The sequence below is a fragment of the Mauremys mutica genome, chromosome 2 (genome assembly GCF_020497125.1).
Source record: "Mauremys mutica isolate MM-2020 ecotype Southern chromosome 2, ASM2049712v1, whole genome shotgun sequence".
NCBI classification, from domain to species: domain Eukaryota; kingdom Metazoa; phylum Chordata; order Testudines; family Geoemydidae; genus Mauremys; species Mauremys mutica.
The window spans coordinates 224,193,162-224,313,119 of record NC_059073.1 but is presented as its reverse complement, the minus strand read 5'-3'; the positions used below and the strand labels follow the sequence as shown (position 1 = coordinate 224,313,119).

The 119,958-nt window shown below is 42.2% G+C and overlaps 2 protein-coding genes across 8 annotated transcripts in view; one reads left to right on the top strand and one right to left on the bottom strand.

The window, feature by feature from the left end:
• NR1D2 (nuclear receptor subfamily 1 group D member 2) overlaps positions 1-2,259 on the top strand; it is a 24,188-nt gene extending 21,929 nt beyond the window's left edge. For all 6 annotated transcript variants that reach the window (XM_045005749.1, XM_045005750.1, XM_045005751.1 and 3 more), the window contains one exon: positions 1-2,259. This exon is cut by the window's left edge and continues 491 nt beyond it. The gene's annotated coding sequence lies outside the window, so the exon portion shown is untranslated.
• Positions 2,260-41,861: 39,602 nt separating this feature from the next.
• Positions 41,862-119,485, bottom strand: THRB (thyroid hormone receptor beta). 2 transcript variants are annotated; one of them, XM_045006077.1, is made up of 8 exons: positions 119,390-119,485; positions 105,272-105,335; positions 63,370-63,470; positions 59,167-59,314; positions 53,988-54,193; positions 51,414-51,560; positions 46,090-46,348; positions 41,862-43,429 (listed from the first exon to the last, which is right to left on the bottom strand). In XM_045006077.1, the coding sequence occupies exons 1-8, from the start codon at positions 119,462-119,464 to the stop codon at positions 43,188-43,190; spliced, it is 1,242 nt and encodes a 413-aa protein (XP_044862012.1). In that variant the 5' UTR covers positions 119,465-119,485; the 3' UTR covers positions 41,862-43,187. The 2 variants fall into 2 exon arrangements, with proteins under 2 accessions (XP_044862012.1, XP_044862010.1); XM_045006075.1 differs by lacking the exons at positions 105,272-105,335; positions 119,390-119,485 and adding an exon at positions 83,865-84,441.
• Between the last annotated feature and the right edge of the window lie 473 nt (positions 119,486-119,958).

The window sequence follows — 119,958 nt, the reverse complement described above, 5'->3', positions numbered from 1 at the left end:
GTAGCTGTGTGGGAAATGAGAGAAATGACAGTTGGGCTTTCCCATATCTAACTCATGTAGTCCTGCTTGTCTGGAAAGCTCTTACTAATTCACTCACGGTTTCCCTGTTCTTACTCCTTGAAATTTCATAGAATATTTCCAGTCCACGTCATCACTTAGTGCACATACACATGCCATCTGTATATAATGCAAATAGATACATAGTTGGTGTTAATGACTATATAAAGTACAGAATTGTGTGTGTGTGTGTGTGTATATATATATATATATATTTGTGTATGTATATAAGTTGTTCTACATAAAAATAGACATAATTTCTTCACAATATTTTAAACTGTGAAGGCGTTAAACGTGCAAAAGCAGGTGATCTATGGAAAGAACCAAAATAGATGCACTTTGTCTCTTGCTGAACTAATTATCTGACCATTTATAATTTTAGAAAACAGCAAATTTGCATTGATATGCTATATTTGTTAATATAAGAATCGCAGTCAGGTCCAACTTTATAACGAGAACTATTAACTGAAAGAGATTTGTTCAGGGTACTAGTTAGATTGATTGATGGTTGCAGCTAAGGTTCTTACCCTGTGCTGATAGTGGTTAAAAAGCTGTTGGACACTGTTCAGGCCTTCAGCACAGCTGACTACTGGATGAGCAACAGAATCCATCAATTCCTCTTCAAGAACCAAGGACAAATTTCAGGAAAAGTGTATCCATCTAATATCCAGATTGCAGGTTTGTTTGGGTTTTTTTTTTTTTTTCCTTTTTTTTCATTTATATGTTCTGTGACCATTTCTTTCTTACACTACACCAATTTGCTACTTGACTGCTAAATATGATTTGACTACATAACTGTGAGAGACACCTTTGTCTTTTCATGTTATTCCCCCCCCAACCTTAATATGTATGTAAATATTGGAGCTGTATGCTTTTTAAAGAACATTTTTTGTGTACGCAAAACAGGTGCACTCGATTGTTGGATATCATGACTCGCTTAACAAAACAGAGTTTTGGGGGGTTGGGGCTCTATTTATTCCAGACACAAAAATTCCCAAACTTGAGGGTCTGTTTTATATTCTGCTGCTTTCCACCCTAGAAAGGGGGTTCCTCATGGAGTTGGGTTTCTTCTGTTATACCAGGAAGTGACACCACAGACTTGTGATTTAAAATGCCAAAGCAGTAATGTTATAGTCATGTTACTGTCATATAATGTGGGAGCAGAAAATGCTCTTTTTACCTTCATGTTTAGTTGACTTATGTTCACGTTTGACCCTCTAAGGTCTTAAAATTGTGTAACGCTAACTGTTGTCAACTGATAGAGGGTTGTTGCTGAAGGGTTAATGTGATGTGTAAGGGCACAAGCCCGCAAACCTGATGGCAGAACTCCCATTAACCTTGCAGGTTCAAAACGCTATGGACTTGCTTCAAAGCCGGTTGAAGTCATACGAGTCTTCCCAATGACTTCAGTGGGATTTGCATCAGGCCCTGGAGATCCGATTCTGCACCATACAAGTCAATGGCAGTTTTGCCGCTAATGGCAGTGGGGTGAGAGGAGGCTTGGGCTGCACTGTAGCATGAACATTGGGCCATCAGTACTTAAGCAGAAATCTCAGTTGAAAGTGATGAGTTCTGCCCAAAAGTGAATGGCAGGGGAGCCAGACTAAAGGGGATCTGGAAAGAGTGCAGCGCTATTCTTGCTTTGCCAAAAAAGCGGAGGGGCACACCCTTTCCTAATAGCTCCCCCTCCTCCTCAGCTGGTGGGGTGAGAGCTCTCCTCCTGTTTCAGACTACTTCAACCACTGGAGAACGCCCCCCCTGCCCCCTTAAAATGTTTTCAACAGATTACATTTCTAGGGCATTTCCCCCTCATTTCTGTCAGCACTGCAGCCAACCAATATTATTAGTTTTAGAGCTTCACTTGTATTCTAAAATGCACATTTATAAAAGGACACAAGTGCATCATTTGTTTCTGCAAGGAGTCAAGGTGGCTCTATTTCAAAAGTGATGGTCAAACTAACCCCTGATTTTTGGCTTATAGAGGCCTCTTTACCATCTCTCTCTCTCTCTTTTAAAACTTTTATTATTAAGCCTTTAGGAATGTATAACCAGGACTGTGTAAGTATCACTTATTCCATTTTTAGTTAGTTTCAATATATATGCAATAGCTAGATATTCTGACTTGTGCAATTTCATTTGAATGAAATCTTCCTACATGTAATGCAAACAGAACTTATATCAGCTGAAAAAAAAAGCCAGATTCATGCCAAAAGGTTTGATGAAAAAGAAGAAGCTATTCAAAATGGCTCCATAACTGAACTTCAAAACGAAAGTTACATTAGCCATGTCTTGAGCTCATTCTTTTACTGTGTCACTGGTTATACACTTGTTAAATGCTGAGATAATAATCTTCAGGCAGAACACTTATAAGTACTGTAGATGGGACTTTGCGGAACGATTAATATAACGTACTATATGAATTTATTGAAATGTTCCTCTGATTTTACAGGTTTAAAAAGATTATGTTATGGGCATTATGTTAGCAAACAAAGCTGTTTTCATGCTGTTATGTATCTCTATACGTGTAAAGTCTACATCAGGGAGGACCAGTACATATGCCAAGGCACAGCGAATCAGAACGCCAGCTGGTGTACGGTCAGTGGAGCTACACTGATTTACCGTGGCATAAGATAGTGATTTTTCCTGCAAGGTGGATGAATGGTTGGTTAGTTGCAGATGATTTATTATTCCAAACAGGGTAGGAGTAGCTTTCTGTCGGTTTAATACTAATTTAAAACCTCTTCATTGCATTGTAACTGAGTAGGGTACTTGGTTTGTTTTCTGTAAAACTAGTCTCAGGGAGACAAGTGCGCACAAAAGCAACTGATTAGCTTTGATTTTCCAATTTAAAATTTGCAGAATGTCAATGAAGCGTTTATCATTTCAAGCTATCGGTTCTAGAGAGCTGGAAACACAATTTAAAGGGGCACTGTCAAGCTTCCCTGAAAATTTTGTAGCTGCGGCTGCTAAACAAAATAATCACACACACTAAAACCCCCATTATTGAAAGAAAATAGAGAAAACTCTTGCCATTTGGCTTTGTGCATTTGGCCGTATTTTGTGTATTGGCACTGCTTGCCATGTAGAGTGGCTGGCCACCAAATGCTTCAGTCCTGTAGTGAGCTCCACGTGGTCTGAAACCTGTGCCCACACAGAACCTGTGAGACGCCAGCGGTGTTCTGTGCTGGTGCAGGGAGGGGGCCAGAGGGGAGCCCATTGCAGAATCCCAGCCTTAGGCAGAGCACTTAAGCATGGGCAGTGGGAATCTCACACATAGCATCATGGGGGAGGGGAGGAGGAGGAGAGTGACAAAAGTCCTCCAAAAGAGGCAGGGAGCCAGATGAGAAATTTCTTTAAAGTCATTTGGAGAAACTAACTGGGTTTCAAGTTGACAGTGCCCCTTCAAATGAGGATCTTGCCTTGACTTGGTCCCAAATTCTGATTTCCAGTTGTTCATGCACTAGCAGAAATAAAAGGGTACCTTTTACAAGGAAAACAGATCTAATAATCTGGGTACTATGTATTATTAAAGTATAAATGGACATGGGCATAGACAGTATCTCATCCTGTTTCTGAACCATCATCTAAAACTATGGGAGGTATGGAGAATAAAGATTATTTCTAGCCAACTGCTTTGTGGTTTAATTGTTAAACACTTACTATAAGTAAGTGGAAGTAATCATTGCATCCTTCCCCTGAAGAGCTTTCCAACCCCTTCATCTTTGAATTCCTGTTTAGGTTGAAGTGAACACAGATGGTGACTCTCCTGAGAGTCTCCTGTCTTAATAAATTGTCCTCAAGTAACATCACCAGGGTCCACTTGTGTGCTGGTAAACAGGAGGAGAGGCAAATGAAATGTGTTAAAAGACATTGCATTTAACATGTACAGAAGTCCTGCCTTAGGGTTTTGTAGGTGTTGGTCTCTGTCTGCGGGGTTAGAGCAGATGCGGTTGTACCTCAGTGCTTGGCTGTAGATAATGGATCTTGTGGTGTGCCCGGGATGGAAGCTGGAGGCATGAAGGTAGGCATAGCGGTCAGTAGGTTTTCGGTATAGGGTGGTGTTAATGTGACCATCAATTATTTGCACCGTAGTGTCTAGGAAGTGGACCTCCCGTGTAGATTGGTCCAGGCTGAGGTTGATGGTGGGCCCACCCCACCCCTTCCTAGACACTACGGTGCAAATAATTGATGGTCACATTAACACCACCCTATACCGAAAACCTACTGACCGCTATGCCTACCTTCATGCCTCCACCTTCCATCCCGGGCACACCACAAGATCCATTGTCTACAGCCAAGCACTGAGATACAACCGCATCTGCTCTAACCCCACAGACAGAGACCAACACCTACAAAATCTCCACCAAGCATTCTCAAAACTACAGTACTCGCACGAGGAAATAAGGAAACAGATCAACAGAGCCAGACGTGTACCCAGAAGCCTCCTACTGCAAGACAAACCCAAGAAAGAAACCAACAGGACTCCACTGGCCATCACATACAGTCCCCAGCTAAAACCCCTCCAGCGCATCATCAGGGATCTACAACCCATCCTGGATAATGACCCCACACTTTCACAGGCCTTGGGTGGCAGGCCAGTCCTTGCCCACAGACAACATGCCAACCTGAAGCATATTCTCACCAGTAACTGCACACCGCACCATAGTAACTCTAGCTCAGGAACCAATCCATGCAACAAACCTCAATGCCAACTCTGCCCACATATCTACACCAGCGACACCATCACAGGACCTAACCAGATCAGCCACACCATCACCGGTTCATTCACCTGCATGTCCACCAATGTAATATATGCCATCATATGCCAGCAATGCCCCTCTGCTATGTACATCAGCCAAACTGGACAGTCTCTAAGGAAAAGGATAAATGGACACAAATCAGATATTAGGAATGGCAATATACAAAAACCTGTAGGAGAACACTTCAACCTCCCTGGCCACACAATAGCAGATCTTAAGGTGGCCATCCTGCAGCAAAAAAACTTCAGGACCAGACTTCAAAGAGAAACTGCTGAGCTCCAGTTCATCTGCAAATTTGACACCATCAGCTCAGGATTAAACAAAGACTGTGAATGGCTTGCCAACTACAGAACCAGTTTCTCCTCCCTTGGTTTTCACTCAACTGCTAGAACAGGGCCTCATCCTCCCTGATTGAACTAACCTCGTTATCTCTAGCTTGCTTCTTGCTTGCCTATATAAACCTGCCCCTGGAAATTTCCACTACATGCATCCGAAGAAGTGGGTATTCACCCATGAAAGCTCATGCTGCCAAACGTCTGTTAGTCTATAAGGTGCCACAGGATTCTTTGCTGCTTCTACAGAACCAGACTAACACGGCTACCCCTCTGATACAGGGCAGGGAGTGGCTCTGCCTCTGTATTTGGCAGCGCCGAATTCACAATGGTCACTACCACTACCTGAAGCATTAATTATTGTTTGGCAGTAGTTAATTTCCTGGGTGGTCCAGCTCAGTGCTGCTCTTACAGTGGGCCCGGCCTGCACACAAGTGCCATCTGTGATACAGCACTGGTGCTAGTTGCAGAGGGACCAGCTGGCAGAACCCTGGCACCTGATAGCACAGGATCAAGACAGGCACCCCCCCGTTTGCAAGACTCTGCCCCTGGATGTTCAGTTAGTCTGGCAGGGTGGGGCTCACTCCTTGCTTAACAAACCACAGCTCTGGGAACCACACTCTTGGGAATCCTTGGCATCAGCAGGAGAACAGCTATACCAGGGCAGATCTGTGCCTTCATTCCTGTACTCCCCCACAGCCCACTCCATGGCAGCACAATTCCTGGTAGCTTTTGTATAACTCGGTGATTCCCCTTTTATAAATAACCTCACCTAGCCCTGGCTGCTACTCATTTACCTGGCCATCTGAGTTTCCTGAAACAACTTGAGATCCCTGCAGCAGCAGATTGTCTGAACCAGCCCTCTCACAACCTATGCTCATGCCTTTCTGCAGAAAAGGCTTCAAAAAGTTAGTTTCCCAAATAAGAGAGAGCCCCGCACAACCTGATGTTGCCAGGAAACATTCATCTACTTATGCTGCTGCATTTTAATGAACATCAGGAGCCCCTCACAGTACCCTTACTTGGGCTCAGTCTGTGCTCAACACCCTCAGCCAGCCAGGAGCTCTGTCTTAGCTCCCACAGCCTTCGGTAGCCCTCCCCAGGCTCAGCCCTGCCCAAACAGCTGCTCATGGTCCTGCTGCTCTTCCACCCAACCAGGAATCCCAATCCCTTCTCTTCCAGATCCAAGCAGTAACTGACTGCTCTGCCCCAGCTGTTTCTCTTTATATGGCCCTCCTGGCACCTGGAGTGGTCACTCCAGCAGCCCCTCTGATTGGCTGCTTCCTCTGTAGACACTCTAGGCTGCCTGGAGGATTTCTCCACTGCTCTTTTCTGGGGTGGGGGGAGGCAGGGACACAAGGCCTCCGGCAGGGGGCTTCTGGAGCTAATCCACTCCATCACAGTCCCATTGAAATCTGGGCCCAAGTGTCAAGCAGTTACAGGAGATAATGGTAATCTCACAGCACTACCCTTTTCTGTGCTATGGCTGTTCTGCTGTAGTTTATCATTTGCTAGGTTGTACGATTGGCTTTGGCTTTTTGAGAGTGAGGCAGTGCAGTCTGCCATAGCAAATTCACCCAGTGACAATAGCGTTATGCCAGGGGACAACATAATTTACTATTTAAACCTACAGTTAACATAAAACACAAAGAAATTGTCCATGCTCACTATGATATTGACACTTTTAACTATGGGCATGCATGATCTGATTGCAGAAGCATGCCCATTTCAGTCTCTTACTCTTTCAGGCAAACGACCAAGCTCTGATACTTTGCACTTACAAAGCACCTTTCACTGACCTCCAGGTGTCACCCCGACTAACTGAAATGACAATGAACAGGGCTTGTCCTTGTATACACTAATCACAAACTGACCAGGATCTGCCTCAGCTTAGGTAACTCAACTCTTCAATGATGAAGTGAGTCTTCACCCACAAAAGCTCATGCTGCAAAACGTCTGTTAGTCTGTAAGGTGCCACAGGATTCTTTGCTGCTTTTACAGATCCAGACTAACACGGCTACCCCTCTGATACTCTTCAATGTTGTGTTCTCTCATGATAAAACTGTAAAGCAAAGAGAGGCTTGAAACAGAAAACCTGGGTTTTATTCCTGGCTCTATCGCTGATTTGCTGTGGGACCTTGAGCCAAGTCACTTAACCTTACTGTTCCTCAGTTTCACTGCCTGTATAAGAGGAAGGTAAATACTGTTTCCCAGGGCTGCTATGAGACATCACTGAAAAACATTTGTAAAGAGCTTTGAGATCCTCATGTGGTAGGGGTTGGAGAGATGCAAATTGTTACAACGGTGCCTAGAAGAAACAAAGACTAACCAAACTGATTAGCTACTAGATATTTTTTTCCTAAGGACCAAAAATGAGTATTGAATGGCATAAGAGAGTCCATCAGTTCAATCTATTGATTATGCTAATAGGAGCTGTGATACATTGTATAAAAGTGTACTACAGAGATAATATTGTTTTCTTACATGAAGAAAGTCATAAATAAGCACACCATTAAAACAACAACAACAACAACACGCTCTGTAATTTTCTAACTTCACCTTATCCACAGTGCCTTGGAATTAGCAGGAACAATGTAATGATGGTTTCAGGATCCCAGGTAACACAGTCCTTCTATATTATCCCTTTGCTTGAAGACTAGTTCAGAGTTATTTTGCTCACATTCTAGTTTCCATGGGATAAATGTCTCAAAATAAAGAGCCTGTTTCGCAGAGGGTCCCTGTACTGAAGTCACAGGTCACACCATAACTCAAATTCTCAGGCAGTTCAATGGTGCAGGAATCTATCTATGCTTTAGCATATTATTGCAGACACAGTCTGGACCAAGTACCTAGAAAATGTCAACGTTAGGGTTTTAATAAACCATTGCAAAGGATAACCTTGTGTTCACAGTTGGGGCCAAATGCGCTGCGTACATTTTTTGAGCACTAACTAGAATCCACTGGCACAGAACCCATTTTCCCCAAACAGAAAGTACACAGATACAGCCCACTGCCCAGGAGCCAGTGTTAGAATCAAGTCACTCTACGGGCAGACAAAGTGTGTGCGCAAAGTTGATTGCACAAAGACAATGGCTAGATTGAAGCCCTTTGCATTCTAAACCTTAAAATGTCCACTATGATAACTGGTTCCCCACTATACATCCTTTAAAGACAGTCCTCTTGTAAAGCCTCAACCTCCATGCGAGGGGACTAATACACATCCAGCATCCTATTTTAACAACTTTCTTTATAGCTGAAAAAAAGGAGATGATGTTTCCAGTTATGTCCACAAGGGGGCACTCTATCACAAGGAATGCCATCAACGGGGTCAATTTATGGTGGCAAGGACATTTTCTGCTGTCTGTGTCTCAGCCCAAAAGGAAAGCTATTAGGAAAAATAAACAGATTATCAGGCTTTGCGGCAGAGACATTAGACAAGAGGGATTAAAGCGCAGCTCTAGGGACAAAGATAATGAAGCATGCATTTATAGAAATGTCAGGACAAATGAGAATGACATAACCAAATAATCAAAAGCAGGGAGCAGGGGGAAGCAGCAGTAATGATAAAAAATTAAAATCACAAGCACATCACAAAGAGCAGCAATTATTCCAGGCTGGAGGAAGAGAAAATGCATAGCAGAAAGGGAGCGCGCAAGAGAGATACAGAGCAGGAGTGGAAGAGCTCTGCTCACAATGAAAACAATACAACAAAATAATTCAAACCACCCAGATGTATTTAGAGTTCAGCTCAGATACTAAATTCCCGGAATAATTGGTTCCAGCTGCTCATCCATTTCTTGCTGCGCTTGTAAGCTTTTTTATGGGGAGGGGATGGCAGCCAGACTTATGCCACATACCGGAGGGGGGGTGTCCCCAAAGCATGGAAGGGAGCACAGGAGCAGGGGGAAAGGATGGAAAGAGTTCAGGCAGAAAGCAGTGGGTCTACAGCGTAACCCTCCCATTCCTCCTACACCACTGAGAATCCCTTCCATGTGAACACAGCCTTTGGGTGGCTAATGGGAGGTGCTTGAGCGAAGAGCCAGGCAGCCAGCACCAATTTGGTCAACAATGTAGCCTCTTTCTCGCAACACCCGGACATCAGACATTATTTGAAAGCTTATTATGGCTACTTTAAGATGAGGTATGATGTGGCACTGTCAAGTGCTGCTGTTACCATAGAAACAGGGACAAACAATGACAATCAGCACATTAAAATGGCCACTTTGAAATATTTGTGTTTGTTTCTGTTAGTTTAACAACTCTATGCATTATTTCAAGACATACAATTGGATTGCTTTGTGACCTCAAAGCAGCACAACAATCTAAAGGGTAAAACAAAAAAAATCTAATAATAAATTTGTACAGGTGTAATTTAAATGTAATAGGGCTGGTGACATTTTTAGTCAACATCATCATCATCATCTTGTTCATCATTATGAACTTTGTCAAGAGTGCATGGGTCACCATAGTCTTCATTGCCTTGGCATGTACACAATTCTGAGCAGGGAAGATTGTTCTGACTACAGACAGAGTTAACTGTGCAGCAGCCTCTACTGGTACAGGTACAGATAATGTCTTGTACAAGCTAAAATGCCATTGGGCCCTCAAAGAATACAAGAAGTAGTTCATCATCCACATTTTTCCATCCAGGTTGCAATGGTGATCTCACCAAGCTACCAGCTTCCTAGGTGTTGCAATTGCGGCTTCTCCATTACTTTCTCCCAATTTGCCAAGATCCCTGAAGTGGTAAACTCCCTTTGTTTTGACAACAGATATTCTCCCTCCCCTGACCCCCAGCAAATAAGGATGATACAGAGTCATATACTGTTAATGCGTGTACCGTGGGAAGTATGTTGCAGAAGTCAGGAGTGAGCATGTCACAAGTTGCATGCACAGGTATGATGAGATGCTTGTCAATTGTGCTGGTAAGGGTGCCCTTTTCAACTCACATATTCTTTGCGTATTCAATTTTTGGAAAGTTGTGAACAGAAAGGACCAGAACATCTATATCAAGTGAGCTAATTACTATGGTTCCTTTGCCACCAAGAGACCCCCAAAGCCACATTGACACATACAGCATGCAGAAACATCCTTGTGTCTGCTTCCTCTTGAGTATTATGCAAGTCTTGGGCTTCTTCAACACCTCTACTGTGATGGGCTTTGCTACTTCACCACTGGAAAAGCCTCCAGCAAGGAGGAGTGTTTATGCTGGGTGCATTTGCAAAATGCACACTCCCAGGTGCATTTTGAACCCTATATTCACATAGGAATTTTACAAGTGACTGCTGATTAGATGCCATGTTTAAGAAGCTTTCCATGGAGGCACAAGGCATCCACCAATGAGCTGGTATTTCTTGCATCCGACCTTAGAACCTGTCCGGCTCTGTCTTTCTGAAGTTTTCGCAGTGTTACTGTTGTCATATCTGTCATAGACTTTGATTACAGCATTAGCTTTGCCAAATCCTTTTAGGACCTGCCTCAAATACACAGCAGACGTTTCATTCAACATGTGGAATTCATCTCCAGCCATCATTGGTATGACAGTTATGGCATCTCTGATCTATGCTATGGTTTCTTTGTTGCATTCTCTTAGCTCATGGATTTTTTTTAGATTGAGTTTCCAGCTGATGCTCTAATTCAGCTTTTTCTGTTCTTCTTGTTGTTCCATCAGCATAGAAGAGGGACATAGTCAACCAATAGGACCTGTGTCTAATAAGAGTTGCCATTGAAACATCATCTCTGCATTTTGCTAAGGACAGGGCTCTGCGGAAAACAATTTCTATATTCCTAGCTGCTGTGATTGTCCTTCCCTTGTCAGATTTAAATTTGGTTTCTTGCTGATGTCAGCAAATATTTTTATGCCAGATTTCTTGTCTGTGCTGAAGAAGCTACATGTCCCATCACAATCAAATGCACCTCTCACAATTTCTCTAACAATCTGCTATTTTGTACATCTGATATTACATATAATCCAATAGATATGTTGATGTGATGTGATCAGGGTCAAATGAGTTTGTCATATTGTTGGTGACATGGTTGGTAAGAGCTGTAACACGCTCTTCAGTCCAGGGGCAAGGACTTGTTTGTGGATTTTTGGCTTCACTACTTCTTGTTAGGCCACATCTTTCAGAGCTTTTGCTATTCATAATATGAAGTTGTGTATTGTCATCTCTAACACGAATACTGACCTGTGCATATGTGTTATTGAATTAAAAAGCTAGTTTCTAGAATATTTCAAAGGTGAGTACTGCATGCATTGGCAATCACAAATTAAAGCCTTCTACCAGGCAGACTAGATGCTACATTGTATGTACAAAAGGAGAAACATTACATTAGGAAAGCACATACATTCATATCTACCGACTATGCAGCACAAATTATGGGCACGCAATCTACTGGTACTGGTGCACAACCTTCACTAAGAGACTGATCTGGGGAGGTGGTGGTCCTATACTGGCAGAAAAAGCACTTCTGTCAACATACATTGCATCTACACTAGCAGGCTATGGCATAGTTTCTTTAGTGTAGACATAGCCCTGCTCCACGAGATGGGGCATAATAAGGGTGCAAAGGTGTCTTCCAGCTGGGGAACTCAAATACTTTACCACCTTGAATGCAGCCTCAACCCCTTGAGTCTTGGACAGACTTCCATAAACATACACTAGGGCCTCTCCTTCTTTAAGAAGCTGCTTCTGCAATCATTCCACTTCCAAGGACAACAGACCATACTGTGGCCGCATACATGGTATATGTTCCATATTGTTAGAGCCTGCATAGTAGTCATGTTTGCCTGGGTGTCTGCACTCTAATTAGGCACAGTATTTGTGCTCGTTTGTGTGGTACACTCAACCTGCGGAAAGGTCCATGTGCACACAAGACCCCAAACTCTGACTTTCTTACATGTGCAAAAAAATGAGCACAAGACTTTGTGCTTACACGTGTATGTGCAGTTACCTCTCACCAATGTTCATGCACAAATACCCAGTGTGCGCAAAGGTGCTAATCAAACATATAAATGGCTATTTATTTGCATGTGTAAAGGTGAGGACAATCCAGGCACACCACCTTGCAGCCCGGTGTGGTGCTGCAGGTGTGCCCCACCTTAATTTCTCCTAGTTGGGGTGGTAACAGGTTCGCTTTGACAACTTGAGAGGGTGGGAGAAGAAGCCAACACATGCTAACACAATAGCGTGTCCTTTTTACATAAGGCTTCAGGCCAGGATCAGCTCAAATAAACAGTTCATAAGGTTCTCATCCCAGAGCTTTGGATCAGCTCCCAAAGTCCACAAACAAAGCCTCGGATTAGGACGGTCTCTTAGAGCCTGACAGGAAACAACCACCACCCACTGCAGCCTACATAGCTTCTACCCCCTTCTCTCTGGCTCAGCTTCCTCTTTCTGTGTGTATAGCCCAGCCCTAGGGTGGGGCAGAGCCTCCTTGATTACCCCCAGGCTGTCCCAGCTGTAGGCTCCAGCCTGTCCTTTAAAGGGGGCATACACTCCTTCACACACCTGCCCTAGAAACTTGTCCAGTCCTAGGGAAAGTTCTACTGTTTGTCCATGCCTAGATGTGCACTCCAACAAGACAATCTTCCTAGCTGATGGAACAGAGATGCTGGTCTAGCCCCTTCCCCATAACCAAATCCTCCAACCAAAGGGGCAAATCCTGCTTCGCAGCCCCAAGGATGTCTGCAAGACCCCTGGCCATATTTTTATTCTCATCACTACAATATAGAGAGACCTGGAATTGTGTTCCCCAATGTCCTCTGTAATTTGTTTGGCAAACAAATTGCTCCACAGTCTTTAGAACAAACTGAACATCTTATAAGGCCAGTCATCCTGTCAGGCCACATTGGAGGTAATTAAGAACACCAGGCTCGCACCATTGGTAGAGCTGCATAAGGCTGCCTCCCAGTCTTTTCGAGCACAGCCTCCCCAGATACACTCACAGGCAAATCCTTCAGAGTTATGGTCATCTTTCATACAGCTTAACTCCCTGTGAGGATTTCCAGTCACTACTGACTGCATCTTTTTTCCTGAAGGCTTCAGGAAAGGACAGAAGCAAGCCAGCCCCTTTCTCACCCTTTTGCACTCATGCTACTTTGTGCATGATGGTATCAGCTAAGGAACCACCTTTATTATCCTCCCCTTGTGGAGTCTTTTCTTTCTAGATGGACTTATTTGGGGAACACTGGGCACTGGTTAGGGCCCCATGATGCTGGTCTGGGACTGCAACTGGGGAGTGGACCCTTGTCTTTTTCTTGTCTACTTTGGTTTCTTCCTACGTGAGTGTTTCTACATTACTAACATGGTATCTTTTCCCTTCAGGACATTGAAACACTTCCTCACGCAGCCTCTCACTGGACATTCCCCAGAACGTAAACTTTTCTTCAGGGCCTACCTCTCTGTCTCCAGGAGTTCCACCTTTTGATCTTGGGTCTCAATGATCTGGTACTGCCTGAGGATTTCCTTGTGAAGCTCTTCCAGGTCTCTCTCCAACAGCAAACACTTTTCCTCACCATTTTCTTTTTTTTACCCTTAGGTGGGCCAACTCCTGCTTCTGTTTTATGGCTTGAGACAAAACATGGCTCCTGGAAATGTGTCTCTCTTCCTTTTCTTGCAAGGCCTCTTATTTTTGAGCTTGTATGGTATACATCTATGCAAGGACTTCAGCCGGGATCCTCTCAGCTACAGTAATCTCTTCTAATGCTTTCCAGCTTATTAGTGGATGGCAGCTGTAGAGAGTATCACCATTACTGCAGCTTCCTTTGTAGACACAATCTCTGGTTCATGCCTGTCTCTTGATGAACACTTCACTCCTCCCTTTGAATAGTTTTCTATAACATTTGAGTCATCACTTCACTCACCTGTATAGACACCAGCCTCCTGGCAAGCTACTGTTGGGCTTTCCATCTCATTGCACATACTAGTGTTCTTGTTGCGTACCTCTGTCCTCTCCAGAGTCATCATCTTCATCCTCCAGTGTCTAAATTGTTCCAGCAGCTGAGTGTTTTGCTACTTGAGTTTCATAGTTACTTTCCTCTAACTGGACCTGAAGGCCTGTAGGTTTCGGTACACATTCTTCTAGTCTTTAAACTGCACTACTCATGTCCTGCAGCTCATTCGGGGTTCGCTCATTCTCAAGCTGTAGGGCTTGTCCAAACCCTTCTGATTCCAACTCTTGGGGAGGTTCTCCCCTGGTATAACTCTTTTTCCACCTTGGCTTCCTGGGGGCAGGTGGCCTGGCATTTCTTGGATTCAGAGTCCAGTGGCTTTTCCAAGCAGGCTATCCTTGACTCCATGGCTGCAAGGGAAAGACTGGTACCCGAGCATCATTGTTCGTTCCAATTCCTGAAACTTGGTCGTCAAGTCCATATTTACTTAGCTGATCTGCAAATTTATTTTCTCAGGCTGGTTATTCACTGTCTGGTTGTTGTTCTGCTCCTCCTCCAGCTGAGCCCAGCCCTGCTTCTTCTCTAGGTCTTTGACCCTAAGAACTGGCCATCTCAGCCATCAGACCATCCACGTCGTGCAGTGCCTGGCACTTGCAGTAGAAACTTACAGCTGATAAATGTGGCATTTGGACCATCTCAGTCTTCATCTGCTTGCACCGGTACTGGAGCTTCCTCTTTAACTGCAGGGCTTCTTGGAGGCTAACCCAGATCTTCCTCTGAAGAATGTCATGTTTGTTTTCCAGTGTGTTGATTCATTCCCTCATCTTAGCTACAATCAAATGGCTTTGCTCCTTTTCTTCAACTTTCTCTCTGGTCTTCTAGTTGAAATAATCCATAAAAACAGATTGCTTTTCATCAGGTTTAACAGGTTAAAGCTTAACCGGTCCAATTGAAACTGGTATAGTGTCATGGTAGATGTAGAGGAGCTGAAATGGTTCAACTAGTTGTCCTGCTACTGTTCAATTGTGGCCTTGCAAAATCTTAAAGAATGCACTGCTTCTGGGAGCTGAGCTGAAGTTTGTGGGGCAGGTACCCAGAAGGCATTGCAAGTGAAAAGTTTAGGACAGTGCTAACATAGGCACAGAACAAAACTTCAGCAGATTCACCCTGACTAGTGTGGCTGTACTGAAGCATTTGGGTTTAAACTGTTTCAATACAACCAGTTCAATACTCTAGAATGCACAAGGTCTAAGAGAAAGGTCAGGTGAGTACTGTGGAAATGTGGAGTGAGTGAGCAATGCTGTATTTATGTTGCTAACATGGGTGGAGCTGCTCCAATGGGTGTGTGCATGGGTGGCAGATTTTAACAAAAGGGCCAAAGAACTATGAGTGAAGTAGGCCAATATTCCAGTAATGACTGAATCAAAAATGTAATACAGAACATGAAAGAGTCTCCATAGACATCCCTGGGAGTCTGTACTGGCTTGTCATAGTAGAGATTGCCAAGCATTCTTTTTTCTTTGTGACTGGAGTTCTTTGGGACTTGAGTAATTTTTTCACTTTGAATTATGGTCTGCCAGGTTCTCAAAAGCTCCTGTATTGCAAAGCTATTTTAGTGATTAAAGCAGTAAGGCTGGCAGTGGACAAACACAGTAAAGAATTTTGAAATCCCAAATTGCAAAGGACTTGTATATGGCTAGGAATACAAACAGAAGGTCTCAATAGAGCCTACTGATGATTGTGTCTCTGATTTGTGTTCTGCCAAACCAGCACTGAGAACCAGTTCCTCAAGAATACTGGATTGTGTCAAAGAAAATACTAATTATTCTTATGACTGCTGCTCTCATTAATCAATTTAATGCAGTTTGCGCTTCCACTGGGATGAGCACTTGTGACGAGCGACATTCAAGAGGTAAAATGGAAAAATAAAACACACCAGTAAGGAAAATCTTGCAAAAAAAAATAAATGGGGGAGGGCACCTGAAAAGATGTGTGCCAAACTTTGCCAGTGAGTCGCTTTCCTTGTGCTGTATTCTATTCCCTTTCTTCACTTGGACCTTATCTATATAGACTGCAAACCTCTCAGGGCAGGGACCTGTAACCCTTATTGCTGAGACTGTCTATGTGAATAAGGGCCAAAGAATCACATCCCTTGTCTTTTTACCTCTCTATAAAGTGCCTAGAATGCTTTGTGAGTTGGTCCTACTACATACATGAAAAGAATTTCAAGAACAGACTTGAACATTTGATTTAAAAATAATCCTCAAAAGTTCAGATGCTTCTCTGAACCTTCTGACGCCCTGAACAAAGTTGTGCTGGAATTATGCCCAGTCATGTTTTAAATGACTTAGGAACCTTGGGAGTCCCACTGACTTTCGCTGAGATTTAGACTCCAAAGTTACTTAGGCACTTTTGAAAATTTTACCCCTTGTCTACATTAGTTAAATCAGTTGAGTCTTTGGCTCAACTGGTTTAGAAACGGGTGCAACCCCTTGTATGGAACACTTGGTTCAGTTCAAGAGTGCCTTGTATCAGTTTAGTTTAAGTCAGGAAGGAATCAGCTTAAGGAGAGATCAGACTCTTTCATGATCTGACAGCACTTCAGTCTTCCGGTGAGGTCAGGAAACGGTATGTCTACACAGCACAGAGAAGCAAGTCTCCCAGCCTAGGCTGACAGACTTGGGTTAGCAGGGCTCGCACTAGTGCTCTAAATAGCTGTAAAAATAGCTCAGGCGCTAAAGCCTCGGGATGGTGGGTGGGTTTTGGAGCCTGAGCTCCAGCCCAACCTGCAATGTCAAAGTGAGTCTATGCAGCTATTTTTAGAGCGCGAGTCTGTTGCCTCTGGCTGGGAGGCTCACTGCTGCGGGGCACGTACAAACACCTACAGAAGCTAATGACATGAAATGAAATACAGTGCAGAACTCAGACAAACTTTTGGAATGGTTTGGTTCAGATTCATCTTGGGTTTTAGGGGATGTTTGGGTCCCTTCTTTGGCATGAATACATTCAGCCATCCCCAAGGGCTATTTATTTTATTATAAACACCCAAATATGTACTGAATATTTTACAGGACAAACACCAGTCAAAATAAACCAATGGTGCATTTTGGATTGCTAGATTCCTACCATGAGCTGCATATGGTGTGTAAGTAGCCCATGTATTTTCTGGAATGTGCGTTTTGCTCATATACCTTTGCTCTTTTTGGCATCCTTTAAATCTCCTCATTCATTCATGACTGTTCTGCTCTCCCCATCCTTCTTGTTCCCAGTGGACAGGATTTAATGTGCTAACCCCTCTGAGAGTTATCAGGCAACGAGAGATGATCTGTGTACAGCTCCACAATCTCTCACTTCAGAATTCCACTCAGCACTTCAAGGACTGTATTTAAGCACTGCCCAGTATGGCACAGTTCCTTCCTACATGAAGCACGAGGACTGCAGCCCAGCATCGGGTGGATAATACTTGCCTGGCCTAATGTCAGGGATAACAATTGATCTGACCTGATGAATGAGAGGATGCATGAACTCATTCTGAGATCAGTGTGTAGTCTACCAGGGCTGTCTGCAGTCATACGCCAAATCAAGATAGGCTCATTCTGATCCTCACACTTCCATTATAAACATTCTTTCCTAAGCATGTGTATGAGCTTGTAAAGCAAACACGTCAGGCAGCAACAGACAAAATATCCTGTTACCTCTGCGTTCAGCTTTCACTTGACCCTGGGAAGACCATATAATGAGTGCAGCAGAACGAAGAGCAAAGATTCTGATTACCCACTATCATTATTTTAACTGACACATGCTTCCTGCTCATGCACATTGAGATGTGTATGCATGAAGCATGCAGCAAGAACCCAGGTGCTGCAGACACATTAACTACTACTATGCAGCCAGTGTGCGGAAGACACTATTACTACGCAAGTCACAGGCAAAGAGCTAGGCCTAAAAAACACGTCTCTTCAGCTCAGACAACAAAGGCCTCGGCTACCTGAGCTTAAGGAGAGCTCCTCTAGTTTGCACTGCTGGTAATTCCCTTAGCTTCTGACAGGACACCACCACTCACTCACACAGCACCAGGAAATTGGAGCAGGAAAGTTTTTGCACTTCCTGAAGGCCTGATTCATCACAATGGTCTGTCAGTTTTACTAACTTTACTGTGGTGACTCAGGTCCCGGATCTTTGAGTGAGGTTATTCAGTTAGAATAATTGATTCATTTGGAAATAGGAGACACAGGGAACACAGTAAAAGGTTTTGGTGTGTTGCTGTAAGTTAGCTGTGAAGAATCTGATAAAAGGAGCCATGTTTAGCACACCTTCCAGGGCTATTCATGGAAACAAACCAATCAGATTCTGAAGCCTAGCTCAACACATGATACACAAAGGGTGATGTTCATATGGGGTGAGCCTGGCCAGTGAGAGGATCTTCTGCACCATGCAGAGGGGCTGTGTGTGGGCTCTGCAGGCAGAGTGGATGCACGGAGGTGCATGTGCATCCCCTATGCCTCACACAAAGGGCATCTGGGACAGCCTACATCAGCTAAACAGAACTAGTGCTCCCAGTATCCTACTAATCTGGTACAGAGGAGCTGAGATTACCTTTGTAGGTACGTACATGTCTCTGATCACTGCAGCATCCAAGCACCTCACAATCATCAGTGCCCCCATGAGGTAGGGAAGTATTATCTCCATTTTACAATGGGGAACTGAGGCACTGATTTACAGTAGAACCTCAGAGTTACGAGCACCTCAGGAATGGAGGTTGTGTGTAACTCTGAAATGTTCGTAACTGAACAAAATGTTATGATTGTTCTTTCAAAAGTTTATAACTGTACATTGACATAATACAGCTTTGAAACTTTACTGTGCAGAAGGAAAATGCTGCTTTTAACCACCTTCATTTAAATGAAACAAGCACAGAGACAGTTTCCTTACCTTGTCAATTTTTTTTAAAAAACATTCCTTTTAGTCTTTGCTGCTGCCTGATCGTGTACTTCCAGTTCCAAATGAGGTGCGTGGCTGACCGGTCAGTTCGTAACTCCGGTGTTCATAACTCTGAAGTTCTACTGTAATTAAGTGATTCACCAAAGGTCACACTGGGAGCCCTTGGCTGAGCTAGAAATTCAACCCCGACCTTCCAAGTTCCAGGTCAGTACCCCATCCACTACAACATCCTTCCCACCTCTGCGCTAGTCCAGACTCTGTTGCATAGGTGGATACAGCAGTCAGAGGAGTCTGCGCAGCACGACTCAGGGTTGGGACTGCACATCCCCATCTGCTCCACACTCCAGCTGCAGAGAGCCAGAACACCGAGCTGTAGGTGGGTGGAGTGAATTTCACCCATAGCAAATTCCTTCCCGCCATACCACAATGAGCCGTGGGCAACAAAGCATTCATCTGGCACCTTCAACACATGAAGAGGAACCTGTGCTTTAATTATGCTGTATATTACATAAAGTGTGTTTCACAAAGGCCAAAAGTCCTCTGCTGTAGTGAATCAAATAAGCGAGGCAATGAATAATCCCCAGTAACAAGATTAGTTTAGTGTACTGAGTATTATTTACCTTGAAGGGGACATTTTATATGGGATCAATTCACACTAAATCCATTAAAAAAAGATGATTGGGATTAGAGAATGTGTTCCACCTTTGCTGATCAGATTGTTCCCTAGTCTTTCTAGTTCAGTCTCCACTGTGACTGAGGGTAGGAGGAAGCAGATACTCATTTACGCTACCCCAGGAGGCTTTTCTTCATGGCAATCAGCACACCTCTTTGGAAGAGGTGCTAGAGTTCAGAGTGCATTCTGCTGATCATCACCATGCTCAATTAACTCTATCCTGCTGGATTGTTAGAGGGGTAGAAGACTGGATGATTGCAGAGACAACTTGTCTCCCAAATGTGATCTACGAGCATAGAAGCGCAATTATAGGAAGTGAAGCTCTTACTATTGCCATTACAGACTTGTCCTTACCAGGGGGGAATCTAAACGCGGGGCTTTGAGGGAAACAATGGCCATTAACATTTAAAACGCTGAGTCTTGGATGTCTAGTTTCTCAGCGAGGCTCTGTTATGGGATGATCATTGCTTTGTTAAATGCACAAGTATGAAGGGAAACATTTGGATAGTTAAGCATCTCACAAGATCCCGTGAGGAGGGGTAAGGAAGAACTATTATCTCCACTTTGGAACCGAGACACAAAGAGATTAAGACCCAGATCCTCACAAGGTATTTATATGATTCCAGGGGAAGTTAGGAGCCTGAATGCTCATGAGGAGCCTGGCCTAGCTGACTTGCCCAAGGTCACACACAAAGTCTATGGAAAAGCAGAGAACTGAACATCTCAGCACATATCCTAGGTCCTCTGTCTCTACAGAGCCACCCTCATTTTCTTTACATCCAGGTGGGTTAACAAGGTACCGGCAAAAATGAGTCAGCAAAACACACAACACTTTTCAGCAGGCTAATCACAAGAGGTTTCCAAGCCAACAGTATCAGCCTGTTACAAAGTGAAGCCAACTTTTGCTTCCTGAAAAAGATTTGCATTTTAAAACATAAGAACGGCCGTATAGGTCATACCAATGGTCCATCTCTCTCAGTGCCCTGTCTTGACTAATATGGTGATGGACCTAACCTCCATAACTGTTGTGGAAGCAAGGAAAGAATTAACAAGGATTTGAAGAGAATTTTAATGCATGTCAGACAGTTAGCAAGAGTTAGGCTAGCTGTGACCCTAATGACGTGAGATTTGTAGAAGCAAGGATAGCGTGAGACATAGGGAAAGAACTGTGTACAAAGTTATTACGACCTTGTAACTGATAACCAAATATGCAGGCTTGCTTTTCTTAGGAGTGAGACAAACAAGATAGCAGAATGGCTTATGTATAAACAAAATGTAGTTGTTGCTCTCTATTGTCTGTATTATTGCTAGTTATTGTCTGTAACAAAAGTATAAAGGCTTGCTGTAATTGTTTACCAGTTGAGAGACCTGTCCAGGACTGGGGCGACCCTGTGTCCTATGGCACTCTCTCCCTCCATTGTAATTACTGGAGAAATAATAAAGTATTTGATTTTGCTGCACCCAAACGAAAAAGCGAGAACTGAGTTTTTCTCCGACACTGTATCTAATTCTTTTGTGACTCCAGTTGTACTTTTGGCTTTCACAACATCCCGTGGCAATGAGTTCCACAGGTTGACTGTGTGTTGTGTGAAGAAATACTTCCTTATGTTTGCTTTAAACCAGCTGCCTAGTAATTTAATTGGGTGGCCCCTGATTCTTGTGTTATGAGAAGGAGCAAATAACACTTTCTTATTTACTTTCTCCACACCGGTCATGATTTTATAGACCTCTATCGTATCCCCCCCTTTAGGCATCTCTTTTAAAAGCTGAACAGTCCCAGTCTGTATAATCTCCCCACAGATGGAAGCGGTTCCATATTACTTAGGCAGAGGTTCACATCAGTTCTTTCCTCATCCAGTCCAATTCACTGCAGTGAGAGCCAGGACATGCTGTGTTTAATATAAATACAGCTCGCACCAAACTAAATGTTCTCATACTTTGGGGAAGTTTTGAAGGGGACTGAGGCCAAATCTTATGGTTCAGCCCCATTGCTAGACACAGCTAGGGGTGCAAAGTGGATGTACACTGAGCGGAAAGCTTTTAGGCCAGAACAATTTCCTGGCTTGGACTTGTTGCTATGTTTGTTCTATATGTCTATATTCTGTGCTGAGCAGGTACAATATTAACATTAGGCAGTATAACACATCATCCTGTAAGGGGTGGGAGAGTCACAACATTTTATACAACTGAGCTGTAAACACCCTGCCCCCGTGTTAGGCCAAGCACAGTTCTGAGTATAAGTCAACAAAACCACCCAGATTGCTTTGCACTCGCTTTTCCAGCCAAGCACATGGCTCGTTAGCTGCTACGCTTGCCTCCATTTTCTTTAGTTTTTAGAAGAGCCACCATTATGCAGAGTCTATACAGTAGGGTTGCCAACTTTCTAATGGCAAAAAACAAACACCCTTTCCCCGCCCCTTCTCCAAGGCCCTGCCCCCGCTCACTCCATTCCCCCTCTCACTCTTTCGCTTGCTCTCTCCCACCTTCACTCCCTTTCACCGGGCTGGGACAAGGGGTTGGTGTGCAGGAGGGGGTGAGGGCTCCAGGCGGGGGTGCGGGCTCTGGGGTGGGACCAGAAGTGAGGGGTTCAGGGTGTGGCAGGAGGCTCTGGGCTGGGGCAGGGAGTTGGGGTGTGGGAGGGGGTGAGGGCTCTGGCTGGGAGGTGCAGGCTCTGGGGTAGGGCTGGGGATGAGGAGTTTGGGGTGGAGGAGGGGGCTCAGGACTGGGCAGCAGGTTGGAGTGTGGGAGGCGGTGAGGGCTCTTGGAGGGAGTTTGGATGAGGGAGGGGATTCTGACCTGGTGCAGAGAGTTGGGGTGTGGGAGGGGTTTTGGGCTCCTGCTGGGCGGTGCTCCCAGAAGCGGCCAGCTTGTCCCTGTGGCCCTAAGGGGAGAGGCCTGGGGGCTCTGTGTGCTGCCCTCACCTGCAGGCACCGCCCCCACAGCTCCCACTGGCCGTATTTCCTGGCCAATGGGAGCTGCAGAGCTTGTGCTCGGGGCAGTGGCAGTGTGCTGAGCCTCCCTGGCCACCCCTGTGCCTAGGGGCTGCAGGGACATGTTGGCTGTTTCCAGGAGCCGTGCAGAGCCAGGGCAGGCAGGGAGCCGGCCTTATCCCTGCTGCACCACCGCCTGGACTTTCAGCAGCCTGGTCAGCAGTGCTGACCGGAGCCGCCAGGGTCCCTTTTCGACCAGGCATTCTGGTCGAAAACCAGACGCCTGGCAACCCTACTATACAGGCCAGCTGAGTGCAGTGGAGTATAAAACAAGCAGCGTCAGCTTACGTTCCTGTGCGCAGCGTCAGATGCCAACACTTTTCTTACTGTTGAGTTTCCAGCTGCATCATCTATAACAAACACAACTGAACTCCAACTGCTGCTGTTCCCCTTTTCTGGAAAAATAGGCAATTTTCAGTAGGTCCTTTATAAATTAGATTTATTTTATATAGAAGAGTTAATCCTATTCCCATTTAAGCACCTTAATCCTGCCTCAGCATGGGGGGAGTGATGAGATGACCTCTTGAGGTCTCTTCCAGCCCTATATTTCTATTATCTTTGTGCAGAAAACAGTAAAAGTGGAAGATTTCTTCTTGCCCCACCCCCACCCCAACAATAATCATTACAACGTCCTTTTTGGGCCAGATTCTGAGGCCTTTACTCAAACGGAATAGTACCTTATTCCGTGTGTTGCTGCATCACCTTCAATGGGACTATTTGTGGAGTAAGGTGTTACAAAACTGGAGCAAGGCTACCAGAATCTGGTCCTATACTTGTGGTTTCCCAAACACCTATTGCACCCTCTCCGCTATATCTAATGTAAGAATGCGTATGGCCTGCAAAATCAGAGAGGATAACTGCTAGCGCTGGCAATGCAAGATCTAGCTATACATACTTTCAAGAAGTATGTAGGGCCCTCTCCTGCCACCGATATCTACTACAGGACTTGGAGCCCAATTCATGTTGTCTTGCACCTTGGATTGTCATTTACACCAGTGCCTGGCGAATGCAAAGTGGGTGTACAATGCTACCGCTAGGAGCTGGTAGTGTTTTATACTCATCTTGCACTGGTTTCATGTCACGCCTTAGGTTACATTGGTGCTCCTTTGAAAATAGACAAGCCCTTAGTAGCACAAACAGTTCCAGTGGGACTAAGCAGGAAGTCCTGAGATACATTTTTGCAGGATTGGGCCCTTAATTGCTGCCACATATTTCATGTGCTCCAGAAAACTACTGATGCAACACAGGCAAAAATGCCAACTTTGTGTTAGTCATTAAGAAAGAATGTCACTTTTCAATGCTTTTAAAAACATTTTAGAAAAAAATCACTTCTCTCAGAAATACGATCATGGTAATAATTTATGGAGACTGCAGTCTGTCTGATGCAAGGAACATATTTTTCTACACACGAGCTATCTACCCAGTGCCATGCTATTGTGCTAGCAGCTTTTAGACCTGACCCCAACTCCATTATCTGCTCGTCAGGTCAATGTTGGAAACAGATGGATCTTCAGCCATCACTTGCCTCCAGGCTTGCTTGATCTGGTGTGTAATTTTAGTTCAATAACTATAATCTTGGCACTATAAAAAGCTTTATAGTAATAATTCTCCAATTCAGTAGTCTGACTGTGTATCTGCATAATCAAATGAAGCATTTTATATTGACAGTCAAAGGAGTGGAAAGATTTTTCTAAAAGCCTCCTTGGCAAGAACCTTAAGAAGGAGACTGAGGCTCCAATTCTTTACATTAGGGCCTCCTTTCATTAATCAGCAATTAACTTGGAGTCTTTAATATTCATCACTCTTATTAATAGCATCCCACTCCCACTGGAGCATGCACAGACAGCTGCAACAGAAAAAGTAATGCAAACCACTTGCCGCCCAATACAAGAGCAAAGGTGAAGGATCAACAGTCCGAGAGAAGGAAGAAAAGTAGTGAGTTCCCAGTACAACAAAATCAAATCAACTTAGGGCCAGGCAAACTATAGCTGAGAATACATTTCTAGGTTTAGATCTAGATTGTTTTAGACCACTCCATCCAGAAATGCAGTCCCTGCACCATCCTTCTAGCTGTAATTTCAGAAAGGAGACCAAGTTTTTACTGCTGATTAACTCTAACATTAGGCAATTTCTATTCCTTTATCATAGAAGGCTCATGTAGAAACAAATATAATGGTCACTAGTGCATTGCTTGCACTTTTTAAAAATTACAGAGGTTCACATCATGCAAATTAGACACAGAATTCTGGTGAGTGGCCAGAGCACCCTTCAGTTCTGCAAAGTTTGGCCAGCTGAACTCGGATCCAAGAGTTAGTACCTGCCACAGAGAAAGAAAATGAGACAGTATCTGTGTGTGTCTGGGGCAGCCAAAAGGATAACAAAGACAGGCATCCCAACAGAAAAATTCTTCCCTAAAGCCTAAAATGGAGCCCCCTTAGAGAAAGAGGAACTACTTGCAGGATGTACATGGTAGAGTTTGACTCCTCTAGTCTCCTGCCTATTGTGTTACAGAGCTATGATCTCTGGGTGAGCCTCACCTGAGGAGAATGTGACCCTTGAATTCTGGGTCATCTCTGAACCCAGGAGAAGACAACTACTCCGCCTCACTGCTGGGTGAGGCCATCTTGCAATCATGGGACTGGCTCTGGGACTGCTACTGATGTATAGCCTCCCACAACATCATCTGGTGGGAGAAATGCAGGAAGGCAGCTTTCCACTTAAACTTCAGAGAGACTGCAAACGCTAGCTTGTTTACAGTGTCTTTAGCTTCTTCTGCTTCATGGTGGGTGTTGTTGGTATCCCCTGTGTTGTTAGTGACCAGAGGGGATGAAGGTGTTCTGCTTTGTTGTTAAGTGCCCATCATTACCACCATGGGCAGAGCTGACTCCAGGTGTTTTGCCGCCTCAAGCAAAAAAAAAAAAAAAAGACCCTACACCATAGGTGCCGACTTTCTAATATACTGGTAGTGCTCCCCCTGGGTACTCCCCCAGAGGTTCTCCCCCCGGCTCTGCCCCAGGCCTCATCCCTACTGCACCCATTCCAACAAGCCCTACCCCTGCCCCGCCTCATCACACCCTGCCCCGCCCCCACCCCACCTTTTCCCACCCCCTCCCCCGAGCACACCACGCTCTTGTTCCTCCTCCAGATACTTCAGAGGAAGCTGCAAGAAATTTCACATCAGGCCCATGTAGGATAATCTGCTGCTCATATTAGGTTTCCTTTATTAGCAGAGATCCTAGTTTTCCATGATGAAAAAGCTAAAATTATCCGATAAAAAAATGGAACGCTGAATTTTAGTTTCCCTAGCCACAATATATGTAGGTATCAGTTGAACACAATGTTTTATGGATATAGTTATAATTTTAAAGCAAGTTTGAAGCCTATCAGTGCCATCAATCATTATAATAAAATGTATATAATTGCAACTCAGCTGAAGCCTGAGCCTGAGCTGCCCAGGGCTGTCAGTGGTACCCCCAGCTGCCACAGTCAGGACAGTGACTGAGCTCTTACTTGGGAGGGGCCTAGCTTATCTTCTGGGTGTTCAGTAAATAATAGATATTACTCATCATGAGTAGATTAATCTATATATCACATGAAGACATTATGTTCTTATAAGGCTGATCAACTATCCACCTCCAGATGTTAGGAGGACTGCCAGGTATAAGTTTAGGAGAAAAATTTGCTGTTAGCTGTTAAGATCTTACATTTAAAATTGAATGTGCAGTTGTAACTTTGGTGGTTTTTATTTGGCTTAATTGTTACCCTGTAGCATATAAAAATTAATGATTACACCGTGGTCTGGATAATTCAGCTCTTTTGTGTAAGTATCTCAGAGTCAAACTATATTTAGGAATGAGCACTTGGTATTGTATAGTGCAACAGCAATAATTACCCTGCATTCCTACACACTTCATTCAACCAAAAAAGGTCGGGACGGGAGTGTCTATATGACAGTATCGCTAGGAGTCTGGGCCATGCTCCCAGATCAGATCTCTATGGAGCACAAAGCCACACACACACATTCCCCTTCTTAAAACCACGCATGGAGAAAGTGTCCAGGTTCTTATGAAGTCATTACAGCCTGGAGTGCACAGGGCAAGAATGATGGTGAAACACAGCCAGGGCTGCAGGAGCAGAATGAAAAGATTTCTGCAGCAGATTTCCCATAAAGAGAAACATGTCTAGGAACTTAGCCTGCAACCCTTCCCCAAACATATTGGGTCAATTATTCAGCTGGTGTAAACTGATATAAGTGGAGAAACCTCAATTTATATCAGGTAGGATCTGACCCATTGACTTAACCGAGCCTACTGATGTGAATGAGGATTACTCTCCTGAATAGGGGTTGCAGGCTTAGGCCTATTGTCTGTCAATACATGGACTATGGATGGGCAAGCAGCAATAGATTTCTTTTCTGTCCACTAATTTACGTCCATTTAGGACCAAAAAACATTCAGGCATGTGATGGCTGGCTGCTGCTTGGCAGCTTGCTGGGATGTAGCCAAAGGCACAAATGCTGCTTTTGCTGACGTTTGGCAAAGCACTCCTGCTTGAAAGTGATGCCTCCAGGACATACCGGTAGTTGATGTAATTCTTCAAGGGCTCCTGTCATAGATCTAGAATGGCTTCCCGAGCAAGGCCAGTCTCATGGGTGAATGCTAGTTGGTCCGTGCTAGCAAGTTTGAGGAGGAGAATCTGGTTCATGCCAAGGAAATAGTTAGATATAGGAAAGAACATGAGCCAGTACTGTCAAATAGTCTGGGTCAGGGAACTGTTTTCCATCTTCAGCAACGGCATGGTTAAAGACTTGATTGATTACAACGGGATTACAACGGTGGTATCTCAGTATCAGACCTATGCCAAATTGCGTCTCACAACACTGAATATCTTAGCCTAGAGGACATTCTTGACATTAACTTACACCAGAGGTGGGCAAACTACGGCCCGTGGGACCCTCCTTCCTGGCCCGGGAGGCTGTCTCCCAGCCCCTCCCCTGCTGTTCCCCCTCCCCCACAGCCTCAGGTCGCCACGCCGCCGGCGCAATGCTGTGGGTGGGGGGCCTCTTGCAGAGCCATGGCCTGTCCTGGTGCTCTGGGCGGCGCGGCTGTAGCGCCGCCAGCCACTGGTGCTCCTGGCAGCACGATAAGGGGGCACAGAGCAGGGGGCGTTGGATAGAGGGCAGGAGAGTTTGGGGTGGTGGTCGGGGGTGGGGGTGTGGATGGGGTCAGGGAAGTCAGAGGGCAGGGAACAAGGGGGTTGAATGGGGGCAGGGGTTCTGGGGGGGCAGTCAGGAAGGAGAGAGGGGTTTTAGATGGGGCGGCAGGGGGCAGTCAGGGGCAGGGGTTCGTGGAGCAATCAGGGGACAGGGAGAAGGGGTGGTTGGATGGGGCAGGAGTCACGGGGGGCAGTCAGGAATGAGAGGAGGGGTTGGATTGGGCGGTGGAGGGTGGGCAGGGGTTCCGGGGATGATCAGGGAATAGGGAGGGGTGGATGGGGCAGGGGTCCTGGGGGGCTGCCAGGGAATGGGGGGGGTTGGATGGGCAGGAGTCCTGGGGGGGCCATCAGGGAGTGAGAAGCAGGGGGGGTCGGATAGGGGGTGGGGGCCGGGCCACGCCTGGCTGTTTGGGGAGGCACAGCCTCTCCTAACCAGCCCTCCATACGATTCCAGAAACCCAATGTGGCCCTCAGGCCAAAAAGTTTGGCTGCCCTTGACTTACACTCACCACAAACACTACTTCCAGAATGGTCCTTTGCATCTGCAGAAGCCCTGATTTCTGCATTCGCTCAAAGGAAATTAGCACCCTTCTACATCTGAATGGTAACTTCAGTCACAATGGAGACAAGAAAATGACAATTCAGAATTTCAGCAGCTGCCTTCAAAATAAAGTACCTTCACCATGGAAACAAGACCTGTGAGGCTTGCCCTGTAGAAGCCTCTTCCTGGGATAAATGGAAGTCTCCAGCCTTGTCACGCCTTAGAAGGAAGTCATGATTAAGAAGTAAACTGCTTAATTCAGCTTTACAAACTTTATATACTTGAATCAATTTCCAGGAGTACTAATTTCACTTCCAGCTGTCTCAGTTGCCTTTTCTTCTCACAAAACAGCCACACCATAATGCTTTGATGTGGCATGCTTCCAAAATCCCTTATAACACTGGAAAATAGCTAGTGTTATTAAAAAGCCTGCCAGTGAAAGTTGGAGCCTCTTTATTAGGCTGGAGGAACACACGGCATGGATAACAAATGACTGAGACTTGGAAATAGAATAATCAAGCCACTTGTGACTTAGTCCTTAGTGGTCTGGACACACTGCAGCTACTTTCTGCAAAATGCACCTTGCCGCATTTCGGGCTACAGAAATTTGCCAGCTTATTTTATGACTCTGCTGGTGACTATGGAGCTCTGGGAAATTGGCTCTGATTTGGGTTGGCCTAATATGCCCTGCTGCCCTACGTGCTATGAATTTTGTGTATTACTGACAATAAGTTCTAAGGTTAATCTGTCAAAGCAGTGCACAGAAAATATAGGCACAGAACATGTTAACAAATATGATGGCTTGTCCCAGCCACCCAGAACTGAACAGAGAAAGAAAGAGCAAGTGAATTATTTTGTATAGAGAACCATCTGAATGCAGTATATGAGCACATTGGTGGCAGTGAAGAGCAGGTGTAAATGCCACCCACCATTCTAAAGTCTTGCTCTCCTGATAGAGCAATTCTGGGCTTTGGGGGAGTAAGTCGGATTCCTAGTATTAATTCTGAAAAGTTTGGGGGTCATTAATTCCCTTTTTAATGGCTTTGTGGGGACACTTGCACATGGGCAAAACTTACTTTGACCCATATGATGCAGTAGCAACTCTATTGTTGGCCACTACTACGGGCCTGACTCTGCAGCAAATGAATAGTCTTAAGTAAGGACTATTCCTATGAGTAAGGTTTTCACTCTGGTGAGTGTTGTTACAGGTCCCTCCCTTGTGCCCAATCCACAGAGGATATGACTGTCACAGCCTTACCTAGGGAGTTTGGAGTCTTTCAGTCACTCCTGCTTTTAGCTCCAGAGATCTCTGGTTCATTTCACAGTGTGTCAGCCAGGACGGCAGCCATCTCATCTTTACACAATATCATGTGTTAGTCTTTCTATGGAAACTCCCTTGAACTCAGTGGGGTAGGCACTGTTTTCATTGGGAAACAAGATCTAGCATAGTCAAAATAATATACACGATACCACTGTGTGGATTGCACAGAAGGGCAGTCTTGCCTCCGTGGCTCCAGAAGGTCCACCAGGGCCCAGACAGTGAGTGCATGCAGGTCATGGATGGGCCCAGAGAGTGGCAAAGCCAAAGCCAGATTCTCCCATCTTCCCGGGGCTGCAGGTGGACAGATATGGGATAGCTGAAGTTACTCCAGCAGAGGCCATTCACCTCTGTCCAGTTTCCCCTCACAACTGCCCTGCCCCAGAAAGGTGTTTACGATCACAGACTAATCGCTCAGCTACTATTTCATTCTTTACCCAGTCTGGGCCTGATCCTGCTCTCATTTACCTCAGAGTAAATCAGGTGTAACTAACCTCATTGGAATCAGTGCATTTACACTACAGTAAAACTGCCAGAACTGTGATAAGGACCAGCCTCTAGTTGCTTAGGTGTTTAGGTTTAATTTTAAACGCAATGGGAGTGAGAGCAATGTAGTTACATCAAGTAAAAACAGAGCCCTGAGAAAAGTCACTGGGGAAAAAGGGCTGCTTATAACTGATACATTATTTGAGGTCACCAAAAATTTTCTGCAAAACCCAAACATTTTTGACAGAAAATGGCCTTTTTTCCTTAACTGAAAATTGTAATGTTTTTCAACAAAAACACACACACAACCTTCTGCTCCTCCCCTGCTTTGACTGCCCTTTTCCATGAAGGGGGGCAGGGTGGGAGGAAAGGAGGAATAAAATCCACAATGATTTTTAAGGGAATCTTACCAAAAAAAAGAGAGAGAATATTTTAACATTTCAGGAAAAACAATTAACATTTTCCAAACAGCTCTAGCACTATTATTATTTTATTGCTATTTACATTAAAGTAGGGCTTAAAATATCATGATGAAAAAAATGTTTGGGGTTGTTCAACTACCGCATGTATTTTTTTAAAAATATTCAGCTCAGTGTAATTTGGAAATGTCAAGCTCTAAACATTAATATTTTTGCTGAACATTTCGTCCCAGCAGTCGTGTGAACCCACAGCTATTGTTTTTCAAAGGTTAAAAGCCAGCCACTTTAAACTGTTTCTTCCCTCCCCATTCCCCCCCTCCCCTCCTGTTAACATATGGAAAACCATTTAGAACCCAGTTGAGTGTGGTGCTAAACTGAGATATTTTCACTCAGGTCATGTCTAGCGGAAGAAGACAGGGCCTGTTTTAAAATGCTTTAGCTTCTAGATGACATGATTTTAAACAGGACCTTTAGACAGGACACGTTATCTTTAAAAACATGTTAGCTGGTTGTGGTCAAGCCTGGGGGACAGGAGTCGATGTTCCGAGCCGAGACATGGTCACAATGAGAGTTGAGGGTGCTCAATGCCTCCAAGTAACTGGTTAGCACCATGGCAGAGTTGGTCTTTAGGGACGGATTCTTACTCAGAGTGCAATGATTCCATTGGAACCAATGGGCATACTCAGGGAGTCAATCACTACTGAACGTGAGCAAGGATGGCAGAAAGTGACCCCTAGCATACATACAAGAGTATAATCTTATGAAAATTATTCTAAGAACCATATTTTTTTTAAAAAATCTAGATTTGGTTTAAGAGCATCTAAATCTGCTCAAAATAAAATCTTTGTATGTTGACTTTATGACTTTAAAACTGAGCTGATTAAAACTAATCTTCATCAAAACAACAACAATAAAAATTGGCACCTGGATAGATACCCTATGTATGCAGCATTCCAGTCAGACGCAATTAAATTAGGATTTATTTTAAATTGGAAACTCTCAACGAGGGCTGTGCTGCTGGGCATGGCTCTAATAAAATGATTGCAATGTTAATATGCCACGTGAGTCATACGGTTATATAATTTATTTGCTATATTTTGCCCTCACTCAAAAATTGCTCTTTGAGTCTATCAAATGGTCATGTTATTCCTGGCAAATCGTTTGCTTCTGTGAAAGTTTCTGTTAAGGCAGCTACAGTCAACAACTGCAGGGTAAATGCTCTCCCCAACGACAGAGATGTTACTGTGAGATCCATTTTGAAAGGGAATCTACTTTTATGAAAAACGAACCAATCAACCTATTCACTTAATTTTCAAAGTAAAGAAGTAATGTGAGATGACGAATATATATTTGAGAAACATTTCCCTCTCTCGTTGCGTAAAAAACCCAGACACCTTAAGACTCACAGAATACAGTCTGTGTTGCTCCCAATCTGATTAAAATGATAACAGTATCCCCTGGCTGTCTATCAGTACGGTGTTGCTCAAAGCAATGTGTACACTCTGTGGAAACTGGAACCAAAATAACTGAATCGGTTGTAATGTACATCTAGTTAGTGCCCGTGAAAGTCTGTCTGCAGACACTCTTATTTTGGAGTAAGAGTGAGGTGTTTTGATACAATTTATGTTGCTAAAAATAGTGGCCTATATATATATACACACATGAGACTAAGATTAAAAAAAAATAGATACCTGAAGTTAGGCTTCCAACTCCATATTTAGATTAAAAAACAAGTGGCCCAGTGTTCAAAAGGGATGAGCACCCAGCCTCTCCCATTGAAGTTAATGTACAAGTAAGTATGTGATCATGTATAGAATCATAGAATCTCAGGGTTGGAAGGGACCTCAGGAGGTCATCTAGTCCAACCCCCTGCTCAAAGCAGGACCAAACCCAACTAAATCATCCCAGCCAGGGCTTTGTCAAGCCTGACCTTAAAAACCTCTAAGGAAGGAGATTCCACCACCTCCCTAGGTAACCCATTCCAGTTCTTCACCACCCTACTAGTGAAAAAGTTTTTCCTAATATCCAACCTAAACCTCCCCCTCCCCCTCTGCAACTTGAGACCATTACTCCTTGTTCTGTCATCTTCTACCACTGAGAACAGTCTAGATCCATCCTCTTTGGAACCCCCTTTCAGGTAGTTGAAAGCAGCTATCAAATCCCCCCTCATTCTTCTCTTCTGCAGGCTAAACAATCCCAGTTCCCTCAGCCTCTCCTCATAAGTCATGTGTTCCAGCCCCCTAATCATTTTTGTTGCCCTCCGCTGGACTCTCTCCAATTTATCCACATCCTTCTTGTAGTGTGGGGCCCAAAACTGGACACAGTACTCCAGATGAGGCCTCACCAGTGCTGAATAGAGGGGAATGATCACATCCCTCGATCTGCTGGAAATGCCCCTACTTATACAACCCAAAATGCCATTAGCCTTCTTGGCAACAAGGGCACACTGTTGACTCATATTCAGCTTTTCGTCCACCGTAACCCCTAGGTCCTTTTCTGCAGAACTGCTGCCCAGCCATTCGGTCCCTAGTCTGTAGCAGTGCATGGGATTCTTCCGTCCTAAGTGCAGGACTCTTCACTTGTCCTTGTTGAACCTCATCATATTTCTTTTGGCCCAATCCTCTAATTTGTCTAGGTCCCTCTGTATCCTATCCCTACCCTCCAGCGTATCAACCACTCCTCCCAGTTTAGTGTCATCTGCAAACTTGCTAAGGGTGCAGTCCACACCATCCTCCAGATCGTTAATGAAGATATTGAATAAAACCGGCCCCAGCACCGACCCTTGGGGCACCCCACTTGATACCGGCTGCCAACTAGACATGGAACCATTGATCACTACCCGTTGAGCCCGACCATCTAGCCAGTTTTCTATCCACCTTACCGTCCATTCATCCAGCCCATACTTCTTTAACTTGCTGGCAAGAATACTGTGGGAGATTGTATAAAAAGCTTTGCTAAAGTCCAGAAATAGCACATCGACTGCTTTCCCCTCATCCACAGAGCCGGTTATCTCATCATAGAAGGCAATTAGGTTAGTCAGGCATGACTTGCCCTTGGTGAATCCATGCTGACTGTTCCTGATCACTTTCCCCTCCTTTAAGTGGTTCAGAATTGATTCCTTGAGGACCTGTTCCATGATTTTTCCAGGGACTGAGGTGAGACTGACTGGCCTGTAGTTCCCTGGATCTTCCTTCTTCCCTTTTTTAAAGATGGGCACTACATTAGCCTTTTTCCAGTCATCCGGGACCTTCCCCGATCACCATGATTTTTCAAAGATAATGGCCAATGGCTCTGCAATCTCATCGGCCAACTCCTTTAGCACCCTCGGATGCAGCGCATCCGGCCCCATGGACTTGTGCTCGTCCAGCTTTTCTAAATAGTCCCGAACTACTTCTTTCCCCACAGAGAGCTGGTCACCTCCTCCCCATACCGTGCTGCAGAGTGCAGCTGTCTGGGAGCTGACCTTGTCTGTGAAGACAGAGGCAAAAAAAGCATTGAGTACACTAGCTTTCTCCACATCCTCTGTCACTAGGTTCCCTCCCTCATTCAGCAAGGGGCCCACACTTTCCTTGACTTTCTTCTTGTTGCTAACATATCTGAAGAAACCCTTCTTGTTACTCCTAACATCTCCGGCTAGCTACAACTCCAAGCGTGATTTGGCCTTCCTAATTTCACTTGAATGTAGTTCAAGACTGCCTCTTAGGCCTGGTCTACACTGGGGGGGCATGGGAGATCGATCTAAGATACACAACTTCAGCTACGAAAATAGCGTAACTGAAGTCGACGTATCTTAGATCAACTTAGAATCACTTACTTCGTGTCCTCACTATCCATTGATCCGGCGGGTAGTGTAGACGTACCTTTAGTGCATACACTCATGGAGGCAGAATTAAGGTTGCATGGGCACCCTTAATACTGACATTTCCTAACCTTTAGGTGGTGAATTTGCCACTTTAACATGCTTTTAATTTTTTAATGTAATTATTTAAATATATAATCACACACTCCTATTTGCCGGTGCTGGTATTTGATCCAATCTGAGCTCTTTTAGTGTCAAACAGAGAATTCACCAGTTAAAACAACAAAGCTCAATGCAGCAGAAACTTTAGAAATAACCTACTGAAATGAGCTATGTAAATAGCAGCAATTTTATCTTGGGCATAATTGTATTTTAGATATATATAACCAAGGTGTTAGGCAGCAAATAATTCAGTCGCTACTGGTAAAAAGTTACCCTTATTTCTCCTTCATTCATGGTCTGAGCCTGTGAAGTGCTGAGCACCCTCCTTTGTTACTGACATCACCTCAGCGCTTCAAAGGATCTTGGCCAAAATTTTCAAAATTGGGTACCTAAAATTAGATGCTTAAATATGGATTTAGATGCTTAACTTTAGGTACCAAATTTGAAAATGTTGTCCTTTTCCTTAAGGGCCAGGTCCTGTTCCTAGGGATGGCAATGGGAGCAGGTGCAGACCCTTTAGGTGCACATGGGCATGAAAGACCTGACCCTGCAAAGTGCTCAGCACCTACATCAGTAGAAGTTGACAAAGCTCAGCATCTTGCTGGAGATTCTTGGCACCAGGGATGCTGTCAGGATCGGGGGGAACCAGGACCATTATCCTGGGACCAGACTCAGCCAGTGGAAAGCCTGTGCCAAATGCCCTGAACCTATATCCTAACCTGTAGGTCCCATCAGGAAACTATATAGATAAGAAAGAAACAGAGAAGGGAAGGAGATAGAAAGGGGAAGGATAGAAAAAGAGAGAGAGAGTGAAAGAGGAGAAGCAGCACCAACAGGGAAGAGAGGGAGTGTGTACGTGTGAGAGAGAAATGGGGCGTGTGAGAAGACAGGGGATCTCATTCTCCTCTCACACTTGCACTGTCTAGACTTGGAATGTGGTATACTGAGGATTGTCTTGAAATTGCAAGCTAGCAATTTAAGAATGGGAGTGGGGGTGTTTCTGGTAGTGTTTGCAAGTGAGAGGGCTTTGTAGGGAAATGTAGGATCAGTTTGAAGCTACTCAGCCTAGAGTAAGATGGGGTGAGTTGTGCCTCTTTGTTTTTTAGGGAGCAGCCTGCTTTGTCTTTCTCTGGTTTTGGGATCTTGCATGTAATTAGGGCTGCCAAATGATTACAAAATAATTGCAATTAATTGCAAGTTAAAAAAAAAGTTATGCTTCATTGCAGTTTTAATTGCACTGTTGAATACCAATTCAACAGTGTTGAATAGGATACCAATTTAAAGTAATTATAAATATTTTGGAGGTTTTGCTACATTTTCAAATATATTGATTTCAATTACAACACAGAATACAAAATGTACAGTGCTCACTTTGTATTATTTTTTATTACAAATATTTGCAGTGTAATCCCCCCAAAAGAAACATTATTTTTCAATTCACCTCATACAAGCACTGTAGTGCAATCTCTTTATCATGAAAGTGCAAATTACAAATGTAGAATTATGTTAAAAAAATAACTGCACTCAAAAACAAAACAATGTAAAACTTTAGCACCTATAAGTCCACTCAGTCCTACTTCTTGTTCAGCCAATCGCTAAGACATACAAGTTTGTTTACATTTATGGGAGATAATGCTGCTTGCCTCTTATTTACAATGTCACCTGAAAGCGAGACAGGCTGGTTCTGCTTGATAACAATCCAAAGCAGTGCAGACCAATGCACATTCATTTTCATCAGCTGGGTCAGATGCCTCCAGCAGAAGGTTGATTTTCTTTTTTAGTGGTTCAGGTTCTGTAGTTTCCACATCGTAGTGGTGCTCTTTTAAAACTTCTGATAGCATGTTCCACACCTCGTCCCTCTCAGATTTTGGAAGACATTTCAGACTGTAGCTATCTTTAGAAATCTCATCTTGGTACCTTCTTTGCATTTTGTCTAATCTGCATATACCAGACTGTGGGTAAAACCATGGAGCAGGAGACATACAATTCTCCCCCAAGGAGTTCAGTCACAAATTTAATCAACACATTATTTTTTAACCAGCATCATCAGCATGTAAGCATGTTCTCTGGAATGGTGGTAAAGCATGAAGGGGCGTACGAATGTTTAGCATATCTAGCACATAAATACCTTGAAACATTGGCTACAACAGTGCCATGTGAGTGCTTATTCTCACTTTCAGGTGACATTGTAAATAAGAAGTAGGCAGCATTATCTCCCGTAAATGTAAACAAACTTGTTTGTCTGCACGATTAGCTGAAGCAGAAGTAGGACTGAGTGGACTTGTAGGCTCTAAAGTTTTACATTGTTTTGTTTTTAGTGCAGTTATGTAAAAATAATTCTACATTTGTAAGTTGCACTTTCATGATAGAGATTGCACTACAGTACTTGTATGTGGTGAACTGAATATTATTATTTATAATAAAAATAATATGAAGTGAGCACTATATACTTTGTATTCTGTATTGTAATTGAAATCAATATATTTGAAACTGTAGCAAAACCTCCAAAAATATTGCCAATAAATTTAAATTGGTATTCTATTATTGTTTAACAGTACGATTAAAACTGCAATTAATCACAATCAATTTTTTAAATCTAGTTAATTTCTTTTGTGTTAATCGCTTGAGTTAACTGTGATTAATTGACAGCCCTATGTGTAATTGGTCTGAATTCTCAGAAATACAGTAATGATACATTGCAGCCTTCCAGCAAGAGTATTTATTTATTTTTAATCTAACTCCTCTGGGTGTATGCTTCTAACATAACAAGGAAGAAAGGTGTTCATTTTAAAACATAACTAATGTCAATCAGGAGTAAGTCCACTGAAGTAAATTAAGTTAATTTAGTGTGAACAAGAGAAGAATCAGAACCATTGTAGGAGAGAGTGTATATGAGAGGAGAGATTATATATGATGGGAAAAGCCTAAAAGAACAGAAGTGTGAACAGGTTGGGGAGCAATATAAGGCTCGTCTCAGACCCCATCATTCCCAGTGTAGCACTGCATAGCACTTTACAACTACACCTCTTCCCTGATATAACGCGACCTGATATAACACGAATTAGAATATAACGCGGTAAAGCAGAGCTCCGGGGCGGGGGTGGTTTACACACTCCATCCGACCAAAGCAAGTTCAATATAACGTGGTTTCACCTATAATGCGGTAAGATTTTTTTGGCTCCTGAGGACAGCGTTATATAGGGGTAGAGGTGTACGTAACAGCCCAGATTAAACATTCTGGAAGAAAAAAGAGAGAGACTGAAAACATAGTTCAGTTATAAGCTTTTTCATTTTAGAATTCAAGCTTACACAGTTATCTAGGCCCACTATATTCATAATTACATTTTAATATCTGCATACAAAAGCTATGTAAAAATTATTCTCCCTCCAAATATACAAATTTTCTCTTCGGATAGTTTAAAACATTTGCGGTCACAGATTTTTAATATATATATATATTTTAGGCTGAAAAAATATTACTGATATAGCATATCACTTATTCCTGTTTGCAAAAAAATACATCATCCACAGTACTGTCTCTCATTATACCATGTAATGTTTGTCTTACCCTCAGGGCATGAAACCAATAATAATAAAAAAAAGTTCACCTTTTGTCTTTTTTAAAGAAATGGCATGAAAGACTAATTTGATGTAGTTGTGAACAAATTAAAAATGAAGAGTTAAGAATGAAAAGAGAAAAAAATTACAGTGTCAGCTAGTTCATGCCCTGATATTATCTATACCAACATTAAATGTGTAATTAAATAAAGTGTCTTTTAATGTTTTACATTGTGCTCAGTAATTTAAACAAATTTAATCTGCACCGTCTGGCTGATGCAGATTTACATTTGATTGTCTTGTGCATAAATAGGGTTAGCTTTTAAAGTCGGTAAACTGTGCAATGGACAGTCACAAAAAACTTTTACCTACACAATATTGCTTTTGAAGGCGACGGCAGTCAATGTGGATACACACAAGAAATGCATATTCTTTGCATTTGCTAAACATTTATACAACACAATAAAACTTTGTGATAAGGCCAAACCTTTTTTTTTAAAACAAGATTATTCTGTTGTAAAAAGATGTGCTCACATTACTTTGAATCTTCACGTGGAAAATAAATCTCTATTGCACTAGAATAAAATTTCTCTATATAAAATTTAAATAGGGATCATATCATAGCAATATCAAAAGGAAACATCTGGTAATCAGTTCGATATTATTACAACAACAGGACAAATTAAGAGCTTGTTTAGGTCCTGGAGCCTCTACGTCAGTGAAAAGACAAGTACTGGACACTTTTAACTGCTCTCACAGTGAGAGAGAGAAAAGAATGTTCCTTGGTTGCTGATTTTGATTCTGTCACTGAAAAAGGTTTAGCCTTACAAATGTTGGCTACGTCTCAAAACCATAAGACTGATTTTTATAGTGTATGATTCATGCAGCAAAAAGTCAATATGACACATACAGGTTAGAGTTCCATAGCATAAAAATACATCACTAACAATGACATGCTCTGCTTGTGATCAACAGCCCTACCTAGGCTGATTTCTGATTTCTCCCTCTGGTCATTTTTTTTCTTTTTTCTTTCTGAAACCAATCCCTGAAGGAGCAAGCATTTACCTCAAAGATGATTTTGGACCTTAGAGGTCTAATTCTAAAGTCTACATTTTGGCAGAGTGTAAACAAAAATCATTATCACACTGTATATAGGTTATTTAAAATATCGGAACTAAGTTGGGATGCCAGATGAAATCTATATGCATGTATTATGTAGGTCAAAAAACAGTGAAGATGACAATGAAAGAGTTGGGTTGACAGAAAGAATCATGAATAAAAGACCCCACTTGCTATACCTCTAGACCAGAGAGCAAAAATGAGAGTTATGTGGCACCATCAAACACAAGAGTATGGACTGCACGGAAAAGTTTAGTTCTGTTGCACTCAGTCAGAAGGCCTTATTCTACAAATACTACCGGGTGTAGTGCTTACTACGGGGAATAGTTAGTCACACTAAAGTCTATTACTCACAGTAGCAAGCACTATGTTCTTGAGCCTGCAAAGACTTGAGACTATGCATGTAGGCAAATTAAAGCATGTGTATAAGTCATTGCAGGACAGGGGGCTAAGTCCGTTTGCAAGATCAGAGCCTAATATAGGTTCTAATTATGCACTGGTGTAAATCAGGAGTAATATCACTGAAGTCGGACAATGTAAAACTGGTATGGAAGCAGGGCCTTAAATGTCACTAGATCACATCTGTTAAACTAAGAGATGGCTATTGGTTTTGGATTGATAAATACTGGTAATTCGCCGCAATGAATTACTGCCAGATCCCCTACCTTTAATATAAAAAAAGGTTAAAAAAATACTGCTATACGTACTCTTTGCTAAAAACACTGACCAACATTTTCAGGCTTGTTTTCCTAACGTTAGGCACCAAAATCCATGTTTAGTCACTTAAATAGAGGTGGACTGATTTTTCAGGATACTGAGTAGTCCCAGTTCCCAATGAAGTCAACATCTTCGAAATTCAGCCACTTATTCAGACATTTAAATACAAATTAAGTGCCTAATTCCAGGCACTCAATAGTGTAATCTACTAAATCTAATACTTTTAAACCTCATTGCTTCGCTTGTTAGATTTAATGGGGACAGGTTGACATAGCAGTAGCCGTTTTAACAGCAGCCAGCCTGTGAAGTGTTTATTCTCAGTGCTGGATCAGACTGATGAAGCTTTCCTGAGTCAGATGACTAATCTTTTTTGTTTTTGTTTTTTGTACAACTCTTACCTTTTCTATGCTATTTACTTTGAATAACTCAGTATTGCCAATCCCAAGGGTTCAAAAATCATGAACCAGGCCCTCAAAATATCACAAGATTGGCTTAAAAATCGTGAGAGTTCTAAATTGTCAGTTTTGAGTTCTTATTTGCCTTCTACATTCTGAACATTTGGGTTTCACATTTTCAAGCTTTTTTCTACAACCAAAAGCACCAGAAACTTTTAAAAAAAAAAATCATGTAACAACATGATTCCCAGAGTGGGGGCTATCAGAAAAACAGCAGATATCTCAAGACTTGCAATAAAATTGTGAGTTGCCAACACTGGTACATGCCAGAAAGAAGAGTGTTTTTCTCTCTCTTTCACCTATGGCATGATCAAATTTTTGTACACTAAATTAGTCATATATAGCCTTAGGAGCATGTGTGGGGTTCTCACTGGCATCAGTGGGAGTTTCCCATGAAGATTAGGGGCAGAATACAGCTCTAAAAGGTTTGTATGTTTCATTTTAGTTTTTGCTTACCAGATCTGGAAAACAGAAGCAAGAAATGGATCAACTATTTTATTTAATTTCTACAGATATCTGTCATTCTAACTAATTTGATTTTAAGATTTGTGCAATTATTTTTCTTTTAATGTATGCGGTTAGGGTCTGCTCATGCAAGCCCTGACTCATGTGAGCAGTTCTCACACTACTGAGTGACTTCCTTGAGACTGAACATCTGAGGAAGAGTTTGCAGGACCAAATCCATAATTCTCATTATTTTGTATGGGTTTTGATTCCAAGTATAACCCCCAGTATTCTGGATGATGTCCCTGACCCCATGACATACTCTGGGTTTTACTGCAAAACAATCTGGAGAATGGTGTCATTCAAACATTTGCTTTGGGGGGAGGTGGAGGAATGGGAGCCAACAGGTGTTTTTAACCTCATACAAAAACCAAACATTTAAGAGCAAGTTTCCAGTGGCCTGGCTTCCCTTGTGCCTGCAAAAAATGCACCTGTGTGTTTTACACCCACATGGAATTTTGGGCAAAAATCTGTCCAATATGTAACTACTAAGATTAATGCTCACAACTCATTGGAGGTATAGATGCAAATTGCACCAATAAACGTGGCGGCAGGGATTCGGCCTGGCTGAAAATGTGGCCGTTAGTATTCCAAATGCTTTCTTCGTATTGCAGCAGGAGTGAAAATAATTTCAAAATTCCCCTGGTGTTTTGCCCACAATGAAAGTTTTCCTAGTACCACATTTTCATGAGTCAAACACCTAGGGCTAGATTAGGGCCTTTAGGTTTGAATGTCCAACTATAACAATGCCTGTCTAGTTGGGCAGGAAAAGATACCTCCTTCTGTCTTTGTTATGTATTGATATGTGAATGCACAATGCAACAGAGGGAGCATGAAACATAGTCTGAGGCTGTACTAAATCTTTTCTGTTGCCAGGAAGAGGATGATCCTTCTGATGTATCCCACTTATAGATAAACCAGGTCTGGAGTTTATAAAACTTCAGAGACGATCACCCTGGGATGAGGATGGAAGAAACAGAGGAATCTCTACTCATAATGCCCTTGGAAAAGGCCCAAATGAGTGCCAGGAGTGCTGGCTGGCAGATTTCAGCAGCAGGACATCCTGTTGTTGCTCAGTTCAGCTCATACTAGTGCAGTCAATAGAAATAATTGATTTCAGGGAATTGAGAGAGAATCTAGCCAATCAAAATAAAAATGCACGTACGAAAAAGTACAAAAAGACGGCAATGTGTTTAAGACAGATGCTGAAGTTTCCTTTGTATTTATCTATCAGAGATTACTCTCAAGACATACTCTACATGTTACTGGGATAAAGCTGTACAGTCTGGAGCATAACTAGTAATAGGGTAGGTTTCTATCCTATTTGGAGTTCATCATAATCATGTTTTTCTCCCTGTGATCATTTGTATCTTTGCATAACCCTGGGCAAATCCTGCAGCCAGGATAAAAGACCCATTCCTGCAGAGTGCTGAGTGCATACCAAGACCTGCCGAGTGCCCATCCCTTCCAGTGCCACTTGGATGCTGATGTGACATCCCCCTTCACCTCCTCTCCTGAAGTCAACCTGAGTTGAGGGCTCCCCACACCTGTTGGAAGAGCTCAACACCTCACAGGATCAAGCCCTCAGTATTTATTCCAGTAGACCTCTCACTTAAGTCATCTAGAGTTTTAACTGAGCAAGGGCTGAGGATTTTGCCCTCATTTTGTACAAATGAAAAAAAATATCAACCCCTCCTCCCCACTGTGATTTGAAAAAATATTTGATTGTAGAGGACACAGATATTTATGACTCATGTAATAATCCCAAGGATGTGATGCAATCACAGTGATTATGGTATTCTTAGGTCACAATGGTAATGGTTACACTTAGAATGACCATGGAAAACTAGACACCGTATCTCACTTGTGGCTTGCAAAATGAGGTAATACTGGGAAAAAGGCAGGGCAAAGTGCTTTGCCTTGGAGGCCTGTTTAGTTTCTGCCACTTCAATTTTATCTCCCCATTTCCCCAAGCAGTGATGGATGTGAGCTGGTGACCACTTAAGTGCTGGTGATCAAGATTGGTTTGTTTGTGTTTTCGCTGTCAAAGCATTCACATCAAGGGACTGAAGGACAAAAAGCAATAGTCACAAGTACCCGCATTAAAGGGACATTTTCATCAATGTCTATACAAAAAAAAAGAAACAAACAAACCAAACCAAAACAAAAAGAACAGAAGAAGAGCTAGGCAATGGAATGAAATGACAGCCAGTAGTGCTATAGGAATTCTGAGAACCACTCCAGTCTTTCTAATCCTCAAACACTTCCAAGAACAATGGGGGAAAGAGTTCCGTGGGGCATTCCACCTTCATGTGCAGGAAGCGGCTGGCGTGGCAGGCGCCAATCATTCGTAGATCTGTCACTTTCATCAGCAGTTTTGGCCAAAAGTGTGCAACGTGGTGTTTTCTGTAATTAATGTAGTGTTCAAAGGCCAGGAGGAAACCTTCTTGACATTTTTCTATCCTCTCAACACTGAGGAGACCTGGGCGATCTGTAGGTAAAAAGAAACACGATGAATGTATTCATTCACAGTAATAAATTCCTAATCAAAATCAAGAGAGGAAGGATGACCATGTAAGAAAGGCACTGGACTGAGAGTCAGGACATCTGTGTTCAAATCCTGGCTCCGTCATAAACTTCCCATGTGACCTTGCTCACTTAATCTTTCTGTACCCCAAAGACAGTAATGGTTCCTTCCTCCAACTCTTTGTCTGTTTAGTCCACTTAGAATGTAAGCTATTCAGGCAGGTACAGTCTCTTATTATTGGTAAGTTCATTTCCTAGCATAATGGAGCCCTGATCTCAGCTGGAGATTCAGGTGTTATTGTGTTACAAATAATTATGAAAAAAAATTCCTTCATCAAAATTCCCACCCCCCATCTCTAAATTACAATTCTCTCCTAGCTTTGTTTTCCCTTTCAGCAGCAGACCTACAACTGTGACCCAAGAAGCCTTCAATGCCAGCTGGCAAGAGGGATACAGTAATGTCCTGATTCTGCTACGTACATTCTAGTTCACCAAAGTCATGTTAGATCTTAAAATGAAACCTGGGTCACATCGTCTTTAATGCCGTTGTGAAATGTATGTACAGATACTAGGTAAGGAGTTCTGTATAGATACTGAAGATATGCTTGTAGAGTCTGCAGCAAGGTATTAGCCATCAGCAGAGATTAAAAAAACTGGTTTTCTGTTAGACAAAGAGATGTTTATTCACTGGTCTCTTTGTCAGGATGTAAATCAAGCATTATAAGCCAACACAATGGATGTGCATTTACATACGAAGTCAGCGAAGAGAGGTGAAGCCAACAGGGAAGAAGCAGAGATGCAAAACAAGCCACAGGTGGTTAGCCTGTACTCTGACTACCGACAAAGAACTTTGAGGATTTATGTAGAAGGCAAAGAAGACATCCCCTCACCCTGCTGACTACACCACTGTGACAATTCTTGGGGTACCCAGGACTGAGAGTCACCTTGTTCCCCCTGTGTCCAGTGTCAGCGAGTCTTGCTTGTGCTTAGCTGGATGTCAGATTTCTAACATCACCAGCCTTGTAGCCACCCAAGCACTCTTTTCTCTGCCATGCCAGCCCTTACTGTGCCTTACAGGTTAACAATAGGTGCACCCCAGTCCCCAAGTACCTTTGAAGCATTCCCATGTGATATCCAGCCCCTGACTACTTATAGAAACATTGTGTCTGCTGTCCCCAAAGGAACAATATGTACACCAGCTTATAAGATTCAGCTCAGGAGCAGTATTTTACTTAACACCACAGCACTGAGATATATTTATAGTGAAAACAAGAATAAGTTTTTTATCAAAGTCTAGAGATTCAGGAGGTGGTGAGTAAGAATATTGGAAACACATGGTTACATAAAAAACAAAATCATAACATGCTTTCTAGAGACTAAACTTAACTATCAGATTAACCTCCTATCTAATGACATTTATCCCACCGAAAGTCTTTTGCAGCTTTTCAACTCAGGTTGGCTGAGATCTTGCACCTAGGGTTTACAAGCAGTGAGTTTACATTCATGAAAATGGGATGGAGGATCCCATGGGAAGGCACAAGGTGAGCAGGCCTCCAGGAACACCTATGAACTGCACTCAGTGGTGCTGGCAATTCAGCAGACAGTGCTTCTCCCTCCAAATCAGCACTGAAGCAATGCGCCAGCCTGGCTGTGAAAATGCTTCCTTTATGAGAACCATTTAAAGGTCACTTTCAGGAAAGAAGTTCCTATGGAAATGCCTTCTGAAATCACTGTTTTACAAGCCAAAGATTTGGAAAATAAACAGAGACCCAGACGTTTTCAGTGAAAATGTCAAATGAATGCAAATGATCAGGAAGGTCAATGTAAACCCCTGCCCTATGTATTGTTCACTACTCAAGACTTAAAGTGGTCTGAACCCCTCCTCGCCCACAAGTTGCCAGGTCTGTCATTGCCCAGGAACCACATTCTCAGTCCTGTACGTTACATCACCCTGGGCTAGAGCAAAAGAGCAGGACACTCAGGACTTGTCTTCACTACGCGGGTAAGTCGACCTAAGTTACACTACTCCATAAGGTAGCTGGAGTCAACGTAACTTAGGTCGACTTACTCCAGTGTCTTCACTACGCTGCATCAACGGGAGATGATCTCTGGTCGACGTCCCTTACTCTTCTCGGAGAGCTGGTGTGCCGTAGTCGACTGGACAGTGCTCTGCCATTGATTTAGCAGGTCTTCACTAGACCCACTAAATTGATCCCTGCTGCATCGATCGCAGCAGCGTTGATCTCCCAGTAGTGAAGCCCAGCCCTTAGAGAACTTAGCCTGAGGATGGCTGATGCTGGGCTCTCTATTTGTAAGCCAGGGAATGTTGGCCCAGACTCAGCTGAATCACTGATCCCTTTCCAGCAATCAATCCACCTCAAACCTCTACCCTGTTTGCACATGGTCTGAGACCAAGGCCACCGTTATCTATCATAAAGGTTTTTTTTTTGTGCTTATCCACATAGTTTCTAAGCCCCAGTGTGATGCAATAACGAAGGATTTCAGCTGCATCATTCTAGTGACTCCTTAGCCAGTGCTCCTATATTTAAAATACCCTCTGGTTTTTTAGAGAGAGATTTGCCGCAGATATAGTGAACCAAAACTTCACACAGGCGTGGTTCTCACCTGATGACATGAGCAGCACAGCCTGGAGCAGGGCGACCTCCGTGTCATCCAGGTTAAATGAGGACAGCGACATGCCCAGGTCGAAGATGGCATCAGACACTACGCCAAGACCCCCGTTTTTCAGCTGACCCCTTGTCACTGCCATCTCCCCATTTAGTGTTAAAGTCTCACTCTCGGGGTCGTAGCGCACAGCTGCTCGGAGGGACATAATCTCCATACAGCAGCCTTTCAAAAGGATTATCTGGTCTTCACATGGCAGCTGCAGAGATTACACATGATAATGAAACAGTTTGCACTACCCAGGGTTTTCAAGCAAACTTAGTTTTGAAATACAATAAAATCCATGTTACTCTCAGTAAACATCCAGGGCTGCTAAATACACTATTAACGCTGTTACACACCATACTGCTGATTGACTAAATAGTCCCAAATATGAATGACACACCCCAAAAGCTAACAACAGTGTGTATGATATGTTTTGCCATCCCTCTGAGTGGGTTCATTCCACCCAATTTCCATTGGAAATTAATATATCATATCATCATAATGAAGTACTATTGGGTCAGAATTTCAGAAGACCTCAGCTCTTGTTAAGGCACTAAAATGAAGGGATCAGATATTCAGAAGTGCTGTTCTCAATAGGGGCTGCTGGAGGCTGAGCAGGTTTGAAAAGCTAGCCCAATACATTTTCATAATATCACTTTCCATTTGAAAAGCATTTTGCAAGGTTTAATCGACAAATTAACACTATCAGTTGTTTCTTTGGTTACAACAATACTGCACCTCTTACTTTTCTGACCTAGGAATAGGGAGGGAAATGATCACACATGGGAAGAACTATAATTGTGGGCTGGTTTTTAGTAAAAGTAGTAAAACAAATATTGTCTCTAGAAGAGATTTTAAGAAATGCCTAAGTGATTGGGATTTGTGCTCCTTATTCCCTTAATCACTTTTGAAATCACCCCCTGTAATATTTTGGAAACCATCAAGTATCAGCATTTAATAAGAGACAATGAGCCAGATTCTGCTTTCAGCTCTAGCAGTGTGACTTAGTTTCCTTTAGTGGTATTACGCCAATGTTATGCTGGTGTAACTGACAGCAGAATTTGGATCATTATCTTCAAGGCATGTTGCAAGGCTCATCTTTTTCCCAGGGTTTGAAAACGGTGGGAGGGAGTGTAGGGAGTGAGAGGGAATTGTAATGCCAAAGATGGGGAACTATTTGAGCAGGATTGATTGGAGGGTAATTCCTGAATTACTGCGGTTAGGTTGTATTTATATGTTATTTCTAAGGTACCTGCATATTAGGAATAGGTGCCCTTTTTAGCATTTCTATAAAACTACCTAGCTACATAAATAAATGATAATGAAAGAAGAGTGAAATCTCCAAGATTGTTTTGAAGATGTCACTAAGTCAATAGCAAACATGATGTACATAATTATGTGAAGATGAAGCTAAATCCTAATCGGGTTCTAGAAAGGAGAAAATCTGTTTCATTTTTGGTTCATGTTAAGATATGATTTTTTCACTTTGAATCTCAAGGGAAGTAAATATGTGTGTTTTTGGCAGTTGTGCACTCGCTCGCATAATGATTACATTTAATCTGGTAGAAAAACTTACAGCATGGGTGATGGGCAATTGGCTAGCAGAAGCAAAAGCAGCGTTCTATAGGAGAAGAGTTTTAAACATGGAGCCAGCAAAAAAGAGAAATTGACTAGGATGGCAGAGTTATTTTTGCTGTGTGGCCAGTGTCAGGTCTAAAGTGTTAGATACATAAGGAAAATGACATGTCCCAGTCAGGGCAAGTCAGCTTCCTTCTGCATCAAGCTCAGCAGTTGCACATAGATGGGCTGCATGGGGAAAGTGGCAGTTTAGCTTCCCAAAGGAAGTACTGCTGTTTGGCTGCTGAGACCCGGTAAGGGAGGAGAGAAGGAGAAAGAAAAAAGAGGAGAAAGGTGGTAAATGGGAGACAAATGCAGAGAAAAAGGGGAGAGGGAAAGAAAGAGGGGAAAACAGAGAGGGAATAAAGAGAAAAATGAGAGATGTATGGAGACACAAGGAAGGAGGAAAGAAACAAAGAGAAAAAGCACAGGATGGGGAGACACAGAGAAAAAAAAGTAAATAGTGGGATATAACATGAGCAAATAACTAATTATTTTTTCCACTGATCTAATAAACATAAAGAAATTCCTTTACCCTCCCACCTCTCACGTAACCCCCTTGTAACTTCTTTATGGTGCACCTTTTCCCAAAAGCCCGAAGGAAACACTGCACAGGCCGTGGTTGAAGGGACGTTGCTAGGTTAAATTGTGTCCAAAAAGTAGGCTTTGCAAAAATAAGGTTTTACCAAACCGAAGACCAATAGAAATGGTTCTTTGGCTTAATTTGTTTAAAAAATACCACAATTTTATTTTTCTTAAAGAAACAAACACCCTCAGTGCTTGTAGTAGCCTGTACACTGTAGCATATCATGGTTGGGTCTGATGGAAGTCAAGAGGCCATTCTGACAAGTTTTAGGGACTTGTTTCTTTTAGCTCTTTTCCCCCTTAAAAGGGCAAGAGAGATGGGCATAGAAAATAACCTGTAATTCGTCAGAAAGCACGTAACCTCCAGACCCGGACAATGAAAAATAATTCCTTGTCTATTTCAAATATTCCCTTCCCCCACTTCCTCCCAGCTCTATTCTTCCCCTCTATACCTTCCCTGTCTCTACCCTTCTTTGCCTGTCCATTGCTCCCCTGTTTTAACCCTCTTCAGTTCTTCCCCTATTTTCTCACCTATCTCCTTATTGCTGGGCAGGACTTGGATCCTACCTCTGTATGCAATGAGCCTGCCTGACAGACCAGGACTGGCTTCCTCCTAGCTTGCCTGGAGCACGGGCTGTCCACGCTGCGGTTGATGTTGGCACTGGCATCAGGACTTTCATCTTCCAGCAGCAACGTATGCCCACCAGAGATTGGGGCTGCAGCTACAGTTGACTGTGAATGATGAACTCATCTCACTGGGCCCCCTGCTGGCCACAGATATGAACTCGGCTGCTCACAATTTGATTTTGAGACTGAAGTGACCTAAAACTGCATTGGCAAAACTCAGCACAGCCTTAGCCAAACTGGGACCGTTGACAACTCTGATACCATGCCACTAACCCATGAGCCTCTGAAACTGGGACTGACTAGCAGCTGCCCAGTCTATTTTCATTGCCCAAGCTGAGGGAAGTGCAATAGGGAAACAATAAAAATACAGTGTGCATCCCCTCTTGCAGCAGGCAGGGCATGGGGGAAAACGGCCATGGCCCTTCCCTGCTCTGTCTCTTTTGCAGAGGTTAGCTGCACTGTCAGTTCTGGCCCCATGACAGCAGGGACTGTGATTGTATCTGAACTTTGTGCAGGGGCCGACCGGGGAAGGGAAGGGCTTTTCCTCACAAACTGACTCACAGCCAGAGTCTGGCCCAGACAGGATTATTTGTAACTGAAGTAAAGACACCTGCATTTTTTAAAAAGTGAATCATTTTAGCCAGACTATGTGCCTTTCAAATAAGTACTAACGTTTGCCATTCCCATTCCTTTATTCCACATCTGTGGCCACATGAGAAGGCAGCTCTCCCGGCCCTTCGTATTCACTGTGAATGGTTTCTCATTCTATTGTCAGATATTGGTGTCTGCAGGAGCAAAGTTTAAAAGGTGGCTCAGCTGCTAGGGAGGCCTGACCTAGCCAAAACGTGTAACATACAAGGTCATGCCCCACAACTCCTGACTCATTTTCTTCATGCTTTCCACTCCCTTAAACTGTGAAGCATGTGGGCCGTGTGTGGCCAGGAGGGGTAGGAGATGTTAGATGGGCATTGCAGCCTGTTGTCTGAAGGACCAAGTTTCCTAATTAAAAAGACTGCCTTGGAATGTCACTGCAACGTCCCACCACAAACACTACATCAATGCAGACAGTTCCCCTCAGACCTGGAGTGCTGCAAAGGCCTCCCTTTGGATTTTCAAATCTTCATACTTGGCCATTGTTTCATGCTTTCTTGGCTGACAGAGCCAATCCTCAGGTTAGCCAGGGAGAGCTATTTACAGTGCGCCAGCTATTGATACTTACCGCACCCTCTTTTGTAGGTGCCAGGGGAGGCAGAGGGCAGTACCTGACATAACAGCTCTCCTTGACTAACCTTAGAGATTGAGCTGTCAGCCACAGAAGAGCACAATGGTGTGCCTGCCTTAAACTTCTTCCCTGACTCACGTTCAGTCAGTGGGGTAAGAAGTGGGTCCCATGTCTGGATTTTGGATGATCTCCCTGAGCAGGCTCACTGTCATTCTCTTGGCCATTCTCTTGGCATATAACCAGTGGGGTCAAGTGCTGTTCTGCAGGATGGGATAGTAGGGAGACAGTCAGCCACTGCTGCAGAACTTCCATGGCTGTGGATCCCAGGAGACTCTCAGGTGTCAAGGTTATTTTTCAGTTGATTCAGCCCAGAATTTAAGTTAACATTTTTTTAAGTAAAGAGAACAATCATCATCGTCTACTGCTCTCAAATTTACATTCATTCCCGATTTGCACCAGTATGAGTGAGATCAGAATAGGGCTTATGCATGTCCTAATTACACTAAAACTTAATTTTAAATATTCCTCTGGCAGTATATCTCACATTTGAATATCCTTCTGGAGTGAAGTCTTATTAGTTGCCTCCACTCTTTTGGAGTGTACATCTAACTTACATTTCACTCGTGGTGATGTGTGAGGGACAGATTGTGGCCTGGGTTTTTGCTGACATCCCATCCAGTACAAATGAGCCAATGTGGGAGGAATCTTAGTCCTGGATTCAGGAAGGAACTTAAAGCACATACTTAACTCCATCTCTATGTAGGAAAGCATTTAAGTAAATGCTTAACTTTAAGCATGTGCTTAAGTCCAAGTGGGTTAATGGGCCTTAAGTATTTTCTTAAAGTTATGCAAGTGCTTAAGTGCCCTTCTTGATAGGGAAGATTTATTGATTTTGCCACTGGTCTAGGCCCATACAAAACCACAAAAAGAGGATTTGGTTGATCATAGGAAACAGGACATTAAATGATACTGAGATGATTTTATCCTATTTTTTATTTTTAATTCCTTTAAGCCATCTGATTTAAAACAAAGTGAACTGGTTAGTACAGTCTTACATCTTCACTTCATTCTTGCATGGTTCAAGTCAACAGGAAGTGGCGGGATTTTATGGGGCTCAGATATAATTTCGTGTGTTTTCATGTCCCACAATGTTTCTATTGTTTCTCTTGACAGGTGCATTTAGAATAGCATAAAGCAAAAAAAAAAAAAAGAAAAAAGAAATTCTTACCTCACAAAACATAGGCAACTTTTTGGCAAAATCCACCACTCTTGTAATTGCTGGTGTGATAATTTTTGTAAACTGGCTGAAGGCTTCTAAATCCACTTTCCCACTTTCTGGGGCGTTAACCATTGGTGCTTGCCCAATATCTTCTGGCTAAAGATATTAAGAAATACATTAAAAGGGAAAATTTATTTCATTCAAGTCATGTTTCATAAATGTTTATGATATGGTAGGGATTATATATAAAGTCCACCACTCTGTTCCTATGAAATTAAACAATAACCATTGTTATGCAGGACCTAGAGGGGCAATTTTTCTAAAACAAGCCATAAAATGTGCAGCTGTCTGTAAAATAGGTGATTACATAAAGAAATGGGTGATCAGCGCGCCATTACACCCGTTTTGTGTGGGCAGCTGCATATTTTACACATGCAATTACCTGTTTGTGTCTATGCATATTTCGTGGGAGAAGTTTAGGTGTTTCTGCTTGGAAATTTAGGGCTGATCCTGCCTCCTTCCACTGCTCAGCACCCTCAACCTCCCCTGAAATCAAAGGGAGTTGAAGATACTCATTACCTCCTACCTTAGAAGATGCTCAGCACACTGTAGGATTGGGCTCCTTGGTCTACCCGGTGTTCTAATGTTATAACATCACAAAGAACACAAGCCAACTGCCAAGACCTATTTACAGAGGTGAGCTAACATGACTGAGACTAGGGATGGGCTGAAATTGGAGCTAGTTTGGATTAAACAAGAACTCCCTAAACATTTGCTCATTTAGGCTGAAATTTGTTCCTCTGCAGGGCTTCAGCACAAGGCTTATGCAACATGTAAGTCCTATTTTGAGGATTTAAGTGGGGCTTATATGATATATAAACTTTATCCTGAAACCCTGAAGAGGGGTGAATTTCACCCCAGTTGAATTTAGACTTGCATACTTTCTTCTGTTTTTAAAAAAACCCATACATATCCAAAGCTGTTCTTCCGTGTTCAAAGTAAGGCTTTGCAATTGCAAAAGACCTGCCAAACACTATGTGGAGGGAGCATTTTGTTCCATTACTAAGTTTAAAACTGCACAGGAGTTAGAGAAGAACTCCTTCAAGACAGCTGAGGTGCATGAAATTTACAGAAGTACCTTTGAACAGTGATGCTGAAACTGCTGTTTGAATAATATAAATAACACAGGCTTAATAGGTTTTTCTAAAAGCAAAATGTCAAAGATTTTCCTACAGTTCTGCCATCAGTCAAAATCAAAATCTAACTTCTTTCAGAAGAAAAACTGGTGCTCTGTATAAAGCACATAGGCATTTGATTTGGAAAGAACTGGGAAAACCACATGCTATGTAACCCAACATATTAATGCAACAGAGGTTAGGGAAAAATTTTTTAGTACAAAGTATCCATGTTCTTGCCCTTTTAAACCAAACCAAACTGCAAAGTTTGCTAGATAGTAATTTCAAAAACAACTGCGTCACTCTTTGCAATATTCACTGTCTTTGTGAATATTGTCTTTATGTCCTGACACAATAGTGTGTGACTGTACATATAGAAATGTGTGATCCACAGTTGGAACTGAGTAAACATCAAAAAACCAATCAGCTGACTCAAATGCAAAACTTCCTGTAGTGGGCTTAATGATGGCTCAAGGTTTGTGCAGTGGAGTACGCTGCAGGTGTCTGTGCTTATAGATATGAGAATTTCCACCTGGAGGTTGTTCTATGGTCTGGTGCACCTTGGACTGAAGTAGGTTTCACTTTCCTTTGAGACTCTTTGGTATTTGTGACATATGACTTTAATCACTCTTGTCTGCTGCAGGAGTATTTGGTATTCTGCATTCATTTCCTTTACAAATCAAATTTAGAAAAATAATCAGAAATGAAACAAACCCATTTTAAGCACTGAGCATCACAAATTTCCTTTTATTTTCTAGGCTGAATCTCAGTTATAGCTTATTCAATAGATAGACCTTTCCCCTGAAAAGGTCCCCAGGGACCTTCTATATTTTGCAATCCCAGTGATGTAGTATATATATTATCCTGTTTTTGCTGACCTTAATTCCTCCTCCCAGCATTTTTTTTTTGGTTTAAATAAATGTATTCATTTTTGAACAAAGGGGCAATAAAAACACAATTTTAAAAAAAAATCTGATTTTTGAGTTATTACCTGAAAAAAGGGTTTTTATTCACAATATGAAGCCATCCTGGATATCAGCCCATACGTGGAGAAGTGTGTGTCTGAATACACATGCACACACAAAGACTTTATTAATATTAATGAATAAATATAGCGTATCAGGAGTAAAACGTACTTTCTATTTTTCCTTACTCTACCAAAACAGTGGGATCCAACTGCTGTGTCTGTTACTCAGTATCATTCAGGTTCCCTGTTTAGGTGCATAGTTTGATCAGATGACCAGAATCACAGAAGTTGGCAACTACTAATTATGAAGTTCATGTGATTTTTCATACAGTTCACCAGTCAACATACAAATAAATTTGGGGGCGACGGTGATGGGAAGAGGCTTATGAGGGAATAAAAGAAACTGGCAACCAAAGCAGAGTATAAGGTTACAGTTCCTACCAGAAATTTCCTTTTTTGTTTCCAGTGACTTCCTTGTGCATTGGTGGCCACATGCGCTTCAGTGACAATTTTTATCAGCTCCCATTCCTCGTCTGTTGGCTCGGGTCTGTGCCCAATTGTTTTTTGTAGCTCCTCCCGACGTCTCTTCTCTCGGTTCTCTTCTATCAGCTTCCTTTTTGCTAACCGCTTGCTGTCATCCAGCACCACTATCAGGAATAAAAACAAAATAAAAAGTAACAAAATGGATGCCTGCTCTTTGGATTGTCTGAATTTTAGTCTGACCTATCCCAGATGTGCTGAGAGAACTAGAAACAACTTGACAAGGCAGTTGGTGAAGAGGTCTATCAGCCAGCCTGGTAGGTAGCAGGGCTAGTCTTTCTTACCCCACATTTATCTCTCTAGATCCTGAATGATTTACTTACACATGTGCTAAACTTTATGCACTGAGAGTAGTGCCATTGTCTTCAATAGAGTCCCACTATCTTCAGTGGAGTATAATGGGACTGTTCACAGAGTGTAAAACTATGCAAGACTGAGAGTAAATTGGACTTCCCATCCACTTGTTAGTGTATTCCAAACTAGAAAATGAGGGGGTCTTTCTTTTTCCTTAAGAAAGAAAAGAAAAGAAAACAAAAAAACAGCCAAGCCAATGCTCACGTTACAGTCTCATAAACTGACATGAGGTAAAATGGGAAGCAAAAATATAATAGTGTAGAGCAGTGGTTCTCAAACTGTGAGTCGGGACCCCAAAGAGGGTTGCAACCCCATTTTAATGGGATCACCAGGGCTGGTGTTAGACTTGCTGGGGCCTGGGGCCGAACTCCCACTGCCCAGGGCCAAAGCTGAAGCCCATGCTTCAACCCTGGGCAGTGGGGCTGAGGCAATAGTCCTCTGCCCTGGGGCTGAAGCCCTTGGCTTTGGCTTTGGCCCCCTGCCTGGGGCGGCAGGGCTTCGGCGGGCTCAGACTTCGGCCTCTGCTCCTGGGATTGCGCAGTAATTTTTGTTGTTAGAAGCAGGTCATGGTGCAATGAAGTTTGAGAACCCCTGACCTATACCAATTATATGAAATTGGATGTGGGCAACAGCGCCGCCCAGGGGGGGGGCAAGTGGGGCAATTTGCCCCAGGCCCCCACGAGAGTTTTTCGGGGGCCCTGGAGCAGGGTCCTTCACTCTCTCCGGGGGCCCTGGAAAACTCCGCGGGCCCCCGGAGCTTCTTCCGCTCCGGGTCGTCGTTGGCAATTTGGTGGTGGGGGGTCCTTCCGCTCCGGGGCGGAAGGACCCCCCACCACCGAATTACCGCCGAAGCAGGTCCCGCCGCCGAAGTGTCGGGTCTTCGGCGGTAATTCGGTGGCGAGGGGTCCCCGCTGCAGGTCTTCGGGGCCCTTCGGTGGTGGGGGCAGAGCAGAAGGACCCCCCACCGCCGAATTACCGCCAAAGCGGGGACCCCCGGTGCCGAAGACCCCAGACCCCCTGAATCCTCTGGACGGCCCTAGTGGGCAAACAAAATTATGGAATGAGGCAGGGCTCCAGAGATTGCCTGCAGAAGTGGGGTGTATATCTAGAGACCCAAGCAACATCTGAGCCAAGGTGTCACAGGGTGAGGGATAGCTCAGTGGTTTGAGCATTGTCCTGCTAAACACAGGGTTGTGAGTTCAATCCTTAAAGAGGCCATTTAGGGATCTAGGGGCAAAAATTTGCCAGGGACAGTACTTGGTCTTGCTGTGAAGGCAGGGGACTGGACTCAATGACCATTCAAGGTCCTTTCCAATTCTATGAGATGGGTATATCTCCATATTAAGGGTTTGAGGGTCATGGAGGCACTAAAGGTAATTTATTGTTGCCTTGATAGAATCTAGCTTCTCTTCAGCCTCCCTATTTTGAGCTCTGTGAGACCTCACTTTCCTAGAGTACAAAAGGGAGCAAGTGATGACAGCAGTTCAAGTCTATACCATGGCAGAGTGTAAAGCAATAAAATATTCAGAATCCCCTTCAAGAGGAGTTTGAGGCCAGTCTACATAGTACAGTCAGGCTCTCTAAAGGACTATCGACCAGATCAAAATACACCCCTCTTCCAAAGGAAATAGCCCGACTCTTTATGGACAGCTCCAGTGGATTCCTCCGCTGTTGCTCATAGCTTCCCCAAGCTGCAGAGTGAGATTAATCTGTTGCCTCATAAGTCTCACCATTGTCCACAGGACTCCAAATATCCTCAGGTTAACTGATAGCAACGAGCAGCAGTAGAGGCATTAAAGTTTGCAGACAGAGTTCACGAAGATAGCACTACCTCCTATTCAATTTATTCATAAATGATCTGGAGAAAGGGATAAACAGTGAGGTGGCCAAGTTTGCAGATGATACTAAACTTCTCAAGATAGTTAAGACCAAAGCAGATTGTGAAGAACTTCAAAAAGATCTCACAAAACTAAGTGATTGGGCAACAAAATGGCAAATGAAATTTAATGTGGATAAATGTAAAGTAATGCACATTGGAAAAAATAACCCCAACTATACATACAACATGATGGGGGCTGATTTAGCTACAATGAGTCAGGAAAAAGATCTTGGCGTCATCGTGGATAGTTCTCTGAAGATGTCCACGCAGTGTGCAGAGGTGGTCAAAAAAGCAAACAGGATGTTAGGAATCATTAAAAGGGGATAGAGAATAAGACTGAGAATATATTATTGCCCTTATATAAATCCATGGTACGCCCACATCTCGAATACTGGGTACAGATGTGGTCTCCTCACCTCAAAAAAGATATTCTAGCACTAGAAAAGGTTCAGAAAAGGGCAACTAAAATGATTAGGGGTTTAGAGAGGGTCCCATATGAGGAAAGATTAAAGAGGCTAGGACTCTTCAGCTTGGAAAAGAGAAGACTAAGGGGGGATATGATAGAGGTATATAAAATCATGAGTGATGTGGAGAAAGTGGATAAGGAAAAGTTATTTACTTATTCCCATAATACAAGAACTAGGGGTCACCAAATGAAGTTAATAGGCAGCAGGTTTAAAACAAATAAAAGGAAGTTCTTCTTCACGCAGCGCACAGTCAACTTGTGGAACTCCTTACCTGAGGAGGTTGTGAAGGCTAGGACTATAACAATGTTTAAAAGGGGACTGGATAAATTCATGGTGGCTAAGTCCATAAATGGCTATTAGCCAGAATGGGTAAGAATGGTGTCCCTAGCCTCTGTTCGTCAGAGGATGGAGATGGATGGCAGGAGAGAGATCACTTGATCATTGCCTGTTAGATTCACTCCCTCTGGGGCACCTGGCATTGGCCACTGTCGGTAGACAGATACTGGGCTAGATGGACCTTTGGTCTGACTCGGTACGGCCTTTCTTATGTTCTTATGTATGTTAATTTGTCTCATATGGACAGGTTGCAGACAAAGGGCCAGAATCTTAAATTTTGTAAATGACATTAAATTCTGCATAATTTGATGACACTTGTCTGTGAAAGCTTTCTACTGACCATGAGCAAGGGTAGTGTTCAAACCCTAAATACAGGATTTCATTTCAAAGAAGTTATTGCAGAAAATGTGTTTTAATTGCAAGTGCTGGTTTTCCTATAACAAACTCCTAGTTGCCTCTAAACCAGCAGTTCTCAAACTGCGGGTCGGGACCAAAGCACAAGCCCCACCACCCAGGGCCAAAGCTGAAGCTTGTGCCCCACTGCCCAGGGCTACAGTCCCCCGCCTCGGGGCTGAAGCCCTTGGGCTTTGGCCCCCCCTCATGGGGCAGCGGGGCTCAGGCAGGCTCAGACTTCAGCCTCTGCTCCTGGGGTCACGTAGTAATTTTTGTTGTCAGAAGGGGGTCGTGATGCAATGAAGTTTGAGAACCCCTGGTACAGAGGTTGACTAGGTTCTGTGAATTCACAAAGATGATAAATGACCTGGACTATTATTTGGTCACATAAATTTCCACCACTAACAATTCCCCTCACCCTTATTCCTGTAGGCTTTTCTAATCTTTTCTGAGTCCAGTCCTAGTGAGACATATCACATCAGACAGCCCTAGAGATGGGTCACCTCTGTTTATCCACAGAGAGCAAAATCCTCCTTGCCCTACTCACATGAGTTGTTCCATTTAAGTAGATTGAACTATTCAAGTCGGAAAAGAGAGCAGGTTTTGCCCATAACTGGTACCACACAGGGAGCAGCAATGCTTCCTGTACCATGTCCCAGTAAGATGGATCAATTCTAAATTGGAAGGGTCACCTCTACTGGTAGAGGGAGAGTTTGGCTGTCATGCTCATTCACTCCTCTACTGGGACTATCAACTAATGGTGGTGTTGACATCTGTTAACAGGAACCAAACTGAGATCAATATCTCATTTTAAATAGCCACTAAACAGCCAATGGTAGTAACTTTTGGTCACTGCCAGTCTAGGCTGGATCTGAACTGGTGGCCTAGTGCCATCCAGTACCCTCTCATGATGTTTTCACTGGGAATGATGAAATGACAGATATTTCATTCTAGTCAGCACCTCTGTGTTTCCATGTATACGTAAAACATTATAATTCCTATTAGGACAAACAAACTTAGCACATTTTAGTTATGTAATTTCTCTTCAATGGGTCTTTTCTCACTTTGTTTTTCTGCAAGGGATTACACTGGTAACAACCATTAACTAATGCATGGGGGGATTTATGTAAATTACTCCCATTTATACTAATTGAAGTTATGGTGTAAATCCCCTGTGCAATGATGGGAAAACAAGACCCCTAAGGGTTAATCTTGCAGCCATATGTCCTGATTCTCTAGAATTCGAGAGTAGCACTCTCTCAGTACATACGTTCTTTATGGCTAAAAATAAAACAAACAACTACAGGATGACTCATACAAAGACATTCAACTTCACATTCTCCAGAAATTTCTAAACAAGATGTTTTTCCAGCAAGGCATCTATCCAAATGGATTCCCTCTCCCACACTAGAAATTAACATCCTTCATGTTACATAATGTGGTTAAGGCCAAGAGAAGGTCCAATCTATTAAAAGTAAACAAAATATTACCACACTGTGATAGAAATAGTTTGGTATAATAAATATAATTTTCAAATACTACATTATAAAAGGGAAAAATTGCTGGTGGCTCTGTTATGTTCAAGCAATCTTCAGCAGTCAATACATTTTAAACAAAGAGCAAAATTAAAAGAAAAAAGAAATCTACTTACAATCTGTTGCCATGCCAACATAGATACATTTTTTGAAGCGACATTCTTGACACTGGTTTCTTGTTACTTTGTCTATCACACATTTTCCTTCATATTTACAGGAATAGGTTGGATGGAGATTTTTCTGAATGGTTCTTCTAAAAAATCCCTAAGTGGGAAAGAAAATTCAGGAGGCATTAGTGTTCTGTGTTTTTTTGGTGTTGAAGGTACTTGCACTTGATACTGACACAAATATGTATGCACGATGGACTATTGTGTGTCCTAAAGTTCTAGGATATTTAATGAGTACATCAATCCTCTAATACAGGCTCCTTACTTTTTTGGGTTGCGAGAAACATTTCTCCCTAAAATTAAAACTGGAGATAGACCTGAGATGTAAAATTCAGATCCAAATGAGGGTGGAGTACTGTTCAGATGCAGGGTGTTAGGTTTGCCTCTTTTTGACAGAGGTACCAATTGTAGTATTTGCATCTAAACTCAGATTCTGAACCACCCACAAAGTGTGTTCAGAGCTGGTATTTTCGATGAGTCCTATTATAAACACAGAGGCCAAGTAAGGAATTCTGATCTGCATCCAGGTTGAGATTCAGACCTCCCAAAGCCCAAGAGCATTTGAATCTGGGGGTTTGATTCAGGCCCATCTCTAAATTAAAACATTTATTTCTGACTAAAGGGAAACATCTGCTTGTGCGCAAGATGCTTGTGTGAACGTAATTAAGGCTACCTAGAGAATTAAAAACAAAAACATGCAGCAGTAGCATTTTGCCAGAGCTAAACAAAACTTGCCCATCAGAAGTTTTGAGCTCAAACCTAAATATTGAACCCACAATTTTCAAGTGGACTATAAATCTGAGGAAATGAGTACACCCTTACCTATGCCTACCTTTGCAGTCAGGACAAAATGTCACATGTAAGATTATCACCACCAATTGCAGTATGAATTTGGGGCCTGCTGGCATAATTGAGGTAGCTCCACTGACATCAATGATTTACATTAGCTGAGGATCTGATTTCTAAAGTAATCAGATACAGCCTTCTCTCTGAAAGCTAAGGACCTGAATCTACTATCATTAAAGTCAATAGGAACTTTGCCATTGACAGCACGATCAGGCCCTAAAAGGATATGCAACTACAGTGGGGGCAATCAAGATGGGAGCCTAGCAAGATGTTCAGATCTGCATTTAATTCCAAATCTCTCCATAGTCTGAGAACAGTTTGGGCCCACCTCTAGCTATCAAGCACATTATGGACCTAAAAAACCTGAAGCACTGAGTCTCAGAACCCAAGGCAGTTGACTCAATGTCACAGGGCTTGAGCCGGCAGGGCTATAAATTGCAGTGTAGATGTTCGGGCTTGGACCAGAGCTTCGGCTCTGAGATCCACCCATAACTCAGTTTCCATCCCAAACCCGAAAATCTACACTGCAATGTTTAGCCCTGCAGCCCAAGACTTCCGAGTCCAAGTCAGCTGACCTGGACCAGCTGTGGTCATGCCGTGGATCTTTTATTGCTGTGCATACATACCCTAAGGCCCTGACTTTGCAAAGACCTGCACATGTGCTTAATTTTTTTGTACAGTGGGTAAAATTCAGCGGAGTCAGGATTTCACCCAATGAGTAGCCTTTTGGGTGTAACATCACAAGGAAAAAGGTGCGTTCTTAACTCAAGTTAACTAACTCTAAGTAAAATCCTAGCGAAGACAAGGCAGTTTGTAGCATTCACATGAGTTAACAGGTTGAGTTAAAGTTATGGGGGAGCCTAGCCTTTAACTCAACCCGTTAACTCATGTGAACACTAAAAACTGCCTTGTCTCCATAGAATTTTACTTCAAGTTAGTTAACTCAAGTTAGCTAGCTTGAGTTAAGAACACACCTTTTTTTCCCTAGTGAAGATCAGGCTTTTGAAGTCAATGGAACTCTTCACAGTGCATAACATTACACATGCGTGGAAGCCTTTCCAGCATCAGGGTCTGTGGGCATGAGCCAAAGCCCACTGATGTCAATGGAAAGGCTTCCACTGTCTTTTTTGGGCTTGGAATCAGACCCCAAAACAAAATAACTGGATTTGAACACATTCTCAATCCCATAATGAATGCACATTTTAATATGAAGAGGGAGCCTGAATCTCTTCTTACTTATGCTGGTTTTGCTCTGGTGTAGCTCCATTGACTTAAGTGAAGCTACTCTTTCATTACAGTGGTATAAGTGAAGAGGGATGGAGGCCAAACAGATAGAAAGCAGCTCTGCAGATCAGCATACATTGGAACTCTGGGTAATTATGGTTAAAGGAGGAGACGGTATATGATCCCTGGGGAGCCCTAGAATGTATTGCTAAGGTTTAGCTTCCCGAAATGTTTCTTGTCCTTAGTGTGGCTTTGGCTTTATAATTTTTAACATTCTTACCTAAATAAGCTACTCAGATTCTGGTTTTTGATCCAGCCCCTTTGCACTGCTCAGAAACTTTTAGTTAAAAACATTCCCATCAGCTCTAGAGGATTGCAAACACCAGTCACAGTCTAGCCTGTTCTTCAATGTTGGTGTTTTTTATTCTACCTATTCTTTATAATATATGTGTAGATTGATATAGATAACTAGTTACACACACAGCCAAATTTTTCCCCTTTCGGATGTGTGGGTCTTCCCTTGACTTCACTGGGAGTTGCTAACACACATACCAGAGGGCTGAATAGGGCCCAAGAACACATTACATTATAAGGCTATGGCTATACTAGAGAGTTTACAGCGGCATAGCTGGATTAAGTTGTGCCCTATTTTGTATTCTGGGTTTAGGGGAAGTGAGTATGTAAGAATCATTAGTTCAGTCCAGCAAACTTTTCCAAAAAAAATGTTTAACACCCCCACCCCCAGCATATGCTACCACAAACCTACTAGATATAGGTTCTTGTCTTCTTATAAATAAGGCTGGGCAATGTTGCAGAATTTAAGAAATGATTTCAACATGAGTGTTAATGTTTTATCCTACTACTCTTGAATTCAGCTGGTATTGCTTGTAACCTGCTGGATTTTTTTTTTGTTCAATAGAAAGATTTAAAAAGTATATTGTGCAGAGACTTTGGAAAAACAATGATGTTAGCAACACAGTATGTGTGATAAGATTGAATGGACAGACCTTGCTCTCAGTACAGAATGGGTACTATGAGCAATTGTTGTTGGTTTGTGGAAATTAACACACATGCTATTCTTGATCAGGTAATTACTAATTTGAATGGTGTTAAAATACAAAATGTTAATAAAATATGCATCTGTCTATCTATCTATCCACCTGTCAGCACACACATGACCCTAGAGTTCAGATCCAAATACTCTACATTTTTGGGGAAATAAAGATCTGCATCTGATTCCTGTAATTCACCCATCTCTTTGTATGACACCAGAGTGTGTACTGTGTGGTCCTGTCTTCTTAAAATGCCTTCTTTTCTGCAGGAAGAGAATATCTTGTTTACAGGATCTCAGTGTTATTCAATTGAATTCACTGCAGCAAAGGAATTATTTTAAAAGGACATGCCTGTACCATGCAGTTTTCTACATTTGTTTGTCTGAAACAATCTCTGTCTTCATTTAAAACAAACAAACAATTGTTCATATAATTTTATAAATACAGTTCATGGTTTAAAGTATATATCATTAGTCATGATATAGAAGGAAAAATAGTAAAAGAAAAAAAGCATCATGTATTAGTGGCAATAGATTCTAAAATACAGTACTTCATGTTGTGTTTGCAAGTGCCTGTGTGGTTTTTTTTTTAAACAATAATTATCAGAGACACAGGAATAGTGGCACTTGTCAAAAATAATTCATACCAACAGATGAGGTTCTTTCCTGGTGTGATTTAGCACAGCTCCATTGAAGCCAATGGAAGTATATTGCTTTGCAACAGGTAAGAATCTAGTCAAACATATTTTAAAAAATAGAAAACAGACTCCTAAAATTTAAGCTAGAAAAATATAATTGTATTGTCCTCTTTTCAGTTGTGAACTGTCTGCAAAAATACACCATATACATGATGCATATAAGAATCAGTAACATAACCAGTCACATGGATTATTATGTGTAAGAGATGTTCTTGTTCTCTCCTAATCTGCCTTTATATTTTATGTGACAGCCAAGTACAGTAGCTTTTATGTGACTGGAACATGAACTGGAGTGCCATTTCCAGGTCCCAACTTCCCACCCTGGCTATTTACCTTGCATCCTTCACAAGTGATGCAGCGATAATGATACCCGGTGGCTTTGTCACCACATACTACACATAGCTCGTCCTTGTCTAAGTAACTGGGTATGTATCCTGTAAAGGAAAAGAGAAAGTGGCATGAAAACAATAAAATAATGCAGATCTTCTCTGCCTAGTCCCTACTTCTGACTTTTCATAGAAACTGATTGACACTCCTGGTTAAAAAAGTTATACTAGAAATGTGACAGAAACATATAAAAATAATCTACAATTTTCAAAACTGCTGTTTCAGTATCTACTTGTAACACAAGTCTACAGAGGCAAGTCAGCAACTTGTTCTTGGAATGAAGAAAATATTATTTGATACAAGTAAATAGAGCATGTTTCACTTTTCAACTCAAAGTCTTAGGTAGGAAAAAATAAATGCAAGAAATACAACAATATTTATTTTTTCTCTGTTTTGTTCTGTGTGATCTGATATGGTTGTAGCATGAAGTAAGATAGTTCCAGGTTACTTAAAAGACTCAATATCCTATCAATCAGAAATGTTTATTTACATTGTATTCCTTTCCAACTATTTTTGTAGGCATGATTCAGCATATAACCAAAATGATATCAATCATACTTTACATAGGTGTGTATTACTGTAACTTATTTAGTGTAGGTGGAATTTAAAACAGAACAGTTACTCTCTATGTGAGAATCAAATATGGGTGTGTGTATCTCTCTCTGAGTGGGAGAATGACACATTTTTTTCTCATTCATTTGATTTACCATACATCCAACACCTGAAATTAACATGGATATTATTAAGTAAAACAGTTGCATTGATTGGTTCTTTTTCCATAATAACACATTAGATTTTAGTTTTATAAAAGTATTTAAAGAATTTAAAATTAATTTTAAAAACAACACAAAACATAATTCTAAAGGTAACAAAAATATATTTTTAAACTAGGGAGAAATTTAAAACCAAAGTCAACTATAAGATAATTAGAACAAAAGTTTTGTTCAAACAATTTAGAATTAATGGAATTCAAAATGTGTTTATTTAGGAAGGTCTCTGCATAAGGATAATCCCATGCAGGGATTTCCAGGAGAGATTCACTTTGTGGGAGAAATGGAAAATGGTAATGATTTCCACATGACTCTAAAAGAATTATTAAAACAAAACAAAACAAAAACAAATACAAAACATATTGAACTTATATACATGATATATATAGACAAAACAAGGGATGGATTTGGCTGTGCAAAGGGTTTGCAGTACCCAAACAAAATAAGGTTTTTATCCGCATCCATTTTATCCAAGCCTGCAAAATTCAGGGAGGTGGAGGGGGGATTAGACGAAGGTTTTCAGTTTTGTATTGTTGATAGGGATACTGTATAGCAGTGGTTCTCTACCTTTTTTCACACCCCTAAAATTTTCAAATGGAGGTATGGACCCCTTTTGAAATCTTAGACATAATCTGCAGAGGCCCTGGACCTCAGATTGAAAACCACTGTTCTATGTTAATGGCAACTGCTCACGGACCCCTTAGACATAATCTGCGGACCCCCACGGTCTGCGGACCACAGGCTGAAAATCACTGCTGTATAGGATCCCAGATGAAGAGTCCCTGAGAGAGAAGATACTAGTGCCACCTATAGGGGAAAAGGAGAACCTGAACAGAACGTTTACTAGTTTACCAATGCCTGGTATTGAAGTGGTTGCTCTGGTTTTTAGAAGGCAGGATTGTTATTTCTTATGCAAAGGTTTGTAAATATATCTTTTAAAAAATCTTTCCTGCACTGGACATTTTTAAGGCTGGATTGTTACCAAAACTAGTCAATAAAACTGAAAAACAAATGCAATTAGAGGGACTCTTTTGGATGGAGACTTCTGTAAACAAGATCCTTCCACTTGTTTGTTGAGCCTTTTTGTGGTGTTTTGTCTTATACTAGACTGTAAACACTTCGAGGCAGGGGCTGTGTCACTTTGTGTGTTCATACAGCACTCAGGGTATGGCTACATAGCCACCAGGAGGTGTAATTCCCAGAGTGGGTAAACAGACACGTGCTAGTTCTGCTCGAGCTAGTGCACTAAAAATAACAGTGTAGCCATGGTGGCCTGAGTCATCACCTGTGCCGCCACAGCCACACTGATATGTAGGCGCTAGCATGTTTATGTCTACCCAGGCTGGGATTTAGTCCTCCCAGCTGCTGTGTGGAGGTACCCTCAGACCAATAGGGCCCCAAACCTGAGTGGGGACTCAGCAGACCACCACAATGCAAATAATAAATAACAATAATCATAGAATTCAAGATCAGAAGGGACCATTATGATCATCTAGTCTGACCTCCTGCAAGATGCAGGCCACATAAGCCGATCCACCCACTCCTTTAGCAATCATAAAAACAATAGAAGGCAGCTATGGGGCTATGCTACAAGGTGGACTGCTGCTGGTTTCTTGTGCCTAACGCATCAGAGAGGCAAGCCCCAGAAGTAGAAAAATGAACTAGAAACTGAAACTGCTCTGTGAAAGACGATTTTAGAAAAATCAGACGGGATCTGTCCTGAGAAGAATGGGATCAGACTGGGAAGTAGGACTAAAGCAAAGGCCTATTGAGTTGAGATTGACCAAATGAGGGTGTTTGAGAGTTTCTGGCCAACCCCATGGCAACTTGGGGGTTACTGATGTGCCACTTGGAGTATAGAATTTGGGGAAGTTACCAAGATCTTATATTAGCAAGAAACTACTGAAAGTAAAAGGTCCCAAGGGATCTAGTAAGTTGCCAAGTATTTAGGTTTAGGCCATCTTTCTCACCGTGTCCAAGCTGCACACACAGAGCTCATCACAGCTTCTTGATCTCTGGCTGCCTGCCCCAGAGAAGGCAGGAGCAGCTGGGGGCCCATTCTAATTTACACCACAGATGCCTAATGGACCTTCTGCCAGTGAAGGATTAAAAATAGTGGAGCTCTGCTCCACCACTTCTCCTCCCACTCACACCTGCCTCCACATACATCATGGTGGGCTAGACCAGGAGCCAGCAGAGCTGGCGAGAGTTCCCCTCTGCGAGGCTACTTGCTTGAAATTGCTCCTTAGATAAATGTATATATTAGGGCAGATATGCAACCATTCTTGTTATCCTTCGCTGCCTTGGAACGTCCCACTTTTAAGGATCATAGCAAACTTTTTTCTACATGGCAAGAAGGCAAATGAACTTCAAGCCTACGGCCCTAAAGACACACTCCAGTTAGAAAATAAAAATGGCATTATTGAATGTGAGAACAGTCCAAAGTAAGATGGGTTGTTTGTACCCAATATTAAGTTTTCATTGTACTGATCTTACACATTTATAACCAGACTCTACGATGTGCTAAGTGCCCTCTATTCCCATTGATTTAAAATGTGAAATGGGGTGCTCAGAACTTTGCAGGATTATGCTCCTAGTCTACAATTCTGCAGTTAGGAGTGGTACTGCTCTTCTGCTAAGTCAATAAGAAACACTGGCAGAGAATTCTTATCGCAGGCACTTGTGTGATTAAACTTTTGGAGAAGTGAAAGCGATAAACTCTCTTTTTTATATTTCTGCCCCCAAATCTTTGTATTTACAAAATCTGAGAATCATATTCATTTTCTTATTTGTTTTTTAACCTTTCTCCCAGAAACGTATTGGGCCACCAAGTACTGGGGAGGAAGAAATAGGGCCCTAGGCAGTGTTTAAAAAAATCCACATGCTCCAAGTAGGCAGGAATCTGGCCAAAGGGAACAAGGGGACCTACTTAATGAATTCCTATAAATCTAAGCTTTTATTACAAAAATACGGTTCTAGCCATTATCATTGTGATGATAACCTTCCAACTGTGATCTGAGCATAAATCAGTGAAGCGTTGTCTTCCAACGGCAGCCCCCATGCTTTTTGCTATTGCTTATAGCTGGATCAAGCAGCAGGAGAGAAAAATTAATTGCTGCTACTCTAAATCTGTCAAGCAGCATAGAAATTATGCATTACTGCACAGTGCTGCTGCTTGGGAGAACTGTGGGCAGCAGTAGAATGGCATTAGATTTATTCCTAGGGAAAAATAACCCAAATAACTTAAACTGAGTTTCAGGAAGGGATAAAGGAGCTGACACCTCTTCCGTTTCTCCCAGCAGCAGTTGCCAGGAAAGAGACAGAGGAAGGGTAGATGGAGACTTGTCTCTCACTTCGGCAGTAAATTCACATCTCTGGTGAATTTAATAATTTCTGGCTGAAAATATAATTTCCAACGTTGGAGAAGCAGACATCGTCTGGACAGGATTACCCAGGTGTTCTGCCAGGAGCATATCACGGCCAGCGACAAGTCGTCTGTGAGGTTTGCCGTCTCTGATCTTGATTATTGTTGCATGCCTTATTCAGAATCTATACTCAACAGTCAAGCTGGAGCCATCCAGCACTACCTTGCTAAGAAATTCTTAATGAAAGCAATATCACTGCGAGTTATAATATTAACCAACTTTATTCCCTGGTGATTTCAACCCAGGTGTACTGCAAGCCTCTCAACCTCATCTGACAGACACAGCACGCTGCATACAGCTTGGTGTCTGATCCTCATCATTATCTGTTTATCTATCCAGTACAATTGACATTGTTCATCTTAATTCCCAACTGCAAACCTTTGCTCTGAATGGGAGAACACAAATAAAAGTTAATGACCTTGACCTGTCATAGGTTTGGTATTTCTCTTGCAGTCTAACAGATAACTCCATTGCCTTCCAGACTACCACCTGCCAATCTGACTAATCTTACTCTCTTGGCAAGACTAACTGCTCAGCAGAGTAGTTGCCCTTACCTTAGAGTAACATGTGTCATAATCCATTATGTGCAATCCTGTCTTCAATCCATAATACCTGAACAAATTGAGTTTTTGCCTATAGCGTCTTTCTACAGGTGTGGCAGGAAAAGTTTACTTCTCATAGGAGTTATCATGGCTATCATCCATAAGAATGGCCATACTGGGTCAGACCAAACGTCCATCTAGCCCAGTATCCTGTCTTCTGACAGTGGCCAATGTCAGGTGCCCCAGAGGGAATGAACAGAGCAGGTAATCATCAAGTGATCCATTCCCTGTCACTCATTCCCAGCTTCTGGCAATGCTGAAAGAGAATCAGATCTGTTGATCTATGGAGGATAACCCATGCTGTCATACTTTGTGGTCTGTTTTTGAATGCTATATGTGTATAATAATCTGAAGAGCTGACAACTTGCAGCAGAACTCATGGCCCATGGCATTCTTCCAAAGTTGAGGGGAAATGGAACAGATAACAGCTTGCTATTCTTGCCACTCCCTCAAATACAGTTAGGAAAAAGAATAAAGAAAGAAAACTTGTCTACAACCACTCACAAAACCAAGGAGGATCTTATCACCTATGCATCTTGGCCCTGCCCTGCTTTTCAAATATACGTCTATTGGCAGGTGGTCTGTTTCTGCTTAGTCAGCTCCATGAGGGCGGAAGTGTCTGTTTTATAGACTATTAGATTGTCCTGCAGCTTTTAATTGCAATGGACTTAATATTATGGGGCCAATCTCACGAGGTGAAGAATATCTCCTGTGAAAGGCCAATTGTCTTCAATGTCCACTTACAGCCATTGGGAGCTCACAGAGCTTTATGCTACATGAAAGGCACTTGGAAACTCATAGGATCAATCACCTAATCAAAAGAAAATGCCTCCGACCTCCATAAAATGCCCCTGAACTCTTGCTGGGGAAAAGATATCTGTTCTAAATGTTTCTGTTCTCCAGAGAAATTGGAAATCCATTTTTAGAGAGTCAAAGAACAAACTTCAGTTATAATAAAAGTTAAGAACTTCTCAAGTTGTAGGGGCACCAGGCCTTCAGGTCTGAGCATCCCACTGTGCTGACAAACACGTCAGATGCTTTAATATTAGGCTAGCTAATAAACTGCCATTCAGAAAAACTCTATGACCACTTTCAGCAACAGAAGAGTGAGATGTGTGACATGGATCTGAAAAAAAAAATTCCTACGTACCAATAGTTGTTCACGGTTACATTCTTGCTGCTGCAATAGAGCAATCTTAGACTCATTGCTTACAAGCAGAAAAACCCATTTTAGCCTTTGCACAGGAAAAGAGACCTGTTTTTAACAATACTAGTATTTTAGTGCATTTTCATTGTATCAATGCGCTACAGCATATGTAGGGCCCTAACAAATTCACAGTTCATGTGCGTAAATTTCATGGTCATAGGATTTAAAAAATCATATATTTCATGATTTCAGCTATTTACACCTGAAATTTCCCAGTGTTATAATTTTAGGGGTCCTGGCCCAAAAAAAGAGTTGGGAGGGGTGTCACAGATTTCACAGATTGTGATGCATTTTTCATGGCCGTGAATTTGGTAGGGCCCTAAGCATATGGTAGGATACACAGACCTACTCTTGCAATCCTTACTTCCCCCACTGGGACGACTTGCATGAGAAAGGGCTTCTCATTAACATAAGTGTTCTGGGACTTGTCCCTACGATAGATAGTGCTGACACACACTGCATGTACTGTGAAAATGAAGAAAGAAAATGTATTACTATATTGACCTATTTTGTACTGTATCCAACCTGAAAGGTAAATTTACATTAATGTTCTGATGATTCAATCTGACACTAACATATTGTAACACCTGACAATTATAAAAAAGTGACCAGAATCAACGAAATGCAGAGAGAGGTTGTGTGTGTGTGCAAATGCAGAGAGAGGCAGAGAGAGAGAGAGAGTGAGTTTTCCTGGGATAATTTCCAGGGCTGGGAGCCAGGGAAATTGAGTTTTGGGCACTGAATTGTTGTATTACAATAGGCATTTTTGTACTTAACCTTTCTGTGCCAAATGTTTCCCATCTGAAAAATGGGGAAAGATACTATGTATTATTATTATTTATCTCCAGTTTTGTGTTTGATCAATTTTGACTGGGCCTCTTCAAAGCTGCCTGTTTTCTCTTCCTCATTTATTCAGAAGTTATCTTTGAGAAAAGTGCTTCATGTTTTGTAAAGCACTGAAGTAGAGAAAATGTTATTAAACAAATTCACACTTCCCTGGACAGCTGATTAGCTTGCTGGCCTGCGTTTTTGACTTTACATTATTCTTTGTCTCGCAGGAGGACTAAACTCTGGTAAGTGACTCTGCAAAGATGCCATTTCAGGGCTCCCTGTTTGTTTTCTTTACAGTGATTCCAACTGTGCTCAGTGTACAAGTAAAGATGTGACTTTTTTTTAATACGGACTAGCCCAAAACACTTGGGCTGGGCTCAGAACCTTTATCAATAATATCACAGTTTGAGCAAGTGTTCTTGACATGGGGTTGAAAACAGTTTAGCTCTATCTGCACTATCACTTAAACTGCTGCCAGCCTTCGAGCAATTGCATCTGTGGCTAACTATAGATACAGAATGTGCTAGTGTAAATAATGCTAAAAAGTCAAGCCGTGTTCTTTTTGACTTGGGCCTTATTACCAATATTAAGCAGTTTGCATTTGGGACTTAAGTTCAGAATTTCAAAGACACATCTAAGTGACTTGGGAGTCTATGTCCTATTTTCAGAAGTGACTTAGGAGCCTAAGTTTCACTGAAAGTGAATGAAACAGCAACCTAAGTCACTTAGTTAACAATTTTGCTGGTGATGTGCAAGGCAAATGTAGAATCCCTTTTTCTCTCCCATAGCTCTTTTGGCTCTGCTGGGTAACAGTGGTAAAAGGTAGTCAAAACTTTTTTTTGTCACTGCAAAAAATCAAGCAGTTATGACTCCAAATGCACACTGATCTGTTCAGTTGCAAAAATGCCCCTTTTCTCATCACAATCATCTCTAAATTACTCACTCGAGCCAGGAATACCTATTTTTTGTAAGCCCTGAAAATGACAGCTAAAGTGCAGGCAGTTGTTTTCTTGCAAAGGCCAGAGATGACAAAATGAGCAGTCTCTATTTACTGTTTTGTTAATTGTGTGTGTGTTAATTAATTTATTATATTATATTGCTCTTTTAAGGAGACATTTTGACAAACTATTCTCTACTTCACATTGTCTTGGTGATTCAGAAAATAACCTAATGACTTTCACACTGTTAGGAACTCAGTTTGGACTAATTAATTGGTATACTGTGACAACTATACTGTATGCACTCTTAGTTGCAGGCAAATTGGCAGAAAAGGCATAAAGAGATAAGAATAATACTTTAAAAATACACAGCACCTCTGATCCCACAATATTAAAGAGTTTTGCAAATGTGGACATTAACCTCGTTGTAAAGATGGGGAAATTGAGACACAGATAGGTTGAATGTTTTGTCACCATCTGACCTTGGACTCAGAGTCCCAGCTTACAAATCTTTATTGATGTGCATATTTTTTACTCACACAGGGTGAAATTTACTCCACCTGCATAAAGTCTGAGGGTGAAACCCTGGCCCCATTGAAAATAATGGGAGTTTTGCCACCAATATCTCGGATGCCAGGATTTCACCCAAGTACATGGGCTTTATGCAGCTGGGGAGGTGAAATCCAACCCCAAACCTAGGTTCAGGGAGGGAGCTGTTCTGCAGTCCCATCCCGTTTCAGCCTACAGGAGGGAATAGCATATACAGTTCCGTCACACCAGTGTCATGGGATACTGGGGCTTCTGGACTTCTATAAACAGATTTTCTATGGCCCCTCAACTGGCTCATCCCTACCTGCCCCCATGCATTTCTCCTCACTGGCCTGTGCAAGGCTGGTGCAGAGATGGTACATGGACACCCCGTCTAGGAATTCATCTGCCTGACAGCCATGTAGCCCCTATGCAAGGCTTAAATGGTAAAGACGACCTTATGTTGGCCCCCTTCATCAGGCTGTACTAAGGTTGAAGTTCATGGAACAGAAAACTTGATATCAGCTGACTGGTGTTTTATTCTGCAAAGCTTTACTTTATGTGAGCAGTCCATTGAAATCAGGGAAACTACAGTGAATACAGTCTTGTAGGTTCAGGCCCTTTTGGGAAGAGCACTCAGCTCTCTGCTCTAATGGCTACAAATAGCTACGTCAGACAGAAGCAGAGCAAGTTATTCCTCTGTGCCTGTTACATCGGGCCGTGGCCTCTATGCATGACCAACATACAAATAATAAATTCTCATAATAATGTGCTGCCATCTTTCAATAACGTGCAGTACAGCACAGAAGTTCCTGACTGCCACAAAAACTAGGAAGCAGACACCACCCAACTGCTCCTGATTTTCAGGAACTTACACAATTTTTCCTTATTATTCAGGTGTCTCATCAAGGATTATGATTTAAAACAGACAATAATGAGATTGCTAGTGTGCAATGATAGCTAGGAGTAGGATAAGGTGTTTTCTGATGTTGTAGATCATTTGGCTTAATTTTCTAAGAACTTATTATTCTCCTTTAGTAACTATCCCTCATGTTACATGGGCCTTTTGTTCTTGATTTTTATTAGTGAGTTTCTCAATTTCTCCATGAGGGGTTGAGAGGTAAGGAAGGCAGTAAGGACCCGTTTATTAACATTGGCTTTCTTTAGCATCTGAAAGATTTGAATTTTTTTTTAATCTTTTAATAGGGAATAACCCGAAGACTAAAAGTTTAGACAACTTTATTACTGGAGAATACACAGTGACCAGCTTGAACATTATTGAGACTAACAGGAATTTCATGGAACTAACAGAAAGCTCAGTTGCAACAATAAGGACTGCTCCAGGACACCTGCCTTGAGTCTTAATTTTGCCTTAATGAGCTATTACTAAGGCTTCACTAACAAACAAAAAAATCAATTTTGGATCAATACAGACACACACGTCCTGTGCAGTGCCTTCTGTTGTCAGGACAGGATTAACAGATGTGTTAACTTTATGACAGTTTGGTTGAAAGCATCACATAAAAAAGAAATACGAACATGCCTGCAACTTCTTAGATTTCTTCTGTTTGGCAAACATAGCATTTGACTAGGTTTTATATTTTATTGCTGTCCACGGAGATCAAGGTTTAAAGAATCCATAAAAACTGTGCATGTTCTCTGTACATGATCAATGTGCAACAGGCACCAACATTTAAGTGTGATTGAGAGCCTGTTCCAAATGAAAATCTCTGAGACTTCTGATGAAATTGGTGCAATATATTGCAAACACTGAACAGGGAGTTTTAAAAAATGATTACACTATATTCGGAAATTAAGACCTACCAACAGGTAGGAATATTGTTCATGGATTACTAAAAATATCACGTCTATGTGCTAAAACAACTTGTTTTAAGCCTTGAGATAGATAATTATTACTTAGGATCCTTTAACATAGTAAAATGACACATGCAGTGGCAAATCCCTATTTTATATGATAAATTCATCATGACTGGTATCTTACTGCCAAAGATAAAGATATGAACAAAGTCTACAACAAAGTTACAAATGTATCACTTAAAACCACCTAGTTTAAAAGACCTTTAAAATGTTACAAGTAGAAAAACATGCACTATTTAATTTTTAATATGATCACGTTCTCTGGGTTTTCTTTTCCTAGATTTGGATTAGTTTTTAGACAAATGCCTTTATCATCATGAAATACTATGCTGTTTGAAATACAGTACAGAGATATTTTTTCTACTGAAGTTACAGATTTATTGCACCAAGTTCTAATGAATATTTCCTATAGGGTTTTCAGTGTTCCTAATAATATTAAACAGACTACTTTTGGTTACAGAGCCACTTTAAAATAGCAAATAGTGTCTGTTCCCTAGCTAGTTACATTAGATTCACTAGGTTTTTGATTAATTGCACACAGGTCTTAACAACTAAAGGGCACCATCTTGATACAAATGATATTGCCCTTATATTCTTTACTTAGGCTAAGTGAAATATATCTTAATGCAGATATATAATGTATATTTATAAAATGCCTGCATCAAGTTTTAAGCTAGTTTCAAATAGAATGCATAATGTTAAATTATTTGCACACAGTTGCTAATATTCTGGGTTCTTTTTGAAAAATTATACCTATTTTATCCATTTAAAAATAACAGGGGAAATTCTATAAAGGAATGTTATGGAAAATTTAAAAATGAACTGTGATTTAACCCGACGGGGAATGGATATTACAATTGGAATATATTCTACAAACATTTTGATTAGATCAACTTTTTCGAGGAGAAAATAAAGTGTCATTATTGCATTATCTTTTATTCTTGAATTTCCAGTTTCACTGCCTTTAATAATTAGAAACTATATGATTTTCAGCTTTTCATTTTAAGCACATCAGTTATATTAAATTAAATCATTTATTTTTTAATGAACATTTACAGTTCTATTTTTAACAAATTCTGTTTGATATGGAGCTACTTAGCAATTAAACACTATTTACATTTAATGATGTCAAGGACAAACAAAAATTATTTTTATATAACCAGAAAATATGAAGCACATCCAAACTGAAGGACACACAGTGAACACATCTTGCAAGGGAAACTTTCTCATTCAGTCTGATGAAATACAGTAAATGAACATAACGAACATGCAATATGCAGAACTAGCGATATATTTGAAAATGGCTTTTACAGATTAAGAAAAAAGTGCTTGGAAATCCTCATCATTCACAGAAAATCTTTCAATCACCTAGCAACCTGCTGCTGCTTTCAATTTTGAACAGGCAGCCTTCACATTCAAAGATGTATCTGAGCAAACTGATGCAACTGCAAGTTTAAAGCAAAACAAAAAAACAAAAACAGATCTTTTTGTGTGGTTATGTAAATAAATTGCCCCTACCTTTCTTCTGAGAGTACGATGGCGACTGCACTTGAGAAAAAGTAGATTTTTCTTCTGTGAAATATTCAGGTTGGTTGTACTGATTCAGGGCCATGTCCATGTCAGAGTACTCGCTTTTAAACACGTTTCCAGGGTAACTACAGGTATATGGCTGATTCACCGCCCAGGCCTGTTCCATATATATGTTGTTATTGTGCAGGACCTGAGCTTCACAACTGCTGTAACCCTGACTATCTTCAATATATGTGCAATAATCGGTAGACTGCATGTAGCAATTGCTACCATCAGCAGGATGCACTTCATATATTTCTTGCATACAGTAGTTCATTTTGTTATCTGATCTCAGCTTCTACTTTACATATACACACACACACATGCATGCACACACAGACATGCATACACATGGAATGCGAAAGGAGAAATGAATAAACAACGCCAACAAAGTCGATTGCAAAACAGCGTGTTTTACTTTGGAGCAGCACCTTATGTGCTAAAATCCTATTTATATTGGGATGGCTTGTGAGCTCCCCTGCCAATCAAACATATTGGGAAGCAGATTTATGACAGTCAAAGGTCTTAATCTGTGACTGTAATTCCTGGGGAAGATGGCAGACAGGTAGCAATGACCACCAGACAAAGAAGGCTATGGCCAGACAACCCTCCCAACTGTTTGTTAGAAATAATCATTTCTAAACCATTTCAGCCCCCTCCAATATGATTAGACAATGATTACTAAGGCAAGGACAGTTATGTCACTATAGTTGTCAACTTAAGTGTGAAGCATTATAAAGACCTCCTAAGAACTCCCAGAGGGGATATGCTGAAAATCCTAAAATCAATAATCCTGTTTTTTAGCATTAACCCATAGAAAATCCAATAGTGCTGTGGTGTTGACCCAAACAGTAGTCTAATTTTACAAATTTTAGCATCTTAATCTGTCATCAGCTTTATTGATTTTGTTTTACAGAATTATCTGCATGAACCTCCCATGCCTCACACACATACATGAACTCCCCGCTGCTTATTAATGCATTTACAGGAAAGCAGCTTTTTAAAACTTCAGTGATTTTGGTAGGTAATTTCTATTGAGTTCAACAGGTGGGAAACTTCAAAATAATTTGTCTTGATCAGCAAATAGGATACTGCTTAAAAAGCTAATTGGTTTGCCATTACATTTCATTCATCTTGTTTGCATGTTTCAGTAACGAAGTACTGAATTTATATTTGATCGCAAATAAAGCATGATTACAGGGTTTCCCCAGTCATTTTATATAAGCACTCAAGCTATCAACATATAACATCATTAATTCAGAAACAGAGTTACTATATGACCTTATAACAATTCACCACTTCAAACGCTAGTACTACTACACCCATTTTAATCTAATCTCCCCCCCCTTTTTTCTTTACACCAAAAAGAATTTCTATTGTGTCTATTTTCCCCTAGACAAATAATTTTCCTTCAGTGGCATGCTACAATATGGCAAGATGTTTGTTAGAACAGTAGCACGATTGTATTATTCATTGGATCACTAAGTTCGCCTTGTCATTGAGAAGCAAAACCAACATTAACAATATTAATTAAAGAAGAAACTGTTTCTTAATGTTATTGTTTCACTGACGTTAAACAATATTCACCACTCTTAAAAATGAACTGAAGTAAGGCCCCCCTTCAGCCAGGGCCTAACTACCTTGAAATGAGGCCTTGGGTCTTAAAAAGTACTCTTGAAAGGCCAAAGAATGGGACTTGAGGAGGACACATTGTTCCTTAGTTAGTTTCATGTAACATTTTGGAAAGATTTAAAGAGTACGTGACGGAACACGACCTCTTCTTCCAGACACAACTAACCTATTTTATTATGGCCCAAACCACTAAATCCTGAGATGTGCAAAGCACTATCAACTCTCACTGATGCCAGGGCAGCTGCTCTTCACTTCTCAAGATTTGATGCATTCTGTTTCACCTTCTGATTACTTTACATTTGTTTTTCTAACTATAAATCAAAAACTGAACTCAACAGAGTTGTTTCAGGAATGAAATTGTCCCTGTGAACTCTCATCGTGGAAAGTGTCAACACACTCCTTTTGGAGCAAGGAATGTTTACTAATAACTCCAGAAATAAGTCCCAAAACACCATACACCTCTGTCCTCTGTTTTTCAATGTCTCAAACTCAACAAAATATAATTTAAAATTAACCTTTCAGTAATATGCTTTATAAAAACACATTTTAAGTGTCATTTTGGTTTTAGGTGGAATTTATGCCATAAGTTTTCAAAAGTAATGAGTGGTTTTGGGTGTCTAACTTGAGACACCTTAAATGGACTGATTTTTTAAGGATGGATGCTTGGCAATTTCTGAAAATCAGTCCCTTTTAGGGTGTTTTAAGTAGGGCACTGAAAAATGAGCCCCACATATTACTATGTTGATTTGCTTGTGCCTGACGTTTTTTTCTGCCACGTTATTAATTTCTTTAAAAGCAAAAAAAGACAAGTTTCTCTTCTCCCTTGAAAACAAAAGCAACTTCTTTACCAAACAGTATTAAATACTTGTGCCTGACGTTTTTTTCTGCCACGTTATTAATTTCTTTAAAGGCAAAAAAAGACAAGTTTCTCTTCTCCCTTGAAAACAAAAGCAACTTCTTTACCAAAAAGTATTAAATAGAGCCAAGGCCACAACTCAAGCTGAAAATGTACAGTAGAAATGAATCAAAAAATTTTTGGTGGAAACATTTTGGGAACTATTTTTCCTTTATGATCTATTGTATGTAAACATCAGATAAGAGTGCACAAATATTTTAGTACTTGTCACAGTTTCCTTCTTTGACACAAAATGACCAGGAACCTTTGCAATTATTTATTTATGCAGAAACACATTAACATACCAGGCTATGTAACTAGTTTGTGTGTGTTACACAAACACACCTTTTAATCTACTGAGAATACAGTACCATCATTGCCCAGAAACAAACCATTGCACACATGCAGTAGGGTATTTTCTTTTGATTACCACACACAACTCCCATTACATCTAACGTGAATTTATGTAAGAGCTCGCAACAAGATGAAACTATATGCTACAGAATAACTGTGCAGGATACCTAAGCATATTTTTTTTCCTCAAATGTCCAAATGTTATCCATTGGTATGTCTCAAGCACTGTTTACCTGAATAAATCCTTGGTTATTTAATTTAATAATTAATTATATATATTAGAAGCTTGATATAACCTAAAATTAATTATTAGCAATTTAAAAAAATTAGTTACATGAACATAGGGAAATGTTCAGTCTAACTTTTTTTGAAAATATTGTCATTTTAAATACCAACACCAAAGATCTAATCCATCTACTTCTGTTTAGCGTGGTACTAACAAGGAAGTCATGCACTGACTTTTCAAAAAGGTCTGAGAGTTTAAATAGTCCTTTGCTTATCTAGTCAAGACAGAAACATTATATTACTGTCTGTATGGGAGCCATTTCAAATACACCTTTCCTGGTATCAGCTTGAGTAGACATGTAACATTTGTGTGTATTTTATTCCATGGATACAGAATCAACAGATTATTAAGGACAAATTTTGCCACCAGATGCTTATGTAATTTCCAGTAAAGTGAGCCAGAATCCTAGCTCCATTCATATCCCAAGGCAGCATTTATCCCTAAGCAATTACTACCTCTTCTGAGTAAAGACGTGTATTAGTAACACGTTCCAGTCTGAAAAGAGTAACAAGCGTATCTGAGATAAATTATATTTAGCAAATTGTAAAGATAAAGATAAAGACTACGTAGGTGTCAATCCTTTGACTAAATCTGCAAGGAATTTAAGTTTGTCATTATTCTAGAAAAACAAGCAGATAGTTTTCTCCATTTTTAAGAAATAAAGTAACTGAGATGGTGCATTGGTAACTGTTACAATATTCATATACTCAGGATAAAATCCTGGCTTCACTGAAATCAATCTGAGTACAGCTTAGACTTCAATGGGGGATGGATTTCACCCCAACACTTTGCTTTGAACTGAGTTTGTGGGAAAGAACTAAACAACACATGTTCAGTTCCAGACTAATTTAGATTAGAAAATAAATATTATAAAGTTTAAGGGATACAGACTTGAAATTAAACCTTTTATATAGTGTGGAATGGGGAACTGAGAAATTGCATCCATTCAAATTGAAAGACTAGAACAGTTGTTGAAGATGTTTGCAATATCTAGGTGGTTAGCATTACCTGTTGTTACATACACTGCTACCTCAATATAACGCCATCTGATATAACACGAATTTGGATATAACGTGGTAAAGCAGTGCTCCAGGGGGTGGAGGGGGGCTGCGCACTCCAGTGGATCAAAGCAAATTCAATATAACACGGCTTCACCTATAATACGGTAAGATTTTTTGGCTCCCAAGGACAGCGTTATATCGAGGTAGAGGTGTATATGTATAACATATATGTATTTCTGAAAACTGTGCTCCAGCAATTGGAAGAAAAATCTTGCCTAGATTCAGAGAACAGATTGTTGCACTGAGAGACTCTGACATGCCAGAGAGTCTAGGATTCATCTGCAAGACAACAAACAAACTTGTGGGCCACACTGGTCTGCATCAACAACACAACAAATTTAGAGGGGTAGCCGTGTTAGTCTGGATCTGTAAAAGCAGCAAAGAGTCATGTATATGCATCCGACGAAGTGGGTATTCACCCACGAAAGCTCATGCTCCAAAACGTCTGTTAGTCTATAAGGTGCCACAAGACTCTCTGCTGCTTTTACAACAAATTTAGTTCCTGCATTCCCCCAGTGTAGTGGGTCAATCCAAAAGCCATCTGGCCAAGTGGTCAGGCCATGGCTCCATAGTTCTTTTTAGTCTCTCTGTTCTGGAGGGGGCCCTGCGAGGTCCTATATGGGAAGAATCAGCCCCTCTTGGGGGTCCCTTCTTCCTCTCCTCAGGGCTCTGTCATGATAGAGGGGAGTGGGGGATAAGGTCCAGCAGGTCCCAACCCAGGGCTTAATGTCCGGACTACTTGTTGGTCCATCCCAAGTTACATCCCTTCTTGGTCTCTCCCTTTAGGGACTGATCAGTCTTAGTCGCAGCAGTTTAGTCTGCCATAGGGATGGAGGAATCCTGCTCTTTGGAGCCTCTCCTGGGTTCCCAACTCTAAAGCAGGGGGTGGGAGGAATCTGGACCACTGCTTCCAGCATCTTCTCACCAGTGTCATAGTCACACTGTCCAAAGCTCCAGGCATCAGCCTCACTCCCTGCTGCAGCCTGTAGCTCCTCCCCGCCTTCCCCTGGGCTGCCCGTGCCCTTTTAAACTATTCCTCTGCCCGGAGCATGCCCCACAACTCCCGAAGGGTGGGGCCTCCCAACCCCAATATTGCCTCATGCCTTGCTCTGGTTTAGTGAAGGGTCTGTAAACCCCATCACACCCAGTCAGTGATTGTAATTTTGGAGGCTGTAGTGTAGACAGTATTCACTGGGTTGTCTGACCCTGGCGATTTGTCTTTCGCTTACTGAAGCACAGTTGTATGGCACTGTTTGGTTCTTACTGTGTTTAAACCACCAGTCAGAAATATCCATGGGCCAGTGGTAAAAATGGCTGCCTTCTCCACACTACAGCCTCCATGGGTGCTATTACCAGTGAAGCTGCGGTTGTGAGGCATTATGGATCCTAAATGTGCCAGGGTAGATGCAGTTCCGATTCCATCTCTGAAAGTAAGTGCTTGGTACATGATCAAAAAAAGGACAAAATATTTTTGATGTAGAATATCTGTAGGGCTGGATGAACCTTACACTGATGGAGGGGAGGAAAAAGCAAGTGGAAAAGAGTGAAGTTAGGCTGCAGTGTGGCATGCCAGGCTACATGCATTACTGCCTTGGGATCTGCAGGGAAGCAGCCTGAATTTCCCAGGAAGACTTAGAATTTCCTGGGGATTCCAGAATGTGGTGCCTTTTCCTAGAGAGAGGAGGGAACTATATGAGGTGAAGCTTGAGAACCCGATCCTGTAATGCCCTCATCACTCACTGACAGAAATTCTGTCACAGTTTAGGGCACTCAGCACCACTCAAAAGCATCTCCCAAAACTGAGTTTGGAGTTTCCAGCAGATACTTTCCCCTTGTGATTTTGTTTTGACAAATGAGGCAATCAGCTTCTTAGTAATTATCCTTCACTCATCTCTTTTCCTCACCCATTTAATTTAACTTTCTTGTCTGAAAATGAATAGAATTGATATAAAATACCCTAGGATAGAGAATCTATGGCCATGATATGGAGAACTCTGTTAACAGATGTCTCTCTCTCTTCAAGATCAAGTCTCATCTTATTTGTTTTTTGTAATAATATCAATAATACTTATGCTACAGCGGATGCACTGTTTTTCTGAGAGTAATTATACCACAACACAAAGAAATCAAGTTAGAAAAGACTGGGGAGAGTGTAGAAAAGGGCCCAAATGGGAAAGGCCTGTTTTGACAAAAAATAATAATACTATATATATGACAAGAAGTACTGGGGCATGAGTGTCTCCACTTGCAATATGCTAGTGTTTAGCTGTCGACATAAAACTCAGGTTTATAGTCCTGCAGACACTTGTTTCCTTGGAAACAGATCATAAAACAGTGCCAAAAATTAACATCACTATTAGAACCAAAATGTTGCTGAAACATTTTCATTTGAATCTCTTGGGGCCTGACCCAACAGTCCTCACTCAGGTCCCAGAATGGGACTAATTACCTAAGGAAGGATCGCAGGACTGGGACCAAAGAGTCTGGAAGCAGAGTTGAAAACAATACTCACAGTTTCTACTTCAGCCATTTCTTTTGTGTATTGTATCTGCATTTTGTTTTTTTTATTTAAATGGATAGTGGATTCTTTTATTTGTGAATAAAAACAACCAAAAATAACGTACGTAAACATTAACAAAAACACTTCTGTGATTATTCCTACTTAGGCAATGATTTCATCAGCACAGTGTCCAAGACAACCCAGAACACTGACACATGCAGAAGCAGAGCCATTAAACACATTCAACACCTGTAGAGTATAATTTACCATTGGAGTGCCCTATTCCCCAGAAGAGTTGTATTCTCTTGACTGTTTGCAAACTGAATGTGTCTGGCTATGGTCTATGTTATCTCAGTTCTGTGCATGACACCCCATCTCCCTTTTAAAAAAATATTCTGAATCACCATCATATGGATTGCGTCACACAGCATACGAATTATTCAGGACTCAATGGGGATCCCCTGACGACTATAGAGAAGGGTTTTATGATGTCTTTGGCCCTGAACTGTATATACTGATGGAGAAAAATATTTATGGTTAACTAAAAATGGTTAATTTTATACTGAAAGGTTCAGACTTGTCATGACCTTAGTCCTCAGTTAGGATAAGTGCCCTTGATGAATTTGAAGAAATTTGGTTTACAAAGAATGAAGTTGTCTCTTTTCATAATGCAGAATTTTCTATGGGCTCACCCTGGCCATTATTTGATTATTTCCTTATAGCTCATTTCCAGTGTAGGATGTTCTCATGTCTTGTCATAAATAAATTGTTTATTGATCATTTGCTGACAAAATGGCACAAACAGGCAAATTCTTCAATGATTTTTGAAAACTTTTAAGACTAGTACTGAACAAACATTGGTAAGTACAATTATAGTCCTATGACCAAGGCAACCCAATTTGTTAAGTCCCCTCATGTCTCATAATCGGAAGACACTGTTAAAAGACATTAGTTAATTAGACAGCTTATCTCTTGACAAAGTAACTACTGCTACTTAAAATGTGCACCTTTTTTCAAGTCGCCGTCCCTCAAAACAATTTTGAGGTAAAAAGTTCTTTTAATTCAAAAATGAAGAAGAATGGATAATTGTTTTAACACGTTTGACACACAACTTAATTAATAGAACCTTTGATGGAGCTGTCTGGATTCTGCAGACTTCAGACAGCCTTTAGTAAGACGTTAAAGCGATCAACACCTGACATCTGTTAGCTAGAAGGCATTCTGAGGTAAAGAGCAGCTAAATCTAAAAGAAATCAGGTACTCAGACCAGTTTAACTTTTTCATGAGGTGATATCCTTCCTGACACTATAATCTTTCCTTCTGGAGTGACGCAAGACTTTAAGTAAAAGAAAACAACTTGTTGTCCCTCCCTCAGAGCATTATGCACATATATTTATTTCTTTGAGAGAAGAGCACTGACGAACTATTTATTCCAGTTTAAAAAGGAATATAAACCACAAAACCACCAAATTTGTGGTGACAGTTACGCATTTACAAGGCATAACACCTCCCTCGCAACTCTGCTCTAGCTTGGACAAACAGGACTGTCCTAAAACAGAACTTTCAATACTACTGCCTGCTCAAGGAAAAGAATATTCACTATACAAAGACCAGGCACAAAAAGAAATAATTTTGGTCAGGGTACAAAGAGAGAAAGAAAAAAAAAACCCTTTTTTAAAGGGACATCAGGAATTAGTTATATATTGTATATAGCAAATTAATTTTTAAAATAAATTTCAAATTGTACATCACTTTAGCTCTTTATAAATATATTAAAACATACAAAGATGAAATACTCGCAGGATAAACTGAAAGCCACAGCTATTGCCATGAAAAACATCTATAGCTAGATTGCCCCATATTACAAAGCTGTTATCTATGGCCAAAGCCTAATCAACTCCAAAGACACTCTGGCTTCTTTTCTTTTTAAATATTTGTTATGTTCTGAATAATAATTCTAATTACCTTTACATTTTTTTTCTTCTATATTGTACTCCTGGGAACTTGACATGCCTTGAATATTCACTTTTGCAGGACCTGGATGTAATATTGAGCTAGTCCAAACTGAAGCATGTAGAAACTGTGAAGATTGCTGTCCATTTCTCAGCACATCATTTCTGGAATGTCTTTTCCTACACAAGCGATTTTCTGCTATATCTACAAAATTCCATTTGTGATGTCTGTCAGGAAGATGTACCAGCCTATCCCAGGCTGGAAGGCCATTTTTTGGAGGGTTGACAAGCACTGGTTGACAAACTGTTGGCATTGCCAAGATCTTGCTGAGCTGTGGAGTTTTGGAAAGCAAGTGGTTTCTCAATTCTCTTGATCTGGTGGTATTCACAAGCATCTCCACTTGACCGCATTGATAAGATGCAGAGCTTTTCAGCCATGCACTTTCAGCCACCATAGTCAGTTTCCCTTCAGTGCAATTAAATGTAATGATTTCCCCCTCTATTAAGCCTGAAAAGACAGCTGGATCTACATGCACAGGTTACCACTAGATGCAACTTTCATCAACACCACAACTAGAACATGGGCCCGGGGCAAGTTACCATCAATTTATTGCCTCGCTCATATGATCATTTGAGGTCTTGTGGGTCGAGGCTGGTCGTGTACAATTTTCAGATACTTAAAACACAAAACATCAAGGATTCAGCCTTGTTTGACTTTGCTCTTAGCGTAGGCTGACCTGAGGGACACTCTGTTACCTAAGTATGACATTCTTATGTGGGCATGCTTAGCAGTTCCGCTCTTGTTACCACTACCTTTCTCTAGTTGAGGTTACTAGAGCAATATCAGAGAGACACATTTTATCTTGTGAGTTTTAACGCTGTGGTCCTAAGCAAATAACAAATACATAAACAATAATAAATAACAAGACAACAATTATTATATTTAATTAACAACAGTCCTGAAATGTATTTGTTTTAAATAAAACATTTAAATACTGTCAGTTCATAAAACTACGTGTCTAAAAATAACTCCTTTTTACTACTGGACAGCAAAGCTAGATTCTACAGTAATGTCATTCCATAGCTGGTGTTCCAAATATTCACAAATGTTTATATTTTAGATTTTATGAATCAAAATTAAAATGTAAAATAGTTTTATAACATGTTTACTGAACATCTTAAATCACTGTCAGTGGATGTCAATTTGATATTCATTGATACATTAATCATGATGAAATTCTGCTATTCTTATGGACTGAACAGGTAACTTTACAGGAATTTCACTCAAGAGAATTCTCTGTATACAAACCAAAAATTGGATATATTAACTATGCAAGTGGGTAATAAAGCAGTTTAAAAACAATTATGAGAATCAGATTTTCAGATTTGACATATTGTTAAAAGTTCTGAAAGTTATCTCTATTTACTTTAGTAAATGGAATATCGTTATTATAGGACTCTTGAAAATGTGAGTCTGGTCAGAAAAGTGACTATTAACTACTGTTATCTCGTGTTTGTTCTTAGTCCCATATATCTCATTCCCAAATATCACATTTAGTCTATTTGTAATTCAAAGCAATCCTTTTCTAATTGCTATCAATGCATACTCAGCTTAGTATTTGGAAATCAAGCTGCATTCTTTCTGTTCAGTGTATCTCTATTTGTTATCCACAAAAGTATTCTGAAACCAGAACCTGGCTAGCAACATAGTGACGATGTCTGAGGCAGGAGAAACTAAAATACAGTTTTCTCTTGTCTACCTTTCCTAGCACTATAGTTCTCACCATAGTTCAGACTTGATTTTGTCAGTGACTACAGCACATTAGACCTAAAAGACACACAAAGAGCAGGTACAATGACAAGGCATCATCTGTATGATGCCTGCTATTCAGAAAATGTTATACACAATTATTTAAGAATTTAAATATTAAAACACAAATATTTCAGCTTTTATATTCTGAACATGTTTACGCCTTGTAAGTTTCAATACTTGTTTAAATCTAAAGGAAAAGATGGGTTTGTTATGACCACTACCTGTATGCACTTATTTGTAGCTATATGAAAATAAACACTTTCTAGGGACATTCTGAAGATTTTTGAGGCCCCACCGTACAGGAAACTGTAGGGAAAAATGTGTTGTAATGCAGTTTTCCACAATTCCTTACATAATCTCAAAAAATACTACCTCTTAAAATAATTTCACTTTCCAGTGGTCTCCCTGTATGGCTAATAGTGTATATCCATGCCAATTACAAGGTCAAAAATTGGCAAGACTACACAAATATGCAGGCCCACATACATATTTTTATATTTTGTTATTCATATTTCATGGAAAAGCCACTGCAACCCTGGCAACCCCACACAACATGAAAAAAATCAGTTATATAACTTAGTTGATTTAAAGACTGGAACTGAGATTCATAAGCTAGACACTTGAACCTTTTCAGAGTAAATGTCTATGTCTTTTTCACCAACTTTATTTTTGACACAAAAGTCCATCTACCATGTTACTCCACCATACACCACGTGGCTCCAGTTTAGTTCTGAAGTGCATTTAAAAATAAACAAGAAGGAAAAGGGTGGGCTATAGAGCCACCACAGTTGGAGAGACCAATAAGAGAATGCTTTGCAATACCTCTGTATTATTAAATTTACCAAGGAATTTTCAAAGAAGTCTTTACATTAAAAAAAATGTTGTGTTTCTAAAGCATCCAAAGGACTTTTAGACTTGAATATTAACGTTGTTAGCCTTGCAAGCTTGTAAATGTGCAATGTCGCTATAACAGCTGTGTGAGCAGAACTTGTAATTCTTTGAAATTTGTCTGTGCAGTTTCGGATTTCATAACTCAGCATCAAATGGTCTTTTTTTGTCTCATTCTGATGTCCATGGTGATTGCAGTTTATTTTGTGTTATAAGGTTCCTCCTTACTTAACTAAGGCTCCTGGGATGCCAGTGGTTCTCTCCTAATAGCTGTTGCATTCAGCTTTTGTCAACACTTCTTAGAATTCAGCATTAATTCAGCAATCTCAAAGGAAATGAAAAAGAAAACAAAATTGGAGAGGTGTATTCCCAGCCGAACTATATTAGTGAACAGGTTAGAGACTGGAAGCTAGAAGCAGTAACAGTGTGGAGGGCAGGCCACTGAGAATAGCTCAAGATGGAAAGTGAACCTATTCCCAAATTCTCCATAAAATAAAGCCTAACACAGAGTGCGACATAGCTGATTGGAAATATGGGGCTGAATACATCCTTACATAGTGCAACTCCCTTAACCTTAGTGAAGTTAGACCATGGATAAATTTGGACCGCTGTGTGTAGAAAGACATGAAAGGGGAAAAATTGCTTGAAAAAATTGCATCTCGAAATCTCATTTCTAAAATAAAAGCTTTTGAAAAACGGATTTGTTATAACTAATATCACAACAGGAAGCTTTCCATATAAGATAATGTACCATTTTCAAAGCATTTCTATGCACGGTTCTTTGGTTGTTGAGATTACTCATACACAAAGATGTGCCAGGGTGCAGCAACTTGCATGATCAGGAGTGTCCCATCTACAGTTAGCTGTTAACGGATAAGGCCAGACTGTGATGCCCTCACTTACATTAAGTAGCATTTTACAAAGAAGTGCCACTGAAGTCAATGGGACTGTTAGAATCATAGAATCATAGAATTCAAGATCAGAAGGGACCATTATGATCATCTAGTCTGACCTCCTGCAAGATGCAGGCCACATAAGCCGATCCACCCACTCCTTTAGCAAGCGTTGTGGAGTAAGCTATTACTCAGCATGGGCAAAGGCATCACATTCTGGCCCACAATGAGAGTCTGGTTTTGAAAACAACAACAACCCAGAGCAGAGTGCAAAAAGAGCAATTATGATTCCAGGACTGTGTGTGTGTTGGTATCCAACTGGCCGTTTGTATGCCTAAATACCAAGCTTGCATTCATCAATCACAGCACAGTAACTGTATGTAAAAATCAGCTGTGGAGCTGCACCCTTATTTTTTGTATTGCTCCTGGGCTCTGACTCTTTGAAAATTTGCCTCATTTGAACATTCAGTTAGAAAGAAAGTAGAATTTTGCTGTTGCCTCTGGGCCAAATCTTGCAATGTTTACTGAGGCAAAACTCCTATTAACTTCAGTGGAGGTTTTGTCCAAGCACAAACTAATTCAAGGGTGCAGACCATATTCTAGTGAGCAGCCATTACAGATGGGATCTTGCTGTTTTGGGGAAAATATTTAATTTACAGATTAGTTAATTTAATAATCATCTTTTAAAGTGCCTGATTGATAGGTCTATCTTCTCTTATGAACATGTTGGCATTTCTCAGACTTTCAGATTTCTACAAAGGGAAAGGACCTGCCACAGACGGATCACTCATTTTGTCTTCTTTTCCCACGTTATTATGGTGTGGCCTTTTTTAATATTTCATTATGGCTTAGCTTGTTAAAATGTGGGTTCGTTTCACCATTACAGAACAATATTATTTATCTTACGCCCTTTTCTTCAACACATTGTGCCTTCATTTGTGCCAGCCAGGGCCGAGGCTGGGGACAGGGCTAGGGGCGGAGCCACGGCTGGGCTGCAGTCAGGGGCTGCGGCTGGGGGCAGGACCGGAGCAAAGCCGGGAGCGAAGAGGGTGTGGGTGGTGCTCCCTCCCTGACTCCTGTGAGGACTGACCCGGGCCCCTCTGCACCCCCCTGAATGTTCCTCCATGCCCCCCTAGGGGGTTGCACCCCACAGTTTGGGGATCTCTGGCCTAGAGCTTTTTTTATGTGTATAGGTGGAGGATTCATCTGGTCACTGCAGAGATGTTATAACGGCATATACTGATAATGAGTAATTACTGCCACCTAAAGAGGAAACAGTCTCAGCTAGGGTAGAGTCCATCAAATAAAAAAGTTGCCTTCTCTATTGGAAGTCTATACACCCAGCCTAAATGGATGTGCAGTGAGAATTTGATGTCAGGGGGATGTAAGGGTAGGGCTATTGTCCACTCTTTCTTTTTATGCAACCAACAATCACTCTTCCCAATTATAGTTAGTGGGACAGAAGGGTCAAAACAAAATCTTTGCCTGGTGTTTCCACAGATATGGTGAATCTTCCATTATAATATGCTTGGCAGAATAGTTTTGTCTTTGCACCTTCTTCCTAAGCTGCTTGAACTGGGCCCAGACAAACCTTCTCACATGGAGACTGTCACTGCCTAGGCCATCCTCCTCACACTCACCTACTTAGGATGGGGTCTGGTCTGGTGACCACATTTTGGGAGGGAGTTAGCAGGGTTGTTAATAAACAGCCCATATGAGGTACAGCCTGGCCTATAGGAGTGAACATATCAGAATGTCTCGAATTGTATTCCCAACTTTGTGATGCCCTGAGTGAGTCACTTCACATCTCTCTTCAGATTCCTCTCTAAAATGGGGATACTACTATTCACACACATGTCTAAGAGGGGAATAGTGAGAATAAATTGGATGGAGCCAGAGTGTGCTTTCTCCATGGACAGCTCTGCAAGAAGGGGTGGCTGCAAGGAGCTGTAATTTAGAATCATAGATTATTAGGGTGGGAAGGGACCTCAAGAGATCATCTAGTCCAACCCCCTGCTCAAAGCAGGACCAAATCCCCAAATGGCCCCCTCAAGGATTGAACTCACAACCCTGGGTTTAGCAGGCCAATGCTCAAACCACTGAGCTATCCCTCCCCCCTGCCTCATGCAGGAACTAGGCACTACCACAGTCCCTATTCTTTTGCCCTCTATTGAAGGGGAGGAGTATTCCTTTGAAATAAGGAGCAGCTTCAAGATCTGTGTAACCTGGGGGATCTGCAGAGCTTTCTTGGTGCTTTTTCCTGAACACAGCCCAAAGTAAACGGCATTACCAATATTTGCAAACAGGATCTGTGACTAAAGGTGAAGGTGGAAAAAGCAAGGAAAGAAGGTAAACGGAAAAAATAAATATAAAACTAGGTGCTATAAACGGAGTGTTATTTGAACCTCAATATACACAGGGCTATCAAAGCCCCAGTGACTACAGCCATCATTCATTTGTTATTAACTTAAATAAACCTACTCACATTTTTTCCGTTTCTCTATTTCAATGTACTAATGGGTGTGCTAGTGGAGAAGAGGGCACAGCAATCTTCCACATTCTCCTTCCTCCTCCTTGGTGCATCTGGGCAGTAGGGAACCATAATATGGCTGCTACCCATAAATGGGAGGGGCAAGGCTGCCATCAGTGCTTACTGACTCCAACAGGTGTTTCTGGGGGTGGGCTGAGGGGGTATGTCTATGGTCCTGATCCTGTGCACTGACGAGCAGGATGGTTTGAACAGCAGCTGCTGTTCAATGCACTTCTCATGGTGACCCTTAAAGCACTGAGCCAGATCCTACACCAGCTAAAGATCTAGCCCATTACACCTTATACAGGTTTTATGATGATAATGATTATTATTATTAAACATCTATACTGTGGTAGCACCAGATGTTAACCAAATTGTTCCATTGTGCTAGGAGCTTACTCCATTGATACCACATTGGTGGTACAGGTATTTTCTTCCCTCCTTTGCTCCCTCAGCACAAGGCCATAACTGAGTGGCGAGTAAATAGGTAAAACAATAACGCACTGAAAGGTCGTTATTTATACTAATCTCTCAGTTACCACACAAATTAGTAAAAAGAGGTCAGTAAGATGCAGACTGATGTATATATATGCACACAATACTGAACAGCTATTTTTACTGTTACACACCAATTTGCTCTCATTGAGAAAAAGGAGTTCAAAATCTACCACAGTTTCTGCTTGGACATGATCAATGTAGTTGCAGCAGACAAATAAATTAGTCTCTCACTTGCATCTAACTGACTTGCTTGGAAAACAAATGACTCAAAACAGTGAATCTTTTACACAGCCTTCCCTCCTCTAATCTGCACATTTTATTATAAACTGGGCAGCAAGGGCTATGGTGTTTTCTAAAAAAAACCCACTAACATATACAAGCATCTAAGGGCACAAAAGTGGGCTGGTATCAGAGAGATCAGCTAAGGCAAATGTAATCAGGATTATGACTAAGGGTTCACGGTAGGTTGATCAAGTAGGCTAGATTTGCATGGGCCCAATCCAGTATATCTGGATGATTTTTAAACAAGAAAGGCACAACTAAAGAACAGGAAAATGAAAAAACCCAAAACAAATAAGCAAAACTAAACTAAAACCCAACTCATCTTATGTACTAATGTCTTGGGGCAGAAGGAGTTTACCAGTAGAAGGCTTTAATGTGTGTTATGCTCTAATTTGCTATGTGTGATAAAACTGTCTGTTCCAAGCATGGTTGAAGTTTCTTTTCTTCCTGTGAGTTGCACATCAGATAACGTTTTTTCTCTTCCACACTGCATCATGGTAATGTTTCCTTCCCCAAGAAATATGAAGAAATTTCCTACTTGGAGTTTCCTACTATCTGTTGTGTTTAATGTTTGCAAGGGGCAGAACTAGTAGAGAAAAACCTGCTTTTTATGTATAAACCCCAGCTCTGTCGTTTCACTGGCCAGAGGTACATATGCTTCTCCACATAACAAATGCAAGCAGATGTGTGCATATGTGAATTATAGCCTAAATTTCATACATACAAAAATGTCAAACTCAATACAGACAAAAATCTCTGATCTAGTGCTGGAACGACTATAACCTGGTGCCACCGCCACGGGCCGTCTGGTATTTCAGTAGAGAAAAATAAGGGCACGCCTATGCTGCAAAAAAACCAACCAACCAACCAAAAAACATGGAGCGAGTGTCAGAGCCTGGGTCAACTGACTCAAGCTTTTGGGGCTCCAACCATATGGCTAAAAATAGCAGTGTAGGCATTATTCCTGCTTGGGCTCGAGCCTGGGCTCTGAAATATGGTGGGTGGGGAGGATCTAACTAGATTTTGCAACTTTAACAACATTCTTTTAACAGATTTGGGGAGTGGATTTTCTTCAGGTTTAAAAAAAGAAAACTGAAAAAACAGAGAAATTCCATTGTGTGTAATGGTAATGAGCCCCCTGGTCCATGTGGGTTGAAAGCAAGGTCTGAACTCAGGACCATCAGATCCATGACACAGTCCTCTATGACTTGAGTTGAAGTAGTAACTCTACTATCTGACAGCACTAGTATAATGTGTAAGTAGAGACCAAGTATGGGAAATTCTGGCTTGAATAAGTGAAGTTTGTCAAAGTTACAAGCAACTGAAAACAGAGTTATAATGAAAACTGTTAGCCTACCTTAACTACAGGGATCACTACTGCTCCACCTATAATATATAACAATTTTTAATACAGAATGTACAACAGAATTTTCACTGCTTACGTTTAATCCAATAGTGAATACAATGAAAGATAATGTCCTTGACAAAGAATAGAATCCTTCACAAAGATCCATGGCAGAATGTTTCATAATTCACATCATACTCAACCTGAACGGCCTTTTTTTTGTGGCTTACACTTAAAGGTAATTACATGACAGGAAAAACAGATTTCATTTTTGGAAGCAGTGACTGTTGCAAATGGTGTTCATATTAATGTGTAACAAAAGCTAAAGATAAAGTCTACAGCTGGCATTGTGACCTATCCAAAAGTACAGCACATACTGTATTACCTTTATACCTGCTTGTTGTTGACAGATATCATAAAACAACAAGCTCTTCCGTACGAACCTGTGCAGATGCTTTTTTGACAGACTATATCAGTGCCAGCTACCATTTGCAGTGCAGATATACTGGGGATTAAGTTAGAATCATAGACTTTAAGGTCAGAAGGGACCATTATGATCATCTAGTCTGACCTCCTGCACAATGCAGGCCACAGAAACTCACCCACCCACTCCTGTATCAAACCTGTGTCTGAGCCATTGAAGTCCTCAAATCATGATTTAAAGACTTCAAGGTGCAGAGAACCTTCCAACAAGTGACCGGTGCCCCACGCTGCAGAGGAAGATGAAACCACTCCAGGGCTTCTGCCAATCTGCCCTGGAGGAAAATTCCTTCCCGACCCCAAATATGGCAATCAGCTAACCCTCAGCATGTGGGTAAGACTTACCAGCCAGACACCCAGGAAAAAATTCTCTGTAGTAACTCAGATCCCACCCCATCTAACACCCCATCACAAGCCATTGGCCATATTTACCGTTAGTAGTCAAAGACAAATTAATTGCCAAAATTAGGCTATCCCATTATACCATCCCCTCCATACACTTATCAAGCTTGGTCTTAAAGCCAGATAAGTCTTTTGCCCCCACTACTCCCCTTGGAAGGCTGTTCTAGAACTTCACTCCTCTGATGGTTAGAAACCTTCATCTAATTTCAAATCTAAACTTCCTGATATGCAGTTTATATCCATTTGTTCTTGTGTCCACATTGGTACTGAGCTTAAATAATTCCTCTCTCTCCCTGGTATTTATTCCTCTGATATATTTATAGAGAGCAATCATATCTCCCCTCAGCCTTCTTTTGGTTAGGCTAAACAAGCCAAGCTCTTTGAGTCTCCTTTCATATGACAGGTTTTCCGTTCCTCGGATCATCCTAGTAGCCCTTCTCTGAACCTGTTGCAGTTTGAATTCATTCTTCTTAAACATGAGAGACCAGAACTGCACACAATATTCCAGATGAGGTCTCACCAGTGCCTTGTATAATGGTACTAACACCTCCTTATCTTTACTGGAAATACCTCGCCTGATGCATCCCAAGACCGCATTAGCTTTTTTCACAGCCAATCACATTTGCGGCTCATAGTCATCTTGTGATCAACCAATACTCCGAGGTCCTTCTCCTCCTCTGTTACTTCCAACTGATGCCTCCCCAGCTTATAACAATAGTTCTTGTTATTAATCCCTAAATGCATGACCTTGCACTTTTCACTATTAAATTTCATCCTATCACTATTACTCCAGATTACAAGGTCATCCAGATCTTCCTGTATGATATCCCCCTTAGGAAATTGGGCAGGATTATGCTCAAGTAAACAGAAGTTCCTAATTACTTACAGGGAAAAATGAATCAGAGGAAAATAATATCTAGAGGGATATGGTAGCCTATTTGCATGTTAACCAGCAGCAACTGCCTCATGTACTGAAGCACAGGGTCTGATGCTCTCACTACTTGATGAATAGGGATAAAATCCTGGCCCCACTGAAGTCAATTGGAGTTCTTCTGCAATTGACCCAGGGCCCAGGATTTCATCCTAGATTTCAGTGACTGAATATGTAGTCTTGTGACAGCTAATGAAAGAAAAAAATAGTAAAGGAAAAATAAATGAAAAAATAGAGGTAAATGGGAAGGAGTGGCAAACTGTGATGATAAACAATAAAACTGGAGAGTTACCATAAAACAATCCAGGCACATAAAAAGTTAGTTTTAATGGATTTTTTCAGATTTCCATGAGGTAGACAAAATCCATGAGGAGGAAGTTTAAAAAAAAACAAACCACACACCATATTAACGCATTATTATTATATTTATTATTTATACTATGGCCAAAGGTATACCCGGTGCCTCTTAATTCTTGGTGACAGGCTGAAGGACCTATAGCAAAGCAAAAGGAGGAGGCAAAAGCATCATTTGCAGAAAACTACATCTGAACTTGATCAGCTGTGGTCTTAGAAATTTATACGATACTTTACTGCAGCTGTGAGGGAAATGAAGTGATCCTTCTTCTTCGCCCCGGCTTTCTGGCCATGAGTCATTCAAACAATTCAGATTGCCTTTGTCCAGTCTCAAACTGGAATATCACTCACTTCAAGGAGCTGGCTTCTTTTCTAAAGCTTCTGAATTATTATGATACAATCTCTCTGGTTCCACAAGTCAGCGTGGAAGTCAGGAATGATCAAATATGAAAGCAAAGAATATCTCACTTAGGCAAAATTTGGTCAAGACACTGGGGTTAACACTACTACTGTTTTGAAAAATGTCATAGGATCTTTGATGACCACAAAAAGTTAGGAATTCAGTATGAGATCTCATCTGAGAGTAAACATCACCAGCAGTACAGCACCGAGTAACAGCGTGCTGGTTCCCTGGTTCATTACTGGCTGAAAGGGAAGCATGCTACCTACTGAACTGCCAATATCATTTCCTATAGTTGTAGGTTTTCCTTGAGGTCCTCCACTGAGGTTATACTGGCTTTAGTGCTGCTACGCACTGGTAGGGCTACTACAGTGCAGGAGGAAAACCTTAGCCTCCAGTTTTTAATGTATATCATTTCAATTCAGTGGTTAGAATACCAGATGAACACAGATAACAAAATGATTAATGAACATTGCATACATTAATTATGTCCACTTTGAAGACACCTTTGTTCTTATAATTAGACTCTAGGACCAACACTTTCAATTCTGGAAGCCTACAGTTAGGTTTCTGTAGCCATATTTAGGCACCTAATAAGAGGCCTTACTTTATTTAGGATCTTAAATATGGTCTTAGTGTTTTGCTTTTGGCACATGGGTTTGAAAATTCTAGGCTACAATATTGATGTGTGTGCATGGGAGTTTGTATAGAGAGAGAAAAATGCTGCCATTAAAAATAAACAAAACAAACAGATGACAAACCATCAATTATTTTACCAATGCAAACAGTATGTGGGCGCTACATGGAACAGTAGTTGGTACATAACATCGGTGACTTAAGAGGAATGGGCCATTTACATGGAGGCAAGCAGTGAACTATTTAGTAGTTTAAGAAAGCAAAGCAATAGAAGCATGTGAAAAAATCATGAATAGCTTTAAAAAGGCCAAAAACAATTTTGCCAGTTGTAATTTTGGGTGGAGGAATTATATGTTATTACTTTGTTAGAGGCATGCTAGGGTACCAAATTATATATACAGTGTGCACATATATAGTGTATATTCTATGCTATCCATCTCCCTTGACTATCATTCTAATCCAAATGTTCTGCAGCAGGAAGAGAAATATTCATCCAACCTCTTCCAGAGTTTTAACCTCCATCCCCATTGAAGACAGGGATGGGGAGACACAGAAAGTGAAAAGCATTTAAACAGAATGAAAAACTTGATGCTGAAAGGCTTCACCGCAAAGGCCTGCATATCCAACCTACAGGGACGTGAAAAAGTGTAGACAGATTTCCACATGACTGCTAATACACTTCTGCTATGAAAGTCTCCTTGGCAACAAGTAGAAAATGGCTTTCTGAGCATCTGGAAAGGACATGAAGCTCTGATAAGCCAGTCATTCACTCAGGGAAGGTGCCCGTCTTCTTTTCAGAGGTCTGAAGCTATTTCTGTTGCTATCATGATCTTATGAAAATGTATGGAGTTGCGGCCTGATTTCAAAGGAGGAAATTTCTAAGTATTGAATCTCAGCTTTAAATCTGTGGAATAGACAGATTATGTAGCCAAGGTCCACTGAAGCCTTACAGATGCCAGAGTCTGGGGCCATGTTTACGCGGCTAAGCTTTTTGTTCTTCAAGTGCTAATTTAAGATAACCTGGTTTAAGCCATTTTAGTTCAGGAATTTGATCTTGAGCTGTGATCATGCATGGCAAGGATGCCCAACTTGAGGCCTGTGGATCGTTCACAGCCCACCAGAGTATTTACAAAGCCTGTGGCCTGCTTCAACACGATATAATGGCCAATTCATTAGTATTTTGTTGTCACGTTTACACCATTTTAATTTACCCAAGGAAATATGTAGAATCTGTTTGGCCCACACAAGGTTGTGCTTAGGTTTATGTGGTCTCCTGTGTAATAAGGTTGTGCACCACTGATGGAGGGAATGTCTACACAGCAATTAAAAAGCCATGTTTGGCTGGTGTCAGCTGAGTTGGCCTCACTGGGCTCGAATTCTACTCGTTAGCGTGAGTCAGCTGACACCAGCCAGCCGTGGGTGTTTAATTGCAGCGTAGATATGTCCGTAAAGGGCAACTGCTAAAACTAACAAAGGTTTAAGGAACTGATGAAAGAAAATATAGATAATACTGAGAATGCTTGTCCAAATAGGCCAACAACAAACATCTTTGGAAAGAATGTGTGATCGGGATGTGAAGAGAAGCTTCTTTTACACCTACAACTCTAAGAAGTTCCATTTAGAATTTTTAAAGGCCTTGTGAATGTGTTCCCATTCTGCAAAGCCAGAAGCAGCCCATAGCATCCTCTCTTTATCAACATAGTAAAATAATAATAATTCCAAGACAAAAACGAGCTAGAATTAAGAAGGTAAATAAATAGCCATTTATTTATGACATTAATACAACCATCATTAGAATGGCCTACAATCGTTATAAAAAATCCTAACTATTTGAGAATGAGGACAAGTGTAGCTGAAGCTCCATAATGAACCTTAACTTTGTTGCCGATTCCCTGCCCATTATATATTTACATGTCTACCAGCATTTCTAAAGTGACTATCACTAATATTATTAGCCAACTCCCAGGGGTGAGATTGTATTATAATGATACATTTTTTCAATTATTGACTACAAATAAAAACATTACATTCTGCAGCTCTGTCAACTCTTTTCTCCCCATGATAAATAAATGTTCATTGTTTTGGTGAATGAGGTCTATAGAGTGAATCGGATATGATTGGATATGTTCTCTGTACCTGAAGGGTGGATTCTTTAACTCACACTTGGAGGATAAGTATGAAAGGAAGATCTAGTGGGGTTTCCAGCCAGTACAGGGAGATGCATGGTTTAGATTGTTTTTGCTAGCTCCTAGTGAAATAGGAGATGGGGAAGGTGTTATTTTAGATATTATCTGGAGATTAAGATGGAGCTCTCTTGACCATAAAATCATAGAATATCAGGGTTGGAAGGGACCTCAGGAGGTCATCTAGTTCAGCTCCCTGCTCAAAGCAGGACCAATCCCCAACTAAATCATCCCAGCCAGGGCTTTGTCAAGCCTATCAAGCTTACTAAAAACCTCTAAGGAAGGATATTCCACCACCTCCCTAGGTAACCCATTCCAGTGCTTCACCACCCTTCTAGTGAAAAAGTTTTTCCTAATATCCAACCTAAACCTCCCCACTGCAACTTGAGACCATTACTCCTTTTTCTGTCATCTGCTACCACTGAGAACAGTCTAGATCCATCCTCTTTGGAACCCCCTTTCAGGTAGTTGAAAGCAGCTATCAAATCCCCCCTCATTCTTCTCTTCTGCAGACTTAAATAATCCCAGTTCCCTCAGCCTCTCCTCATAAGTGATGTGCTTCAGCCCTTTAATCATTTTTGTTGCCCAGTAGGAAGTTGGAATTGGGTAGGATCAAATCCTTAGTATATATATGGAGGATAAGTGAGATTCTGGTGTCTCTGGCCTGTAGCAGAAATAAATGATGGTCTGTGGTTGGGTCTATGAAAAATTTGTGTTGGGTGGACAGTAGTTTTGAGGTCCTTTTAGAAATGTCTCTGTATTGGTTTCTGGTCTACTGGCTCAGGCTGGGAAAGAAGGCAGGAAAATAGATTGATTTAGGTTTTTTTTTAGCTGTTTCAAAATTGTTTTTCATTTGAAATTAACAAACAAGACTTACAACCAGTGGTGAGCTGCAGCCGGTTCGCACAGGTTCGCGGGAACCGGTTGTTAAATTTAGAAGCCCTTTTAGAACCGGTTGTCCCGCGTGGGACAACTGGTTCTAAAAGGGCATTTAAATTTAACAACCGCTCCCTGCTGCGGCCCCAGCTCACCTCAGCTCTGCCTCCACCTCCTCCCATGAATGCTCCGCCCTGCTTCTCCTCCCTCCCTGCTTCCCACGAATCAGCTGTTCGCGTGGGAAGCCTGGGAGGGCTGAGAAGCAAGCAGGCTTCCCGCTCAGGCCCAGGAAGATGAAGCTGAGGTAGGGGTAGAGGGAACGAGGAGGGCTGTGCGCCCCGGCCGCCCTCCGGCCGTGGACCAGCCCGGCCCCGGCCGCCCAGCTCCGGCCGCTTCCCTGCCTGCCCCCGCGTCCCCGACCGCCCGGCTCCGGCCGCAGCCCTTCCCGTCTCCAGCCCGCGGACCTGCCCGGCCCCACGTCCCCGGCCGCCCGGCTCTTGCTGTGGTGCGACGCGGCCCGGCTCCGGTAGCACAGGTCCGGGCACGGCAGTGGCCGCGACCCCACCTACCCGGATGCCCGGCTCCGGACACGGCCCCACGACTCCGGCCCGGCCTGGCCCCGTGGCTCCAGCCGCCCGGCTCCTGCTGTGGTGCCACGCGGCCGGACTCCGGCAGTGCGGGTCCAGGCGCGGCGGTGGCCCCGACTGCCCGGCTCCGGCTCCAGCTCCGGCTGCGTGGCTCTGGCCGCAGCCCTCTGGCTCTGGCCACGGCCCTCCCCGGCTCCAGCCGGCCAGCCGCCTGGCTCCGGCTGCCCAGCTCCCGCCACATCCTCCGGCCCCACGTCTCCGGGCTCCGGCCGCGCGACTCTTGCCCCGTCCCCGCATCCCCGGGCTCCCGGCTCCGTCCCCGAGTCCTTGGGCTCCAGCCGTGCGACTCCTGTCCCGGCCCTACGTCCCCGGGCTCCCGGCTCCGGCCACGGCCGGACTGTAGCGCCATCAGCCACGTCCCGGCAGCGTGGTAAGGGGGCAGGGAGGGGGTGTTGGAGAGAGGGCAGCGGAGTTTGGGGGGGTGGGTGGATAGGGGTTGGGGGGGTCAGAGGGCAGGGAACAGGGGGATTGAATAGGGGCAAGGGTCCTGGTGGGGCAGTCAGAAAGGATCAGGAGTTGGATGGGGCGGTGGGAGGCAGTCAGGGGCAGGGGTTCCAGGGGCAGTCAGGGGACAGAGAGAAGGGGTGGTTGGATGGGGCAGGGGTTCTGGGGGGCCATCAGGAATGAGAGGAGGGGTTGCATGGGGCGGCGGGGGGCAGTCAGGATACAGGGAAGGGGGGTGGATGGGGCAGGGGTCCCTGGGGTGGGGGGGGGTCAAGGAACACGCGGGGTTGGATGGGGCAGGAGTCCCGGGGGGTGGGCCATGACCCCTCGTGGGGTGAGGAGGGAACCGGTTGTTATGATTTTGGCAGCTCATCACTGCTTACAACAACAATAATGTACTGCAATCACTTCAATTTATGGGGGCAGAGTGACAGATGTAACAGAGTGACAACTAGCTAATAGCACAGCTGCAAATGGAATCCAGGACTCCTTACTCATAGTTCCATGCTCTAATCACAAAGCAATGTTTCAGGAAAACAAAGTTCCAAAAGAAAACAGCCTTTGTTCCAAATGAAACTGACCAATCTAATTGTCGAGGAAGTGGCAGGCTGAAATATCCAACATTTTTGAAAATAAGATTTTAGAAACTGACTCAAACATACTGATTTGCTTATTGAGAGCACTAGAAAAGAGGAGAGCACCAAGATTCTAAAAGAATGAACCATGCTTGAGAAAATGGCTTTACAGAGTTTTAAAAAAAAAGTAGAGGGATTTGCTTCCTCCATTCATTATTAAAATTGACCTAAATGTGATTTTATTTTTTTGAAGACAAAAGTGCCTTTTGTTTGGAAAAGGGAATGGTTGTTTACATGAGTTATGACTGCAATATTAAATAAAGCATTCAAATTGGGCACCTTCACAGGTGTACAGAGATAAGCCCTTCTTGTTTTGTGAACATTGAAGTATTTTAGTAGAAACTTGTTTTCTATAAAGCAAAAACAATCCCAATGCAGTGCTAAGAAATAGTATCTTTAAAGGTAAAAACACTGGATAAATAAAAACACAGTTACACCAAAAGAATAAAAAATAACAATAAGCTACCATGTTGACATGGTACCATCTATTAAATGTTATTTTTAACTGCACATTAGAAAATACACCTTCCAAAGTAAAAAGGGCCTTTGTGGAGTGATTCACAGCTTCATGCAAAATCAGCCCACATTATAAATCTTGCTAACCTTTTGAAAATTCCCAATAGCTTACTACAAAGCTGCTGAATCCTGGACTAACCAAACCTTACATTAAAGTATTTACTGTCCTTCTAAAAAGTCCATTAGTTAAAGGAAGTAAAACTTCTCAGTTAGTGGGCTTTTTGTCATGTTTTGCTGGACAAGAACAGGGAGACAACTTGCTGTGCCACACAGTGATGTAGGTTAAATTAAGTTATCCTAAGAAGATCATTGAGGGAATTTATGAGAAATCACTCCTCAAATGATACTTGACAATCAACTGTTTTCCATCTGAATTATTGAAGAGTGCTACAGGTTAATGAGCATTACAGAGAAACAGACTACACAGAAAAGGTGAGAGTTTTATCTGAACCTATTACTTTTCCCAGTTCTTTGAAATTACATAAACTAGTCTTGCAGCTACTCATTTGCAGATAGATTTGTTTTCATAAAAGCTGATTATTTTCCTTCTCCAAATGAGTGACCTATTACAAGAAATATTGCATATTAAGGTCTGCTTTCTGAAAATATGCATTTATGACATTTAAATTCTATTCCCCAACGTAAGCACTTAATTATATTATAATTCCTATCTTGATTCAACTTAATGGTCATTCTTAAACAGAACTGTATTAATATCTGGGAGTTGAAGCCCAATTTCTGGATAAATTGTGAAAAGATATACACTTAGGGTGAAATCCTGGCCCCACTGAAGTTAATGGCAAAAAATCCCGATGACTTCAACAGGACTTAGTATTTTACTTCAGTATATTGTAAAGCAGAAATGAATGTGAGTTTACCGTACACTGCAGCTGTTATTTACTTGCTCACACTTTGGCCCAGACTTGATTCCTTGCTCAGTTCCCACTATAAGTGAGGTCAATGTGAGGTTTGCCTGAGGAAGGACTGCAAGACTGGTGTCTCAAGACTTGACCCTGCCTGCACCAATTGTGTCAATGGATATTTCACCACTGACTTCAACAGAAGCAGGATCAGATCATCAGTGAGTATGTTACTGCTACTCCGGGGTGATGCTTCAAGCATCAGCTCTGCTAGAATATTTGAACAAAGGAAAGTTTTGTTACAGAGTGTTACATTCTTGCTTATTTATTGGAAAGTACATCAACTCAAAGAGAGAGTACCAGTTCCAAGCCTATATTCTATTCTGCATCTGTATTACAGTAGACAAAGTTATATTTCTAGCTGAAAAGGCAGTTTCTGCATAAGCCCTTGTTTCCAAGGTACTTACATCTTACTCTTTGAGTTAACATATCTCACTGCAGTTATGACATTTTGGGCAGGGGGGTAAATACTCACTTGGGCATTTTCTAGCTATCTGTGCATAAATAAAATAACAGATTAAGACATTTCTGGTGCAATTCAAACATGGCTTCTTTAAAAACATCTAATTTGCTATGGAGTTAATCAGAACTGAGAATAAGTGCCTTTAACATGTTTAAAAGAATTTGCTTTTGAAATAACAAAGTTATAATTATACATGCATGTATATTTATACTGTCCATGCATCATACGTAATTTGTCATCATTTATTTAAGTATGTGCTACGATGCTGAAGGCAGCTATTTGAAGGTACCAGCATGCATGTATTTGAAACCACACTCAACTCTGAATCCTACCTGCAGTGTGTGAAACTACCCCTCTTCTTGAATCTCCCCTTTATTTGAATGTGTGATCATTATAATCTGTACTAAACATGTATGTCTCTAAATGCGTACATCACATAGATTGCAATGTTTGAGATTCACAACGGATAATGATAATAAAGATGTACAGACCAACACAATGCATGCCAGACGGGCCGCCTTCCCAGAGACAGAAATTACAGAATTTCATGCACTCTGTAGGACTACTTAGATTCCTGTGGCTATGCTCCAGGGCAAATTAAATGTATTATGAGTCTGCATTCTAATAAATGCACATTCACATTTGTGTAAGAATTTATTTTTTATTTTATTTTCACTTGGCTCTCACATAAAAACACTGCACAATAGTGCCATTTTCAATTTCTTATTTTATACATTTACATACAAAGGAATCCCACTTTCTGAAAAATCAGGCCTCATAAAGTGTGTCACCAAGCCAACTGCCTCCTGTCCTGAACATCCCCTCGTGGCCTGAGGTCAATCTCCAAACAGCCTGCCTCAGTTTCTCCCGTTCACTTATTAAATGCACTCAGGCTTTATGTCCAATAATGTCCCTTCTCCCAGGGTCTAATTTATTGACATAAGACATAAAACAAAACTCAGTCCTGGCGCTTCTCTTTCCCTCCTGAGTCTGCTCTGTGCAGCATTTCCCTGCTAGAGCAAGCCACTCTCAGCCCTACCTGGATGGAGATTTTTTTTCTTTTTTTACTCCCATGGAGTCTGTTTTCCCTGCCCCTTAGCCTTCTTCAGCCCTCTGGTTCTGGCTTCCAGACCCAATCTTTCCCCAGTCAAGGGTCTCCTGCAAGAGCCTCCTGAGCTCTTCTGCACTCTCTGCCATACCTTTCTTTGACTGTTTCTCCCTGAGCATCCTCCTCTTTCCACAGCTTTCTGCTGCTCTTATAGATCCCTGCTCAGATGTGCCTCCTGAGTAACTAGGGTTGACTGTCTCAGGCCTTTAGCCCTTAAAGGGGAAAGCCACCCAAGTTGGGCATCCAAAGATTGAGGCACACAAAATCATTTTGGAAAATTTGGCGTCTCTCTTTATCTTTATGTCTAGCTAGAGAGTCAGACAGACAGACACAGCACACACAAACACACAACATTCACTTCAAAATAATCACACTACTACAATGTTAAAGTTGAGATTTTAAATGCACCAGAATAAAATAATTCAGAAATAATGACTTGCACAGTAACTGTGACTTGGTTATTACACAGAGTGCCAAATCCTGCAATCCTTTTCTCAGGCAAATCTCCTACTGATTTCAGTAAGGACCGGAATGTTTGACCAATATCTACAAAGTAATCAACAGTAATAAAAAATGCAGCATACATGCAAGGGGGCGATGTATAAAAAAGTGAGTAGATATACATTTAGTATACTACAAGATATAATTCGAGGCAAACACACACATTTGGGGCAATATTTTGCTCTCAGTCACATGTGTGTGAATGAATGGTAGCTCCATGGACTTCAGAGAGCAGAATCTAGACCTTTATTTTAATTTATTAAGGATGACCTCCCATCTGGATTTAGACCTTTCTCTAGCAATGCTGTAGGCAAAGATTTGAAAAGCTTTATATTCCAAGCATGCTCCTTTCTCCATTCTCAATCATGCAGGGGGATTACAAGCTGTTTAATAAGAAATTAATTTCATTTCATTTAATAAGAAATGAAAAATTAAAATGGATCAGGATGAAAAACACTCGAGAGCAGCAGCTGCACTGACACTTATTTTAAAATCAGTTTCTTTCACCCAGCCATTTTTGCTTTACACATGTCTGTGGTGCTTACTCCTATTTATAAATGCTAAAGAGCCAAGTTATACCAGTTAACCCCTTCCTTGCATCCAGGGCAGTTCAGTCATACTTCCCCTGGGAAAGCATAATGAGACATTTTGCTTTGGGGAGTCAAAATGTCTCCAGGAGGTCCCAGTCCACAAGGCCAGAGTACTGGGTACTTTTGTGCCCTTTGTGGGTGCAGCTTTCTACCCTCTGCTGCACAGTGCATGGGGGGAGGGACAAAGCCATGACATACCTCTCCTTGCCCCTGTGGGGCACTGGACATTCCCAGGGAGTAGAGATGGAATGCCCCCTGAACACAGTGACTGGAATTCAGTCTGACCTGTTGTGACTTCCCCCAACCAGCTCAAAATGTGCATCCTGCATCTCACACAGGAGCTTTTAAAATACAACATGCAAGTTTTGAATTGATAAAAAGCTATTGAAAAATACCACAGCTTCTTTTTAAAATGTGAATTAAAAAAAAAAGCTAGAAATGTACAGCGAAAGTGAGAGATTCTCTGGGATTCCACATCATTTCTGTATATTGCATCTTTGTAGACATCCCACTCTTGCATTACAGTTTTTTTTACAGCCATGATTCTAATGCTAAGCGAACATTCCCATATTTTATATCTAAAAGGGGGACAGGCTGGTCAAGGAGACTTGAAATGAATTCCAGAGCCTTTCGCCTTGACATCCTCAGCCTCAATTCAGCCCAGATCAGTAGTAAAGAAAGCCATTTTTACAGGATGATTGCTTGATGGTTTGAGTTTATTTCAGTCCAGTCCTTAGAGGACATGTCCTCATCAGAGAAACCACCATGACCCTCGACACAGTTGGTAGCAATTGCCACCGTGTTGGCAGTTTCAGCAGAGAAGTCCACGAAGGCATGGTCACAGAGAATGAACTACTCCCTCCCTCCGTGCAGCAGGCCCCTCCAGCAGGGGAGTTGAGGCACATCATCAGGGTGATATGGGGGAATCTTGCTACCCGACTTATACCTGTTCTGGGAGTACAAGGAGGACTTCTGTCTCCAGGACCAATTCATTTCAGAACCTTTGAAAAGCACTCAATGCCCATAAAATATTATATATTATTTTAATTGACACTGTGTAGAGATTTCAAAGAAAATATGGGTACCTGACATACTGCTGGGAGTTATGGATAAGTAATCATTCTCATTCTTCTTTTTCACCAATATCACCTGCCAAGAGGAGAAAAAAAAATATATGTGATACATCCACAAATGTAAAATAGTTGGGCTAACAGTGTGTAAACAGGATAAGACATTTTTGGTACTGGATGCTACAGTCCATGTCTGCTGGCATTTCACATTGCACTGAAGCTGAGGTGCCTTGCACCACTGCAGAGGGCAAAAAGTGTGAGCTACTGCCTGAATCCTGGCAGAGCTGTGGAAGACCAGGTCTCCAAATGCATAGTCAGAGATCATGTCCTGTGAGAGAAGAATGTTCCCACTCACACCACGGAACTACCAGCCAGGGGACTGCTTCCTCTAGATTTTATGGAGAAGGTTCCACTGGGCCCTCATTAATATGTAGTTTTGGAACATATATTATATACCAGGGAATTTGGCCCATTATGCATGTTTACAGGTTTTTAAAATTCTCTTTTATGTTATTGTTTCTAGTGAAGCCTGTATATTAGTCAGAAGTACGGTAGTAAGCAAGGAGTCAAAAGAATTAGAAGGCCTCGGCTTCCCATCACATTGCTTCTTCTAGAATCATCTGACTGCAGAAAATTTGTCACATACAAGTCTTCTAACCTTTACAAATTTCTCATAACCAAATGTGGCATTATTTTCACTAGAATAGCAAAACATTCCTTGTTTCTTATTATTCTTAAGCCTTTGAACAATGGCATTCTCCACATTGCCTATAAAGTTAAGGTCACAAGGACTTTATACATACAAACATCTCCCTCTCTCGCCACATGTGCACACACATACCCTTGTAATACATGTATACTTATTGACACCCCTCTACTAAGCAGTAGCAAATGTCTACAGATCAGTACCGTATTGAAAGAGAAATCAGTGACACAGAGTAGGGGTGTCATCTTAGTGCAACCTGTTTATTTTAAACTATATACATCAGTTCTGAGACAGAGGTGCCACAAACAGCGCACAGGAATCTCAGCCCAAACACTGACGCCCAGTTCCTAAGAAGCAACTCTGCCCCTAGCCGTGACTCTAGTTACTGACATGATGACAGAGAACAAATTCTTCTGCCGCTTGCAACAGCCCCTCCAATGAGAAATGACATCACAAAAATAAAAACAATGTAGCATTTCTTCCAAGACCAAACAGTGCTCACATACTAAGGAAAAGAACCATAGGACTACATGTAACAGCACCATCTGGTGCCTTCCACCATAACAATATCATTTATCTCCCTTGCTGTTTCTCCCACCACATCCATTTCTATCTACGTATTTCATGACATCTATCTGAGAATATGTATGTTTCACCAAAAAGGAAAATGCGTGAATATAAAGCTTTAAAAATGCAAAGATGCCTTTAGAACTTCATAATATCTTGCAGGGGCCATGTAAGTTACTTGTGTTTTCCTCCCACTATTCAATGAAAGCTTTTCGGATACGTATTCTTATTTTCTTTAGATTTATTTGGGTTCTAGGGACACTTCCACCCCTTCTTGAGAGATAATGGTCCTGATCTCCAGCTAAGGTTCTGCCCATAAAATTTATAGTAAAGTTGTTAGCATTATTTCACAATAACCAATACATCCATTACTTAGTTGTTGTATGGCGTCTTTCTTATAGACAAGTACTACAAAACATAATATTTCCTCCAGTAATTAAATCAAATAACTTAACTGTAAAAGCAATGCAAGCTTTAGATATTGTAAGCAAGAAGATGCTCTATGGATAGTGTGATTACTTGAACTGAAAATCCCTTTAAAAATTAAACCAGAGGATACATTGTTAAAATAAATACCCCTATTTCCTATATTCATTACCACACCAGTTACAGTACGGGAAAGTAAATGCTTGAGGTAAATGTGGGCTCCTAACCCACAAAAAGTCAGAGTAATCAATCAGGCTTTGTAAAAGCAGCAAAGAATCCTGTGGCACCTTATAGACTAACAGACGTTTTGCAGCATGAGCTTTCGTGGGTGAATACCCACTTCTTCAGAAGAAGTGGGTATTCACCCACGAAAGCTCATGCTGCAAAACGTCTGTTAGTCTATAAGGTGCCACAGGATTCTTTGCTGCTTTTACAGATCCAGACTAACACGGCTATCCCTCTGATACTTGACAATCAGGCTTTGAACATGGAACTCCACAGGGACTTGGAAGAACAGAATGGACCACCACAAAACTGTGGCATAACTTCTCACTGTCTTTATTTCAACCTAGAAGCTGGAACACCAGCTGCACACCCTCTCCACTATCTATGTGGAAGAGCCCTGGGTCTCTAGTAGCCCTTCTGTGTTGGCCTACATGGGCCTGCCATGGAAACCCCTCTGCAGGCTGTAGAGGGCACAAAGACCCCACTGCATGTCTGCTCCACCTGTGATCCCTCATACAGGGCTACCATGGGTGTAAGGCAGTGCTACCAATTAATTTGATGTCATGCCAGCAAATATTGAAAATCAGCCAATCATATTTTGAAGACCCATGTCAGAGTCCCCAAATAAAATCTGTCTGATGTGTTTAAGGTAAAACAAGAAAAACGTTTTTCCATTTATCAGGTCTGCCTGTCCACATTACCTCTTCTTGATTAATTACGTGGCTGGAACCCCTTACTATAATTTGGCTGGCATCATGTTATCCTCTAGCTCCCTCTAGTGCACCATTGATATTAACCATGAACAGGCTGTCATACGCAGCTGTGAGTTATGAAACTGAGCCAGTCAGATCCACTAAAGTGACAGGGGAAGTGTGCTCCAGCAATGAAGAAAGTACAACAGTACTAATGTGTTAAACGAGTGATACACTGGGAGTAGAAAGCTAGCAAGAAACAGTCAGTAGTGTGAAAAAAAGGAGACGGGAGCCAAAAAAGGATTAGCAGAGACGCATGCAGAAGTGCGTACATAAGCAGGTGAAAGAAGCTCTCCTTGGGAACCTGGGCAGGGTACAGATCTGAATTTAGAGCCACACATAATATAAAATAAGAAACAGCTGCATTTAATCTTTTGAGTCTCCTTGAGCTTCACTCTCATGATTTATGATGCTGGCACAAACCCCTAACGAAATTATAGCCCTATAATTCACTGTTATTTATTCTCTCTTGACATGATTAGAAACCTACTAGTCCAGTGTTAGGATTTTTCGATATGAGCCCTCATAATGTAATGTATTTGTATATTGTTTTCATTGTAACTTGTTCTTAATTTGTTTTCATCATTTTTGATCCATTTAGCCTGACATGTTTGATAAACCAAGTTCCCAAAGTATTTAAAGGATCTCAACTTTTATGGTAATTATAACAGCAAGTAAGAAAATAAAACCTGCTGGGTGAAGGTTTTATGGGACAAAAGTTAAAATAATCAGCCTCCTTGCATGTTCTGATGTATTTGTGTCTCCTCTTTCCCTGCCCTACTGGCTGCCTGAAAGCAAATCTGGACTCTTCTTAGAAATAACAGTATGTTCTTTAATCTTTAGGTGCAAAACAGATATTCTGTTTCACTTTTGCCATGTACAAACAAGTATAAACAGAGGCTACAAAGAAAACGTTATTCTTTTTCTACTGACATCTTGTGGAACTCTGAGGTATTTTATACTCTGCCAAACAACAAATTAAACAGGAAACTAGTAAACATAGATCAGGTCTGTTCCTACTCCCATTAAAGTCAGGATCAGACCCGTTCCAACATGCCAGTGGAACTAGTGAATCTCATCAATAAACCAGTTGCCTGAATGTAATTGTGGTTAGGTGACTTACTGACAATCATATACAGTACCCTTAAAAACAAATCATCACATTTTGGAAATAAAGCTAGTCCCTCCTGTAAATAATTAGTTACTAGTCTTAAAATTATTGTCTACAGGCCAATTTAAGAAAGAAATAAAGAAAAGTAAAAGCTTTTTCAGCCAATTATGTTTTAAGGGTCAACACTCTGCAATGGGAGTTTTGCCATTTTCCTCAATGAGACTAGTACTTGGCATGAAGTAATCACTCATGTAAAAATTCAGGAGGAAATGAGTGAAAGGAAAGATGACCATTTGTTTAGGTCACTACACTGAGGCCTTGTCTACACTACAAGACTATTTCGAATCTACTTAAGTCGAATTTGTGGATTCGACCTTATGAAGTCGAATTTGTGTATTCACAGTAAATACACTAATTCGAATTTCTGAGTCCACATTAACAGGGCCGGCATCGACTTTCGAAGCGGTGCACTGTGGGAAGCTATCCCACAGTTCCCGCACTCCCCGCTGCCCATTGGAATGCTGGGTAGAGCTCCCAATGCCTGCTGGGGACAAAATGTGTCGAGGGTGGTTTTGGGTAACTGTCGTCATCGAACCGTCAATCACGCCCTCCCTCCATGAAAGCGCCGGCGGGAAATCTGTTCGCGCACTTTTCTGGTCAGTTACAGCGCGGACGCCACAGCACTGCGAGCATGGAGCCCGCTGCGATCATCGCTGCACTTATGGCCGTTGTCAACTCCTCGCACCTTATCGTCTACCTCTTCCACAGTCAGCTGCTGAGAAATCGGGCGAGGAGGCTCCGGCAGCGCGGTGAGGAGAGTGGCGCAGACCTCTCAGAAAGCAGGGTACGCCGCGCAGTGGAGATCATGGTGGCAATGGGTCAAGTTCATGGTGTGGAAAGGCGATTCTGGGCCCGGGAAACAAGCACAGACTGGTGGGACCGCATAGTGCTGCAGGTCTGGGATGAATCACAGTGGCTGCGAAACTTCAGGATGCGTAAGGGCACTTTCCTTGAACTCTGTGACTTGCTGGCCCCTGCCCTGAAGCACCAGGACACACGGATGCGAGCAGCCCTGAGTGTGCAGAAGCGAGTGGCCATAGCCCTCTGGAAACTTGCAACGCCAGACAGCTACCGGTCAGTAGCGAACCACTTTGGCGTGGGCAAATCTACCGTGGGGATTGCTGTCATTCAAGTAGCCCACGCAATCGTTGAGCAACTGCTCTCAAAGGTAGTGACTCTGGGAAACGTCCAGGTCGTCATAGATGGCTTCGCCGCGATGGGATTCCCAAACTGCGGTGGGGCTATAGATGGGACTCACATCCCTATCCTGGCACCAGCCCACCAGGCCAGCGAGTACATTAACCGAAAGGGCTACTTTTCAATGGTGCTGCAAGCACTGGTGGACCATAGGGGACGTTTTACCAACATCTTCGTCGGGTGGGCGGGCAAGGTTCATGACGCGCGTGTGTTCAGGAACTCTGGTCTGTTTAGACGCCTCCAGGCAGGAACTTTCTTCCCGGACCACAAAATAACGGTTGGGGATGTGCAGATGCCTACAGTGATCCTCGGGGACCCAGCCTACCCGCTAATGCCCTGGCTCATGAAGCCCTATACAGGCGCCTTGGACAGTGAGAAGGAACTCTTCAACTACCAGCTGAGCAAGTGCAGAATGGTGGTGGAGTGTGCTTTCGGACGTCTTAAGGGGAGGTGGCGGAGCTTACTGACTCGCTCGGACATCAGCGAAAAGAATATCCCCGTAGTTATTGCTGCTTGCTGTGTGCTCCACAATGTCTGTGAGAGCAAGGGCGAGACCTTTTTGGCCGGATGGGAGGTTGAGGCAAATCGCCTGGCTGCTGTTTACGCTCAGCCAGACACCCGTGCCGAAAGAATATCCCAGCGGGAAGCGCTGTGTATCCGGGAGGCTTTGAAAGCAAGTTTCCTCGGAGAGCAGGGTAACCTATGACTCTCCACTTGATTTTAAGAGAAGCTGATCCTGGGCCTGTGTCTCTATGTGTTGAGTGAGATCTGCGGTTACATACCCCGTTCTCCAAGTTTCCCCCACTTCCAAAACACGTTTTAAAACAAATTAAACGGAACAGTTATTGTTAATAAATCTTTCTTTTACTTTGCATTTCTGTTCAGGGTTTGAAACATGGACGCATACTGTGCTGGGTACGGTGTGCACTGATGTACAGACCGCTTGTACAATACAGGACGGACAGCCTCCTGCTCCTACATAGGTCTCTGGGGTGGGGGACGGTTGCAAGTGGTTGTGCATGTAGGGGTGGGTTTGCAGGAAGGGGCGAGTGGTGCCGTCTTTGGATAGGGATTTGGATGCAGGCTCTGGGCTGTGGGTTTGGGCGTAGGAAGGGGTGAGGGGTGTGGGGGAAGGGTGAGTATCTGTCCGTGGATGAGGGCTCTTGTTGGGGCTCAGGGCAGCGGAGAGGATCGCGCCTACGGTGGAAGTGCATGGTAAGGGCAGCATGCCTTAACATTAGGGGGTGGCAGGCGCTAGGACCGTGGACAAGCGTACACATCACAGAATGACCCGGGGCAGCATACACCACACAGAGTGACCCTGGTGACTACTGACTGCAGTCTGTGTGTGCCCTGCAGTTGATCCTGCCCCCGATAGTCTGTACCCTGCTAATGTAGGCTATCCCGTGCAATTATAAATCCCCTGCCCCCCCCCACATACACAGTCTTCTGACACGAAAGACGTGACGGAAAGAGTGAACAACAGCAAACAGCTTTTATTAATCTACTACATAGTGGGGTGATGAAACTTGGATTTGGGACTGGGTGATCCTGTAAGGGAAGCGCTTCTACACAGTTATAGCGTCAGAGGTGTGTGGTACATTAGCGCTCAGCTGTGGTGCAGTGACAGTTCTCACGGCCCCTACCGCCCCTCCGTCTTGTAATTTTCGGTGAGGGGGGGACAGGACTTCTTGGCGTTGGAGGGTGGTTGCAGATACAGTGCAGGGGGGCTCTCTCCTCCTGCCTGCGGTCCTGCAGAACATCAACAAGGCACCAGAGCGTGTCCGTTTGCTCCCTCATTAGCCCAAGCAGCGTTTGAGTCGCCTGCTGGTCTTCCTGCCGCCACCTGTCCTCCCGTTCGCTGTGTGAGCGCTGCTGCTGAGAGAGGGTCTCCCTCCACTGGCTCTGCTGGGCCGCCTCGGCTCTGGAGCAGGCCATCAGTTCCGCGAACATCTCGTCCCGAGTCTTTTTCTTTCGCCGCCTAATCTGAGCCAGCCTCTGCGAGGGGGATGCCGGGGCAGTCCGGGAAAGAGCAGAAGCTGTGTGATGGGAAACAGTAAGTGATTTCCTTGAACAGATACATGTTTGCGAACAGTGAACACAGTCTAGTCAGTTTCTCTGAACAAGACCATACAGGGCACCAAGTTCCACGAGATCTCAGGACAAGTTCGAGATTTCGGAATACGCTCTCATTGGCGGCGCCATTGCACAGGAGAGCGGACAAGCGGGGAGAGACAGCTGAATCCGTCTTGCAGACAGTCCTGGTAAGCCTTAAAGTAGATAATGCTTATCAGTTAGTGGATAGCTGTGCTCTCCTGCTAAAGGCAATCTGGAAAGCAGAAAGGCTGAGCCTTTTCCAGCCCCTCCCGCCAGTGCACGGGAAAGATCAATGTATGCTTGTTCTCTGTGGCCTCCAGCACGTGGCTGTTAAGCGAGGGTCGTTGTTATGCAACCTAATTTTAAACCATTAACAATAGTAACAATACACTAATTGCCCTACTTAGATGCAGCCTGTCCAGAACGACATCACCCTGAGGCGGGTCACTCGGAGTCAGAGAGAGCGGATGCTAATGGAAGCCCTGCACAGACCAGGACCATATGCAGCAATGCTGGTGGAGGCGATGATTCCTCTCTACATTAGGATGTCCTGGCGCGGAAGAGTGTGCTTCCACGGGGCACCCAATAAGGCACCTCTCCCCAGGAACCTCCTGCGGAGGCTTTTCGAGCAGCTCTCTGAGAGCTTTGTTGAACTGTCCCAAGAGGATTATTGTTCAATCCCTATATGTGTGGACCTACTATTTATATAGTTTGACATTTAAAATTTTGTATATAGTATTTCTATTTTTTCTATACCTGTTTTTTAAAAAATAAATGTTTCCATGTTTATAGCACTTACCGCCTGATCCTTCCCCTGATTCTGAGTCCGGGTTAACGGGCGGGAACGGTTGGTAGGGGATCTCTGTGAGGGTGATGAAGAGATCCTGGCTGTCAGGGCAAGCGGTATTGTGTTCGCTGTCGCCTGCGCCGTCCTCCACAAACCCTTCCTCATCTTCCCCATCGGCGAACATCGCCAAGGAACTGTCCAGGTACACTATGCCATCCTCAGAGTCCACGGTCACTGGTGGGGCAGTGGTGGCAGACCCACCGAGAATGGCATGCAGTGCCTCGTAGAAGCGGCATGTCTGGGGCTGTGCTCCGGAGCGTCCGTTTGCCGCTCTGACTTTTTGGTAACCTTGTCTCAGGTCCTTGACTTTCACGCGGCACTGCATCGCATCCCGGCTGTATCCTTTGTCTATCATGGCTTTGGAGACCTTCTCGAAGGTCTTTGCATTCCGCTTGTTGGAGCGCAGCTCCGAGAGCACAGACTCCTCGCCCCACACAGCGATCAGATCCATGACTTCCCGGTCAGTCCATGCTGGGGACCTCTTTCTATTCTTGGATTGCCCGGACTCCTCTGCTGGAGAGCTCTGCATCGTTGCAGGTGCTGCGGAGCTCGCCCCGATGTCCAACCAGGACGTCAGATTCAAAGTGCCCAGACAGGAAAAGGAATTCAAATTTTCCCGGGTCGTTTCCTGTGTGGCTGGTCAGAGCATCCAAGCTCGGACTGCTGTCCAGAGCGTCAACAGAGTGGTGCAGTGTGGGATAGCTCCCGGAGCTACTAAGTTCGATTAGCATCCACACCTAGCCTAATTCGAGCTAGCCATGTCGAATTTAGCGCTACTCCACCTGTCGGGGTGGAGTACCAAATTCGAACTAAAGAGCCCTCTAGTTCGAATTAAATGGCTTCTTGGTGTGGACGGTTGAGCGGTTAGTTCGAATTAATGCTGCTAAATTCGACTTAAAGTCCTAGTGTAGACCAGGCCTGAGACTCAATAGATCTGTCACTGCTACAGACCTCTTGTGTGATTTGGAGCAAGTCACTTAATCTTTCTGTGCCTCAGTTCCCTATCGGTAAACCTGAAAGATGACTTCCTTCCTCTTCCTCTTGTATGTGTAGCTCACTGGGGCAGGGACTGCCTCCTGCTCTGAGTAGATACAGCAACAAGCACAATTGGGCGCTGATTGGTTGGGGTCGCTAACCGCTGCTGTCTTACAACTAATAAATGAAGTGGGTTTTTATTAGCTGTTTTATAGATGACAATGATTTTAATAGTGTTTCTTGATTCAATTCTGGAATTAATAATTAAAGTTTCATCCTGCATTTTATCTGCAGTAAATAAAATAACTTCCTTTTAAGGAATGTGGCAAGTTGCAGGGAACAGTTCAGTCTGTGCTGTTGATCTGTTTTGTTGTCCCAAAAGTCAAATGTCTTTCTCTATAGATCCACAAGGGCACACTTTTTCCACTCTTTAGACAATCTCTGTGGAAGAATATCCTTTAGTGCTGGGCTTAGGACTCCACTTTTTATAAGGAGGAGCCCTCTGGCCCTGCTATACCACTGACTTTAGCACCCCCATTTCTCACCTTGGCTCTTCCAGCCAGTCCAAAAGAACAGGAACTCTGGTTACAGATTTTACCCCTTTGGGAAGCTATGCAATCAGCAGATGCTTGCAGGGACACAGTGCAGCCTTTTCAAACCAAGGCAGCTTTTATGTCTACACTTAGGCCTTGACTACACTTGAGTTACAGGACTGTTAGTGGCTTTATAGAGCTGTAACTCACTCCCCGTCCACACTGGCAAGGCACATACAGCGCTGTATCTCCCTGGCTACAGCGCTGCTTGTACTCCACCTCCACGAGAGGAATAAAGAGTATAGCGCTGCTGCTGCAGTGCTGGGGTGCCAGTGTAAACAGGGAATAATCTTAGTTCGCTGTAACTGACCTCCGGGAGCTTCCCATAATCCTTTTAAGTAAAGATTACTCTCTTTGTTTTGTTGTGAACTCCGGGCTCCCGAAGCTGCTTATCAAAAAAACAAACACAGCTACTGTTTGCTGTGAATGAGCAGAGGCAGGAGGCTCCCTTTGGAACGCCCACAGCTAGTGTTTGCTTGAAGAGAGGGGGAGGGATGGGGCTTGAGGAGAGAAGCGGCATGGTGTGTGGGAGGGAGGGAGCGGAGGGAGGAGGTCCGTTTCGGGGAGGCTGCTTATCAGCTACTGTTTGCTTTCAGTGAGTGAGAGAGGGGTGGGGTACACCCATGGTATGCCCACATCTCGAATACTGTGTACACATGTGGTCTCCTCACCTCAAAAAAGATATACTGGCACTAGAAAAGGTTCAGAAAAGGGCAACTAAAATGATTAGGGGTTTGGAAAGGGTCCCATAGGAGGAAAGATTAAAGAGGCTGGGACTCTTCAGCTTGGAAAAGAGGAGACTAAGGGGGGATATGATAGAGGTATATAAAATCATGAGTGATGTGGAGAAAGTGGATAAGGAAAAGTTATTTACTTATTCCCATAATACAAGAACTAGGGGTCACCAAATGAAGTTAATAGGCAGCAGGTTTAAAACAAATAAAAGGAAGTTCTTCTTCATGCAGCGCACAATCAACTTGTGGAACTCCTTACCTGAGGAGGTTGTGAAGGCTAGGACTATAGCAGCGTTTAAAAGAGAACTGGATAAATTCATGGCGGTTAAGTCCATAAATGGCTATTAGCCAGGATGGGTAAGGAATGGTGTCCCTAGCCTCTGTTTGTCAGAGGATGGAGATGGATGGCAGGAGAGAGATCACTTGATCATTGCCTGTTAGGTTCACTCTCTCTGGGGCACCTGGCATTGGCCACTGTCGGTAGACAGATACTGGGCTAGATGGACCTTTGGTCTGACCCGGTACGGCCGTTCTTACGTTCTTATGTCGGAACTTGCAAGGCAGGGCGCTGACACAGTGTCGGCTCCAAAAATCCACTCTCTCTCTCCCCCACACTCCCTGTCACACTCCACTCCAGCCCCCTCTTTTGAAAAGCACGTTGCAGCCACTTCAACGCTGGGATAGCTGCCCATAATGCACCGCTCCCATTGCCGCTGCAGATGCTGCAAATGTGGCCATGACAGTGCGCTGGCAGCTGTCAATGAGGCCACACTGCAGCGCTTTCCTTACTCAGCTGTACAAAGACAGGTTTAACTCCCAGTGCTGTACAGCTGCAAGTGTAGCCATACCCTTAAACTGTAACAACAGCACCACTGCAGCTGCACTGCTGTAGCATTTCAGTGTAGACGCTCACTACAATAATGGGGGAGGGGGTTTCTCCCATCACTGAAGTTAATCCATCTCCGTGAGAGGTGATACTAGGTTGATGAAAGAAACACTGGGGGTTAGGTCACTTAATTATGTTGCTCACGGCTGTGGATTTTTCACACTCCTGAGCAACGTAACTGAGTCAACCTAACTTTTTAGTGTAGACCTGGCCTGAGTCAACTGGAATACAGTATTGAAGTGTCCTAAGGCTAGAATGGAAAGAGTTCTGATACCCAAGTGCTCACATAGGTGGGTCTGAGTTGTTCCTTTGTTCCCAGTCCCAGTCAAGCTGCTTCCACATTTCCTTTCCCTTGGCTGCCAGTTGTTAAAAGTTAATGTCCAGTCACTTGTCTTCCATTGTAGCTCCAATGCAACCCTATTCATATGTAAACAATTCTTGGTAGTTCATTCATACCAACTCAGACCCACCTATGTAACTCTGACCCATTCCCTCTCCCAAGAAAAAAATTAGTCCCTTCATAACCAGTGGGTAACATTACAAAATGAGAGGGAAAACTGAGCTACGCGGGTTTTTTTGTTAAAATAATACCCAAATGCCCCTCATTCTTCACAGTTTTCGCTGGATCTAGTATTGTAATCTGTTTGATGGGTGAGTGGTATCTAAATTAGCTACAGAACTTTCCTCCTTGGAGGCTGGTTAAGTGTGGAGGATGTTAGAGAAAAACTGGTTCTCATTCAAAATCAGTTACTGATCTAAAAAGGTTGTAAAAGGGTACAAATAGCATCCAGGCAGGAGATTTATGGGGCAAATCCCTTCTCCACAACAGGCCAGTAATATATGGGATTCATACATTATGAATGTTAGTGCCTACCTTTCCCTTTCTGCACTCCACAAATGATACAACTTTTACATGAGAGAAAAAAAGTGGATGATGTAATATCTTCTGGTCTGGGAAAGATAATCAGTTGGGCCACAGCTAACTACATGGTAGAACAGATTGTATTTAGTGGTGACATTCTGATTACCTGTCCCAGACCTGAAGAGGAGCTCTGTGGAGCTCAAAAGCTTGTCTCTTTAACCAGCAGAAATTGCTCTAATAAAAGATATTACCTCACCCACCTTTTCTTTCTCATATCCTGGGACGAACACAGATGCAAACAACTACAGACAAACAGTAGCTACACTGTGCACCTTTTAGCGGCACAGCTGTGTCGCTAAAATCTGCGTAGTGTAGACAAAGCCTAAATCAATGTAACTTATGTTACTCAGAGGCGTGGCTTTTTCACACCCATGAGCCACGTAAGTTGCATCAATTGAAGCAGCAGTGTAGACAAGCCCTCAGATTTGTCCAAACAGAAGAAACACTAGAAATGGCTACATACTGTGCCTTTCCCCGTATCATATCTTAGGATTCCTAGTCTCCACTGGCTAGAGAAGGGCATATTTGGAATTCATTCACAAACCTGGGTTTCCAGTTTAGCAACACATCAGTTTGTTTGACTGACAAGCCATGTGCCAGTTATTGTTCTTACTCTTTTTCATCATCACAAAAGGTGATTAACCAATTAACTTTAACCAGTTTGGTTAAACACACACGCCACCAAACTCCTCCTCTCTCATACGAACTCACTAGATTAAACAACAAACCTGAGAGGGATTGAATGGCTCAAAAGATTAGGCATGGGGTACTGAGGCCTTTCACCGCTATATCACTGTTTCAGATCTAAGCAGTGGCTGATAGTCTTTAGCATCTAATGGCTGTTTTGGTTAGGTATGCCAAATGATTTTGCAGTTTGAGTTCAGTCCCTGGTGGACAAATGGTCGCATCACAAAAGAAAGTCTTACTGGCAAATGTCAGCAGAGATGCCAAGGACTGAATGGTCATGAAGAGAAATGACTGACTGACTGACTTTTCACCTGGTCCCCTTCCAGAAAAAAGCTGTTAGGCAACATGGAGAAGCCAGCACAGTGTTGCCTATCTATAAGGTCTACACTACCACTTAAATCGATATAATTTATGTCGCTTGGGTGTGTGAAAAAAATCACAAACACCAAGTGACGCAAGTTACAGTGACCTAAGAGCTGACAACACCTGCGCTATGTTGTGGGAGATACTCTCCCGCTGACATAGCTACCGCTTCTCGCAGAGGTGGAGTAATTACGCCGATGGGAGAGAGCTGTCCCATCGGCATAGAGCATCTTCACCAGATGCGCTAATTCGGCCCAGCTGCATTGGGGCAGCTCTGCCAATGTAGAGCTTCTAGTGTAGACTAGTCCTCAATCTCCAGTACTGTACTGTCAATCTAGCATCTGCCAGAAAGCACTAACAATTCTGTCAAAAGCATTAGGCCAGTCTCTCTTTCATAACGTAGCTAGTCTCCCGAATCTTCTCTTTTTTAAAGCCTATCACAGTCTAGTGTGATAAAGTCAAGGCATTGAACAGGTTCTAAAGTCTATAATTACATTGCCAGCAGTAAATAATATACTTTCAGTGCACACTTGTAGACAGACTTGCCAGGTAACAAAATGGCTTCCATTAATGTACTGCCAACATTTCTTGTGTATGTTGAATCAAAAGTGACCTTGATATCTTCATATGACTCAACATATGACTTTATAACATGATTGACAACAGAAATGCCCATGCACTTCCCCAGGGCTAAGCTGAATGTACACCACGTGGGAGCTAATAAAATTAGGTGCTGAGTCTTGGAAGGTTGTATATATATTTAAATACCACTGATTGGAGGTCACTTCCCAGTCCCAAGAGGAGTGCAGCAAATTAGATTATCGTGCCCTTTAAGAAAAAATTGGGAGACTTGTCCATTCATTTTCAGCTAGACGAAAAGGTGGTTCTGACTCTGTCACTCAGTTGCTGTGTGACCTTAGGAAAATTACTTATCCTCTCTGTTCCTCAGTTAGCCCATATGATAAATGGGTATAATAATATATACCTCCATCAGAGAGGTGTTATGATGCTTAAATGAGTAGCATTGTCCTGGATTGTCTCCAGATCTGATTCTTCCCATGTCAGATGGTGGGCTAGCAGGCTCCACAACACCACTCTCCCTCTTCCATATTCCACCAGAGGGTGTTCTGTGAGTCTGGAGTCTGCAACAGGGGAGAAGGTGAAGGAAATAACAAGAATTTTGGTTATAAATTGGGGTCACATCAGTTGGAAGTAACAGAGGAGAAGAAGGACCTCAGAGTATTGGTTGATCACAGGATGACTATGAGCCGCCAATGTGATATGGCTGTGAAAAAAGCTAATGTGCTCTTGGGATGCATCAGGCGAGGTATTTCCAGTAAAGATAAGGAGGTGTTGGTACCATTATACAAGGCACTGGTGAGACCTCATCTGGAATACTGTGTGCAGTTCTGGTCTCCAATGTTTAAGAAGGATGAATTCAAACTGGAACAGGTTCAGAGAAGGGCTACTAGGATGATCCAAGGAATGGAAAACCTGTCATATGAAAGGAGACTCAAAGAGCTTGGCTTGTTTAGCCTAACCAAAAGAAGGCTG

Coding starts and splice junctions, on each gene's coding strand:
- THRB (XM_045006075.1), bottom strand. CDS start 84,306: ATGGTGGCTGAAAGTGCATGGCTGAAAAGCTCTGCATCTTATCAATGC. Junction 54,194..59,166: donor TGTTGGCATGGCAACAGATT/GTAAGTAGATTT, acceptor TATTCCTGATAG/TGGTGCTGGATGACAGCAAG. Junction 51,561..53,987: donor AACAAAAAAGGAAATTTCTG/GTAGGAACTGTA, acceptor TAATATCTTTAG/CCAGAAGATATTGGGCAAGC.